The sequence below is a fragment of the Cyprinodon tularosa genome, unplaced genomic scaffold (genome assembly GCF_016077235.1).
Source record: "Cyprinodon tularosa strain WSP-4 unplaced genomic scaffold, ASM1607723v1 ctg70, whole genome shotgun sequence".
Classification (NCBI taxonomy): Eukaryota; Metazoa; Chordata; class Actinopteri; order Cyprinodontiformes; family Cyprinodontidae; genus Cyprinodon; species Cyprinodon tularosa.
In genome coordinates this window covers 4,504,805-4,643,312 of record NW_024039452.1, presented here as the reverse complement: position 1 = coordinate 4,643,312, position 138,508 = coordinate 4,504,805, and the positions used below count along the sequence as shown (strand labels likewise).

General features: G+C 41.0%; 5 protein-coding genes across 5 annotated transcripts; 3 read left to right on the top strand and 2 right to left on the bottom strand.

The window, feature by feature from the left end:
* The first annotated feature begins 4,835 nt into the window (after nt 1–4,835).
* Nucleotides 4,836–5,799, top strand: LOC119772094 (histone H4). The gene has a single exon (XM_038268386.1). The coding sequence runs from the start codon at nt 4,885–4,887 to the stop codon at nt 5,194–5,196; it is 312 nt and encodes a 103-aa protein (XP_038124314.1). The 5' UTR covers nt 4,836–4,884; the 3' UTR covers nt 5,197–5,799.
* Nucleotides 5,800–56,077: 50,278 nt separating this feature from the next.
* On the bottom strand, nt 56,078–56,949 carry LOC119772140 (histone H2B-like). Its single transcript, XM_038268446.1, has 2 exons — nt 56,817–56,949; nt 56,078–56,637 (listed from the first exon to the last, which is right to left on the bottom strand). Exon 2 carries the CDS (start codon nt 56,526–56,528, stop codon nt 56,154–56,156), a length of 375 nt encoding a protein of 124 aa, XP_038124374.1. The 5' UTR covers nt 56,529–56,637; nt 56,817–56,949; the 3' UTR covers nt 56,078–56,153.
* Nucleotides 56,780–58,022, bottom strand: LOC119772141 (histone H4). The gene has a single exon (XM_038268447.1). The coding sequence runs from the start codon at nt 57,947–57,949 to the stop codon at nt 57,638–57,640; it is 312 nt and encodes a 103-aa protein (XP_038124375.1). The 5' UTR covers nt 57,950–58,022; the 3' UTR covers nt 56,780–57,637.
* Nucleotides 58,023–80,394: 22,372 nt separating this feature from the next.
* Nucleotides 80,395–84,725, top strand: LOC119772131 (putative C-type lectin domain family 20 member A). Its single transcript, XM_038268434.1, has 5 exons — nt 80,395–80,490; nt 80,586–80,960; nt 81,052–81,405; nt 82,431–82,522; nt 84,624–84,725. The coding sequence occupies exons 1-5, from the start codon at nt 80,451–80,453 to the stop codon at nt 84,723–84,725; spliced, it is 963 nt and encodes a 320-aa protein (XP_038124362.1). The 5' UTR covers nt 80,395–80,450.
* A 7,990-nt stretch (nt 84,726–92,715) lies between these two features.
* On the top strand, nt 92,716–116,372 carry LOC119772130 (secretory phospholipase A2 receptor-like). Its single transcript, XM_038268433.1, has 9 exons — nt 92,716–92,822; nt 92,903–92,987; nt 93,106–93,214; nt 94,368–94,476; nt 96,237–96,292; nt 96,382–96,762; nt 96,851–97,210; nt 97,385–97,475; nt 116,282–116,372. The coding sequence occupies exons 1-9, from the start codon at nt 92,716–92,718 to the stop codon at nt 116,370–116,372; spliced, it is 1,389 nt and encodes a 462-aa protein (XP_038124361.1).
* Nucleotides 116,373–138,508: the final 22,136 nt, after the last annotated feature.

Below are 138,508 nucleotides of genomic sequence, written 5' to 3'. Positions count from 1 at the left end.
ATTGGTAAGCTGGACTGCACAAACATTTAGATATACCGCAAAAAGTAAACCTGGTCTTAAACCATCAGCTCTCAGATCTGCATGTTACTACAATGTTAGCTTCCACTGTTAGTGTTTAAGTTTACAGTTGTTCATTTGAAGAGATGAAAATTAACTTCTGAAATTAAGAATCATTTCGAAGAAAGAAAAATCGAATTTTTATACTGTTTAGGCATCTTTTGTTTGCAGCATCTGTGAATCAATGATCAACTTAATGTCTGTTTAAAGAAGGTAGAGGACACGCATTTAGATGGATTACGAGAAGTGTGGCTTGACATAGCCCCACTTTGACAGCTTTGGTTGGCCTTTGTAAAATGGATAAAGCTAGAATGCAGTGATAACAATACATCAGAGGTGTCAAGTAACAAAGTACAAATACTTTATTTCTGTACTTAGGTAAAATTTTTAGGTATCAACACTTTACTCCATTACTTATTTTTTCTTCCTACTTCTGACTTCTACTCATTACATTTTCACACAAGTATCTGTACTTTCTATTCCTTACATTTTTAAAACAAACGTTTCTCGTTACTCTTGGCTTTAGTTTAATGTTTATAAATATTTATTTCCCGTCATGTGCTCCATCCAATGCAGATCATTGGCTCCATCCACATGTAGTGAGAACTAGTGTAATTGGATGAGTCATAGAACGCACACACTTATGGGTTAGCTAAAGGAAATCATCAGAAGCAAGCAGGTGTTCTTCAAACTGCTAACGTGAATTGTCTATGCCATGCTACAATGTCGGATTCAGAAAAAGATGTTGAAATGTCTGAAAGGTCGGACACAGGCGAGAGCGTATCGGGAGATGGAGACCAACAAGACCTCCCTCATCCTTGGCCCTATCTCAAAATTTTTTTAGAAATAGTCAAAATTTAAGCTCTTAATTCATACAGTGACATCTGGGTGTTTTTTTAAAGGTTAATTTATACTTTTATATTTTAAGTAGTTTTTGGAGGAGAGTGTTTTAAACTGCAGTGTCTATTCTTCTACTTAAGTAACAAAAGTGTAAACTTTTGACACCACTGCAAAAGATCAAGCCTTGCTTTGACTGTTGTTAAATCAATGATTTTTAACCCCGCTTACGTAAAAAAGCCCTCTGAGAGAAAAAAAGATTTACAACCAGATTCACTCCATCATGAGGCTCCACAGCAGATAAGAAACCTTTACATTATAGGGATGTTTGCTGTTTTCATGCTTTAGGATAGAAAACATTTGAATATGACCCTCTCCATGCAAACTTTATAGCAACTGTATCCTTTGCAGGAGGCCATTTGCATGTTTAGGTTTGCATTTTTTCCCCTTAGGCATGAATGGCGTGGTTCTTTTTAAAACAACAAACACATCAGAAAAACCTGTCAATGTATGAAGGGTCATTTGCTCTCCTAGGAGGTTTTTCATAAAAAAAAAAAAAAAAAAAACAAACAGAAGGAAGAAGTATGGCGTCTCCTAAGCATGCAGTCCATCTCTCCAGAGTCCAGCTAAACAAATGGTGCATCTTATATATTGAGAGGAATATTCTTTTATAAGAATTATAGAAATCTTTAATCCTTTTTTTCCAGGCAAATCCTTCATTTCAAAGATTTAAACACTGCAGATCACATCAAAGATGTAAAAAATATTACAGCTTATCATAAATCTTATCCTTAACATGCTTGTTATTAATTACTATGAAACATTTCATCTCCATGTGTTTTATTTAACAAAAAACTTGAATGACATATTTCAACATCCCTCTATTCAACAAGAAGTAGTATTTTTTTTGTAATATTCATCAAACTCACATTTTATTTGACAAACATCCTTACATTTTATATAGTTTACCACTTAATCTCTATACAGACCAGAAATATGATTGCAACAGTTTTTATCAGCTGAACCCAAAGATCTAAGATCTTTGTTTATGTACACAAAAGGCTTTTTTCCTGTTACTGTATACTAATCCGTCTAAGTCTGGTACCAAGCACTTTATCTTTAGCCAACATAATCCATCCACTTTTTACATATGAAAATGCTGTTTAGACAGCATGATTATTGCACAGGTGTGCCTTAGGCTGACCTAATACCATAAAGTTTTATTCTCTCCATGATGATGTCACAGCCAAACAGGATTAGACAAGGCGAAGCTACTGTGAGAAAAAGCAGAGAGAGCAAAACCTTAGAGATTGTTAGAGACGTTAGAGATTCTGCAGAGTGGGAGAATAGAATAAAGCAGAATGATGAAATAAGGGTCCCTATGTCCTCCAGCAGTCTAAGCCTATAGCAGCATAACTATAGAGATAGCTCAGGATAACATATATATATATATATATATATATATATATATATATATATATATATAGTTTATGATTGATGGAAACTCTACACAGTTTCTATGTCCTCCCACTGGTTGGGGGAGGACATAGAACAGGGGGCTGAGGTGGGGGTCTTCTCCTGAAGTAAATCACCATCCTGTTGGTTTTCCTGGTACTTTAACACAGGTGGTTGTTCTCTCACCAATCCACAAAGTCCATCATAGCACTGTCATGGTTCAAAATGGCTTCTGCAATATCCTCATCACCTATCTCTTCAAGAATTGACAATGTTTTCCTACATAGATCAATCTAAAAATAATATTCCATTACTCTCTGCGTAGGATATAGATTTTATATAGTCCTAAGTTAACGAATATAGCACTTATTTGTTTCACATCATCATGTTTTAGTTAGCTCCTTCGCACAGTGATATAAACATACTCCTTAATTGTAGTAATTTAGTTTGACAGTGAGTTTCTGCTGGTTGAAAGTATATATTCCTCATTTAATGAGTCCAAGAGTTAACTGGGGCATGAGGCTTATTAAACGAGGTCGATGGAGAGGATGTATTTATGAAGAGCAACTTCTAAGGTAACGCAAACACAAAAAATAGACTTTCAGTTCTTAGATCATAATAAATAACATACCTTTATATAATTTATAACACTTCTTTTAGAAAATCTGTAATATTAAACACTGATGACATAAGCAGGAAACAACGCAAAGGTGTAGGGCAGTGGTTTCTGAAGTCCAGCGTTGAATATCCTCTCTTCAGCTCAGTTTTTGGATACTTGTTGCTTGAGACTCCAATCATAAACCCTACTAAGTTTTACTTTTTTATGTTTTTTTTTTTTTCACATATCCTAGGGTTTAGATTGATGAAAAAACAGCTTGGTTGACTATAAAAAGCTGCACCCTTAAGATTAAGACTTCTATCATTTTAGTTTGTGAAGAAACTTCATCTTTCATGTTAAAGTCATAGATGGTGGCTGTTCCAGCGGTTGCAGTTCAGAAAAAGAAAAGTTAACTTTTCTGAACTCCAGCATCAGACGCTCAGATACTCTGATGCTCAGATGTACTGCTGGACCTCTCAATACCGCCCTCCATAGACTGTGCACAAAAATCAGACGCTTTAATCCCCAAACCGCTTTTGGTATGATTGCACTATTACAGTCATTTGAGAGACACAGGGAAGCAGTTCAAGTGGACCCATCTGTGATTATCGGAGGTCTGGTAAATCTTCCTTCTATGCAGCCAGTTCACTCCCTTCAAACTGTCTATCACAATTTTCTCCAATGATTAATTTTTAAACTGGTTCCTTCTTGTTTCTCGTATCAGGCTAGACCCCACAAACTTTTTTTTAAATGGATAATTATTCCTAAATGATAAGATATTACATATTGTATAAATATTGCACTGTTCTATTATGAAAGTGTGTAAATTATTATATATATTGAAAATAAATGTGGAATTTTGCATGCTCTTTGGGGCCCCTAGCCACCCTTGGACCCTAAGCAGCCACTTAATCTCTTTCTTCCCTCTGCCGTGTATAAAACTACTCTAATTCTGTAATTCAACAGTTGTCAGGAGCTGGAAAGAGTTAACTGAATGTGCGCCTGCTTACATTAGTTACCCATTGAAGTTTAAACTGAACTAGAAAGTTTTCGTAAAACTTGATCCAAAATTATTAAATGCAAATCTGTTAGAGAGTTGCCAAATATTGAATATGCATATTAAAAGGGGAAAGCAGCAGTAATTTACTGAAGTTAGCACTGAATGTGTGACAAAACCAACAAAAATGAAAGGAGCAAGAAGCTGGAACTGCTCCATGTTAGAACTACTCATCACTCCATGACCCACGTTGCGTTTCAACATTAGCTCAGCTTTATAGAACACAGGAAGGTCCAAACCGCCCATAAACAACTCTGGGAAAGGGAAGAACAGTGTAAAGGTTTTAATTATGCTTGTGATTATAGTCTGTAGCCACTGGGTGGCAGCACGGTGCTTTGAATACTGAAAAATCAAACACAAAAAAGGTCAATATATTACAAAGAGATTAACATATGGTGTTACTCAAATTTAAAGAGAAAACATATTTTATAGAAATATTGAAATGTTATAGGCTTTTATTTCTTGTAATTAGATGATTATGGTTCACAGATAATAAAAAATAAGTAACGTCTGAGTCTCCAAAACTCTGAGGGCTTCAGGTTTGGTGAGTTTGCTGCTCAGTCAGGAACAATAACACTACAGTCATTAAACCCGATTTAAGGAGTGAAGTCTTACTGAAAAAAATAATCTGCAGGAGAGAAATCTGTGGAGAAGTAACAGAACAACCATTAACATGCTCAATCTCTTTTTTGATTCAAATAGGAGAGACAAGATTAAAATCTCAGGCTTTTTTTCTTCAGAGAGGAACACCCTCAGTGTGTCACAACTATATGGGAGGCGGTGCTCAGCATGTCTCCTCCTACGTCCGCAGCTTACATCTAAGACCTTATACTCAGCAGCTGCTGAGCATTTCTGACTTTGTGATCCAGAGGAAGACACAATGAGCGGCAGAGGAAAGGGAGGTAAAGGACTCGGCAAAGGAGGCGCTAAGCGTCACCGTAAAGTCCTCCGTGATAACATCCAGGGAATCACCAAGCCCGCTATCCGCCGCCTGGCTCGCCGTGGAGGAGTCAAGCGCATCTCCGGTCTGATCTACGAGGAGACCCGCGGTGTGTTGAAGGTGTTCTTGGAGAACGTTATCCGCGATGCCGTCACCTACACCGAGCACGCCAAGAGGAAGACCGTCACCGCCATGGATGTGGTGTACGCTCTGAAGAGGCAGGGCCGCACCCTGTACGGCTTCGGAGGTTAAACTGCTCCCCTTCCAGCCACCAACCAAAGGCCCTTTTCAGGGCCACCCACCCGCTCATTAAGAAGCAACTTCTACCGTTTAACAGTCATACAATCATTCTGATTATGGCGTATCAACAGCTTTATTGCTTTATTTAATATACAGTCTTTGAGCAGAGAAAACTTCTGGTCAACAAATAATCGCAGACACAAATTCTCGTTGACTGTTTTTAGAGCGCGACTAAATGGCTTGAACCCTTTGTTATACATGCGGTCTTTAAATAAAGAAATTTGTAAAAGTATATATTACATATTATCAGTCTCTATAATGAAACCTATTTTAAACTGAACCCGTGTGTTGCTGTCGCGACACTAACCATTTTATTTGTCATGGCCTGTAAAAGTCCTGCAAAATCCATTTATGTAATTAATTTCTTGCAAGTTTCCTAGAAAAGTGTCTTTATTTGTTATAAAGAATATTTGGTAATTTTATCCCATATTTCTTTCATTTTATTTAATCGGGATTTTCAGGTAGATGTTTTAAATGCCTGTTTATGCTCTTAAACAGCTCTGCAGATTCATCATTCTACAAAGAATTTTTTTTTATGTTGTCCTATTATCTCTGATACATTCTACATTCCTGCTCATATTCTGTTACCTGATTAGTTCACTTTTATGTTTTCTACTACCAAGAAAACTATGGGACATTTTCTCCCAGTTCTCTCTTTTTTTTTTAAAGCTCCATCTTTATGAAATATTTTTATCCGAACAGATCATTTATTGATGTCCTCACTTGAAAATGATTCCTCTCTAATGTAGGTTCCTGTCTAACATCCCATTCACACTGATGTAATGTCGTCACATGAACCTATATTTATAATAACTCTTGTACACAAGAGCTCAAAGTAATCATGATTGTAGTTTTTATTCTTCCTTTCTTTGGCTTTTCCCGCCTTTCTTTTCCCTCCTTTTTTCAGTCTGAGCGCAACATTTCAAAAAGCACGTGATTGAAATTCAAACTCCTTCCAGACTGAGCGGCTCATCCAATCACAGCCGAGGGACGCAGCAGCTTAATCTGAGTGCCTGCTGGATTAGTGCAGCTTCTCCTCCTCAGCAGCTCATTCGTTGTGTCAAACACCGAAGATCAACATGCCTGAACCCGCCAAGTCTGCCCCTAAGAAGGGCTCCAAGAAAGCCGTGACCAAGAGCGCCGCTAAAGGAGGCAAGAAGAGGAAGATTTAAATTTAAAAATTTACATTGAATGAATTTTCACTGGTTCAGTGTTCATGCTGTACTCCATTCCTCAATCAGTTGGATTAAGGTTGCTGGCATGATATCCCTGAAGCCTGATTGGCTGCTTCACACTAAGCAAGACTCTGGTGTTGAAGGGCAGCAATTTATCTTAAGTGTTTATCACAAAATCTGCAGCTCTGGACACCATGGTCACGTGTTTATCTGTTTATCTCCTGCTCCAAAAATGTGCAGGAGCGAGCTCTGCAAGTTGCAAAATAATCAGAGGAATATTCAAAAGCGTCACCAAGGAGAGGTGGACTATTATCACATATATATATATAGATCATTGTACTGCCTTCAAACTTGTAGGATACATAGATAACCTTATCTGGATCATACTACAACTCTTACTTCGTGAAGATAGGCCAAACTGTATTTTTGGAGATTTATTCATTTTTATTATATATATATATATATATATATATATATATATATATAATTACACTATAGATCATTGTAGTGCCTCCAAACATAGATAACCTCATCTAGTTCAGACCACAACTCTTACTTTGGGAAAATGTGCTAAACTCTATATTTTTTGTTGTTGTTATTATAAGAATATAAAAGCCAATAATTACTTATGACTTAGAGACTTAGACAGATTTATTTTGTCATTTTGGATACACAAGAGTAAAAAAAAAGAAATTCTGTTTAGAACAGCTCTAGACAATTTCATATTTTAAAGTGTAGCTTTGAAAACAGTAATAAATTCATAAAAAAATAGTTATATAAACATATGACTATCTATTTAAAGTTATAACATTCTTTTTTTTTCTTTTTTGTGAAGATACAGTAGGCCAAACTGTATTTTTGGAGATTTATTCATTGTTATTATAGGCATATAATAGCCAATAATTACACTATAGATCATTGTAGTGATACAAAACTTGTAGCACACATAGATAACCTCATCTAGTTCACCCTACAGCTCTTACTTTCGGAATATGTGCTAAACTCTATTTTTTTTTTAGATTTTTTCATTGTTATTATAAGCAGGCCAGGTGTGCAATTTCTGCAACAGGAACCGCAGCACTAAGCGTTGTGTGCATTGCACAAAGTATACCCGTCACAAAACTGGAGACAAAAGTGGAAATGTTACTGCTATACTGAAATAATAATGTTTGTCATTCTCTAAGCTGAAATGTTGAATATGAAAAGGCGAGACAAGACAAAATACAATTATTCTCTAAGTTTCTTTCACATAGTGAGCTTTGCAATATAAATGAGTCTGTTGGTGAATGGACAATATAAATAGGCTCTGGCTTGCCTTGTTGGAAAATCATGGTTATGACCTGTTCTCAGCTCAGGAACTAGGACCCGTATGATATCTGGTTGTTCAATAGGTTTGCCTAAATAGAAGATTTAGATATGACTTATAAATACATTCCTGCAAAAAGGTCTGATGTTGTAGAGGAAGGTAATGAAAAGTGTTTGGAGCATGCCCTTGTTCTGATGCCAGTTTGATTCAGGCTTATCCAGTCTCATGTAGAAGAGCTGGTCCAATCACTGGTTATTTACATTACAATAGGGACAGTTAGCAAGGTAGAGTGAATACACAAACTTGTAGAGGGCTTGCAGGAAAATTGGAATTCTGTGGATGGCTCTAGAATATGGAGGATAATGTCGTCTATTATTGTCTTCTTGACGACTTAAAATTGAAGCTAAGTTTTATAAAAATTCTAAGTTCTTAAAAAGCAGAAAAAGTCTCAAACAAAGATTCAAAAATTCGGGCAGTGGCAGCTGAGTCCAGGTCCAGGGTGTTTATTGCAAAACACAACACATTCACACGGAGCTGGTCACCGGTGAGCCTGAGCTGAACAAATGGTGAAAACAGCTCCCTTTTATACAGTTCTTATCAGTGGAAAACCCCCTTCAGAACATATTTTTATATATTTAAACGACAGTCTTTGGTAAAGGTCACATTAGCATTTATCTGCAAATCACGATGACATTCATAGACACATCACATTTTTGTGAGAGCAGTCTCTCAGGCCATGAAGACATCTGGTGCACTTAAATCAGAAACTTATGACAGTTCAATCACAAACATGTTGAAATTAATCCTTTCCCTACTTCAAGCCATGTCAGTCTGGCCTAGGGTTCCCCCTTGTGTCCCAGTCAAAGCATCACCCTTTCTGGGACCAGTTCTGCACCGTGTGCCTTGAAAATAACAACTCTATTTATCACAAGTTGTATGGCCAAATTTTGCTGAGCTGGGCAACCTTGATATGTCAAATATTTCATTTTTAATGAGTGTGCTTTCTTATCACTAAGGGGCCTCAACCCTAGGGATGGGAATCGAAAACCTGTTCCTGTTAAGAACCGGTTCCGTATTTTCCGATTCCATGTCATCGTTTGGCAGCTCGCTGAATGATTCTTTTTTCGATTCCCGCAGCACCAGAGCCTAGAGCGCCGGCTCTGGGGAGCACAACTTACGTCACGTTTTTTACGTAAGTTACGCAACTTACGCAAGTTACGCAAGTTGGAAGAACAATTCGAGGAGGAAGACAACGAGCTGCGGTCACTTTGTGAATCAAAGCCCCGTCTTTCCTTAGCCCAGAGGGTAGATCAGGAAATCCAGCTCTATAAAAGCTTGCCCTCCATCCCCTGCAGGGATAGCGCCACACTGTGGTGGTGGAACAAGCAAGATACGCTGCCCTTGCTATCTGGACTGGCTGAAAACTACCTCTGTGTGCAGGCTTCCTCCACCCCATCTGAGAGGGTATTTTCCACGGCTGGAGACACCATAAGCCCTGAAAGATCCCGTATCCTTCCAGAAAAAGCAGATATGCTCATCTTTCTGCAAAGAACTGTTAATTTTCCCTACTACTGTTTTATAATTAGTATTTTTTGTTATTTAAAATAGGTTATTATCCCATCATTTGTTATTAGACATTGTTGGTTATTAAGTTTGTTCTTGTATTCATTTTTCATTTAAACACAGATGTTACTCCAGTTTCACATTTCCTGTGGACATCTTGATCTTGTTGAGTTTGTAAGATTGTGCAATAGTTAAGTAAACAAAGTTGATTCTGATAATCAAACTGTTTGTTCTCCTTTTTCCCCCAAATTGGAATCGAAAAAAGAATCGATAAAGAATCGAATCGTTTCATAGAATCGAAAAGGGAATCAGAATCGTGAAAATCTTTTCAATTCCCAACCCTACTCAACCCTGCGTTTTCCTGCAGATTCCACTCCTCTGGGCCAGGTGCCACGGTTACACACACTCACTGCTCTGTTTTTCTCATTTTGGCCTTGAATGGCTCTTATAACAGTATTTGTGAAAACAACTTTAAACTTATAAAACATTAACTTTATTTTATTCTTATGATTAGTGCAGATTAATACACAACATTCCCCTCTTTGATCCTAAAAGGATCAACTAAGTGATTGTGCAGGTGATGACTAATCTAAAACACCTTAAATGTGAACTCACACAAGTGACAAAAGTTTATATATATATATATATTGTGCACAACAAACCAAACGTGAGATTAAACACACACCATATATTTGAAGTGAGTAATATAAAACATAGTGGAGAATGTGTAAATGTTAAACTGATAGAAAGCAGAAAAAAGAATATACAAAAACAAAGAGGGACCCCCCTCTTGGCTCCCTTAAGAGGACCCGTCCTCGTTGCTTACTTTTTTTGTAGCAAGATTTTCTAATTCTGTTTTCTCAGCAGAAGCAAATACCAATGCCCAAGCAGCATCTTGTGTTACGAGGTCACTGCATTTATCCCCTACATAGGTGGTCTTTCACACCCATAAATACACAAACACAAACAAAAAGCTTCATCAGGCCCGGACTATGCCAGGCAAACACATCTTCTAGTGGTCAAAGGACCGTCATTACAACCAACATAGGAGTAACCATGTGGCACTCTCCTGCACAGTACTTGTACTGTCACATAAAGTATACAATTCTACCAATATTTTTAACATAGGTATGCATAATCATCAATAATCAGCATTGTCCTTATATCCAGTATGGCGTTGAAGTTGATATTAATAATAATAATAATGGCCTTCATAATTCTGTCCATAATTCTGCCCTCCGTTCGGGCCCCCCTGGGTATACGGAGCCATACGCTGCAGATCAGCGGTCAGCTGCATCACCTGCTCTTGTAGGTTGATAATGGTCTGCTGTGCATCCCGAAGTTGCTGCCTCAGTTCCAGATTGTCTCGGGTCAACTGCCGATTCCCAGCCTTTACTTTGCGTTTGTACATGGTGCGGCGCATCCGTTCAAAGGACCGACGTGGCTCGGGGTGCACCAGACCCTTCATGAATTGGGCATAAACTGCTGTGGTCATAGAGGTGATTTCAGGCTTGAGGTCATTGTTGGTGTCGTACGACTCCAGCGGATGAGCCAAGAACTTTGCAACATGATGAGCTTCGGCAAGATCAAGCTTTATGTCATCTGCTACGATCATGAACATAGCCAGTACGCCTGTAAGGGGTGGTGGCGGATAATTACATTGGCGGGGTGACGGCGGTCGTCGATCCTTGGGATTCTCAGGACTGGCAGGGGTGCTGGTTGGGCCGAAATCGATACTGAGGTTCCCCGGTGATGACGAGATGGACAGTGGCTTCCCAGTAGGTGATGGTGGTTGATCATCAGGCTGCCTTCTGGGTGTCATCATCGGTTGATCCTCAGGCTGCCTGCTGGGTGTCATCATAGGTTTGCTCCAACCCGAAGGTGCACTGCTTGGCCCCTCTGCAGGATCTAATAGGTGCCTGGGAGGAAGATATGGGCATCCTACCCCTAGTGACGGGCCTAACGATGCCAGTGCAGCTCGTAAATTCATTTGGTTTTCTTCATATTCATCATAACTAGCCTCTGCCATGTTCAATAATCTACCTGTGGGGACATAGTATGGCAAATTTAGGCATCATCTGAAGGCATAATATCTCTTATATCTATGGATTATTCAGCATGCAAGTTGCTATGTCTACGTGAGTAAGTGTATAAGTCCTTGTAATACAAAATATTTACATATATACACTGTTGTTATTAAAGAAATGCACGTACCTGGTGAGGGTGGAAGGTGATCATGGTTATGTTTTATATCTCTTGGTCCAATTGTATCTCTACAACTGGGAACTGACCAGTTACACTTACAACAAGTCTTGAGACCAGTCCCCGAACAAGGGGTATGATGCAACACATAACTATCAATATAATCAATATTACTGCCCCTAGAATCATTCCTGCTGCCTTAAGATATTTTCACCCTCCAAGCTTGTGAAACCAATCCCAGAATCCCTTCAGCTGAGTGTTCCAATTAGACTGCAGCACATGTTCATCCCTCATTCGTTTCATTTCCTGTAGGACTCCTGTGAGGCTACCATTTACATCTGTGTGCATGGGGATTAAAGTACAACAATCTTCCCCTATATAATCACATATTCCTTGGTCTCCAGCCATGCGGGATTCTAGCACGAACCTATGTTGTAGAACCATTAGTGAAGTTGCATGCAATTGTTCCTTTACCAAATCCAGGCCCTTTATTGTAAAGTTTATAAATCTTTTTTGATTACACCATAGGAGATTCACCCATCTACTATTTCGGGCTATGTACTGCGCATTGGCAATAGTTCCCCAAATTGGTACCGCACCAGCCACTCTTCCGCTTTTTATCCAATCACTCCCTATGGCAACCTGGTCTTCAGGTACTCCATATGGGATCTGATCCCAAGAAATATATACGTCATCTGATTTTTTCCACTCATGTTTAGGGGGAGTACTTCTTTTAGCGTGGTTGGGTATCTCATTAAATGTTACATTTGTACTTATTAGGTTATTTACTATTAACTTGAGTTGTCCTGTCAGCATTACCGGTGCACAGATGCCTTCCCACTGAGGGGGTAATGTGGCCAACATTTGTGTCTCATTATGGCACATCCAAAAAATGTCACCTAACACTGCATGAAAAGTGAGATTTTCGTCCCCGTAAACTCCCGCAGATCTGCCTGATTTTCGTCAGTTTCCGACAATTTGCAACCCGTGCTTGTCCGCGTTTGTCGTGCCACAAATTGTCGGAAACGGACTCTGACGTATGTGGAGAGCGATCAGCTGTACTAATGGCCCTAATTAGCATATGAATGCAGCAAACCCGCGCGGCTGGCCAGGTCTGGCTTGAATAACCTACTCAGTATTGGCTGAAACCACTATTCTCAAACAAGTGAAATCGCTCGTGATTGGCAGCAAAACCACACGTGGCCACGCCAGGCTTTAATTTTCTTACTGAGTATTGGACGGAACCGCTTCCTTTTAAACAAGTAAAGTCGCTCGTGATTGGTTGGCATATATATATATATTTACATATATATTTATTCATATATATATTTATTCATTCATATATATATATATTCATATATTTATTCATTCATATATTTATTCATTCATATGCTGTGTATTTATGTTATCCTACACTACTACACAATTATTATGCTACCATCAAGGACATGAATGAATTTATACAGGAAATGAAGATTTGCCAGGAAGCTGTTTATGCAAAGAAAGAGCTTTATTAAAACACACACAACTATATACAACGCGTATCCAAACACATGCGTATCTAAAAATTACAACTCCGTGAACGGTCCGTTTGCTTCCTCGGGGTTGGAGGTAACAGGCAGCATTCCCTCCGAGGCAGGTCCGATGTGCAGACGCCTACTGTGCGTGGCCCTGTACTTCGGCATCGCTTCTAACCGGGACTGCAGCTTAACACAGAGTTCAGTGAGATCCGGCCTACGAAATGGCAGTGACCGTACAATCCATCCAGAGACACCGCCGACGACGCCATCTTCTTCGTCGGACATGAGGTCGACGGTGGCGGACTTACAGAGTTCCACTTCCTCATCTGATAGCACACTCTGCCTCGCCTTCAGCAGCTGAAAAAAAAACAATGAATCAGCGCACTGCATATGGACACAACACATCTATCAATGCACCTGAAAAATAGTCACCAAATAAAGTCTTACCCTCTTTCTTCTGGCCCGACTCCGAGCAGATAGCCTGGCGGCCTCCGCACGCAGCGTGCTGGCTAGCAGCGTGTATCTGAAGCTCCTGCATACCGTCTCATAATACGTCTTACAGGCAGCTGGAAAACAATTAAATGAGAGTGGTATGAATAAAAAAAAAAAAATCAAACGCAAGTCACAGTAACAAGGAAGGAGAAAACATTAAAACAAGTCACTTACACACAATGTCGTCTTTATCAACATCGTGCAAATCCGAGCAAATAGGAGGTCACTGCCTCATTGTGAGGCGACTGTAGTCTGTGAAAAAAAAAAAAAAAAGTACAGCTATGGTCGGTATCAATCCGTATCCATGTCCTTTTACCGCATATTCTTTAAACCTTACCCCTGCTCCGGTTCATAGCGCCTGCAATTAGTTTCCGAGTTGTTAAGACGGCATATTGCTTCCTGTGAATCACAAAAAATACACTTTAATAAAGCTTTAGGCTAGGCTGCTTTTAGCTTACCTAGCTAGGCTAGGTTGTCTTTAGCTTGCCTAGCTAAGCTAGGCTGCTTTTAGCATAGCTACCAGTAATCGAACATATATTTACCGCTAGCGTGGCGTTGTTCACCCGTCTTCTCTTCCTCGAGTTCGTATATCCTGCAAAGTTGCTCGACTGCAGAGCCGCCATCTTGTCCTCTATGGACTACAACCTGGAGCGCATCGAATTCTCCAGCTGAGTGAGGCGTTCATTCATGTCGGCAGTATGTTGGGCAAGCTGACGAGACAGTCCGCTGATAGCAATCAGCAGTTTCTTCTCGTCAGCCTGCGGGCTGGCCGAAAGTTGTGGACTAAGAGCAGTTGGAGGCGAGTTGAACGCGAGACGTCGTGCAGCCATTGTTCACGTAACAACAAAATACAAACACGGTAAATGGAGATGAAGTTCTTCTAAGTGTAGTAACACAAACATGTCTGCTAATATGCTGGTCTCGCGAGAAGTCGTAGTGCACAAAAGCTCACACGTGATTGGACGATGGGGCCGAAGGCTCATCAGGCTCCTCCAATCACATACGACGTCATTGTTATACGGAAGGACTCGCGAGAAGAGCTCGCGTCGCTCCATTCTGGAAGGTGGCGGTAATGCACCTATAAATTGTTTGCAATTGCAATTGTTTGTCTCCATAAGATTGAATTTGAGCAGGTGGACATTAGAGATAATAAATGCAACAACAAGTTTTTGAATCAATATTCTATAAATAATATGTACCCAGGAAGAACAAAAAGCACAGCTCTCTAACAAAATTTTAAGAAATCTATGATAGTCAAAATTAGGACAAATTATTTGAAATTCCCAATTCCTCCTAAATATAAAGAATTACAATTTAAAATAATAAATAACATATATCCTTCAAATGAGTTTTTAAGAGAGAGATTTAAGTTTAATGTTGAGAATTGTGGCTTTTGTACAACTCAATTGGAAACAACTAAACATCTTTTTTATGAATGTAAAGAAGTATTAAACTTATGGGATCAACTTCGAACCTTTCTGTCTTCTAAAACAATAAATTTAGATTTTATTTCCTGGCAAAACATTCAATTCGGTTTATCCATTAAAGAAAATAATTTGGAATTTTTAATCAATATTCTAATAATTGTAACAAAGTATTATATCCATAAATGTCGCTATGCAAAATGCTCCCTCTCAATCTCTGCTCTCAAAAATGAACTTTCCCTTTTCAAAAGATGTCTGAGAAAGATGCAGAATTTAAATGCAATTAAATTGTTTGAGTTAATTGAAGAATTTCAGTTGGTAGTCCCCACTGATTAATTTACTTTAAACCCTATTATTATTTTATTTATTTTTATTTATTTTATTTTATACTTTGTTCCAGCCTGTGCATTTAATTTTATTTTTCAAAAGCAGGAGTTGTGATATTTCTTCTTGTATTGAAATATTTGTTATTGACTTGTTGTTTGAGATTGTTATTGTCTTCTTATATATTCAATAACAAAAAAAAAAGTGGAAATCTAAAAAAAAAAATTAACCATTACAGCCAACTGATTCTGATTAAAACTAATTTTTGAAGTAAATTATTTTGTGTATTTTCTTTTACATAACATTTGCATACACAGTAATCTAGCGTACTTTAATTAAATAAATCAATTCAAGCTAAAATGTAAGAGTCTATAATTAGGCTATACTGGGCCTGATCTATTTCTACCATCTATTTGGAGGATATTTATTGCCACACTTTGGGCCACTTAAAACCAATTTAGCATGCTGACCTATGACCTTATGACCACAGTGTACCAATCTTCTGATGGCTACTTCCAACAGGATAATGCGCCATGTTATAAAGTGAATCATCTCAGAATCATTTCTTGAAACTTTTCCACTTAAGTAATTGTGAATTGAGCATATTGACAGACAACATTTTATTTTTTATCTTAAATGCAAATAAAAAAAAAAATAATTACTGCTCTAAATGTATTGCTCTGTCAGCTAAAGATCTGTTTTGGTCTCTATACTTTAATTAAATAAATCAATTCAAGCTAAAATGTAAGAGGCTATACCTGATCTCTTTGTATCAGAGATTTTCTTACCCAGGGTTGCAGGGGGGGTTTTACCCCCCCTGCAACCCTGGTTTGCATTTGTATAGCTCACAGCATGTTCATTTACATGTTAAAGCCTCCCCTAGAATTCCATGGGGGGGAGGCATGGGGGGAACACTGCCTAAGAAATTCCACGTCAATTTCTGACAATTTACGGGAGTTTACGGCAAGGCCTGCAAATTGCCGTAAACTGCCGCTAACCTGAAGTTCCACGACAATCTACAGTGCCGTATATTGACGAAAATCCCACTTTTCATGCAGTGTAAGGGGACAGATCCCCTCGCCAGGCTCAGTATTTGATACTGAGATACACTTGAAGGTTGGAACTCATAGATGACATGTCCCCCATCTGGTACTACTTGTTCACAGCGTATGGTGGCATTGGGACTCGTTTGACAAAACTTAATGTGGTAGGTGAGGTTCCCTTCTGCTGTTGGTGGGTACCATGTCCTATTACTACATGTAACCAGTCTATCCGTTGTCCACATCTGTCTAGAGGATCTATTAGTCACTGTTTCCAGTTCTTTCCCTCGGGCTATACAAAACGGAAAAATCAGTTCAGCCGGTTTTTGTACTACTGGTGGAAGGGAGAAAGTGCTCATTACATCATTTATTGAGGAGTTCAGCGCTCTGGGGCATATTGTGTGGTCTTTTGATAATGATGCAAGACCTCCGGCCATCTGCATGGCACAATGAGCAAAGCACTCCGTTACATCTGGGCAGTCGCCTATTTTACTTCCAGGAATAATCTGAAGGGCTGGTAATTTTTTAGCATTATAGCAGGCTATACAATCATCTTTAGGGCGCTTTTTGGCTTTGAACATTGCCTGGACAGAGTACTGAATCCATTGTTGGAACATATTGGTTTCCCAGTGTGCAGTCTTTAATTTGTCTAGATCACTTTTCTGCCTTTTGTTTACCAATTTTACCATTCTATGCGCTTTCCCTACCGTCATTACCTGCTCTGTTAATGTGTTTTGGCATATGTTCATTTTGCATCTTACCTCAATGATCACCGTCCCATCCTCACGGCAGTCCATGCTTTGTGGAACTCCAAGCCAATGTTTCCCCATTGAGTTACCTAAAATTTCTTCAGACATTACATAATCATATCCTTTGATTTGCACATGCATTAGTGATAAATTTTCTCCATCATTATTATTGATTACCCCTTGGTTAGTAGCTAGTGTTACCATTGCTAGTGCACATGTTTGTGTGTGACGCATTAAATGTGTGTGTGCACTGTTAGTATTAATTTTCATAAGATCCCCCCTTGTTAACCCACAAAGGGTTAACACAACAAGAAAGTTAATCAAAGTCTGAAGAAGGCGCATACGGGAGATGCCCAGACGGCGATGGAGTGGGGGGGACCGAGTGGATCGGCGGCCCACTTGCTTGCCGGAGGAGGAAGGGGAAAGGGAGAGGAAGAAAGGGGAAGGTGCAGGTGAGGGATGTGAAGGGGACAGGACTCCACCAACATCTGGTAGGTCAGAAGAAAGAAGTTCGTCCAGTGCCTGAGCGACGGATGGATCTGGGTGAGACCCAGAAGAAGTCTCAGCGGCAGAAGGATCATCATTGCCACCAGAATCAGAAGGTGGATGGGAAGCATAAGAATGAACACTGTCATCCTCAGAGTCCCCTGGCATTGGTGAGTGGCGGGCTGCCAAACGTGCCGAACGTCTTTGGACGCCTGACGTTGAGGGGAGTGGGGATGCATCAGTGCCCGACACCGGTGCAACATCTAAAGTTTGTGAGCTAGTGGAGGGGTGCTGCAGAGGGAGACTTGTTGCTGCCCTGTCAGCATGCGCAGAGCCCGTCGGTCCTGGATCGAGTCCAGGTGGGTCTGGAGGCCGATGCTTGGTGCAGTGGTTTTTTGTGAAACCAGAAGGGCTTACCTTCGACTTTCAGGGCAGTGGGAGTGGTAAGCACAACTTTAAAGGGGCCTTCCCCACGAGGCTCGTTACACTGACGTCTAAAGACTCGTATGAACACACTGTCACCAACTTGAACGTCCCTGACGTCCACTGGAATGTGTGTCTCGTCTCGGCTGTGAGCTGCTTTCACCTGTTGAAATATAAGCCTGTGAATGCGGGTTAAGGACCTGAGGTAGTCCTCCATTTCACGCTCAAGCTGTGCTAGGGAAATCTCCGCCAGCTGGGGTCCTCGAACCTGTGGGAGAGGCATTGGTCGACCTGTAAGCATTTCATGAGGAGTAAGATGGGCTATGCGGTTAGTTTGAGAACGCATTGCCATTAATGCAACAGGCCAGGCGTCCACCCAAGTCAAACGGTTGTTGCTGTCAGCTATTATCTTAGCAATCTTCGATTTCAGGATCCCGTTAGCTCGTTCCACGGATCCCTGTGACTGGGGATGATACACACAACCAAACTTTTGTTTTATGCACAACAGTTTAAACATTTGCTGGATCACCTGTGAAACAAAATGTGGTCCGTTATCAGATGATATTGTGTCAGGCATGCCAAATCTGGGAAAAACTTCTTTACACAAAAACTGTGCTGCTGCTTTGAAGTCATTATGAGCAGTGGGACATGCTTCTACCCATCTGCTAAACCTACAAACAACATATCATGTCTACATAATCCATCATCAGATGGCGGAACGGACCGTCTGGCATAGGGATATGTGCTAAGGGTTGAGTAAACATTTTACGCACATTGTACTTAGGGCAATGTGGACATAAGGCCAGTTCTCTGTTTACCATAGGTGTCATATAAGGTGACCACCAAACTGCCTGTAACTTTTGAACAACTTGGGCTCGTGAACAATGATCAGGTCCATGCATTATTTTAATGGCTGTCGGTAATAAGGACAAAGGTAGTACAAAATGTCCTCAAGAACTACGCCACAATCCAGCGTGGGGGTGTGTTTTCCGAGCCGCCCCCCTTTGTACCCATAGGCGTTTCTCTGCTTCAGATACGTTATTTTGGGCTTCTATTAAGGAGGCCAAATTAGTAATGGGTTCGAACTCAGCTACGTGGACCATTGGTCCCTGCACTGCTGAACCTGTGGCTTCTTTAGCTGCCTCATCTGCTAAGTTATTTCCCATGGCAATAGGTGTTTTTGCTGTCTGATGAGCTGCACATTTTACAATAGCTAACGCAGACGGAAGTTGCATAGCTTTTATTAACTCTACTACTGCTTGACCATGTGTCACTGGGGTGCCATCTGTTCTAACAAACCCTCGTTGTTTCCAGATGCTAGCGTTTATATGGCATACCCCGTACCCATAAGCACTGTCAGTATAGATTGTCACTCTTTTACCAGTAGCCAATTTACATGCAGCTGTTAATGCTTTTATATCTGCCAATTGGGCAGAGCAAGGTTGATCTAGGCTCATTGATTGTACCCTGGTAAAGGTCCCATCGGGGTTAAGTTGGACTATTCCATATCCAGCTCTATTCCCTGTTTCACCTCTGACGCATGATCCATCTACGAACAGAGTCAGATCAGATGGGATTGGATGATTGTATAAGTCTTCCCTTACCTTCATGAAGGTGTCAGTCTCCTGGAGACAATCATGAGGCTCACCTTCAGTGGGCAATACCATTCTTGTGGCTGGGTTAATGGTGGTACAACGTTGTATTGTTAAATCAGGTCCTGAAAGCAGAACTTCATAACCTGTTCGACGAGCTTGGGTTATCACAAAGCGTGGACTGGTGAGCAGTGCATGTAATTGATGTGATGTGTACAGAATAACAGGGTGGCCCATAGTAATAACTGAGGCCTTTTTGTAGGCGAAGGCTGCTGCTGCCAAACCCTGGTAGCAGGGAGGCAGACCTTCTTCGACACCATCTAATTTTGTGCTGTAATAAGAAATTGGCTGTTTACCTGTTGGGGTGTCTTGCATCAATACTGCACATGCATACCTTTGTCGCTCAGCCACATAGAGATTGAATGGTTTGCCATAATCTGGATTGGCCAGAGCAGGAGCAGTTTGGAGATCTTGTTTCAGCAGCTGGAACGCACCCTCTGCCTCATCTGTCCATTGTAATTGAGCCGACTGGTGTCCTTGACCTGCGGCTTTAATCATTGCTCTCAGTGGAGCCGTTTTGATGGCATAATCACACACCCACGGTCTGCTGTAACCTGCCATGCCAAGGAAAGACAACATGTGACCAACAGTCTGAGGTTTGGGCATTTGGGTTATGGCTTCCAGTTGGGACGGTGCAATACACCTCTTGTCCCCACTAAGTTGCCTGCCGAGATACTCCACTGTTTGCTGGCAGAATTGCAATTTTTGTTTACTTACTTTGTGTCCTCCTTCTGCCAAAGCAGTCAACACTGTAATGGAGTCACTCTCACACTGCTCTTTAGAAACAGAACAAATCAGAATATCATCAACATACATCAACATTGTAGATGGTATGTCAAGGTGATTTAAGTCATTTGCCAGTACACGATTGAAAATTGATGGTGAGTGTACGAAACCCTGTGGTAATCGCGAATATGTATATTGTTGGCCTTTGTACGTAAATGCAAACAAATACTGGGAATCTGGATGGACCGGTACACTGAAAAATGCTGAACACAGATCAATCACAGTAAACCATTTGGTACCTGGGGGTATATTACTCAGCAGTGTGTGTGGGTCGGGCACTACTGGTATCTCTTCTGCTACAATAGCATTAATCAATCTTAGATCATGGACTAATCTATAGTCATTACTGTTGGGCTTTCTAATGGGAAAAATTGGGGTGTTACAGGGGCTTATTGTTGGTTTAAGAACTCCTGCTGTTTCTAATCCTGTAATGATGGGCTGTATTCCTTCTACTGCCTCTCGTTTAAGTGGGTACTGTCTTTGGAAGGGCAATTTAGCATTTGGTTTAATGGTGAATTTGATAGGGTCTGCTGATTTCACTAATCCTACATCTGTCTTACTTTTAGACCATACCTGCTCTGGGACTTGTTCTAATAGGGATTCATGTTCTGCCGCCACTGCCATTTGTCTTTTCCCAGGAACTTTAATGTGTTCTGCAATTACTTAATCAGCTTGTGAATATGAGATCTTAAAAAACAGTCCATCTTTTGATATGCTAATGCAGTCCCATGCTGTAGCAATCCATTCGGTGACTTGCTTGGCTTCTTGAAACATGGGTCCTAGATCATGTGACTCATACTCGTCTGCAATCAGTAATGTGACATGTGATGCTGAGTTGGTTACCTGGAACCATTCTGCTACATCTTTATCAGGAAATGTGACAACAGTTGCAGCTCCTTGTGGTCCAACCACTATGTCAGCATACTGGATGACAGTTGTTTTGTTGTTTATGTCTTCATCCCAGCTTTTCTCGTAGTCTTCATGTGTTTTGCCTTTGTCATAAAACATGGTACAATGGAGAGGAAGAAAAGGTTCTTTAGGTGTCTCGTAGTGATTCATTATCAGGGGTCTCCATGTTTCCCACTCCAGTTGGAGGAAAGAGGTTGGTGATGTGAGTTTCAGCCAAAATACTTGGTCTTCTGGCTCATGACTTGTTATCTGAGGGGTTGTTTGCAGGCCCAGTGGCATCATGTAGGCTTCATTCTTGTCTGTTGCTTCAAAAGAAATTCCATTAGGGGTACATTTAATTTTTGCATTGAGCTGGCACAGCACATCTCTACCCAGCAGATTTATGGGCGTATCTTCTGAGTAAAGTAGTGGTGCATACACAGTCTTTTCACCTATGATCATGGGAACTGGCCTAGTCATGGGTATTATTTGGGTCTTCCCAGAGAAACCTACTGTTCGAATCTTTGATGCTGAGAGAGGCAGGCCAATTCCACTTTTTCCTATACAGGAGTAGGCCGCTCCTGTATCAATCATGAAGCGATGATGGCTGTCATATATTGTGACATCAATGGTGGGTTCTGTTTGTGGACGTTGGGTTAATACAGGTAGAATGGCCTCTCCATCAGGTTTCTCTGGGCACCCCTATAGCCAGTACGTGTCTTGTCCCGTTCCATAGGTGGCTGGTCCAGCAGTAGGGGGCTGGGGTCCCATCCATGGGTTAGTGGGGCAGTCTCTTTGCATGTGTCCAACTTGTCCAAATCCCCAGCATTGCATTCTCACTGGCTGTTGTCCCATGTCTGGACCTGCTTGTGGCATCTGCTAGTATTGGCCTTGAGGGGGCCTTCTTGGGGCTCCTTGTGGGCCCCTCCATCTTCCCCGCATGGGTGGCCCCCCTCGTCCCCTTCCGAACGTTGCTTGTGGGGGACCTCCTCCTTGGTTTAGATGCACATGAATAGGAGGGACTGGTTGAGGTTGGGTCTGCTGTGGCAAGGCTCCTCCCACGAGTGGCGCTGCTGGATACTGCATCTGCTGTGTGGGTGGAGGAATAACAGGAGACACTACTGGTGCTTGTACCACTGCCTCCCCTGTTGGTGCTCCCTCGGTTGGGGGTGTGGCCAACACAGTCAATGCAGCTTGATGCTTGGGCTTCCCTTTCTCTGTCTTTGCTTTGGACAATTCCCCAATCTGCAGCTGGGTTAACTTGGTGGCCAGCATCTTGCTTTGGTCCTCAAAGGCCCGTTTCTCGGTCCGATGCATGTTTACATAGTGAATAACATGCTCAGAGAACAGAGGCCAGTCCATCTTCATGAGCCCCACAACTCCGTCCAGTTTGGCTTGCACTTCTTTGGGCATGGCCTCCCTGATGTAGGTTCTGAACAGGGGGCCAGATGTTTTCAGTTCATTCCCATCACTTCCAGTCTCTGTTTTCGATTTCTGTTGGAACCTGTGCAGAAACTGGGCGGGGCTTTCATCATCCTTTAGGCATTCTTGTCTCAGCTTAGTTGGATCACTGCAGGTGGGGTATTTGTTCCTTAAGGCTGCCCACACCTTGGGTCTTATTTGGTTGAATGGTATCTTGTCATACTGGTGTGAGGTCATGACCCTTGGAAGCTGGGCTTCGTCAAACACTTCTCTGGCTGCTGAGTGTCCTGCTGTTTTAATTAGCAGCGCCTTGATGTCTCCAGCTGCCAGATTGATGCCTCCAGTGATTTCTTCCAGCTTTTCTATCCATCTGTCAGCACCATCTGCCGATGGGTTACCTTCCAGCCATTTTTATCATGTCCATAAATGACCACGGCACATATCTGTCGTCATGAGGTCCTTTAGACAGCAAGGGAGCCATATAGGTCCCTCCTTGATCTTGTCCTATCTTCTGCTGTCGCGTTTTGGACCTGGTCACCATTGGGCTAGGGCCGCTTTTTACTATTTGTAGCCCCACGTCACACTCAGCTGTGAGTGGCTTCCTTTCTTTTGCTGCTGGCCTGCTTTCCTCCTTGAACCCCTCATGGAATGGGTTTGTAGTTGGCAGTATGTCTGAGCCTTTAATGTCCTCCCATTCGGACACATCACCTCCCTCTTCCTCATATTCCACGTCTTTTCCCCCTCTCCTTCCTGCCTCTTCGATCAAAGACAAAGTCCGTGGCCTTGGCAGGTCTGGGTAATCAGTTTTGGCCTCTATTATAAGCTGCTCCGCTTCCATTCTCTTCAATTTTTCCAATTCTTCATCTCGTCTTTTCTTCTCTTTTTGTTTTTCTATTGTCTCTTTTAAATTTTTTAATCGTCTATTTTGTGCTTTCTCTTCCAACTCTTGCTCCTTGAGTCGTACAAATGTTTCCGTTAGTTGCACCAAGTCCTGGTTTATCTCTTTTGCCAGTGATTCAGTTTCTTCCAAAAATAACTCTATCTTGGGATCTGTGTGGCCTTTGTATGTTGACTTGGTCCTAGGCTCTGAGCGGCAGGTGGGGCCTCTTGGGTATGGTAAATGTCTGCGACGTACTGGGGGTAGGGAACGGCTAAGGGTAGATTTCCTCCTTACTTCTGGGGTTTTATCCCATCCGTCATAGTCACCGCTGTAATAATACTCTCCCTGCCGTGTGCTACTCATTTCTTTTTCTGTTTCTTCCTCTTCTTCTTCTAAAACTAATTTAAGTTGTCCTGTAATCTTTCCCTTGCTACCTGACTTTATCACAACTGGGTACTGACCTGCTGCGCTAGGGTGATAAGGTGGTGGCTTATGATCAATGTACTCAGGGGCTGTTGGGCTCTTTTGGTGTTCTACTTTGAAATATTGCAGGATGTCTCTCTGTTCAGCATGCCTCTGTTTTTTATGCAAAAGCATTCGGTCCCGTTTTTATCTTTATTTCTAATCTTTATTTCTCAATCTTTCTTCAACTTCATCACAGCATGAAGGATCAAAGCTGCCTTCTTTAGGCCAACGATTTTTCCCAGATGTCATCTTATGCCATTTGGTCATGCATTTTTGAATTTTGCGTTTATTGGATGGGTGTGTCATTATTACCAATTTGGCTGGAGTCAGCCCGTCAGACTGTTGTTTGCTCATATTGGTTCCCATGGCTACTAGCAGTCACTCAACCGTCAGGTCCATGCTTATTCACCAGTCTTTGTAATCCTCAGTTAATTTTTATCTTAACTGGTTCTGCTCTCTTCAATACAGATCGTGTTTATTTTTCTTTTAGTTTCTTTCTAGTTAATTTACTTCCTAAATTTAGATCTCTTCAATTTTGAGATAAAATCTTTAATAAAACAAATTTGTAATGTTATTTTGCACTTTCACTAATTTTATACCTTATATATTTTACTTTATGTAGACTATAGTTTGTAATAATATATACTTATAATATCTTTATCTTATAAAGCTTACAATTTTTTCCAATCTTATTTAGGAATTTTGTTAATTTATTTCATTCTCATAACTCTTGTGTTTTTTTATATTATTTATTTATTTTTTCAGTTATCAATTTTGTTTTCCAATCCTTATTAATTTTCAGGTTATTCTTTTTAACTATATTATGTACTAATTACTTCTATTAATTTATTATATCTTTAAGCTTTATCAATATTATAATCTTTATTTATTATATTTACCCACCCCTTACTTCCCCTCAGTTACTCAACTCTTTCACTCGACACACTAACAAAGACACACAAGACAAATTATTATATATATTTACAGTGCACTTCTTCCTTTTCCTCACTGTTTCCTACAGTGGCATATACGTTTTTCCCTGCTGCCCCGGCTGCACCCAGATAACTGGAAATGCATAGACGTCCTCCGGATGGTCGAGCGGTACTATTCTCCGATTATCGCTTAATCTGTAATATTCTGGCTATCCCTTAGCCTGGCTATCGCTTAGCCTCTCAATACCTTTATTCCAATACCTTAATACTACTTAAGCCGTCTCGTGGAGCACGCTGACTACCTTAGTCACCGATACCCTCACGTAACACGCGCACACTATTGGTTCTGGATTTATGGCTTCCACAGACTATGTCAAAACGCTTTGACCAATCTGTCCCTTTACCAATCATCCGCTCAGAACAAGCTTAAGTTAAGCTTAACTTATTTACAAGATAATTCAAACACAGAACAGTTTAACACAAACATTAATAACACTTAAAACATGCATTCACATACATTCATACGTACCTGGACCCTTCCTCAGCTTAATCTGCCTTTATATATTCTTATATAAATTCTTATCAAATTTGGAAATTACTTTATTAAATTTGGAAAACTAGGTTCTTTTTGGAAGAGCTTTGTGACGCCTGACACCCACAAGCAGTCGCCGGAGGCTGGTTCCCCACTAATTTAGAAAATTATAACGAATTGACTCACCTTCAATGGTGAATTATGGGCCCTTGGGGTTCCACGCCTTCCAGCTGGTGCCTGCAGATCGTCCGACGTCCCCTTTTTGCTTTCCTCCTGCAGCTGGCTCACCAATTGTCGTCTATTATTGTCTTCTTGACGATAAAGATCTTTATTTCTCTGGAGTTTATGCGGCCAATGAGGTACGACTTTGTTTTACTTGTATTTATTTGTGTAAACCTTTATATTTGTTTTGAGCTAATTTGGGTTTCTGTTTACCTTCTTAGTTCTGACGGCATTCTTTGGGGGCTTTTAAATAAATGGCTGTTAAAACCAAAAGAACGACATTGAGCCTTGATTATCTCTATTTCAGATAGTGTACACAAAGAAAGAAACATAATTAAGCATTAACAGAATTTATTCCAGTCTTGGTCAATAAAATCATTGATTTAAGCACAAATTGCAGAAGATCTCACCTTCTATCTTAGACTCTTTTTACCTCTTGACCAATCAGCTGAGGAACCAACACAAATGGCTCTGAGCTTCTACACGCTTTTCAATTTTATCCCAAAGCCCCCAGTCAGCATTGGGCCCTTCTGACACAGCATTCAGCATTACCATCTAAGGTGATGCTGGAGCCTCTCTGGTTTTCGCCGACTTACACAGAACATGAACACATATAGAAATTAACAGATATAACAGTTTATTTAAAACATGAAATAAAATAAAACGAAGTAATCTTAAACATAACCTTTGGAGAAAAAAAAGCATACAATATTCTGTTAATTTAGAAAAAAAAAGTTTTTTTGAAGCTCAGAAAAAACTGTAAAACCTTTAATAAAAAAAATATACATATACTTGAATATTAAATGTTGAGGGAAGTTAGATTACTGAGAAAAAATGTGGAAAACCTGAGACAGAATCCTGAAAAGGAAAGCCAGTGAAGGGAACCAATTCACACAGATTTTAACTTAAAATCTACAAATTAATAAGAAAAAAACCATCTCAAATTAAAGTTAAAGAATAAAACCATAATACAAAGAGGAAAGAACACAATAATTCACCCAAAAATAAACACAAAGAAATAAACTTATATATTCCAAGAGTATAGGGAAAAAAAATAGGAACTAAATATGGCAAGACTTTACCGAGGGAAAAACAGAAAACAGAGAAAAAAAACCAAAGGACAATAGATCATGATAAAAGAAAGCTTTCCCAAATGTATACAGTCTAAATCATATTGGGTTCATATCATTTGGATATTTTTCACACTATTACAGTAATTCATTTGCATAACAGTAAGCAGATTATTCACAATTACTGCACTTCTAAATGACAAAAAGTATATTTCACTCGAGGAAAAAGCAAACAGGTTTCATATTTCTAAGTTTATAATTCTTTTTTCTCCTTTTTGAAGACTTTCCCGTCAGACTGCTTTCTCCACTTCAGGGTAACTCCACTCACTCCATTCTCCGCAAGTTTGCTCTTGAGCTGTAGCATAAAAGTGGAAGACACAAAAAACTATAATTTCAAGATCAAATTGAATAAAAAAATGAATAATTACTCATTTAAAACCTGCCTTTGTCAGGATTTTCTCTTTTAAAACAGGGTCCTCCATATCCACCGGGTCCTTGAAGTGAAATCTAAGCTTCACTACCTGTTGTCCGACGACTGTTTTAAAATAAGGGACAGCAGTAACACCCCCCCCCCAAAAAAACATCATAAATCATTAATTAAATTATTGCGAGAATATTAACAAATACTGTCATTATATTATCACAGCTTATCCTTGAACTCTTGAATAAAGATGTAACCTTTAATTCAAATTTCCTGACATAACCCATAAATTCATTAAATTATGGATAATGATTGCGGGTTAGATTAGAAAATAATTTCAAAGAAATTATCATATCTTATATTTCTATAGCTTGGCCCCTCCCTCCCCCTATCTCCAAGCATCAAATGACAACCATCACCAAGACTTATATAATGTGGTTTCACTGGCTTTGGTTATTAACACCCAATTTCGCCCAATTTAGGCCCTAAATCTAAAGAAAAAAATTTTTTTACCCATAGACAGCCATCCTAAACTGCTCCGCAACATATTTTCGCAACATATTCAAACATAAATTTGGTAAATATAAGAGGAACATCATAGTTTGGTTTAAAGAAAGCATTGCAGTTTTATTATAATTTAGTTTCTTGTTCAGTAGACAGTAGCCTCTTGAGACCATCCTGATCTCGCGAGCTTTCAAGGTTTCACTCGCAGATCAGTCTGGAGACTCTCCGTTAAAGAAAATTTGGAGCCGTTCACCAAACGAACGTCCAATCAGCGTTGGCTTTGAGGCGGGTTGAGGTGTGACGCAACGAGAAGCGCGACAGTTCAGTCTAAAGAACATGGCGGCTTCAGCCGATGAAACTAGCGTTAGCGTGGCTATCGAGCAAGTTTTATCGGAATTACAGAGTATTTCTTCACTGAAAGAAGAGCAAAACACTGCTTTGGAGGCTTTTCTCAGAGGAAAAGATGTTTTTGCTCTTCTCCTGACTGGTTTCGGCAAGAGTAGCCTGGCTTGTGGTTGTGTTGTCGTCGCTCTCGTAGTACGTCATATGCTTCGTTGATCTGATTGGTTTATTTGGCCCATCTATCACCAACATAGGCCAATCAGCTAACCAGTATTTTTGCCCCTTCCCAAAATTACTTCAACGGAAGGTTTCCAGAGGGATATGCGGAGCAAATCCATCTGGTGGAGTCAGGTTGATAGAAAATTACACCATATGCCAACCGTCATAAGGATGTGCATGATAAGGAAGTGTTGGGATCCAAGGGCTTGCCCTCCAGAGGGCTGTGTGGATCCCTTCCTGTGGGCTTCTGTCTCTGTTGGGATCCAGAGGTTTGCCCACCAGAGGGTGCCGTGGATCCTCTCCTGGGAGCTGGTTCTCTGCGCTCAGCTGATTCCCATCAGCTCTGCTGATTAACCTCTCCCTATATAAGCTGAGTCATAGCTTCTCTCTGAGCCGGATCGTTGCCATGCCATGCCATGCCTTGCCGTTGTCATTGTCATTGTCATAGTCCTGTCCTTGCCATGGAAGCAAACCTGTGAACCTGAAGGTTTGTAAATCTTTGTTTCTGTAAACCTGTGAACCTGATCTGCTCTGTCTTCTCTGTCTTCCAGGGCAGAACCCTGTGTGGATCCAAATAAATATTGGACTTTAATCCTGCCTGAGTTTTCTGTGAGTCTGCATCTGGGGCTAGAAATCCTGCTAAATCATGACAGAACGATCCGGCCAACAGACTAGCCCAGCAGACTCCTTCCACGCTCACCTGGTGAGGCCCGCTCAGCGCCGTCCGCTGCCTCCCAGGTGGGAGGCGCTGCTTCGACACTATGATGAGATAGTGGCCTCCTTAGCCCCTGAGCCCGCTCTGAGCCGTCTGGAGACCCCTGAGCCCGCTCTGAGTCATCCGCCCCCACCCTGGCTGGTGGAGGGGCGCCGGCGCTGTGGGGAGTTGGATCGTGAGTTGGAGATGGAGCGGCGTCGACAAGAAGAGGAGCGGCGTCGACGTGATGAGGAGTGGAATCGTCGATGGCAGGAGATCTGGAGCCGTCCAAGGACCTCTGTTCCTGTTTCGGAACCGCAGTCGGCGGCTTCCGGTCCTCCTGATTCGGAGCCACTGTCGGTGGCTTCCGGGGTTCCTGATGCGGAGCCGCAATCGACGGCCTCCTCAGTTCCTGATGCGAAACCGCAATGGGTGGCCGCTTCTGTTCCTGATCCGGAGCCGCAATTGGCAGCCTCCTGTGTCCCTGTGGAGCCACAATCGGTGGTTTCCTCTGCTCCTGATGCGAAGCCGCAATGGGCGGCCTCTTCAGTTCCTGATTCGGAACCACGATCGGCGGCTTCCGGTTCTCCTGGGGTGGAGCCGCAATCGTCGGCCTCATCTGTTCCTGATCCGGAGCCGCAATCGGCAGCCTCCTGTGTTCCTGTGGAGCCACAATCGGTGGTCTCCTCTGTCCCTGTGGAGCCACAATCGGTGGTGTCCTCTGCTCCTGGTGTGAAGCTACAGTCGGTGGCTTCCGGTGTTCCTGATGCGGAGCCGCAATCGACGGCCTCCTCAGTTCCTGATTCAGTGCCACAGTGGGTGACCCTGTCTGAGGCAGTTGCTGAGCTGCAGAAACGGCGTCCTCCTCGGAGCTCCCCGCAGCAGCAGAGACGGCGTCGTCCTTGGAGCTTCCTGCAGCGGCAGAGACGGCGTCTTCCTCAGTGCTTCCTGCAGCAGAAGAGATGGCGTCTTCCTCGATGCTTCCTGCAGCAGCAGAGACGGCGTCTTCCTCGGTGCTTCCTGCTGAAGCAGAGCTGGCGTCTTCCTCCAAGGCCCCTGCAGCTTCTGAGACTCCGTCTCCGCGGCCGGCCACCTGAGACTCTGCCTTGTCCCCGGCCCCGCGGCCGGCCACCTGGAACCCTGCCTTGCTGCCGGCCCCACGGCCGGCCACATGAGACTTTTCCTGTCCTCGCCCACCCCGGGTTGGTTGTTTTGATTCTGGACCCTGTTCTGTTTTTTGTGCCTGGCCCTCCATGCCTGTTTCCCCCTCCGCCCTCCCTGGGTGGGTTGTTTTTGTTTTCTGTTTTTTTGTTTTTGGGCGTCATGCCTTGCCGTTGTCATTGTCATAGTCCTGTCCTTGCCATGGAAGCAAACCTGTGAACCTGAAGGTTTTTAAATCTTTGTTTCTGTAAACCTGTGAAGCTCAGGAAGAGCTTAACCTGCCGAGCCTGCCCTCTGAGCCAAACCTGAAGTCTCTCTCTGGATTCCCATGCAGCTCTGGACCAAGAGCTGGAAACTCAAAAGCCAAGGTCAGCTCACTCTCAAGAAGTAAGATGCTGAAGCAGCTAACGGACTCTGCTGAACAGACTATCTCCGGACCCAACAGTTTCCCTCTCAAGGCTTTAACCAAGAACCCTCAAGGTACAAATCAGAAACTGTCAGAATCAAACTCCTCTGAGCAAACGCTAACTGAACTGTCTCCCACGCAGACTCCAGTGAACCAGTTCCCCAGGCCTGAACCAGAACCCGTGGTTGACTCTGTGCTTGTGACAATAAACATTGTTAAACCTTTTTACTTCTGTTTCCGTCTCCGTGGTGTTTTGCATAACTGGGTCTCACTAGTGAACCCATCATGACAGGAAGGGCTTTATATACTGCATGCATCATTTAGGTAGTTAACAATGGGTTACTTCTTGAGCTCCGAGAGTTTTTTACTGTCGCTTTGGACGGAGATTAAGTGTTGGGGCCGATATGATCTAAGGAGGGCCGGCCCTCGCAGGCTGAAATGAGTGAAGTTAGGGCCGGCTAACCGGGTAAACGCCCTGTATCACAGATTACCTGACTGAGCCTGGCTCGATCTCACCTTCACTTTGCTCATCTATAAGCTCTAACTGTTATCTTTGGATGAGCTGCCAGGACCAGCCACTGCTGTCCCAGTTGCTGTGGCTGTGCTAGGACCTGTTTGTTTCTCAAACTGCTCAATGTTGACAACTAACAGCTTTTTTGGGTAACATAATTCCCCCCCAGGTCATTTAATCCAGGCTTAGGTCATTGCGATCGTTGTCAGGCAGACTAAAACGTTTTTGTGCCTCCAAGAGGGTTGGAATGTCTAACACGCTGGGTGGACTGTACATAATGTTTATTTTCTAATTTCATTTCTTCTGTTAATTAGATGTTATCCAATTCATGCGAAATCGCGAAACATAAACAAAAATAAAGAAATAGAAAGCAATTTAACATCACTGGTGAAGGACTTTTGTAAAATAATAATTACGTCTTTGTTTTGTAATTATTAATATATAAATAGAACTGGGTTATCAAAGTAAAAAGAAAAAGTTTTAGAGAGATATCTATTTATAGATATCTATTTCTAAATGCCAGATTTCAGGACAAAAATACTATTCATCAGCTTCTTATTTTCTCTTTTGGATTTTGAAACATACTCACCATGAGGATCATAACAGACGAACGGTAATCTTGTTTCACAGGGTAAAAGCTTCCATCTCCCTGAGCTCCCAGTAGATGTAGCACCACATACGACTGTCCTCAAGTTCAAGCGAACAACACCAGAATCCCAGTTGGTAAAGAGGAAGCTTCTCCCGTCAGACCAGTGATGATCTGGATCTCTATATAGACCAATCCATGTTTCGTCACCATCAGGTTTCAGGCTCCAGACCTGCTGGTCCTGTGTGACATCTTTTATGGTGGCCAGGTCAATAAAGTTTTCCCTGCAGTGGATCTGAGCATTGGACCAATTCATCGGTGTATTCACATAAACATAATCAGGGTCCGAGCGTGAACCTGTTAGTGACGACAATAGAGGATAAAGTTAAGTAGATGTTCTATAACTTATAGTAATGCTTCAAAGAATGTGTGTCATAATTGATAGCTTTGCCTGTGTAGCACGAAAATGGTCGATTTTCTGTGCAGTTATCATCAAACCAATTGCCAGAATCATATGATCCCACACAAAAGTCATCGGAATAATGCCATGATGGTTGATATTCTCTCCAGTTTCTGTAGTCAGCTCCAATCCCAGTGTAACCATCTGACCATTTCCAGTCGATTTTACTGAACAGACCAATCCAGACGTCAGAGCTGTGTCCAGCAGATGTAAGATTGTCATTAAATTGGTTCAGTTCCTCAGAGCTTAGGATGGTGGCCAGGTCTGTGTGCTTCTGTCCTCAGTAGGTCTGAGCTTCAGTCCAATTCAATAACTGATTAACAAAATAGTACTGAGGGAGGATGCAGGTGCAGAGGACCACGCAGTCTGGAAGATAGATTTAAAAATGATATTTTTCATCATTTTGTGTCACTTTGCTGCAAAGCTTTTAATAGCGCCAGAAGTAAAGATGAAGTCACTCACCTAAAAGAAACAAAAATCCCAACAAGATCTTCTCCATCATGATGCTGCTCTGAGGACTGCAGTAGAAGGTGCTGATGCTACGATCAGTCTCTGAAAAGACTGTCTGTTAGATACATGGGTAATGTTCTTTTTTCACTTCCATGCAAACCTAGATGCCAGAACTTCCTGTAGTAAAATGATATGTAGAAAGGGTTGAGTAGATGCCCCTCTGCTTGAAAACAAGGAAAACCACAAATGACACGACAGCCTGCTAATATTACATTGAACCATTTCTTTCCAAAGCAAGTTTTTACATATATGGAGCTATATCATGGACCCTCTGATGTTTTCATTACTCAAATCAAATATAGTCAGAAACTTAGTTTGACAAAGCTGCAATACTTAGACCTTAGTTTAAATTTTGTAGTGTGCTGTAGTAAAACAACATAAACAAACAAAGTTGGTCTGAAAACTTTATAAGTAAACTATATCAGGAAAGGAGCCGCAAACGGTTCTTTGGACCTTTCACAATGGCTCCTGATAATAAATATTCTAAAAAGAACCATCTAAATCCAGGTTTGAGCTGTCACATATCATCTTCTCTTTAAGAAAATGTATCTATCCTCTTTTTTAGTAATGTTTTGATCACTAGAATTAATATTGTAGTTATTTGGAGCATGTGTTCTCAACTTTTTAAATTCTTTTATTTTAAAATAGAAATAACGCAATTTTTACATTCTTTATAGTAACACAATAACAGCATCTGCTAAACTTTAACAAAACACATCGCAAAAACAGCTAATCTTTAATTTTAAACAACTATGTTTTCCTGAGTACAGAGCCCCTAAAGGGACATAGATGGGAAAAAAATACACTTTTGTTAATATTGCAAGATCCCACAAATGTGTGGCAAAATCCCGCAAAAGGTTTTCCTATGTCAGCAAACCAGACAAAACAGACACACAACAGTGGAGATGCAAACTGCACCACTACTAAAGGATAATATGCCCTTATGTGAGCTACAACCAGGGAGGATTTTTTAGAGCAGTTCATAGATTCTAAACAAGTCCCAAAAGAGGGTATCATGAATGAAGAGAAACAAGGTCCATATACAATCCATTCAGTAAATAACGTAAATTTAGCAACAAAGCATTCGAAGTTGTAGTGAATACTATGCTGTCGTAACCTAATATTGCTAATATTAGCAGACTTGTAGAAATGCATAATTTTTTCATTTTATTATAGTGAATGCATAATTTCTAGCCTAATAACAATGATAACATGATCTCACAAAACTTGGGTTAGAGGATGAAACTGGTTACCATAGTAACTTTGGACGTCTTGGCTTCTTCGTGCATACTGTAGACTGAAAAGTCTGGTTGATTTTCATATCAGAAAACCTGTATCGTCATATCCAGCTGGTTATGGTTCCTTACCAGTTATTGACCGTAGTGTAAAGTTAGTGAAATGATTAGAGCTGATGGTTTTGAGGCACAGGTGGCTTAAAGGGCAAGTCTTGTCCTGTCAGTTTTGCTTGAAGTTTAATTTAGTAAAGTAACCCTTGCAAGCACTCAAACACCTTTCCATTCTGCACTTCCTGACTATTTTATTAAGCATCAGAATAAAAATACAGAATGAATAAATAACAAGTGGATAAAGATCCTTGACAGAGCACTATTTTTTTTACTTTATTAGAATGAATACCTTTCTGAAACTCATTAATTAATGTTGAAGAAATTTCAAATTAATTTAAAGAACATATTTGTCATGATGTGTTTTAAAGGTCTGACCCAAAGATGCAGAGAACCACTCAGAGAACCAGGAAAAAGGTTTAACAGGAACTCAGGTAGCTGGTGAACAGGAACTTGGATGTGTTAGGGGGGGTTCTTCTCTCACTAGCACCCAGTCTGTGTGGGTTGATCAGAGAAGAGGCAACATGTTGAAGAGTGGACAGGTAGACATTCTTTGGACCCAGAGGAGCACTGAAGTGGACTGTCACTTGGATTTCCGTGAGGGACTTGAACGGCACATGTGGAGGTTTCTCCCCTGCTCAGTGTGAACTCGGTAAACAATCCTTCTAGGGGAAGAAGGCCAAACATCCAGTATGCAGGAGGACTTCCTGCCAAAGGCATGGACAAAAAAACAAGGTTAGACTCAGAGAGACAAAGACTCAGTTTGACTCAGTGAAACAAAGACTCAGGTTAGACTCTGCTAATCTAAGCATGGCTAGAGTACCCAAAACTGGCAAACACTCTGGAGTTGAGGTAGTGACAGTCCACTGCTTAAATACTCCTCCAGATAATGATCCAAAGAGCCGCAGGTGTGCAGGGAGGACCAATAAGGACAGGGCGCCACCAGGTGGTGGAGGGAGAGACAGAAACAAAAAAGACCACACAAACTGGATTCCTGACAATATTTACATATTTAAGTCAGCAAATACTTATACTATAATTATTTAAAGGATTAATCATACAGATAAATGTTGATTAAATGCATTAATTTTCAAATGAGTAAATTGTTTCTGTATACAAATTCGTAGATTACTCTATATGTGTCTCTGAGATACTTTGTTATAGGTTGAGTTTTAGTTAAATAGCTCAACCAGCACAGGATCAGCTTTTCGCTTCATTCAGGTTGAGATAACCTGGACACAAAACGTATTTGGCCTATGAAATGTGAAGCCTTAACCACAGGAGAAGTTTTTAAGTTTTCCAAGTTGAATCAAGGAATCCTTATCTTTCAAATTAAATAGTGCATTAATTGCAGAGATTATTGCAATTGTTTTAATGCACAAAAGTGGACTTTGTGTCAGAACGTTTGTCAAGACAGTATAATTCAGTATAATAAAATTAAAACTTTTCAAGATCAATATGTGGCTGCATTGAATAAGTTAATACCATGGAATACACAAATGGCATTTAATATGTGCTAAACTAAATTTCGGATTATCTTGATGCATCTCAGTAATCCAGGTAGAAAACTAAATAAGACATTTTTTAGATTTCAGACACGATTATCTCTCTCTCTCGTTATTACAGGTATACAAGGCAGTGTTGCGCATAATGACTGATAAGCAAATGACAAAATAACCTCATATGGTGACAGAGTGGCTGTGCTAGCACACTCTTTTACAGAGATTGAAATATAAAATAGAGGCACGCAAAATGAAACAAAGAAAAGAGGATCACTGAGTGGAACCCCAGATGAACTCCTGATGATGACTCCTGGAAAACCAAGTGACAGTCCGCTCCTTTACTCCTCTGGGTCCAATTTATGTCTGCTCTCCAACGAGTTCTCTCTTCTCTGGATTAAACCCCCACAAACTGAATCCAAGAATGAACCAAGAGCCCCCCAAAAGTGAGTGCCTCTCCAGCAATATTCAAGCCTCAGTCTATTTTCCCACTGTCCCTGAACTGATCACTGTGATCTCCCCTTCAGAGTTTCCGGTTCCGGTTCACCAGTCCGAGTTCCAGCATTGTTTCCCCACAGAGTTTCAACCTCCATCAGTGTTTGCTAACCTGCAATAAACCTGTTAAACTTTTACCCTTGGTCTCTGAGTGGTACTCTGCATGTGGGTCAGATCTTTAAAGCCCATTATGACAGAAAATACAAGTGATGTCACTTTACCACAACCAGGCCCCTTGTTTGACGAGGTACATACACTTCTGTGGGATTCTGACGATGACGTTGTGGTTGTGAATTTAAAACATGTTGATGAGGATGTCACACAGGTAATGTTTTGTTTAGAATTTCTTAATAAAAATGTATTTTTTTAATTTTAATATCACATGTTTGGTGGGTTATTTAAAACAAATACTAATTGTTATCTTTAATAAAATTGGGAGTCAGTTGAGTTCTTTTTATTTAATTCCAGAGATTGTGCAGTAATTGTAACTCTGATTTATGATTTTATTAACTGTTGTGCCTCTACTATGCAAGTTCTTTCATTTTATCATTCCTAAAACTTAAGCTGACTTTTTAACATTGTCTGAAGTGTTGCTGATTTTGACTAGAAGGAATAAAAAAAAAAAAAAATAGATAATTGATTTTAGGGTTACTGTATCTGCTGTCTTTTATTGTATTCTACAGAGCACAAAGGTGGGTGGAGCACCTACACAGGTGATACAGCTTCTACTCCCTTCAGGTGATGACCTACCTATACTAAGCAAAACTGCCCAGGTAAGACACACCACTTCAAAAAAATGTATGTTATCAGTGTTAACTATTATTGGGGTAGGAGATCTCAAATTTTGAACAGAAAGCAGTTTGAAGGGGGAGTGCTGTTCTAGTGGTTAGAGCAGTGAGCTTCTGCTCTGAGAAGGTTGCAAGTACCTGGTTCGATCTCCACAGCCTCCACTTTGGGTTCCTGAGCAAGACCCTTAACCCCACACTGTATCGTAAAGTGGAAGCCCACTGCTCCCTAAGGGTTATATGCAGATGTAAACTTCTCAAATGCGAGATCAATAAAGTTAAATTATTATTCAATTATTATTATTAAAAAGATGTTTGAGATCAAGGCCATGAGAACTCAGGGTGCTGAGGGTGCTACAGAACCCCTTAGTGGGGAGAACTAAAAATTGTTAGCGAAAATAAAAAAAATATCAATAAATATCTTATCTATCTCCCAATATCTTCCAATTTTTTGTGTATTTTCCCTTTGAGTATAAATGTGACATAATTATAAATAAATAGGCTATAGTTTTAGCTTAGTTGGAACTCAAATTTCACCACTTCGGGACATTAAAGGAATTCTTGTCTTGGAGTGTTTTCTCACTTGCAGCTTTATGTCAATTTAAATTTAGATTAGCTTAAATTTGGTTCTGTTTGGGTCAGTATGAAAACACAATCGGACTCTAACGCATCAATAAACTGGAGTAGACTGAAGAGCCCAGCTTTGCATTTGACTAGCAGGCTTAAAAAACATCCAGAGGATTTACTATGTTTTGGGATGATTTTTCTACCTGGATTATTAAGATGCATCAAGATGAAACAATGTGTCATTTCCACATTTAGAGCCGCACTACAGTGCGCACTAAATGTGTGAAAACTGTTTATACTGTTAAAACACATTACAGTGCAGTATTCTATTTTATTTTATTTTTTTTTTTACTCTTTATTATTATGTTATTTTTATAACACGTGTGTGACCATATTTTCTATTTTTTGCCGCTGTAAACACCAGAATTTCCCCATTATGGGACAATACAGAAATTTTCTATTTGTAACCTTGGGACAAACATGTCAAAGTCTTATATAAGCCTCGTATAGCAACACGGGCTGTAAGTGTATTATTCCACTATAGAAAAGGACTATATGGGTTTAAATATATAATAAGCATTCATGATTAAATGTTTATCCTGAAGCAAATGTCACATAGTAGCCTGAGGTGACCGAGGAACAGTGAACGCTCCCATCGCACACCGCTTCACCACCTTCACAGCTCGGTTTAAGTTTTCTTGCAATGATGAAATTATAGAAACACAATAAAGAAATCTTTCTATGGTGGACGTGTTTCTGTTGGGAGGAGTTGATTGGGTCATGAGGAACCAAACAGGAATTGACATCAGAGCTGTGCTCTCTAACCCCGAAATCCAACATCCTCCGTCACCCTTGTTCCTTGGTCTGATTAATATTTTTAGGATTTGGGGAAAAAATGGAAGAAAGTTCAGATACCTGCATCAAAGCGCTACCTGTTTGATCTGTGCACGGTTTTCCATCCTTGCAACAAAACTAGCAGCAGTAGTGGAGTTTGGAAAAGCAATCCACTTCTTAAATCTATCTTTGCGCTCCTCTAATTTATCCTGCAATCGCACTTTTTCTCTCACTCCGAGCTTGGTGGTGGGCTGCAGATTTATCCTTCCATGGAAATACCTTTCCAAATGTTTCTTTTCATTTTTTGACAACCTCTCATTACAAAGCAAAAACGCAGGCAATCCTTCTGCATTGATAATGAAAGCAAATGATTTGGTCTATTTGAATCCTCATTTCTTATCAACTATTTTCCTTTTTCCCTTCGGGATTCATATTCCGAGACACACCCACCACTTTGTTTGCCTGGCATCGCGCCACGGTGGTTTCAAGTTATGACCACTGATCTCTATGGCTATGACGCCAGTTATTGTTTAAATTTATTCATAGTACAAATGTTTACAGCATTGGAAAACATTAATTAATTTTTGTTTGACCTCCTGCACACCATATATAAAAAAAAAAAAAAAAAAATCGATTTTCATTAAATTTTTTAAAAAGCTCCAGGGAGCCACAAGGGGGAGGCTAAAGAGCCGCATGCGGCTCCAGAGCTGCAGGTTGCGACCCCTGTTCTAGCTGGACGGTGGGTTAAATTTGATTTTCCCTCAGATTCAAGAAGCCAGATGTCTTCATCCACATCAGCCAGCAACCCAGGAAGTCACCTCACCACACAACGTGCTTCAATTTGCAGGATAAAGGTTGTTGATGATCTTTTGCCTTTATTTGCTTTATTTGACAGCAGCATAAAGAATATGACTTTAAGCTATTGATGATGCTGGAGTGTCAAGAGAGGTGAACACCTTCTGGGAGCAGTGTGAAGGAGAAACAAAGCGAGTTCCTGGGCTTAGGCCAGATTTTTCTGAGGCTGGATGGGAAGCAGTTGGATGCATTTGGCTGAAAGGATTCGTAGACCATGGTGTTGTGCCTGTAAAGCAATAAATGGCTGTTATTTTAGCATGCATCAATGGAATTAACCACGTTGATACAGACATCTTGATGTCATTGTTTCTCAACTACCTCCCTCCCATTGAGAGATCAGCTTTAAAGAAAGGCTCGCCAGGGAACATAAAAAGAAAGTGATCAAGAGACTTGCTTCACCTTTTCACATGGATGGGTTCCCATTTCTTACCTCCAGAGAACAACATGAAGCCTGCCATAAAACCAATTGCTCACAAAGCCATTCTAAAGGAGCCAAAGTTTATAGTTGATTGCTTCTCCAAACCCATGTCACTTGTATATGGTTGGTATTGGCTTGTTGAAACTACCAGATAAGGAAAGTGTGTTGAGTCTGTATGAGTAAAAGAGGCCCACAGGCAAAAGAGTGATGCAACTGCTTGAAACTATTAAGGTGGTATTTTCTCAAAGAGAACAAGCAACCTTAAACCATCTCCAACGTTATGTGAAAAATGCTGATCAAGGAAAATCTGAGAAAATCCTGCACAGGTTCTTCAGTTATATGTGTAGAGGAAATTATGTTTAGCTTTAATGCTGAAACTGGCCTCAACAGAAGTCCTGTTGCTCATACCTGTGGAGCTACTCTTGATGTGCCATGTACTTACAGTTCTTACCCTGAGTTTGACAACATACTGTCCAGAAATGGACATCATTTGAATTTGGGACCAGTCTTGGTCAGGCCAAACAGTAACTGGCCTCATTGTTTGCTTGATTATAATTTATTTAATTTCTGTATTGTGTTGTCATTGAAACATCTGATGCACTGACATTGTGGTAAGAAATCTTTCATTTCCTTTTCAGTGTGCAATTATACTTGTTTAACAGGCGCAATAGTACACCTCCATAGTTTTTTTACAAGGATTTTTATATTTTGAATTATAACAAAAATAAAATGACAGTAGCTTTAATTTCCATCAGGTCAAATCTAACCCGGTTTCTATGCTTAACTTCTTTCCCAAAAAGCATATTAGTGTGATATTCCATTATTTACAGAGTTGTTAATCACTGGTAGAATCAATGATTGTTCATGTTGAAGTCATGCCAGTTGGTTCCTTATTCAGAAGCAGTTTGAAACTCAATACTGAGATACCTACAAAGTGTTCCTGTTCACAAATGTATCGGCTGAGTTTCTCTGTGTAATATGGCCTTCAGTTCTATAATATACTACTACAACTTTATGCGGTCACATGCATATTTTATGTGATTGCATTTTGGCCAAGAAGTAACCTATAAGCACTGAAATCTAAATGTATCTTTTCTTTTATTGACAAACTTGTCAGATTTGGCAGAGTTCACATTAACTCATGGTTTCACGTTTTACATAATTCATCCAGAAAATAAACAGTTTTCTTCTGACACACTAAGATTGTACAATGCTTGGAAGTGCTTGGACTGATCCAGAGCAAGGCAGACGAGTTCCAATGTCAAATGATGAAAGACAGCTCATACTTTTAATCACAGTAAAAGAAACAGGACTGCAGTACATTGAAAAACAGGCCAAGCTTCAACATCTATAAACAAAGATACACTGTAAAAAAAGACCGTGAAATTTACATAAAAGCTATGTAAAATCCCGACAGAATAGGTTTGTAAACCCCAAAACACATATTTTTTGTTTAAATTACAGCGAGCCTTTGTAAACTATTAAACAGAAGATTTTTGTGATATTTACAGCAACATTGCGTGATAATAATCAAATTTATTTGTTAAAGCTGAAAACATTGATAATTTAAACAAAGAAATAGTGTAATACTCATGTCAAAACAATTTTGTTAATTTAACATGCAAATGTTGTAAAAATGTTGTTTCATGCCATTATTACATAGAGCTCTATTGTGACCAGCTACACAAAAAATATTTTTCAAAGTAATTCACATGGTTTTAAAATACGGAAGAGGATTAAGGCCACTGGGAAAAAAAAAAGTTAACTGATTTTTTTTTTATTTCTTTCAGTATAGTATGGGAAAAAAGTCAGAATTCTGACTTTAATCTCTGAATTCTGACTTTTTTTCTCAGAATTCTGACTTTTTTTATTGTCAGAATTCAGTCAGAATTCTGAGTTTAAAGTCAGAATTCTGAGATTAAAGTCAGAATACTAAATTAAAATAAAATTTAAAAAACAGTAAACTTTTTTTTTCAGTGGCCCTAATCCTCTTCCGTACCAGATGTAATAAAAATGTCCTCTGAAAAAAATATTTGTAAATCTGACATTAAAGATTTAGTTTAAGTTCTGAATAATTTCAGTCATTGCAGAAAGCCGACACTCCCTGAACGCACCGATCAAACAGTTCAACCTTGGCAGTTGATTTGAGCGGGTTCTGGCGGGATATTTGGGCGGTCGACGGACTTTGGGCAGGATCCCTCTTTTTTAGCTTTATTTTTGGACGCAGAAGAGACTGTTTTCAAGTTCGAAATGCTCATCCCTGATTGGATAGCAGAAGAAGCTGTTGGCCTCCGAGCTGGCCAGAGCTAAGCGGTCTTCGGAGCAGAGACTACAGGAGCGGATCAATCTTTGGATCATTTTGGCTGTTTAAAGAGGAACATTTTACGATTTAACATATATTTTGAGGATCTTTGGCTGTTCATTTCATCCAGAAAATCAAGAGTTTACACGGTAAGATTCAAACGTCCTTCTTTTTCTTTCTTACTTTTTTGAGCATGCGAAAATCTCTACAGATAAACACAAGGTATATGCTAGTAGTTGATATTTTAGTCCACTCAGAATCCTAAAATGATCACCTGCGTTTTCTGCAAGAAGAAATTGGACACGTTGAGGGGTTATATACTACACTGCAGAGTGCATAGAAATTAGCCTCGTTGTTTATTTAAATGTGTTGGTGCTAACTGTAGCCAAACTTTTATGACTTACACAGCTTTCAAGGGCCATTTTTATCGAGTGCACAAAGTCCCTGCACCGCAGGCTGCTGCAAAAGCTGTTGTTACCGATTTAAAATGTGCAGTTTTGTTATGTGCCCGCCATTTTCACACAGTGAAAGACCTCATGTCTCACTTAACCCTATAATGCCAAATGTATCATATTTGATACATACGGTTTCTAAAATGTTTTTACGGAAGAGGATTAGGGCCACTGAAAAAAAAAAAGTTACTAGATTTTTTAATTTTATTTCAGTTTAACATGGGGAAAAAAGTCAGAATTCTGACTTTTTTCTAGGAATTCTGACTGAATTCTAACAATAAAAAAAGTCTGAATTCTGAGACTAAAGTCAGAATTCTGACTTTTTTCTCATACTAAACTGAAATAAAATTTAAAAATCAGTTAACTTATTTTTTTTTTCCACTGTCCCTAATCCTCCTCCGTATTGTTTTGCATCTGACACCTTTTGCATAATTTAATGGTAAAAACTTTGCTCAAAATCCTATTTTACACAATCAGATATACCTGATAACAGAGGGCAGAAGACTACACAAAAATTTATCTTGACTTATTGCATAGTAATAAATTATTAATATCAAAAATGTATTTCTGTTTTTTCTTTTTACATATTTTGTTAAAAGGGCAAATAAGGACTTCAAACCAAAAAAAAGTAATTTTCTGTTTTGTTTTATTCTTGGATTGGGCTTTAAAGGATTAAGTGATCACATCGGAGAGGGCAGGTCTGTGTCATGTCCAGTCCGTGGATGTCCTGATGGATCTGTGTATGTGCTGATGGATATCCATAAAGGTGTCTTCCTCTCAGAATACCACCTGTATTCTGTGACAAAAGACAGTCTTGGGTTGCACTGTGTTAACATTAATGACTTGCCCGATTTCTATCCTTTGGTATCGTACATTCTCGATGGATACCAAGTCATTCCCCTGAAACACAGTATTGTGGCAAAATAAAGCCCATTGTAGCTTGTTTACCTCTGACTGTAAATAGTTTGACATTAAATGTTACATGATGTCCCTGTTCTGTTAAGTATATGTAATATTTTGCATTATTTTTCTGTTCTGTTTGAAGGTGCCATTTCTTCATGACAAATATGAGTGACTCAGGGCAAACCTTCCTAGATGTCGCAATCATGGAGGTCCTACCAGAACTTCCAGCAGTAAACAAAAACATCCTGGTGGAACACTTGCAGTCCATCGGAGTTGAGATGTATGATGATCTACGCTTTGTAACAGAGGCTGATTTGATGACAGCATTAAGACCTGTTCAAGCCAGAAAGCTTCTTTCTGCTTGGAAAATGAAATGTAAGTAGAAACTCAACATATGTTTCAACACATAAAAATATTTAGTATTCAAAAGTAGACATTGACATTGTGAAATATAGTTCATTTTGCATCATAAAATATGTATATATTTTTTCTCTTTTAAAGACCAAACTCCTGAGAACAGCTCACCCTCATCTGTAGACGCCTTACCTACCCAATCACTGTCATCGCTCTCGGTTTCACCCGGAAGTACATCATCTGCAAGCAGCCGAGAACTTGACACACAGTGGAACGACAACTTTGAAATTCCTTGGAGGAAATTTCCTGAAGAGGTGATGCATGCTTTGGAGCGGGGGAAAAGGCTTGGCTCAAAACTGAGGAGGCAAATGGTCCGGATTATCGTGGCGGACATGATGGAAAAATGCCCTCATGTAGGTAAAAAGCACTCCACTGATGTAGCCCAAAAAATGGTTGCAAAATATCCCAGTTCCCTGCAAGATGTAATAGATGGGGATATTGTTGGGGCAGGCTACCATTCCCTTGTCAAACAGTTGCAGAACAGAATTGAGAATGTTAGGCGCACTTCAACACCCAAAATTAGAAAAAGAAAACATCAGACTGAAGAGTCAGACGACACAGATGAGATCCCATTACAAGAAAGAGCAGCAATGCAAGATACGTACGGGTGCATCAAATGGAATGTAAAATTTCTGCCCCGTGAAGAAACTGAAGAGAGCCAGCAGCTAAAGATGGAAAAACTCAAAGTGATGTTCCAACACTCTGATGACAATCCAGAGGAGGTAAAACGTCTGGTGAAGTCCACTTTTTACACACAGCGCCGACATGTCAACCAGGGAAAAAGCATCAAGTGGCTTAGAAAGGAGTGGCCATTTTGTTTTGATGAACTTGGCATGTCAGTTCATTTCAAGGAACTGACTGGGATTGACCTCAAAGAGACATTCACACGGAATTTGGATTTGAAAGGGCAAAGGCTTCTGAACTATATGACCACGGTTTGTGTCAACAAGAGCAAGAAGTTCCTTCAGACTTACACAAGACTTCAGAGGATGCGGGGACCGCAGAGTGGCTGCTCGGATGACCTAAAAGAGATGATCCTGCTTCTGTTCAGCTACTTTGATGAGAAGGAGGAGTCCATGTTCTTCTGTGTGGAGGATACATGTCTGGCAGAGGAGGTGCAACTGGAGCAAGTGCCTCTGACACCCACCATTATTGTCTGTGGTAAGCTCATCTTTTTTTCTTTCTTTTTTATAGCACTGCTTATAGAATTTGTCTTGAGTGCAGCATTTATTAACACAACCTTTTTTTTTTTTTAAATGATCTATTCACAGGACAATCCTGCTTTTCATCAAGAAGATACATGCTGAGTCTGGACCGGAACCTCATCAACACAAACATCTCATCCTTCATCTCTGCATTGTGCCTCATGTTTGGGAGCTACTACTGTTTTAACATCCACTACCCATCTGAGCTGGCTTCCACCCTTGAGTTTCTTCAAAGGTGGGTAAATGGTTCTCTTCCTCCTTCATCACACTCTCTTCTATCACACTCTTCCTTCTTTCTCACACTCTTCCTTCTTTATCACACTCGTCCTCCTTCATCACACTCTCTTCTATCACACTCTTCCTTCTTTCTCACACTCGTCCTCCTTCATCACACTCTCTTCTATCACACTCTTCCTCCTTCATCACACATATCCTCTCAATCAAATTCAGGTTGGCTGCATGTGTGCCATATCTGATGTGAGATGGAGACATTTTATTGTAATTCCTTTGGGAGATAGTAGATCAATTGTGGGAACCAAAAAAGTTCAGAGAGTTGGTAGGACTGGTGTTAACTGATCAATTAAATGGTTTTATATGCTTCTCCTCTGCAGGTGTTTCTTCTCGATAAACCCGGAAAAAGGAACCAAAGTGGAGAACAAAAACTCAAAGCGCCATCTCAGCGTGAACCCCCGAGTCCTTACCTTGATACAGGAACTCGCCGATCACGAGTGGTGTGAAACCTAAACATGGACATATTCAGGCCAGGGACTGTTTGTATGAAAAGAGGTACTGTATATTTCCACACTGTTGAAAGCACAATGCGTGTCATGGTAAGGACAGCACAATGTTTGTTTGTTTTGTTTTTTTGGTTATCCAAAGTTTTGTGTTAAACACACAATGCTTGTCATGGTAATGACAGCACAATATGTTTGGGGTTTTCTTGGTGTTTTGTAAGTGCGCTAAGTAACTTTTGTTTTTCAATGACAATATTTCAAATGTTAGCAGTTCTTTAATGAAAGCCTCAAACTGATTTTGTCGTTTTCCAGTTTGCACTATGTCAACTAAGGCACTGTATCCTTGTTTTGTTTTGAGGTCTAAATGTGCATTATGCAGCTTTCTGGTCTATTAACAACTTTTTTCTTGAAGATAATCCTCCTGCAGGAATGTTCCACAGGTTCCTGTAAAACTATCTTGCTTTTCTTCAGTTAGAAGTGAAGGATTTCACCACAGATTTGAATTCTAGTTTTATGCAACAAAAATTTTTAAGTGTCATAAACATGTCTACATTTAACATGTATGTTGATGTTAACTAAAAATGCATCACTTGTTAACTTTTGATGCTGGCTGTTCAATAAATCTTCCAAAGAGCAATGTCTTACCTATTTTTTTTTTTCTGAAGATGCATTTTTGCATGTTTTCGTGTAGGTTATTTTGCAGGTTTACAAGTAAATTTTACAATATAACTTTATTATGAAAACATAAATATACAGTATGTTATGTGTAGATTTTATGTGTAAAATACAGAGATTTCCTTTTGAAATGCATAGTTTAAATGGTCATTTGTTTAGTATTTTCCTGTTAATTTAACCATTTATTAATGTAAAATAAGCAATTATTAGTCATAAACAAAACAGGAAATAGGCAATTTTTATACAGCACAATTATGCAAAATTAACACTTTTTTTTTGTTAATGTAACATTTTTTAAGTGGAATTCAGATGTGATTTCACTCACTGTAAATCATTTTACATACATGAGCTGTTAATTTGTCTACTGTACTGCTGTATTTTTTACAGGAATTCTCTGGTAACCACAGCTGCCAGCGTTTTCCTGTAAAAACGACAGCTTTTTTTTTTACAGTGTAGTTGACAGCAGCACAGCTGATATTTCTTTCCAGGAAAGAGTCACAGTCAAACGCAAAGAGACCAGATGAAGCTACTATGATGAGATAAAGCAGAGACCTCTGCATTTAACCCACCCGCTGAGGGGGCATCATGAGGCAACCAGGGAGCACTCAGGGCTAAATGGTCTTGCTCAGGGAGGCAGAGCAGCAGTGGGTGTTGAACTCACAATTTATCAAATAAAGGTAAAATGCAGAATGATGAAAAGTGGACCATATGTCCTCCAGCAGCCTAAACCTATAGCAGCATAAATGTAAAGAAAATAGCTCTGAATAACCAAAGTATTTTGTATGAGGTAGGAGAAAGGTACAGCCAAGGAGAAATAAGTATGATCTAGCATTGAATTTTTTCAAGCTGTAGCTATGAATGATCACATTTTACTTTGTTACATATCCTGATAATATCCATATAGAACTAATATGACTGAAACATCCAGGACCTGCAGAAGGTCAAGATGAAATCTAGGCAGAGTTTACTTAGATCTATGAGTGTATCTTCAGAGCCTTCCCTGGTCACAGTAGAATGGATTACATCAAAGAGAGATAGAACAGGTTACATGAATGTGTCTACACATCACAAAAGACACTTGAGAAGCTATTAGAAATTTTTTTTTTTCTCTTTTTGATTCTGCATCTCCTACTGTTAATGGTAAGCTGGACTGCACAAACGTTTAGATATACCGCAAAAAGTAAGCCTGGTATTAAACTATAAGCTGTCAAATCATTATGTTACTACAGTACAGTGTTAGCTTTCACTGTTAGTGTTTAAGTTTACAGTTGTTCTTTTGAAGAAATGAAAATTAACTTCTGAAATTAAGATTCATTTCAAAGAAAGATAAATTGTATTTTTATGCTGTTAAGGCATTTAGTTGATCATCTTTTGTTTACAGCATCTGTTAATCTATGATCAACTTAATGGCTGGTTAAAGTCGTTGGAGGACACGCATTTAGATGGATTACAAGAACTGTGGCTTGACATAGACACACTTTGACAGCTTGGCCTTTGTAAATGGATAAAACAAAAGATAATAACAACAGATCAAGCCTGGCTTTAAATGTTATGCTTGATTTCTTAACCCTGCTTACTGAAAAAAGCCCTCTGACAGAAACAAGATTCCCCAAAAAATTCCCAACTCCCCTCAAGGCTGCGTCCTGAGCCCCCTGCTGTTTACCCTGATGACACATGACTGCGTCCCCAGGTTCACCACCAATCACATGGTGAAGTTTGTAGACGACACCACGGTGGTGGGCCTCATCAGAAACGACAACATCTAACAAAATGAAATTGTCTAGAGAGTTGTTCTTAACAATTTTTTTTTTGTTTACTCTTGTGTATACAAAATGACAAAATAATCTGTGTAAGTCTAGCAAGATTCACTCCATCATGATGCTCCACAGCAGATAAGAAACTTTTACATTTTAGGGAAATTCCCTTTTTTCATGCTTTAGGATAGAAAACATTTTAATATGATCCTCTCAATGCAAACTTTATAGCAACTGTATCCATTGCAGGAGGCCATTTGCATGTTTAGGTTTGCATTTTTTCCCCTTAGGCATGAATGATATGGTTCTTTTAAAACAACAAATGCATCAGAAAAACCTTTCCATGTATGAAGGGTCAATTGCTCTTCTAGGAGGTTTTTCATAAAAAAAGCTAAAACAAACAGAAGGAACAAGTATGCTGTCTCCTCAGCATACAGTCCATCAGTGGCGGCCGGCCCATAGGGGGCGCTGGGGCACCGCCCTCCCTGATAAGAAGAGAGAAACGTAAAATATATTTTTAGAAATTAACTCATAAATGTCAGTTTTACTCTCTAGAGTGTTTACATATAAGCAAAACAAATTATATAAACTACATTTCCCTATCTACTGTCATTAATTTGTGGATTTCCACAGACAGACTCCTACCGTCTCTGTTCTGGGGGCGCTGATCAGACAGCCCCACATTTGCAGAGAATCTGTCAATCATGTACTATCGCTAGGTGAATTTAATGGCCAATCAGCGTCTCGGAACTTTATGGTCTTGGGGCGCTGAAAATACTGCGCTTTAACAGGCTTCTGAACCCAAGCGCAGGTGCAGACAGTTAGAGGGAAGATGGCGAATGTAACGAACGAGATGCAGCTTCCACCAAATTCGGTGAGATCCTTATTTATCTACCCGTTTGCCAGAAGAACATCCCTGTTCTAGGGTATGAACATTTCATGTCGTGGTTATTGTGACTGTGACGAATCCACATCCTCTAACTTTGCGCGCCACACACACATTCCTGTTATACTGTGTTTGTGAGGACCAATACACTCGCGCTGAGACCAGTAGCTCCATTAACTTAAAACACACAAGCTGTTCCTGGTTACCTGCTGGCGTATTGAGGGTGCACACTTAATATTTCAGTGGGGTTAGCCGTGTGTGTGTGTGTGTGGGTGGGGGGTGGGGGGGGGGGTGCAGGGTGTGTGTGTGTACGTGTTTATGCTACGGGGACTTGTCATCTTCTGTCTGGCTGCGTCTTTGCTGGGTTCAAACCCAGTTTGGTGTAATTGAATAAGTCAATGAATCTGTGTAAAAGAATTAAGTTGTAAAAATTATTTGTTTTTGTACATCAATTGCTTGTGGAGGTAATATATGGACAAAACTGATTTATGAGAAGAAATCAGAAATAAGAGAGCCTGAGGTGAGGGGCTTAAACTATTTAATGAGGGCTGAGGGAAGAAAAGCGGCTATTTTTGTTTTCTGTTTCTTTGTTACATTGCTGGTAACTGGAGGGAGGCTGAGGCCCAGAGGATCTTGTACATGTTTAGTTTCTTTCGCACCCTGTTTTGAGTTTTTGAGCACAATAAATCACCAACACCGGTAACCCGACTGAGCCTGGATTCTTGGAGGCCAAAGAACCCCGTCACAGTGACCCAAATCATCACTGTTACTGTTATTATATAGTAAATTAAATCATTACTGTTAAATTGTATGTATTGTCCAATTGTTTATTTGAATTCTTATTCTGGATTAGTTGGAGACATACACTAGGCTATATCAGCCCCACCAAAAATATTTTTCACCAGCCGCCACTGCAGTCCATCTCTCCAGAGTCCAGCTAACCAAATGGTGCATCTTATATATTTATAGGAATATTCTTTTATAAGAATTATAGAAATCTTTAATCCTTTTTTTTCAGGCAAATCCTTCATTTCAAAGATTTAAACACTGCAGATCACATCAAAGATGTAAAAAAATATTACAGATTATCATAAATCGTATCCTTAACATGCTTGTTATTAATTACTATGAACCATTTCAGCTCCATGTGTTTTAATGGTAATTAATGCTAATATTGGTAAATTCATAAAACTTACATTTTATACTAGCAAACATGTATAAAGTTTACACAGTTTAACAATTAATCTATACACTGACCAGAAATATGATTGCAACATTTTTTTTGCAGCTAAACCCAAAGATCTAAGATTTGTTTATGTACACAAAAGGCTAATTTCTCTGTTACTGTATAAAAATCTGTCTGTCTCTTACCGAGCACTTTATCTTTATCCAACATAATTCATCCACTTCACAGTTTACACATCAAAATGCTGTTAGACAGCAGGATTATTGCACAGGTTGACCATAATAAAAGGCCAAGTTTTATCCCACAACAGTGCCACAGATTTCTATTGCAGTAATGTTCACCAGAGCCGTTGTTTGTGAATTAAAGAACAATTTTTTTCACTATAAACCTTCAACAAAAGCATTTTAGACCATTTGCCAGCACATCCTACCCAAACAGGGATTCAGATCAGAACAGGAACAGGTTGGTTCAGGGGTCCACTAGTCAAGCACAGTCAGGCTCAGTGGATGAGAGGCAGAACAGGTCAGGATCAGGAAATCATAAACAATATGGTATGTTAAAAACCCTCTCTCCACTAGTGAAAACAAGAATAAGAAACTCTGTCCTGATAGCTGGATGAAAGCCCCTTAAATAGAGGCAGACGCAGGTGGATCAGATGACCGGTAATGAGCAACCGGGCAGAGCAGACAGGTGAATGGAATGAATAATGAAGCCAGTCATCAGTGCCAAAATAATGACACTTTTAAATGTACTAATAACTGCAAAATGATATTTTCCAACTGTGTCTTTCTTCACAACTTTCCATTCTGCTACTCTAGCGGTAGCTGAAGATAGCAAAAGACATGAAGCCAAATTTGTATTAATATGCTTAGGAATTTCATCATCCAATATAATTAAGTTACTTCTGTCTAAAAACTCTTCAAGCACCATACCATTAAAATCTACATCTTGACTTTCCCACAGAGGGCCATGAGCATTAATATCAGCAACCCTGATAACTGAATACCTCTCCATTAATTCATCAATCTCTGATATTCCTTCTGAATGTTTATGCCACTGATGCAGCATCTCTAAAGTTTATCAAGCAGCTCCGGTAAACGACATAAGGCTCACTGCACTGCAGCTAGACAGGAAAATGCAAAACATACATTTTCGCCTCTGTTCTGGGTCAGACAGCAGCACAATGCTCTAATACACAAACAGTATTGTGACTCTCACATGAGAAATGCACAGAAACAGCTTTGGATAGGTCTCACCTGCAGAAAGTCTGGACTATTTGAGCATGCGATCATAGCATATAAGCACTCTGATGGCTGAAAAAACGTAGCAGTTTCTGTCAAGGATTTGTTGTCTATCTTTGTTAAATTAAGTTATTATTTAGACCAGACCAAAAAATATTGTTAAGAGGTTGCAACGTTTTGAATATGACTGCAGTGACTACCAGGCAACTGAGGCAGTTATGGTATGTATGTTTCCAACATACATATTTTTGATGCTCCGAAAAAAATTAGATCATAAGATATATAATTTTATCTCATAAATTGTAAAATTAATGCACAGATATCAAATTTTACTTTGAGGAATAGGTTTAATAACAATAACAGCAACAATAATAAAAAAATATATATATAATACAATTTACAGATGTTTTGAAATTAGAGTCACTGTATGGTTTAAAATATGGAGCTTTTATTTAGAGTCTATGAATAAACTCCATAGTCTTGTTTCGATGCACATGAAAGCTCTGTCAACACATGAGACTATCAGACGAAGTGTAGCTGAGGACTTCCGGAACATACTTTGGTCAATAGGAATAGGGTTAAACCTATTATGTTTTATCTCTATATTTCAGATTGTTTGTGAACTGCGGACATAACGGCATCTAGAAGACAACTATGCAGAAGGAAAGCGGTCAGCGTTACAAGTGAACAGAATTAACCAGCTGAAAAGAGAAGAAAGGTGGCAACTGCTACTACAAGGTCCTCTAGTGGTATCTATCTAATTGGACAACCCAGATCCATTGTGCTTTCTAGCAGTTGACTCCACCTCCTTTTACCATATGGTAGAGGCAGCCATTTTGTGGTTTGTGGAGGGTGGAACCTGCAAAGTTCCACCCTCTAGCTAGGTCTTAAGTGTATCTAGGCTAACCAATGTGTTGCAGTACTGTATTATTTAATGCATTTCACATATACCTGTTGCTATTTTGAACGGACACTACTTGCTTCTGTCTCCTTGAACCCCAGTGGGCCTCAGCAGATGGCCGCTCAAACTGAGCCTGGTTCTGCTGAAGGTTTCTTCTTGTTAAAAGGGAGTTTTTCCTCTCCACTGTCGCTACAAGCATGCTTAGTGTGATGGATTGTATTTGAGTCAATGAGTCAATGCAATCAACTGGTTTTCCTTGGATAGAAAACTGAATCAATTTGACTGTAAGATCTGGTTGAACTGTAAAGTACCCTGAGATGACTTGTGTTGTGAAGTGGCAGAGATTGATGAATTAATAAACTGAATTGAAAGCATTGATGCATCTGACCTGACTTGGACACTCCCTAAGAAATCATTTGAATGGACTCTTAGACCCCTTTTTCCAAATTATTAGTTTGATCTACCTCATGTTTATTTTATAGTAGTGTTTTTAGTGTTTGCATTGATGTTAGATTTTCTATAATGCTTGATTTTTAGCCAAAAAGACATCAATGTTTTAACCTGTAGTAGTTTGTGTTTATTGTGCAGCAAACAATTTATCACTCAGGTCAGACTCACCCTCCACTTGGTACCATTTGTCCTCTTGTTGGCCTCAGCAGACGGACGCTTACGCTGGGCCTGGTTCTGCTGTTAAAAGGGAGTTTTTCCTCTCGACTGTCGCTACAAGCATGCTTTGTGTGAGGGATTGCTGAAGAGTCAATGAGTCGATGCAATCAACTGGTTTTCCTTAGATAGAAAACTTTGAATTAATTTAACTGGATGATCTGGTAAACTGTAATGTGCCTTAAGATGACATAATGTGAATTGGTGCTATAGAAATAAACTGAATTGAATTTGAATAGACAGCTACATTTTTCTCGGTTGGTTATTAATAAGTCTGCTGATAGCCATAGCCTAATTCACTAAATTGAGGGAGATAAATGGATTTTGAAGAGGTGATCCAGAAGCCCACCTGTGAGGTAGAGGCCAAAATGTCTGGTCAGATTACAGTTACAATGATTAAACTAATAACATCTAATTAGTTTTACCCTCAATATTGAATTATCTATTTAATAGCTATTAATTATCACAACAGAGAAGAATGCTGAAGCTGTATATCATTGCTTCCACCCTCTGGTTTAAAGGAGAACTGCTTTTTTTCTCTTGATGTTAAAGAATCCATAAAACAAATTCTGATTATGATCTGAATCATCACCAAGATTTAATGGATTGTTCCTGGGCATGAGGCGCACCTCTGGTGAAAATGATATTAAAATCCAATTATATCTTTTCAAGTTATCCTGTACACAGACAGACAAACTCTACTAAAAACATAACCTTCTTGTCGAAGGTAATAAGGGTCACATGTTGAAATGGGAGCACTGCAGTCCTAATAAATAAAACACTAAAGATTATCTTTGTTTTTTCTTTACTTTATCATCCATTAGCTCAATTTTACTTTAGAAAACACTTTCAGTGTGCTGAAAATGTATCAGCTAATGAGGATGATTCATATGTATGTAATTAAGACTGTGTGTTGCAAAGCATTATATAAGACTTTTAAATGAACCATTGTTAGTAGAACTGTGAACTTTAAGATTGCACAAAGCTTGTTAGCAGCTGAGGGAGAGCTTTGGCCTTTAAAGTCATTGGGCCCTTTACCAGTGTAGGCACCAGATCTACCTGGGACCTGCACATGCCAATGACATTACACTATATGCTTGGATGAACATTGCCATGATGACGTAAGATATAGTGTTGGTTGGACAAGGATAATAACATTTTAATAACAATTTCTACAAGTGTTGTTTTTTTTGTAGAAAATCTCCATAAAAAGTCTTTTTTAGGATGCTTAATTTGTCCTCCTCTGCCCTCAGATATCAATAAAAAGAATAAATAAGTACTCAATCATCATTGCTCATCTGATTTAAACTAATAAGGTACCAGAACATACATAGACGACACATAAGTACAATGTGGAAATATCACACAGGTTTGTGGTTTCACAGGGGGTGTTACAGCTCCCTCTAGTGGTTCCTAGTTGAAAGTTGTACATATAAAGATAGAAAATATCATCTTTTGAGATGTAGAAAAAACGTTGGCTAACCTAAAAAAAAAAATAAAAAATGAAAAAATATATGTTTTAGCTTGAAAAGGTTTAATATATTCTGTAACATAAAAAAAATTAAAAGGTATAATAATGTCTTTGTTTAAATACTCTAAAGATATTTTTGAAATGTCCCTTTATTATACTTTCCAGTTTTCCTGACTTAACTCCTGACACCGTTTTATGATGTTCTCTAATAAACTTTTGAAGGATTTTACCGACATCTGCATCCTTTGATAGTAGCACTGAAGAAGTTGCAGTATTTTCTGTATCACTGCTCGTTTTCTACATCTATCAACATTCTGCCATATTCCTCATTTGCTGAACAAAGGGTTGCAGAGAAGCAACACTACACATTACAAAAACAACATGCCAGCAGTAAAACATGGTGGTGGAAGGATAATGATCTGGGATCACATTTCTTTCAATGGAACTGGGAGTTTGCCAATGCGGATGGAATGATGTAAAATAATTGCTAAAAAGCTTTAAACAGTAATCAGTTCAATCCCAAAACCTTTAAATGTTTCCTAGAAAACTGAGGATGAAAAACTATTTAGTTTTTAGGTAAAAGCCTTTTTCCACAGAAGAAAAATTATATTTCTCAGATAAATTAACATGAGTGCAGGAATGTGTACAAAATGTTTTCTTTCATTCTGATTTATTATCATTATTATCTGGGTCCCCTTTTTCTTCTTCTTTCTCTAAAAAAGATCAGCTGTAGGAGAGCCAACATACAAACGGTCAATAAACTCAGTGCTTGGCTTAATTAAGCTTGACTCCAGGTCCAAATTAAAGGAAAAGTCCAGTCATATTTAGAATTCAAACTTCTGAAAATACTTTCAATATGAAATTATTACAAACTGTTCAATAAGTCAGTGTTTTTATTTAAGAGTGATTTCATTTGAATTTGCTTTACTGGAGGCATCCATGTTGTCTTTACTGACTGACAAAGAAAAATTACCTATTATGTAGGCTCAGTTCAGAATTAATGTTTATCTGAATAAAAAGTTATAAGACACAAATACACCTTATCCAATATTATTTATTTTCATCAATTTGCATAGTATAAAAGCTTTCTCAAGCAGTTTGTGATGAATTTTAGAAACGGGAGATAAGCACCTGGTGTAACACGCCACCTGGCTTAAAAAAACCTGTTCACAGACTGTTAGTTATTATTTAGGTAGCAGACACATGATGAATGCCTTTGGCAGAATTAAAATGAGCCATTTTAATCTACATTAATCTTGAATAATTCCGAGATTATAGTGAGAGTAATCTAGATTTTAAAAAGTAATCTATGCCCAACGCTAATATATATATATATATACTCAAATCAGGATGGATTAGAATTCGGTGCCATAGTTACAGGACTAAGTTCTGATAGTTTTCCAGCAGATTCTGCCATTCTAAACAGTATAAAATGTCCAAATGCTTCAAAATTGCCATCACTAATCATTCTGTTAAATTATCCAGATTAATTTTGATACAAATAAAAACTTGCAAAATATTACTGGGCCCAATAAGAGACAAATTTCAACAAACTATCACCCAACAATAAAATAAGGTGACAAAAAAACAGCGTATTTGGCAGATATCTCAGTTTTTAGACTTTAATGAGCAGATAATTACATGACAGCTGCTGTCTTTGCGATAAACATTTCAGATAAATTGCTGCCCTACAACACCAGTCTTGCTTAGTATGAAGCAGCCAATCAGGCTTCAGGGATTTCATGCCATAAACCTTAATCCCACTGATTGAGGAATAGAGTACAGCATGACCACTAAAGCAGTATGAATTAATTCAAATTAGATTTTATAGATATTTTTATAACCAACTCCACATTAGATCATCATAGACAGTACATTTACATCAAGTAGGAAAATCAGAGCCCTTTAGATGGAGTGGGTGGCTCTTAAAAGAGCCTTTGGGTTTGAGAGCAGAGCCGTTTACTTGGAGCTGGTGTACTTGGTGACAGCCTTGGTGCCCTCAGACACGGCATGCTTGGCCAGCTCCCCGGGCAGCAGGAGGCGCACAGCGGTCTGGATCTCCCTGGAGGAGATGGTGGAGCGCTTGTTGTAGTGAGCCAGACGGGAAGCCTCGGAGGCGATGCGCTCAAAGATGTCGTTGACGAAGGAGTTCATGATGCTCATGGCCTTGGAGGAGATGCCGGTGTCAGGATGGACCTGCTTGAGCACCTTGTAGATGTAGATGGCGTAGCTCTCCTTCCTGCTCCTCTTCCTCTTCTTGCCTCCTTTAGCGGCGCTCTTGGTCACGGCTTTCTTGGAGCCCTTCTTAGGGGCAGACTTGGCGGGTTCAGGCATGTTGATCTTCGGTGTTTGACACAACGAATGAGCTGCCGAGGAGGAGAAGCTGTACTAATCCAGCAGGCACTCAGATTGAGCTGCTGCGTCCCTCGGCTGTGATTGGATGAGCCGCTCAGTCTGGAAGGAGTTTGAATTTCAATCACGTGCTTTTTCAAATGTTGCGCTCAGACTGAAAAAAGGAGGGAAAAGAAAGGCGGGAAAAGCCAAAGAAAGGAAGAATAAAAACTACAATCATGATTACTTTGAGCTCTTGTGTACAAGAGTTATTATAAATGTAGTTTCATGTGACGACATTACATCAGTGTGCATGGGATGTTAGACAGGAATCTACATTAGAGAGGAATCATTTTCAAGTGAGGACATCAATAAATGATCTGTTCAGATGAAAATATTTCATAAAGATGGAGCTTTAAAAAAAGAGAACTGGGAGAAAATGTCCAATAAATAGTTTTCTTGGTAGTAGAAAACATAAAAGTGAACCAATCAGGTAACAGAATGTGAGCAGGAATGTATCAGAAACAATAGAACATAAAAAAATAATTCTTTGTAGAATGATGAATCTGCAGAGTTGTTTAAGAGCATAAACAGGCTTTTAAAACATCTACCTGAAAATCCCGATTTAATAAAATGAAAGAAATATGGGATAAAATTACTAAATATTGTTTATAGACACTTTTCTAGGAAACTTGCAAGAAATTAATTACATAAATGGATTTTGCATTACTTTTAGAGGCCATGACAAATAAAATGGTTAGTGTCGCGACAGCAACACACGGGTTCAGTTTAGAAATAAGTTTCATTATAGAGACTGATTATATGTAATATATACTTTCACAAACTTCTTTATTTAAAGACCGCACGTATAACAAAGGGTTGAAGCCGTTTAGTCGCTCTCTAAAAACAGTAAACGAGAATTTGTGTCTGCGATTATTTGTTGACCAGAAGTTTTCTCTGCTCAAAGACTGTATATTAAATAAAGCAATAAAGCTGTTGATAAGACATAATCAGAATGATTGAATGCCTGTTTAACGGTAGAAGTTGCTTCTTAATGAGTGGGTGGGTGGCCCTGAAAAGGGCCTTTGGTTGGTGGCTGGAAGCGGAGCAGTTTAACCTCCGAAGCCGTACAGGGTGCGGCCCTGCCTCTTCAGAGCGTACACCACATCCATGGCGGTGACGGTCTTCCTCTTGGCGTGCTCGGTGTAGGTGACGGCATCGCGGATAACGTTCTCCAAGAAGACCTTCAACACACCGCGGGTCTCCTCGTAGATCAGACCGGAGATGCGCTTGACTCCTCCACGGCGAGCCAGGCGGCGGATAGCGGGCTTGGTGATTCCCTGGATGTTATCACGGAGGACTTTACGGTGACGCTTAGCGCCTCCTTTGCCGAGTCCTTTACCTCCCTTTCCTCTGCCGCTCATTGTGTCTTCCTCTGGATCACAAAGTCAGAAATGCTCAGCAGCTGCTGAGTATAAGCTCTTACGTGTAAGCTGCGGACGTAGGAGGAGACATGCTGAGCACCGCCTCCCACATAGTGTTCCTCTCTGAAGAAAAAAAGCCTGAGATTTTAATTCTGTCTCTCCTGTTTGAATCAAAAAAGAGATAGAGCATGTTAATGGTTGTTCTGTTACTTCTCCACAGATTTCTCTCCTGCAGATTAATAAGACTTCACTCCTTAAATCGGCTTTAATGACTGTACTGTTACTGTTACTGAGCAGCAAGACGAAGGTACTTTTTATCAGTTTGATTAAACGGTATAATTCAACATGGAAAAAACAGAAAAACGCCCGTTTTCTCCTTCTTCTCAATCCGTGTATCATTCGTTCTTTCTATTTTCAATTGTCAATCAAAAAACAAAAAATAAAAAATTGACTGGTTATTTTGTTTTTTGTTCTTTATGGTTAAACCAAAAACGAAAAAAGGATTTGTTTTTCATATATCAATTTTAAGCTCAGATCAAGAATACGAAATGGAAAAACGGACAGCAACGCAGAATTTGATTTTAATATTTAATCGGTACAGTTTACGTGACCCGGAAGTTTGGTGGAGCTTTAGCTAAAAAAAACAATTGGCTTACCCCCACCACGTTCGATCAAGCTGCACCAGATAAGGCAGTCGGACCTATCAGCCATGGACAGTTACGCTCGAGGATCCAAGCGTGTGACTCTTAAGGAGGAGGACATGACAATGGAGAAAATCAGCAGGATTTTCCAGGTATAACTTTTTTCTTGAAACTTTTCTGTGCACTGTACTTTTAACTAGCAACAACAAACAGCGTTCTAGCGTCGCCATGGTAGCCACTTCATCACCCCACTGCCGCGCAAAGAGCTATTTCCGGGTCACGTAAACTGTACCGATTAAATATTAAAATCAAATTCTGCGTTGCTGTCCGTTTTTCCATTTCGTATTCTTGATCTGAGCTTAGAATTGATATATGAAAAACAAATCCTTTTTTCGTTTTTGGTTTAACCATAAAAAACAAAAAACAAAATAACCAGTCAATTTTTTATTTTTTGTTTTTTGATTGACAATTGAAAATAGAAAGAACGAATGATACACGGATTCTTCTCCTCAGAAAACGATTCGTTTTCCCGTTTTGTGGTTTCTGCACATAAAACCAAAATCCAATAAACGGCTTGATTTTTGTTTTTTTGTTTTCGCCCCCTAAACGGAAAAACCAGTCAATTTTCGGTTTTAGAAGTGGGCGTGGCTTTCAAGCCCGCCGGTCCAGTGCCCTTCAAAATAAAGGCATGGCATGGAGAAACTTTCGCTGTATTTCCTGCCCTCATCGTAGCTTTTGCTTGTGTTCGAAATTAAAGCAGGTCTTATACATATATAAATATATACATATATTTAGATGTAATATATATTTATATTTTTTATAGCTACAGGGTTTACTCGGAATAAAGTCATCAGAGAGATTTAACTGCGACAGAACAGACATGGTAAATTTGACACTCACGACAGGTATTTTAAATGACCAGCAGATGTCGCTGTGCATCTATGGGACAATTAATCGCAATGTCAAGCGTATTTTACCACCTTATAGTCAATAAATGGAACATTTATGAAACGGAGTGCTGTGTGAGTAACTTCATTTTTGTGGCGGTAAAAAATCTGGAATTTTTTTTGAGATATATCTGGGAAAACAGCCAATACAAACAGGAGTGAGGTAGAAAAAATTAAAGATCTCTCTCTCTCTCTCTATAAATATATATATATATATATATATATATATATATATATATATATATATATATATATATATATATATATATGCACTTTGAATGTTGAATTCACTGTGCTTTAACACATGTGGAATTATATAATTATCAAAAAAGTGTGAAACTGCAAATATATCTTATATTCTAGGTTCTTCAAAGTAGCCACCTTTTGCTCTGATTACTGCTTTGCACACACTCTGCATTCTCTTGATGAGCTTCAAGAGGTACTAGTTTGCCCTTTTGCTTTCCCTCTGCGGTCCAGCTCACCCCAAACCATCCTGATTGGGTTCAGTTCCGGTGATTGTGGAGGCCAGATCATCTGGTGCAGCCCCCTATCACTCTCCTTCTTGGTCAAATAGCCCTTACACAGCCTGGAGGTGTGTTTGGGGTCATTGTCCTGTTGAAAAATAAATGATGGTCCAACTAAACCAAATCGGATTGAATAGCATGTAGCTGCAAGATGCTGTGGTAGCCATGCTGGTTCAGTATGCCTTTAAGTTTGAATAAATCCCCTAACCCAGCAAAGCACCCCCACACCATCACACCTTCTCCTCCTTACTTCACGGTGGGAACCAGGCATGTAGATTCCATCCGTTCACCTTTTCTCCGTCATAAAAAGACACGATGGTTGGAACCAAAGATTTCAAATTTGGACTCATCGGACCAAAGCACAGATTTCCTCTGGTTTAATGTCCATTCAATGTGTTCTTTAGCCTAATCAAGTCTCTTCTGCTTGTTGGCTGTCCTTACCAGTGGTTTCCTAGCAGCTATTTTACCATGAAGGCCTGATTCACACAGTCTCCTCTTAACAGTTATTCTAGAGATGTGTCTGCTGCTAGAACTGTGTGGCGTTGACCTGCTCTCTAATCTGAGCTGCTGTTAACCTGTGATTTCTGAAGCTGGTGACTCTGATGAACTTATCCTCCGCAGCAGAGGTGACTCTAGGTCTTCCTTTCCTGGGGCGGTCCTCATGTCAGCCAGTTTCTTTGTAGTGCTTCATGGTTTTTGCCACTGTACTTGTGGACACTTTCAAAGTTTTCCCAATTTTTCAGACTGACTGGCCTTAATTTCTTAAAGTAATGATTAATTTCTTAAAGTAATGAATTTTTCTTTACTTAGAATTTGTATTATGGCAATAAAAAAGCAGCTAACAGTCTATTCAGTAGAACTATCAGCTGTGTATCCACCTGACTTCTGCACAACACAACTGAGGGTCCCAACCCATTTATAAGGCAAGAAATCCACTTATTAAACCTGACAGTGGACACCTGTGAAATGAAAACCATTTCAGGTGACTACATCTTGAAGCTCATCAAGAGAATGCAGAGTGTGTTCAAAGCAGTAATCAGAGCAAAATGTGGCTACTTTGAAGAACCTAGAGTATAACACATATATGCAGATGTTTTTTCTTTATTCTTAAGTATATAATTCCAAATGTGTTAATTCATAGTTGTGATGCCTCCAGTGTGAATCTACAATCCTCATAATCATGAAAATAAAGAAAACTCTTTAAATGAGCAGTTGTGTTCAAACTTGTGGTCTGTACTGATTACACACACATATATATATATATATATATATATATATATATATATATATATATATATATATATATATATATACTGTATATATACAACTCAAGGAGGTTTGGTGTGTTATAACAAGGCCACTGCTTTTCTTTCCTCATTTTTATTTAAAAAAATTACAATGCGATTTTGAGCCCCTAAAAGAACATTGGAGAGCAAAAAAATATACTTTCTTGTGCACACTAGTTGTGCACAGTAATTACATTCCTGTGCACAACAAATACTCAAGCTGTAGAATGTCATATTTTAAATTAAAATTGTGTTGCCACATATTTGAAATTTAGCATGGTCTTGAAGAGGCTAGACATAAAGGTAAAATAAGAACAGAACCTGGTGACAAACAACTACCTTTAACACTGCAAAGCTGTCACAAGTTGTACAACAAGGCAAAACAAGACCAAAACAACAAACCTCCAAAAACATAAATAATAATAGACTTGAAGAAACTGGCTCTGTGCTGTGAATAGCTCTGGATGTTAGAGCCGAGTCTAGATAGGATGTTGCACAAGCTGCTGTAAGTGAAGAACTATTCACACCCTCTCTACACCACTGAAGAGACAATTAAGTGTTCACCACCAGTGTGTTGTAACATTAGAATAGCTCATGATCAAACAGTCGTTGAGATGGTGCACTAACAATTACCAAATTTAATGGCAAAACAAAATTTATTATTTTACTAAATGACAGTATAGTTCTCTCTCCTGACAGTTGCAGAGAAGTCATATTATTTCTGGAGTTCAAAGACCTCCCATACAGGTAAAAAAAATGCCCAGGTTAAAGTTATTTAGAAAGGCAAAAATGTTTTTTAAATATCTCAAACTTATTCAAGCTGAACCATAGGCTGACATTTCAATAACTTCACAGCATTATTTAAGACAAAGTTTTATTAAAGTGGAATGAAATGTAAAAACTAGTTACCAGTACATAAGGCAATAGCTTAAAGTTTACAATAGAATATAACATATTTCCAGTTTTTGTACATAATTAAGTAATGTGCCATTAAGGTTTAAAGGCAATTCATGTAATTATGACATGAAATTAAAGTAAACATTTTTGACTTTTTGCATTATGTTAAACTACGCACTAAAACAATATATTTGATGCCAGTTGTCTCTGGATAAATGTTTACAAATAAAATGAAGCAATACTCTATGCATTAAAGAAACGGCTTCACAAATAAGTAACTCCAATAGTAGTGTGAATTCAATTTCTAAATTTCTTTATGGGGCAGTGATAAATTTTACATTCAAACTGGAACAGTGTTTTTGAAATATGTAGTGAAAAGTTTACAACACTGTCAGAGTTAAAACATTCATTACAGAAATATTTTCCTCCTCTAGGAAGACAGAATCATGACAGTAACTTTCACTTCAGGGTGTTTTCTTTTGTGTAGAGTTTAAATTGATCCATCTCCAGCAAGAGTTCTTAGAGGACTTTAAAAGTGTAGCACAAAATAGGAGGGTATGCACAGTTCAGGGCATAAATCAGTCCCATAAGCAGTGGACAAGCTTTCGCTGTACTCTTGCATCCTGGGACAATCTCATAGCTGTCAGATTTTGAAAACAGAGTTACTGACATCACTGTGCTGTCCTCGCCCTGAGTTTTCCCAACTTTTCAGCCGGCTAGACAGCCAGACAACGACGCTCCAATAACCAAACTTCTTTCTCTTTTCAGTTGTTTATTGAAGAGTGGCCTCTGACCACTGCCATCGCTTTAGCCATCGTAAACTGTAACATACAACCATTACAAATCAATCACTCTTGTAGCAAGCCAATAACTTCAGCATACCACTATTTACACCACAGTTACATAAGGCAAAATGACTTATACTAGATATTGTTACAGATTAACGCTTCAGAAACATCAAATCAAAAACTAATAAACTCAGAAACAGCTTCTTCCCCTGTGCTGTGAGGGTATCCCATCTGATGTGAGACAGCGGTCTAACACAGATGGTTTCCATGCATTTCTTTCTATACAATATTTGAATTTAAATATTAAAAACTATATAAAATAAAGCAGGAAACCTAAACCTAGCCGGAGTGTCTGAAAGAAATTTCACAATGGTAACATGCTGCGATAATTACCCATTTATGAATCACTTTCAAACACTATGTCCCTTTAAATGAACCCCTTGTTCAAAATTATTTTTAACTGTTTGAAAACATGACCTACCAAGCAGACCTCAAAAAGTCATATTCCTTCTTCCCATGGTACAGTATAAGGCTGGAGATAATGGCTTCTCTTCTCACCTCAATGCTCTGTTTCTGTGAACAGATTAAGAACATAAACATAAGCATTATAAATACACAATGAGCATGTGAGGGAAGTTTAAGACCTAGGGGTGTCTTGAACCGATCGTGTGACCAGATATCAGAGAAAGGGCCGGATTTATCAAGATCCAATTTTGCGTGCAGTAATTTGCGCTCGCAAAGTGGAATTTTGCGCGAGGGGCTGAACCATGGTTTGCGGGTGATTTAACAAGAGCGATTGCGTAACTGGTGGCAGGTGCAAAACTGTTGGAGACGCCCTATTTAAATGATGGTTTTGCGCGTTTTGTGGTTTGCGGCAAAGTAGTTTGTAGTTTGTGCAAACTAGTGCATTAAGAAATTTTAATCTTACAGTGACACCACCCCCTCCAAAAAAAAAAGAAATATATATATATATATATATATATATATATATATATATATATATATATATATATATAAACTTTGGCAACCTTTATTCCCTAAGGTGGTATGTGGCTGAATTTCTACTTCACCGCAGTAAGAAAAAAACAAACAAACAAAAAAAAAAACAGGTGTTTTGTATCGGCCTGTAGAAAAATGCACATAACAAATGGCTCACAAGAAGTGACTGTGGATAAGATGACTGCATTGGCATGTTGCTCCACAGGCGCAGGGTGTCGGGGTTCTCCGGTAGGGCGTCAGGGCGACATGGCATTTAGAACGTCGGACAGATTGGGAGATCCCAGCTCTCGCTGCAACCGTACGCTGGAATGACCCAGATGCAAAAAAGTGCAATGTTGCAAGGAGTTTTGTGATATCTGGTATTGCGTGGGTACTCCTTGTGGCTGGCTCCAAATCCATTCGGAGTTCCCCCAACAGCTCCAAAATGGCAATGCTGGATAAACGATATGTTTTGATGATCGTTTCCTCGTTCATTCCAAAAATATTCACACGGAGTGAAAAAATGCGTTCTCTGCGTCTCCTTGCTTCATTTCAATGTCTCCTTCTTGCGGCAATAACCGCTGCCATGTGTGCGCAATTACGCATACAGACCATTTGCACCTTCTTTTGAAACGTGTTAAATATAGAGTCAGATACCGTTAGCAAAATTGCTTTCAGGTTTGATAAATCACTTTGCGAGTGCTAAATTAATATATTTACATGTTCTCCTCCCACAAGACGCACTTTTGCGTGTAAACGCCCTATATTGAATATTCATTGCAGAAAAAGTACTAAATGGATAAGAGGCGCTATTTAGCACGTTTTAAAGACCAAATCCTTTTAGCACGCTGTTGATAGATCAGTTTGTACATTTTTTAGCGTGCGCAGTGAAATAGCTCACGTTTTAATACACGCAAACCTTTGATAAATCCGGCCCAAAGAGCGAGATGAAGTGGGTGACTGAGGGAGCAATGGAGAAGGAGCAAAGTCAGTCAGTGAGGTGGGGACAGACAGGCAGCTGAGGGCAGCAAGACATCGTATTTTATTTCATAAATATAAGTGATAAGTTACGTCATTGCTGATACATCAATGGTGTCTTACAATGCAATAAATGTCACAGGCTTGTTATTGAGGTAGGTAGAGTAGTATTGTAATATTGTTACATCCCTAGTAGAGCACAAAGAACAGAAAAATACTGGGATGGTCCTGTTAATCTACATGAAACACTTTACTGCATTGCCAAAGAATTTGGTCTGTCTGTGAATCAGAAAAAAGTAGGTCCATCTCCCTGTAAAACATATAAACAAGCACACCTGACTCAGTCGGTCCAGGAGCAAACTCGTCTTGGGCCCCAAAACTCCCCCCCCCCTGGCTTTCATCAGCTTTCGTGTGTATTTGTCAAGTTTTTGCCTGGTTTGATCCACTGGAATGGTTGTTGTTCTCCTGAATTCCTCTTTGATCTGAATCAACAAAAGATTCACAAGTACAACTATATTTTGATTGAAATTTACATGTTCAAATGGAGCATGAATTAGTTCATTAAAAATTATTCATTAAGCATAGTTACAGCTTAACAAAGTTAAATGCTTAAGGGCCACAAGAGAAAATAGGTCCTACAAAACAGTGAAATAACTTTTTATCTGTTATTTAAAAAAAAAAAACAGAACAATAATAAATAAAACAGAACAATAATAACTTACCTGTGAAATGACTCAAGTGCTACATGTTGCTCTGTGATCCTCAGACGTCTGGACACAGAAAGTCGGTCCTGTTGTAGCCACAGTGCGCATGCGTTGTGCGTTCGTCTCAAAACCCTGCATTTTCATAGTAAAGTTTGTTTAGAATGTAAGTGTATGTACATACAATAATTCATATTTAATGGTATAAGGAAACCTAAATACATCTCACTCTAACTATATAATTCACGTATTACTTAAAAATATTGAAAAACTCTATATCTTACTGAATCTTAAACTATAAATTAGAATGACAGTTATTCTAATAGAATTTACTGCAACAAAAAGTATTTTTTTCCCAACTCCAATCACTTCTAACCTCTTAACGTTTATAATCATTTTCATCCCCTTTCACAGCGACAGGTTTGTCACCTCAATCGCTACCTTGATCAGACAAATCTCTATTGCGCAGGGTGCTCTGCGTAATTACGCATGCCAAAGACTCAGTTTCACGTTCTCAGATTTTGTTGCAGCGGACGGAATTAATTCGTAAAGACTGTAAAGGGACAAGAACAAATGACGGGTCTGAGCCAAAGCCCCTGATGTTACATGTCCCCTCATATGCGACTAAAAAGTGCGAATCAACATGTACCTTTATGCACATCTGAATTCAAGTGCAGGAAGATGTGCCAGCGCAGAATCAAATCACCCAGCCCCGGCAAGACTGTTAAAATTGAGTTTGCATAGTATCCTATCAGTATGTATTTACATAAGAATATTATCTTGCCGTAGAGGTACAAACATCTCAGGCATGGAAATGCAGGGATAATTTTTTTCACCTCACTCCTGTTTGTATTGGCTGTTTTCCCAGATATATCTCTAAAAAAATTCCAGATTTTTTACCGCCACAAAAATGAAGTTCCTCACACAGCACTCCGTTTCATAAATGTTCCATTTATTGACTATGAGGTTGTAAAATACGCTTGATATTGCGATTAATTGTCCCATTGATGCACAGCGACATCTGCTGTTCATTTAAAATACCTGTCGTGAGTGTCAAATTTACCATGTCTGTTCTGTCGCAGTTAAATCTCTCTGATGACTTTATTCTGAGTAAACCCTGTAGCTATAAAAAATATAAATATATATTACATCTAAATATATGTATATATTTATATATGTATAAGACCTGCTTTAATTTCGAACACAAGCAAAAGCTACAATGAGGGCAGGAAATACAACGAAAGTTTCTCCATGCCATGCCTTTATTTTGAAGGGCACCGGACCGGCGGGCTCGAAAGCCACACCCACTTCTGAAACCGAAAATTGACTGGTATTTCCGTTTTGGGGGCGAAAACGAAAAAACCAAAATCAAGCCGTTTAATAGATTTTGGTTTTATGTGCAGAAACCACAAAACGGGAAAACGAATCGTTTTCTGAGGAGAAAAAGGAGAAAACGGCCGTTTTTCTGTTTTTTCCATGTTAAATTATACCGTTTAATCAAACTGATAAAAAGTACCTTCGTCCAGCAAACTCACCAAACCTGAAGCCTTCAGAGTTTTGGAGACTCAGACGTTACTTATTTTTTATTATCTGTGAACCATAATCATCGTATTACAAGAAATAAAGGCCAATAACATTTCAATATTTCTATAAAATGTGTTTTCTCTTTGAATTTGATTAATATATGTTAATCTCTTTGTAATATATTGACTTTTTTTGTGTTTGATTTTTCAGTATTCAAAGCACTGTGCTGCCACCCAGTGGCTACAGACTATAATAACAAGCATAATCAAAACCTTTACACTGTTCTTCCCTTTCCCAGAGTGGTTTAAGAACAGTTTGGACTTTCCTGTGTTCTATAAAGCTGAGCTAATGCAGAAACACAACGTGGGTCATGGAGTGATGAGTAGTTCTAACGTGGAGCAGTTGCAGGTTCTTGCTCCTTTCATCTTTGTTGGTTTTGTCACACATTCAGTGCTAACTTCAGTAAATTACTGCTGCTTTTTCCTTTCAATATGCATATTCAATATTTGGCAACTCTCTAACAGATTTGCATTTATTAATTTTGGATCCAGTTTTGCAAAAACTTTCTAGTTCAGTTTAAACTTCAATGGGTAACTAATGTAAACAGGCGCATATTCAGTTAACTCTTTCCAGCTCCTGACAACTATTGAATTACAGAATTAGAGTAGTTTTATACACGGCAGAGGGAAGAAAGAGATTAAGTGGCTGCTTAGGGTCCAAGGGTGGCTAGGGGCCCCAAAGAGCATGCAAAATTCCACATTTATTTTCAATATATATAATAATTTACACACTTTCATAATAGAACAGTGCAATATTTATACAATATGTAATATCTTATCATTTAGGAATAATTATCCATTTAAAAAAAAGTTTGTGGGGTCTAGCCTGATACGAGGAACAACAAGGATACAGTTAAAAAATTAATCATTGGAGAAAATTGTGATAGACAGTTTGAAGGGAGTGAACTGGCTGCATAGAAGGAAGATTTACCAGACCTCCGATAATCACAGATGGGTCCACTTGAACTGCTTCCCTGTGTCTCTCAAATGACTGTAATAGTGCAATCATACCAAAAGCGGTTTGGGGATTAAAGCGTCTGATTTTTGTGCACAGTCTATGGAGGGCGGTATTGAGAGGTCCAGCAGTACATCCGAGCATCGGAGTTTCTGAGCGTCTGATGCTGGAGTTCAGAAAATTTAACTTTTCTTTTTCTGAACTGCAACCGCTGGAACAGCCACCATCTATGACTTTAACATGAAAGATGAAGTTTCTTCACAAACTAAAATGATAGAAGTCTTAATCTTAAATGTGCAGCTTTTTATAGTCAACAAAGCTGTTTTTTCATTAATCTAAACCCTAGGACATCTGGAAAAAAACATAAAAAAGTAAAACTTAGTAGGGTTTATGATTGGAGTCTCAAGCAACAAGTATCCAAAAACTGAGCTGAAGAGAGGATATTCAACGCTGGCCTTCAGGAACCACTGCCCTACACCTTTACGTTGTTTCCTACTTATGTCATCAGTGTTTAATATTACAGATTTTCTAAAAGAAGTGTAATAAATTATATAAAGGTATGTTATTTATTACGATGTATGAACTGAAAGTCTATTTTTTGTGTTTGCGTTACCTTAGAAGTTGCTCTTCATAAATACATCCTCTCCATCGACCTCGTTTAGTAAACCTCATGCCCCAGTTAACTCTTGGACTCATTAAATGAGGAATATAAACTTTCAACCAGCAGAAACTCACTGTCAAACTAAATTACTACAATTAAGGAATATGTTTATATCACTGTGCTAAGGAGCTCACTAAAACATGATGATGTGAAACAAATAAGTGCTATATTCGTTAACTTGGGACTATATAAATCTATATCCTACACAGAGTAATGGAATATTATTTTTAGATTGATCTATGTAGGAAAACATTGTCAATTCTTGAAGAGATAGGTGATGAGGATATTGCAGAAGCCATTTTGAACCATGACAGTGCTATGATGGACTTTGTGGACTGGTGAGAGAACAACCACCTGTGTTAAAGTACCTGGAAAACCAACAGGATGGTGATTTACTTCAGGAGAAGACCCCCACCTCAGCCCCTTGTGAACTATATGTTATCCTGAGCTATCTCTATAGTTATGCTGCTATAGGCTTAGACTGCTGGAGGACATAGGGACCCCTATTTCATCATTCTGCTTTATTCTATTCTCCCACTCTGCAGAATCACTAACGTCTCTAACAATCTCTAAGGTTTTGCTCTCTCTGCTTTTTCTCACAGTAGCTTCGCCTTGTCTAATCCTGTTTGGCTGTGACATCATCCTGGAGAGAATAAAAATTTATGGTATTAGGTCAGCCTAAGGCACACCTGTGCAATAATCATGCTGTCTAAACAGCATTTTCATATGTAAAAAGTGGATGGATTATGTTGGCTAAAGATAAAGTGCATGGTACCAGACTAAGACGGATTAGTATACAGTAACAGGAAAAAAGCCTTTTGTGTACATAAACAAAGATCTTACATCATTGGGTTCAGCTGATAAAAACTGTTGCAATCATATTTCTGGTCTGTGTAGAGATTAAGTGGTAAACTATTTAAAATGTAAGGATGTTTGTCAAATAAAATATGAGTTTGATGAATATTACAAAAAAAATACTACTTCTTGTTGAATAGAGGGATGTTGAAATTTCATTCAAGTTGTTTTGTTAAATAAAACACATGGAGATGAAATGTTTCATAGTAATTAATAACAGGCATGTTAAGGATACGATTTATGATAAGCTGTAATATTTTTTACATCTTTGATGTGATCTGCAGTGTTTAAATCTTTGAAATGAGGGATTTGCCTGAAAAAAAGGATTAAAGAATTCTACGATTCTTATAAAAGAATATTCCTCTCAATATATAAGATGCACCATTTGTTTAGCTGGACTCTGGAGAGATGGACAGTTTTTTTCTGATACATTTATTGTTTTAAAAGAACCACGCCATTCATGCCTAAGGGGAAAAAATGCAAACATAAACATGCAAATGGCCTCCTGCAAAGGATACAGTTGCTATAAAGTTTGCATGGAGAGGATCATATTCAAATGTTTTCTATCCTAAAGCATAAAAACAGCAAATATCCCTATAATGTAAAGGTTTCTTACCTGCTGTGGAGCCTCATGATGGAGTGAATCTGCTTGTAAATCTTGTTTCTCTCAGAGGGCTTTTTTACATAAGCAGGGTTAAGAAATCATTGATAACAGTTAAAGCAAGGCTTGATCTTTTGCAGTTTTGTCAAAAGTACACACTTTTGTTACTTAAGTAGAAGAATAGATACTGCAGTTTAAAAACACTTTACTGAAGTAAAAGTGAAAAAGTATGTGCTCCAAAAACTACTTAAAATATAAAAGTATAAAGTAACCTTTAAAAATAAACACCCAGATGCCACTATATGAATTAAGAGCTTAATTTTTGACTATTTTGAAAAATTCTTTGAGATAGGGCCAAGGATGAGTTCTTGTTGGTCTCCGTCCCCCGATATGTTCTCGCCTGTGTCCGACCTTTCAAGATCTTTTTCTGAATCCAACACTGTAGCATGGCATAGACAATTCACGTTTGTAGTTTGAAGAACACCTGCTTGCTTCTGATGATTTCCTTTAGCTAACCAATGAGTGTTTGCATTAAATGACTCATCCAATCACACTAGTTTTCACTAGATGTGGATGGAGCCAATGATCTGCATTGGATGGAGCACATGACGGGAAATAAGTATTTATAAACATTAAACTAAAGCCAAGAGTAACGAGTAACGTTTGTTTTAAAAATGTAATGAATAGAAAGTAAAGATACTTGTGTGAAAATGAGTAGAAGTCAGAAGTAGGAAGAAAAATAAGTAATGGAGTAAAGTATAGATACCTAAAAAGTGTACTTAAGTACAGAAACAAAGTATTTGTACTTTGTTACTTGACACCTCTGATGTATTGTTATCACTGCATTCTAGCTTTATCCATTTTACAAAGGTCAACCAAAGTTGTCAAAGTGTGGCTATGTCAAGCCACACTTCTCCTAATCCATCTAAATGCGTCTCCTCTACCTTCTTTAAACAGACATTAAAGGAATAGTACACCCAAAACATGATTAGCCTTCATTTTCTACTCACCCCCATGCTGAACAACACTCTGGAGTACTTTTTTGATATCTCAAATGCATCTGGAGATCTGGGAGGCTTCTTGCTGTCTGCTGACATTCAAATAATGGAGGTCTATGGTGCCCGAGGCAGAAAGGTCCATAAAAGTCCACAAAAAACGTGTCAATATTCCTCCATACTGCTCATCCAATGTATTCCAAGTGTCCTGAGTGGGTAGCATCCAGAATTTACTCGAAACGAAGTCATTTAGAATGTTTTTAGAGCATAAACAGTAGTGTATAGGATTTCCTGAAAGCGCGCACCTGCGCGATCACGACGCTACGTAACATGCATTTGAGATATCAAAAAAGTACTCCAGAGTGTTGTTCAGCATGGGGGTGAGTAGAAAATGAAGGCTAATCATGTTTTGGGTGTACTATTCCTTTAAGTTGATCATAGATTCACAGATGTTGCAAACAAAAGATGCCTAAACAGCATAAAAAATAATTTTTTCTTTCTTCGAAATGATTCTTAATTTCAGAAGTTAATTTTCATCTCTTCAAATGAACAACTGTAAACTTAAACATTAACAGTTGAAGCTAACATTGTAGTAACATGCAGATCTGAGAGCTGATGGTTTAATACCAGGTTTACTTTTTGCGGTATATCTAAACGTTTGTGCAGTCCAGCTTACCAATAACATTAGGAAATGCTGAATCAAAAAGTGAAAAAAACCTGATCTTAATGTTTCTCAAGTGTCTTTTGTGATGTGTAGACACATTCATGCAACCTGTTGTATCTCTCCTTGATGTAAGTCATTCTACTGAGAGCAGGGAAGGCTCTGAAGATACACTTATAAATTTAAATATACTCTGTGCTTAGATTTAATCTTGACCTGCTGCAGGTCTTTGATGTTTCAATCATATTAGTTATATATGGATATTCTCAGGATATGTAACAAAGAAAAATGTGATCATTCATAGCTACAACTTGACAAAATTTCAATGCCAGATCATTCTACTTTCTCATCATCTCTAACTTTCACCTACTTCAATCAAAATAGTAAGATTAGTAAATCAGTACAATAGTAAATTTCTTGCTTAATTAGGAAAAGGAAGGACTTAAAAGCATTTTATGTGTCACCCAAAGTAGCCATTCTCAACCTTGAGGTCCCAACCCCAACTGCAGTCACAAGATGATTTAAAGGGGTAGACTAATATGTTTGTAAAATATAAACGTACAAAAGTATGTCGCTTCCAAAAAATGGTTATTACATGAAAAAAATACAGATCTTGACTCCTCTCAGTTGAGAGTGATCTCTACATGGCCATGTGTGACATAAAGCAAAAAGTCATATATAGTGGTGCCTGTTAAAGTTGTTGGTCATGACGATTTTGAAACTCCCCCGGACATTTTTTTAGGTCTAAAAAGTAGGACATGTCCGGGAAAAAGAGGACATCTGGTCACCCTACCATATCAACAATTTCAATATTTCAGTCAAGGAGTGCTCCTTGCTATGATGAGTCCATTTTCAGCCCAACCAGTGTTACAAACCCTATTCAGAGACCTTGAGGACCAGCACCAAATACCCTATAGAATCATTCTATGACCCCTTTAATGAGATGATGATATGTGACAGCTCAAACCTGGATTTAGATGCAGCTTTTCATCGTGTTTATCATCGAGACATTGTGAAGGTCCAAAGAGCCATTTTTGGGTCCTGCCCCTGATATAGTATATTTACTGTAGAAGGTGTTCAGACCAACTTTGTTTGTGTGATTTGTTTTACTACAGCACACTACAAAATGTATAAACTAAGGTTAAAGTATTGCTCTGAAATATCTGACTATATTTGATTTGCAAAATGAAAACATCAGAGGGTCCATGATATAGCTTAATTTGTCTAAAAACTTGCTTTGGAAAGAAATGGTTCAATGTAATAATAGCAGGCTGTCGTGTCATTTGTGGTTTTCCTTGTTTTCAAGCAGAGGGGCATCTATGGGCGTTTCTCAATATACGTTCTTGAGCGTTCTCGTGTGCTCGTGTACTCGTGACACGTCATCAGCCTCAGCCCGAGTACCGTCCCAATTCTTGAGAACGCCAGATCGAGAACGCAACAAATCCCCGGAAGTTGTTCTCGCCCCGCTCTCTTTATCGAGCATGCATCAGAGCAGACTTGTGCGTTCTTCAGACTGACCGCTTCCCCAGAATGCACCGCGGCCGCAGCTTGATTCGAGACAGCGCTCACAGTGTTAAGTTAAACATTCCCTTTTCTGCTGCTGTTGTTCTTCAAAAGTACGTTTTGAAATCGTTTGAGGCGATAACATTATACATTGAAGCCTCCCTGTGTGGTCTGTTTACAGAGTTAGTGCGAAATTAAAAAAAAAAGTCTGACGTTGAGCGGACCAGAGTGACCAGCAGACCTCCGAGGGTAACTGCAGCCAGGGCTAAATTTACCCCGTCTGTAGTGCACTTCTCTCGATCTAGTTATGTGTGAACTACCGCTCGTTCTGATGGCGGTTTTTTGCGGTTTGGTAATTTAAAAAAAATGTTTTTTAAGCTTTAGAAATTAAAAATATTGTTTTCAAAATGTTTTGTGTAGGGAATAAATAGTTTTGACTGTTAAAGAAATGCTAAAGAACGTTGCATGTGATGACGTCACGAGTACGCTTCTGCTCCAATACACATACGTGCTTGCGTTCTCGTCAAGTCCGATCTTCCTGCGTTCTCGCCAAGAACGGACTTCACGAGAACGCGAGTACGTACTCGCGTTCTCGTGAATTGAGAAACGCCCTATGCGTAGCCTACAGACTTTGCAGATCTACTCAATGTTAGGACTCCTGTCTGTGTGGTTTGTGTTTTGTGTGTTTGTCTTCCTTCCTCCACCAGGCGGCGCCTGGTCCTGGTTCGCCTCCTCACACACCTGCGGAGGGTTACCTTGTTAATGGAGTGTTCTTAAGTTGCTGGCGCCACTACCTACCAACTGGGATTCCACGTTTATTCAGATTGCCTTGAGGACGGTCATATGTGGTGCTACATCTACTGGGAGGTTAGGGAGATGGAAGCTTTTACCCAGTGAAAGAAGATTACCATTTGTCTGTTATGACACTAATGGTGAGTGTGTTTCAAGATTCAAAAGAGAAAATAAGAAGCTGCTTTTCAAAGGAAGGCATGTTCTGCTGAATATTGTTTGGCATATCTGGCATTTAGAAATAGATATCTAAGTTACTTTCTAAAACCTTTTCTTTTAACTTTGATAAACCAGTTTATTTAAATTTTAAATAATTCAAAACCTACTACTTAATTAGTGTTTTACTAAAGTCCCTCACCAGTAATGTCAAATTGCTTTCTATTTCATGTTTTTTTTAATTGTTTTTAATGTTTTATTTCAAATTACCCCAACATTATGTACAATCCACCCAGCATGTTAGACATTCCAACCCTCTTGGAGGCACAATTTGGTTTAGACCGCCTGACAACGACCGCAATGACATGAGCCTGGATTAAATGACCTGGGGGGCGACACATTACATTACCCAAAAATCATAAACCAATATACCACAAGAAGAAATAAAAAGAAAAAGGTTAGAATTAGGGAAAGCAGCTGTTCACAAATTATTTTCCCAAAAGGCAAACCAAGAAAACTTCTTACAAAGTTCTATTAAAGCTAACATAGTCCACTCCAGACACCTACTGTAGGTGTTTGTAAGCTCACATGAAATCTTAAACTTAGCTTGTTGCCAACAAGGCAGCCTGCAAATGTGAGTATAAAGAGGGTGAGAATCTAGTTGTTAGTTATCAGCATTGGAGAGATAGCAGGTGCAAATCATGGCAGTGGCATCTGCTGCTCCACCTCCTTTAACTGTATGGTAGGAGTCAGCCATTTGTTTTTATGACTCTTTGTCTTGGTAAAACCCCTTTCTAGATGGGTTTTAGATGAATGTAGGTTTGTTTTCTAGTTGTGTGTGGTGTTTGCATAGATGTTAGATTTCCTATAATCCTCGTTTGTTACAAATAAAGACATTGTTTTTAACCTGTAGTATTTTGTGTTTATTATGCAGCGAATGATTTATTACTCAGGTCAAAGTCACCCTCCTTTTGGTAGCATGCAAGTAGAAACAATTTTCTTTGATTGGTAATTATTCATTCTTCTAATAGCCATTGCCTAATTTACTTAAGTTGTGGAGATAACTGGATTTTAATCAGTCGGTCCAGAAGCCCACCTGGAGTGTGAGAGGCCAAAAATCCTGGTTAGTAGGTGGATTAAAGTTATAACTATTCAACTAATAACATTCAATTAGTTTTACCCTCCATTTTGAATGATCTATCAATTAACTACGACATCATCAACTCAACAACTGGCCATTTAAATTAGTCACCTTCATTATAACTGGGCGGTTGCCGGTTGTGGCCTGTGTAAAGGTAGTTTACACATATAATTTTATAAACAGTATTTTATTACTCTAAGATTGTATATAGGTCCATAACTTGCCGCAGTCCCATTGTGCTGCTGTAGGCAAAAGGGCCTCCTTAAATGCAAACCCACTCCTATGTAATTATAAAGAGCAATTTCTAAAGGCTGCTTATATATATTAACCCGTATTTCAAAGTCATCATCATTTGCCCCGATTCACTGCTTAAAGCGTTGCCTCTGGCAGTCAAGGAGGAGAGAATAGAACTCTAGCTATCATAATTCTAGCTCTTGGACTCTTAAGTAGGCAGACGCACAGAAAGAAGCAGATTTAAACAGTTTATTTTCAGGATAATGTGATGACAACTGAGTCTGGAAAAAACTGAGGGAGCAGGGGCTGGGAGCAGGCACTGGAAGGGAAAACAAGTTGTTTAAAGGGGATGTGGTTGGATTATGGAAGATTGTTTTAAGTAGTTTAAGTCAGCTTGCATTAAGTATGAGTCCATGAAGCCCGGTCTTGCTGGTTGGAAGTAGATGTTGGAGGTTGAGAGTGGAGACACTGGTCTTTCAGTTTTTTTGGAGATGAGGGTGGACAGGTTTGAGCGAGGGGTTCTGAAGGCCAAGTTGGTAACCCTGAGGAAGGAGCAGAACAGAAGCCTTGGGGGAGGTAGATCCAACAGCGGTCTTTTCCAAAAGGAATCCTGAAGCAGAGAAGGACAATAAGGTCTTAAATAGAGAAGATCCAACAGGAGGGAAAAAAACACAATACTGAGATTTCTCTTAAGTTGGCTTGTTACCACTCTGAGTACAACATCCATCTGCCGTTTGCTTGAGGGAGACTGCTCCTTCTTAAAGGTCACCACTGATTGAGGGAATGGAACCCAGCTGGACTAAATTAGCCTGCCACCCTGTGAGAGAAAAAAAGGAAAAAACAAAAAGCCACTCCACCCAGCTCTGGAAACCTGACACTAGCTATGGTTGTAACTTTTCCTTTTACTCTGAACTTTAATCTGAATTGTGAATTTTCTAATAGACTTATTTTAAGAAAAGAACATTTTAGATGATTAAGAACTCTGTAAACATGTCTTTTAGAATGGCATAAGCTGTACATGAAAATATATATGATTAAATATTTAACACAAGAAATACAGATTGCAATCAGTATTTTTCTTAGGTTTTCTACTGGAAATCTTAAAGGAAATTAAAGTTTTTGTTCTTCACTAGCTCCTCCTATCGTTAAATGTACAAAAACAAAATATAAACTGTTAATATCAGAAGGATTAAGAACTTATTTCTGCCTGAAAATATAGAACCAGTTATCGCAGATCTTTATGCAAACTTTTGGTACCTGGATAATGGTGGGACATAAAATGCCGAACTACCAAAACTGGTGGAGGACACAAATGTTTAACTTTTACAAAAAAAAAGTTATTATGTTAGATATGTGTGCTTAGTTTTATGCCATAACCTATAATACTAATTTTGGACATAGAGAACCAATGTCTATGTTGGTTTTCTATGCCAACTCTAAAGAATAAAGACCCTCTGCAAAACACTCCTACAGAGACACATCAAAGCAACATGTGACGCCACGAATATTGTACTTAGTATCAAGGCAGTATGACCCCAACACCCATTCTCTTTGCTTTTGAGAACATAGAGAGACCACATTGGGTAGGAATTCTTTAATGGGATTCTCTTCAGGCCAAGAAATCTAATTTTCAGACTGCTGAAAAGCTAAGTGGGCCTGATGGCTAATCCCATAAAATGTTGTATCACTTTAAAGAATCTGAGTGTTGATCCATGATAGATTTGTTAAAGGTTTTTTCATACGTATAAGAGCCAATCAGAATAAAAACATGCTGTTAAGTACAGTCACTATTTTAATTACACATCAAGATGTCCAAACAATTAAGTTTGGGCTTCTAAGAATAACTAGACTGCATTAAACTTGTCAAGCTTGTCCTTCATGTCAGTGTTTGCTTTTGTGCTAGTGAAAAAAAATGCAAATCCTGTTTTCCTATACCAACATGCATCTACAGGCAGAGGTGTCAATGTTTTCCATGCAAAAGTTAATAATCAAATGTATTATGATGGTATAGATCTGTTAGGAAGTCTTGTTTGTTTAAATCGACAGACACTTTTGTTGTGCTGCAATACAATAGAAATATTTTTGCTCACAGCATTTGAATGTTTTTCTCACGGCGACATTAATTATTAAAAGACAAAACATTTGGTGACATGAAATAACAGTTTTCTAATGTCAAGGACTAAAGAGAAGTCATTAGCAGAGGCTAGCTTAAAGAAACATTAATGTCTCTGGGTTCTTATTTAAAAACTCAGTCTTTCCTGCTTTCTTCTTCCTGAAGACTTCAGTATCTGCCTAAAGCCCGTCCCATGGAGCTACCTCAAGCTATTCATTACTCCCAGCATATCAAGCTTTATCAATCCACAATAACAGCAATCAGGATCAGTGGTACCACCAAGCCAGTTATCAACTCGCTACCTCAACCCAGCTTTGACTGATCATGAATTTGGGAATTTACACATATAAAGGGGCGGGGTTAAGGTAGCAGACCAATCACAATCATGACTGCAGAAGAAAGAGTGCCATATTTGTCCTCTGAGGAACAAAAACTCTAAACTATAAACAGGAAAAAAGTCTCAACAGAAACCCAAACATGGTTGCGGCATGAAAGGGATAACATGGTAAAACATTGCAGACTGTGAAAAATTTGCAAGTTACACTTCAGTGACATTAAAGACAAACTGCATCCCAATTGTCATGATCGGTTTAACGAATCTGACCCACATGCAGAGAAACCACTCAGGGAACACGGGAAAAGTTTAACAGGTTTATTTGTGATATGAGAACAGCGGTAGGATCTGGAACTCAATGAACTGGTGAACCGGAACTGGAAGTGAGAAGGGAAGTTCACAGAGATCAGTTTAGGCACCGTGGGAATCTTGGATGTTGTAAAGATTATGCAGGTGAGGGATTCACATTTGAGGGGGCCTTAGTCAGTCCTTGAATCCAGTCTTTGTGGGATATCCAGAGAATAGGGAACACATTTGGAGAAGTACAGGTAGAAAAACGTCGGACCCGGAGGATTAATGGAGCGGACTATCACTCGGATTTCCTCATTATCAATGCGGAAGGATTGCCTGCTTTTTTGCTTTGTAATGAGAGATTGTCAAAAAAGAAAAAGAAAAATTTGGAAAGTCATTTCCAGGGAAGGCTAAATATGCAGCCGACCACCAAGCTTGCAGAACTTCTGGGTAAATTAGAGGATCGCAAAGAGAGATTTAAGAGGTGGATTGCATCTCCAAACTTCACCACTGCTGCTAGTTTTGTTGCAAGGATGGAAAACCGTCCACAGATCAAACAGGTAGCGCTCTGATGCAGGTATGTGAACTTTCTTCCAATTTTTCACCAAATCCTAAAAATATAAATCAGAACGATGGTGACGGAAGATGTGGGATTTCGGGGTAAGAGAGCTCTGCTCTGATTGATGTCAGTTCCTGCTTGGTTCCTTATGACTCAATCAACTCCTCCCAATAGAAAAATGTCCACCATAGAAAGATTCCTTTATGTGTCTCTGTAATTTCATCAATGCAACAAAACTTAAACCGCGCGGTAAATGGCGGTTAAGCGGACGGTTGAAGCAGCGTGCCGCAAAGGGGCGTCACCTCATGCTACTATGTGAAATTTGCTCCAGGATAAACATTTAATCATTAATGCTCATTATATTTTTAAGCCCACATAGTCCTTTCCTATAGTGGGATTATGCACTTAGAGCCAGTGTTGGCATTAGAGGCATATATAAGACTTTTACATTTTTGCGGCTCCAGACAGATTTATTATTTTTTGTTTTTTTGGTCCAAATGACTTTTTGAGCAGGTTGGGTTGCCGACCCCTGGCTCAGGGTGATGACATCAGAGCTGTTCTGTCTAACCCAGACTGACTGAGGTCTGTTGGTGAGGAAGTCCAGCAGACAATTGCAAATGGGTGCCCTGAAGCCCAGATGTTCCAGATTTCCTATCAGATGCTGTTGAATAATGGTGTTAAAAGCTGAGCTGAAGTTCATTTCATTTGATTAGTTGGATCTTTTAATTAAATAATGTTTGGGCTCCAATAAAGCTGGAAGCTGATTCCAGGATTGCATCTTATTAATACAGGAAGTGATCCCTCTGAGTGAAATCATTGATGTTTGAGCTTTGTCAACTCAGCAAGGACTAATGTCAAAAATCTACTCTAATTTCAAAAAAGTAAAACCCCCTAAGACACCATGTAGCCCTGAATGTAGGAAATCCCTCAATGTCCTTTCTTTTCAAATGAAACTCTCTGTTATGACCATAGCACTTTTTCAGTCGCATAGAGACTCTCTGCTCTAAAAGGCAGAAATGGATAAAAATGATCAATGTTCCATTTCACTATATCTAAGAACCACCACAAGGGAGCGGTTTCCTGTAACATTAGCAGCTTGAAATATTGATAGGGGTTATGGCTGTTTTTATTAAGATGCTTGTTTATCTAAGCTGAAACTTTGCAAACATGCATACCCTTTATAGGCATCATTTTCCTACAGGCAGCCATGGCAACCAGCTTTGCATATATATGACCATTTAGTGACCATAGACCATTACTGTTGCAAAAAGCCTTTTCAGAGACTGATTATAACACCAGGTCTTTCTACTGCAGTCCTCAGAGCAGCATCATGATGGAGAAGATCTTGCTGGGAGTCTTGTGTCTTTTAGGTGAGTGACTTCATGTTTATATCTAATGGTATTGATGTGGTTTTAAATAGCCTCACTGTATGATGGAAAATAAAATATTTAAATCTATCTTCCAGACTGGGTGGTCCTCTCCACCTGCCTCCTTCCTCAGTACCATTTTGTTAATCAATTATTGAATTGGACTGAAGCTCAGACCTACTGCAGACAGAAGCACACAGACCTGGCCACCATCCTGAACTCTGAGCACCAGAACCAACTCATCGACACTCTTACATCTGCTGGACACAGCTCTGAGGTCTGGATTGGTCTGTTCAGTGAAATCCACTGGAAATGGTCTGATGGTTACAATGGGAGTGGAGCTGACTACAGAGACTGGCAAACAAATCAACCAGCTTTTTCCCAAGAAGATGAGTTATGCACAGCTTTTCACCACAGAGGGGAATGGTATGATGCGAGCTGCTCAGAGGATCACCAGTTTGTGTGCTACAACGGTAAAAATGTGAATTATGATACAAAATTCCTTAATTCGTTAATCTAAGATCTAGAACCTGAACCTTCCTCCTCCATTGTTGTCTCTATCAGGGTCGCCTTTGGATCCTGAATTTGTTTATGTGAATACAGCGATGAGCTGGTCCAATGCTCAGATTTACTGCAAAGAAAACTTTACTGACCTTGCCACCATAAAAAATGACACAGAGAACCAGCAGGTCCACAGCCTGATACCTAAGGATGACCATGCATGGATTGGTCTATATAGAGATCCTTATCTTCTCTGGTCCGACGGGAACAGTGTCCTCTTTACCAACTGGAAGTACATCATTAATATGATTGGCTCAATGACAGTCATATGCGGTGCTACATCTACTCAGATATCAGGGAGATGGCAGTTTTTGCCCTGTGAAACAAGATTACCATTTGTCTGTTATGACATTCCTGGTGAGTGTGTTTGAAAATGAAAAGGAGAAAATATAATAATAATACTATTAGAAATAGGTATATTTCTGTACCTTCTGTATCTACCTAACTTTTTATAAAGTTAGATTAACCAAATATGCATTTCTATCTTTTGTAGATTAAAACATCTTTGATTAGTATTTCACTAAATTCTCTGACCAATGGTGTTAAATTATTTTTAATTTTGCTTATTTGTGCCTCTTCATCCTGCTTTCACTGAAACAAAGGGATGTTTTTTACTAAATTATTTTCAGCTCAGATTCAATATCCTTCTTCAATATCACTATGCAATAGAACGTAGAGGTGTAAACCCCTGGTTTGTTGGGTTCAGCCCAAAGAAGCTGCAGAAGCTCTTCATGTGGGCCCACCACTTGCAGAGAAGAACATCAAGATCAACTCTTATTGAATCTGTGTAGTTTAAAGCAGAAGTCTTGTTATGCTAATTCCTGAAAGCCTAACCTGCCTTTGAGGAAAATAAATTCAACAAGTAAAATCAACAAAAAAGGAAAAAACTCAAAATCATTTAACAAAGTAACATTCCCATCATGTAGAGGTTTGCTGACTCTGCACACTGAAAAAAATGCACCCATTTTTGGCATTTACTTAATTATATTTAGTTACTTTAACACATTTTTTCTTGTTAGCATGGTAGGACATCAAAAAATTGTGTTAAAGCAAGTTTATATTATTAAATAAATGCCAAAAACGGGTGCATTTTTTTCAGTGCACATATAAGCTGATTTCAATTGGGAAAGAGTAACTATTTATCCTCAAGAACAAGGGCTTTCAGAAATTGAATGTTGTCACAAAATACATTTAATTATCCTGATATGAAAATTACATCATGGAAATATCAGATTGGATTAAAACAGCCTGAATTAGAGTTATTAAGTGTAAACTTAAATACATATATTTATTGTAGTGTATATTAATTTCTTTCAATGTATAAGACAGTTTTACTGAAATGAACGCTCAAATTAATCTTTATGTTCTTGATTTTAAATCAGAAATGAAAAAACAGTTAGTGAGGCTCAGACTTCAAGCAGACGGCTCTGTGGACCTGAATGACCCTGTTCTAAGAGAGCGCATCATGAAAAAGGCAAGTTTGAAATTAAAAGTATTGTGGAGGATTTTGTTGAATCTTTTAAAAAAAACCTTTCCTCTCCACTTTGAAAAACAGTACATGTACGAGAGCGTGCAAGAGCCCATTTCTCCTTGTGCACGCTCTGTTTAAAGGTTGCTGTTCTCAGAGCTCATACAAGCTTACGACATCCAAATGTTCTCCCTAACACCTAAATCCCTCAATCCCTATATAGGGCAGGGACTTTATGGTGAACTCAGCCAACTTACGGTTTGGACAGATGATCACTTCCCAGTTGGTCCACTGCAGGGTGCCTGCGCCATCTTTGTTATTAGTCGTTGCTGTCCGGTAGTGACAGCCTATGGCGACAGCGCACTGCCGTGACAGCAAATCCCATATTGCTGTGTGAGGAGATCTCTCCACGCAAAGCATTCTGGCGTCATGATTTTATCTAAAGTCTGACCCCAAGATGCAGAAAGCCAAACAGACAGACAGAGTTAAAGTTTAACAGGTTTATTAAGAGTATGGTGATGCATCCTGTGCTTCTCTGAGCACTGCTCAACAGGGACTGAAAGGTGAGGGGAAGACACTGCGGTTAGTTCAGGCTCAGTGGGAAATTTGAATCTTAGGTTAAAATTGGAGGAAAAGGTTGCAGATTCACTTCCCCAGGGAAAGGTGTCCTTTATGGAATCCTGAGTGAGAGGATTGTACCAGAGAGTGGCTTGCTTGGTGATGGGTGGACTGGGTTACTCAGACTGTGGTTGTTCCTTGGTGAATGGAGAAGGTTACTGCCACTCTGATTTCCTGCAGTACTTGAACGGGCTGTAGTTCTGAAGAAACCTTTGCTTGGTGTGAAGCTCAAACGACCTCTTGGGGAGAGTTGATCCAAACTTCCTGTTTGGAGTGAACTGAGAAACTGACTGCCACTCTGTTTTCCTGTGGTGCTTGAACAGGCTGCGGTGCTGAAGAAACCTTTGCTTGGCGTGTAGCTCAAACGACCTCTTGGGGAGAGTTGATCCAAACTTCCTGTTTGGAGTGAACGGAGAAACTGACTGCCACTCTGATTTCCTGTGGTGCTTGAACAGGCTGCGGTGCTGAAGAAACCTTTGCTTGGTGTGTAGCTCAAACGACCTCTTGGGGAGAGTTGATCCAAACTTCCTGTTTGGAGTGAACTGAGAAACTGACTGCCACTCTGAATTCCTGTGGTGCTTGAACAGGCTGCGGTGCTGAAGAAACCTTTGCTTGGTGTGAAGCTCAAACGACCTCTTGGGGAAAGTGGGTCCAAACTTCCTGTTTGGAAACCCAGCTCAGTTAGAAGCTCAGTTGAACCTTCCAAAGAGAGAGGGACCGAACAAATCCAGTTTGCAGGATGACTTCCTGCCGAGACGCAAAGACAAAAAAAAAGTTAAGACTCAGAAAAACTCAGCTTGACTATAGAGTCCAAAACTGGCCAACAAAAACTCAGGTTAGACTCTGCTAAACTAAGCATGGCTAGAGTGCCCAGTATTGGCAAAACAAAGACTTAGTTTAGACTCTGCTAAACTAAGCATGGCTAGAGTACCATGTGTTGGCAAACACTCTGGCGTCGAGGTATTGGCAGTCAGCAGCTTAAGAACACTTCACAGGTAATGAGGTAACGAGTTGCAGGTGTGCAGGGAGACCCAATGAGGACGGGGCCCCACCTGGTGGAGGAGGAAATGAAACACAAAAACACACAAACTGGATTCCTGACATCTGGGATATATCTGACTCTTCTTAGGCCTTTTTTTTCTTCTCATAGACTTGGTAGACACTTTTTCTCTTACGACCATCAGCCATTTTCAAAGACCTGCAGTGAGAAAGGTGAGCTTCAATTACTGTCTGAAACCGTAGCTCACCACAGATATACGTCTGAAAGTGCGCATGGGCAGAAAAAGAAAGCTAATGGGACGAGCACGTGGGACGGCCTTATGTAAACATATTACCAGAATAACTGACAATTAGAAGGACCAATTATTTAGATGATCCACCTGGAAATAAAAGATCGTCCTCTATACCTTTACCATTGTATTTAGTGCATAATAAATATCCAAAATCCAAAAAGTCTATATTTTTAATGTCTTGTACCTTTATCCTACAGCTCCAGAACAAACTGCAGGAGAACGGAGTGAGTGGAGTTACCCTGAAGTGGAGAGAGCAGCCTGATGGGAAAGTCTTCAAAAAGGAGAAGAAAGAATTATAAACTAAGAAATATAACAATGTTTGCTAGATTAAAATTTACATTCCAACGCATATTTATCACTAATTACCTGTTTGCTACTATGCTAAATATGTATTACATTGTTGTGAAACATTTCTAAATGATGTAAGAAAAAAAATCTCTTAATCTTCAAATTCGAGTGTTTAAAATTAAATGGTGGCGTTTCTGGGTGCATTATGTATCATAGTATAAATCTGCAAAACGTTTTGCTTTGTAACGATCTACAGGTGTTTGTTTTTTGTTTCTTTTATCATTTCTGGATAAAGTATGGTCTTTAAATATAAGTCCTTTAGAAACTAAGTCACCTATAGCTGGAAGTAAAAGGAGAACCAGTTGTCTTCTCATGACTACCACCTGTTGGACTGAAGGTGTAGTGCAGTTTCAGGCTAAATGATCAGTGGCTTCAGAGTAATGAGAAAGCACCCTAAAAAAAATCCTGGGATCAGTGCATATGGATACTAAACAAATGTTTAGCGCTGCAGGGAAACTAGGGGGTCTCAAGTGTCTATAAGAATAATTAATCAATGTGTCTATTCTGACATTTATCATCTTGACTAAATATATATTGTTGATGTTCGAAATTCATTTCTTTATGGTCAAAATAATGCAAATGCTGCCACTAACCATAGGAATATGGAGATCTGAAATACATTTCTAGACATCCAGAATGTTTATTCTAGATGTGAAGACTGTCATTTAGTTTAAAATAGTCATTTCGACAAGGATATTATTTCAGATATGAGGAATACATTTTCAGTATAACTAATACATGTCAAAACGACTTGCCGTAGTCTGTTGTGATCACAATAACATTCCGTGTTTATTTCTTAAATGGTAGTGGATCAATGTATCTATTTAGGTGAAATCATCTGGCAGCAGGTGAAGATAAAGAATAAAAATGTTCTTACAGCTAAGATCTGTTCATAATGTCATGGGTTCTCAGTTTATTCTGTCTTTCATACATAATAACCACTACGTGTTTGTTACAGCCGATAACATCCCAATGTTACCACACCAATAAATGGTTGTTATTAGTGGTTATCAGTTCCATAGAGGGGCTTCAGATTGTGCCAATAGGCTAAATAGGTTGCTATCACAGTGAATCCTAATCCTAACCCTAAAGTAATTCCTTTCCTCCTTAGATTAATTTATTATTCTAAGGGGGAAAGGAATTTCAGTAGTTCTTCGCATACTGAAAAGATAAATAAAGATAAAATGATCCACATGTTGCTCAAAATAACTAAACCAAAATTAGATATAATACCCCGTCATTTGAGTTGTAGAATCTTCTTCCAATAAATAATTCAATTTTGAAATTTGTCAAATGGATTTACCTAGTGAATGATTTTCTGTTTGTTTCTTTAATTTAATTTTAATAACTTTATTTTTTTATTTAACAAAAATCTTACTAAATCAGGAAATAAAACAATGTGACTGTAAGGAGAGTGGACATTGGGGAAACTGAGTTTACTAAAGAAAACCTGCTCCCAACCAGCTTAGCTCTGGGGAGAATGTTACTATGGTGACTGAAACAGAGGTTGAGGAAACTCTTTGCTAAACAGAAAACTCAGGAGTTTCCATATTTCAGGTTTAGAAAACTTTGAGTTTTCATTAAATCTGCTTCATGAAACTGACCCCATGAGCTCAAATCAGTTTATTTATATAGCGGCAATTCCCCAACAAGTCAACCAGATAACACCGTCAGATTGGTTAAAAGATATCTACAGCTAAAAACCAGCTGATTGCATTGACTTGAAAGCAATCCCTTAGACCAAGCATGCTTGCAGCGAGAGTGGGAAGGAAAAACTCCCTTTTAACAGGAAGAAAGCTCCAGCAGGAGCAGGCTCAGTGTGAGCGGCCGTCTGCCGAGGCTTACTGGGGTTCAAGGAGACAGAAGCAGACATACAGAAAGAAGCTCCACAGGCGGCCCCGTCTGGAAACAAATAGCAAGGCAGACAAACTCAGATCTAGCTCCCATGTCAGAGGAAAAAATAAAGCATAAACAGTTAGCCATAGTATGTGCTTTTTGTCAAACCAGTTTCCAATGATGGGCAGCACCCTGCTGCAGCCGCTGCAGGTCCACAGCCCACCTCTGTTATCTGTGTTTTACATAAGCACTTTGAAGTATCCCACTTTGCTTTACATCTGATGAATTTGTGTTAAAAAGAAACCAGATAAAATTGCAGGTTTTAGTCTTATTGCAGATAGAAATAGTCGGAAAAGTATTAAAAAGGTAAAAGAATCAAAATAGAAGGAGCCCTCTTGTGGCTTAAGGGCTCGCTCTGCTCCCTGACAGCCATGCCTGCTTCCTGCAGCTGTTCGCTCTGGTGGTGCAGTTTTAAATAAGCACTTTGAAGTATCCCACTGTCTGTCTCGCCTGAATTCTGGGTCCTACCTTCTGAGCTTATGACACTAGCAGCTCTGCTAAGAGAAATTAAGTAAATAAAAATCTACATTCATAATTAATATTAGAAAGGATATGAGAGGAAATTTTATATTTCAGTCCACATGAGCCCAGTAAAAACATGTGTCTGCAGTCCACCCCTCCGCCTTTGTCACATGATAACTGCCACCATATTGTGAGATTTACGAACTCAAGTGTTTTTCCAGCACTGCTGCTCCACCTCCTTTAACTGTATGGTAGGAGTCAGCCATTTGTTTTCATGACTCTTTGTCTTGCTAAAGCTCCTTTCTAGCTGGGTTTTAGATGAATGTAGGTTTGTAATACATCTGTGAATAATTAACCATTGTAAACTGAATGAAATCACACTGTTTATAACTTCATCTATTATAGTTTATTATATCTGCTGCTATTTTGACATTATTGAATGAGTTGACATTTGGCCTACACTGGACACTCATTTATGTGGACTATTAGCACCCCTTTTCCCATCTTTCCAAATTATTATATAGTCATGTTTATTTTGTAGTAGTGCATAGTGTTTGCATAGATTTTAGATTCCCTATAATCCTTCGTTGTTACTGCCATGATTTTACTAAAGTTCAGACCTAAATGCAGAAGACCAAACAGGGAGATCAGGGAAAAGGTTTAACAGGTTTTATTGAAGAGATAATACAGAGAGAAGTGTTGCTCTGAACACTGCTCAACCGGAACTGAAAAGTGACGGAAAGACCCAGCGGTTAGTTCAAGCTCAGTGGGAATTTTGACTCGTGAACTTGGAGAAGCGGATTTGGTGTCTGACTCACGTTTCCAGAGAAGTTGTTGAATCCTTGACTCTAGTCTGTATGCTGTAAGTCCAGTGTTTGTCTGATTTGGTGGAGGGCGGAACAGGATTTACCCAGCATGCGGTTGTTTGTAGGTGAACAGAGAAACTGACTGCCACTCAGATTTCCTGCGATACTTGAACGGGTCCTAGTGGAGATGAATCCCTTTCTCAGTGCGAAGCTCAAACAATCTCTTGGGGAAAGTGGATCCAAACCTTCTGTTTGAACCCCAGCTCAAATATATATTTAGATAGTAACTTGGAAAGTATTTTAATTTTCTCTGCAATTTCAAAATTTTACAAGTATATTTCTGTAAGGACTAAATTCTATCTGGAAGGATAAATTCAAGCATACTTATTCATAAAGTGAAAATTCTCATCAATCCTTTGAACAAAGAATGGCGTTCTTATGAAACATTTTCATAAGAACATACTGTTGATGTTGACATTGAAGATAACTTATTTCTTTTAGGGCAATCCAGTGCAAAGACAATTCAGAGTACTTTGTGCAGGTAATATCTTTTAACTGTAGTTTAAACCTTCCTTTGGATGTCCACTGTTCATCTAGTGGGGAAGGTCTGGAACTTACTGTCTTGCTGGGAACACCCCCTCTTGGTACTCCCAGTTTTAATTACATCTGAGAGCAACACGCAACAACACCACATTTGAGTAGGCGCAGGGAGGATCGGGGTCTTCTCACACCCCTGTTCTCCGGCTGCCGCCCGGAGTCTGGGGCCTGGAGGAAGAGTGAGCCACCTGGTCCGTGGTTTTGGCTGGGGCCGGCTGTGGGGCCTAGGTGGCCTGCCGGTGGCGGGGCTGTCGCCTCTGCTCTCCCCAAAGAAGGTTGGAAGGAGGGGCATGAAGTGCCTGGTTGAAACAGGTTTTTTTTTTTGGGGGGGGGGCTGGGTTCTGGTGTGGTGGCCTGCGTGGGATGGGTGGGCCCTGGTCCCGAGGGGGGCACTTGCAGGGGGCGGTCAGGTCCGTGTGCGGGGTGGGGGGCCAGGCTCGAAGCAGGAATGAGATGAGTTGGTGTGGCGGTGTCGCCGCTCCCCTCCCCCCCATCCGCATGTTAGGTTCACTTATTAGGTCATCCGCTAGTCCCGGGACCAACCATCGGTGCCGCCGGGTCTTTGGTCCTGGTATTATTGGATGTGAGTGTTATGTATGAATGTGTGTCCGCGTTTTTATTATATTTATAATTTTATTTTTATTTATTTTTTTATTATTGATTTATTTATTTATTTTCTGTGGTGCGAGTGGGGGCACTAGGGAGGGAAGGCATGATTGAGATTGTGAGTGTTTTTTTTTTTCTCTCCCAGGTTGGGGTCTCAACTGCACCCTCTCCCAAATACATCTCAAGTCTCTGCTAAGTGCGGAGCCCATTCCCCAATTTTTATTTATTTTATTTTTATTTATTTATTTATTTATATGTATGTATGCATATATGTATATATATATATATATATATATATATATATATATATATATATATATATATATATATATATATATTCATTTTTTTTTTTTTCTCGGTGGGGGGAGCGGTAGCGGGCGGGTCGGTGTCTGGTGTCCGCTGTCGCATTGTGGGGGCTTTTCTGCTCGGCGTTCTTTTTTTGGGGGGGATTGGCATGTCTGTTTTCTCGGGGGGCGGGCGGCCCCGTTTGGTGGGGGTCCTGCTGACGACGCGCCGCTGGTGTGTGGGGGTCTGGGCGGCTGTGGCTGGGGGTGGTGTTGGGGGGCTGGTGTGGATGGGCTGGCTGCGCTGATTGGGTTTTCGGGTGGGTCTTCCCACTTGGAGGCATGGTGGAGCTGCTTTGTTCCCGCTGATCGTGGCGGGTGTGGCTGCGGGGCGGGTGGAGGCATGGCTCGGGGGGCTGGGGCAGCCGAGGTGCCTCGGCCGGGGGTCGGGGGCTGGTGCGGGTGGCGGATGCGGCTGTACTGCTCTGGCTTCGTCTGGTGGAGGAGCGCCGTGGTTCGTGGTTTTCCATACAGAAACCCCACATTCATATCTTCAGGTAACACAGAGTACATGTCAGATTTAATAATACTACTCTAGCGATAGTTTCAAGGTGTTGCTTTATTGTATGTCTCGTACCATGTCTTTCGGTTGTGCTGTTCTTTTTTCATCTCGTTACAGGTGATGAAGCAGACTGAAAATGTTTTGTCATTGATTCCTTATCTCTTCTTTTTTTCATCTTTTCTCTTTTTTTCTTTTTTTCCTTTTCTTCTTCTGTTTTTCTGCTCTTTTTACATTGCAGTGTCCATATAAACTGTAACACTCCCTGCATAATTACAATAAAGCAATTTATATGCATGAAACAAGTTGAGCAATATGGTAATTGCCATACTGCTACACTCGTGAAAGTAAAATCTGTTGGGCTCTTTTTGGCATCAAGACAATTATTCTTATTGCCACATTAGGAGACAGGACACTGTTGAAAAAACAAAACAAAACAAAAAACAACCAATTCAAAAGGCTTTACATTAATTAAACCATAAAAAAAGAGTGATCAGTAATAGAATATAAACTATCAGGGATAAAAACATAATAACATCAGACAGTAAAGCAAATAGAACTGTTGGACCACACAGTTAAACTACTGGTTCTTCAGTTCAGGTTTAACTTAAGTTTAACTGTGTTATAACTTTGCAGAAACAAGAATAGCTGCTCAAGCTAAGGCTAGGCAATAGAGCAGCAAAATAATATACAGTCCAGTTACATGTGATTTTGTATGCATTTTGCCCAATACTACCTGAATGGACAGTAGAAATTCTGAGACAAGACACAGTGTGTTTTGGTTTGATGCAGCCACACTGCATAGGGTGCGTTCAATTTCAGAGCATCATCCAAGGATCTGGTCTACCCGGACTGGTTCCTTCAAGGTCTATGAAAATAAGGGGGCTGAAAGTTTTGGCTATGATGCAAACAGGTCCACCCGTATGCTTTGTCGCCCAGCCGTTGACACACAAAGCAGGCAAAGAATGGATATCGAACTTCTTAATGCAGAGATTTTATTTCCAGCTTTAATTGTGATTACACTGCCACAAGTACCCATCCCCTTGGGAAGTAATGAGCTGCCATTGTGTTGTGCCTGGGGAGCAGTGTGGGGTTAAGGGTATATGTTCAAGGACCCATAGTGGCAGTCTGTGGGAGTGGGGCTTGAACTCAGAACCTCTGGATTTCAAGTGCAATGCCCTACCCACTAGGCATCAACTCTCCTACAAAAAATAGATTCCAAAATATTGGCATCTGAGCTTAAATGTCAGCCAAACCCATTTACATAGGGAGAGATATAACCTTTCAATAATACAAATAATATCCTCCACATATCTGACTCAACAACCATCAAAACAACTCTTTTCATTAATTTCAGACGGAACTATTCACATACTTGGATTATATTAAACTGCAATTGCAATATTCACCACTCTTTGGCGCCATTGCCCTTTTTCCTCTAATCACGGAGCAGCTGCCTTGGTTGGAATCACAATGAATCATGGAATACCCAAGGTAAAAACAAGGCTGCATCTGGCATAACGAGGATTCCGAACATGCCACTTTGCCATTCTATGACGTAATTGGCTGACGAATCTGGCCTTTAGAGGATGAAGACACTGAATTCAAACTCAGCAATAGTATGAGTGTAAGCTGAAAAAGTGCCGACAACAAGTTTCCCTCCATCTGAGGCAGCGGGTCCGCCTGCTCAACACACTGTCCCCCTGTGGTGCACTCCACAATGACATTAGGATCAACCAGAGATAATAAATAAATAACCGCAAGAACTATCTTTTCTTTTCAACTCAAGTGCTACTAAAAGTTCAAATAACAATTTTCAAAAGGAAATAAAAACAAATGTGACTGCATATTTCGTGTGCCTCACACTAGGGGAGTACGGTTTCAGTTTCACAATTCTCTAGTTTAAAACAGGTTTTCCAGCTTTCTTCCTTGTGATAAAGTGTTGTTGTAAACACGCATGCAAATTTGAAAGTGGAGAATGATAACAAACTAATTTCACTACAAGTAGGGCTAGGGAAGCTGTGTGATTGTGTGGTAGACACTCCAAATGGATTTGAGGTTTAAAAAACCTGCAGGGTGTGTGAACAGATAAGAAAAAAGGCCTTCTGTTGATCTGTAGAGAGGAGAGAAGTATTTAAAAAAAATACATACTTTGCCTTCTGCAGACATGTTTATGTGATAAAGGTTGGGTAAGGGAAAAGTTTACCTGGCCAATGGCATGGTGTAGCACCTCTGTCAGTACCTGTTTGTGAATGAATGTGAGGGGGTTAAAAGTGATTTGGAGCTGTAGTGATTAAAGCACTATGAAACACCACTGTTTGGTGGGAAACACAAAACAATAGTTTGTCATTTAAACCATTAGAAGACAATGGCAGGCTGACAGGTTCATTGGGAATATTCAGCTGCTTTGCCAATTCAGCATCAATAAAACTGTCTTCTGCCCCAGAGTCTCAAGCATGGTCAGGATGATCAAACATTTAGCTTATTTCGGAGGAAAACTGTGCATAGGGGAGGGATGTTAGAGGGTTGGCGGAAGTGAAAGCAAGCGCCCATGCAAGAGCCTGATCCCGCAGCAAGCCCATGACATAATACATTCTTGAAAGGTTAGATGCAAAAGCCGAGGGTTGCTGGCTGAAGACCATTTGGCATTGTAGCAGGAAGCCTCGGCATTGGGAGAGCTCACCGGAGAAAGTAGGTGAATCCGGGACATATGCTCCGCTGTGGTTCACAGATGGGGCTACGGCTTGGGGAAAATCCGAAGGAGAAGCCGGTTTTGGCAGAGGAACCTCGGATGCTGGAGCCAGGGGAACTAGAGGCGGTTGTGGAGCTGCAACAGAGGTAAGCAAAGATGTAAGGTGTGCTACCTGTGCCGTCAACTGTGCGAGCTCCATGTGAATGGTCTGGCTTGCTGTCTCCAGTCCAGTAAGCCTGTGCTCGCTCTGTCCCAATGCTTTCCTGTGCCGTGTTATGAGATCCCTCAGGGATTGGACTTCTGAGATAGAGGTAGGTGTCTGCTTAGCTGGGTCCATGTTGTCTGGTCAGATTGTACTTTCACACTTTACAGGCACAAATGGACAAAACAGAGCAGTTGGCAAAGTTGGTTTATTTAATTCTTGGTCAGGCAGGCAAGGGTCAGATCTGTGAAACCAGTCAGAGTTTGGGGCAATCCTTGAATCAGTGGTCGGGCAGGCAGGAGGTTGTCACCAGGGAGTCCAAGACAACAGACGAGGGTGAGGGTCCAGATAATCAGACGAGACACTGGGGGAAGAGAACAGGCAGGTTTAGGAGCGGCAACAACCTTGGCTTAGTCAAAACTAGACATGAGCAAACAGAAGGCCTGAGAGTGTTTACCACTAAGGGTTAGACAACAATCTGACGGCGAGCAGGTGGAGGCTCCGTCCTTATATAGGGCCTGCTGCTGATCAGGGAATGACCTGCAGGTGTGAGCTGATGTGACAAAAGGAAACACTTCCCATCAACTTCCTGTTACCAGGAGTCCACAGCTGCTTAAAGCTAGACTCTAAGTGCTTCCCAGCTGAAGGCTATGCTAAAGTAGTGACAAAAACCCTCCATAGAGTTCTGTGCTCGCTGGACCGTGGCAGACAACCTTTCCTACGATTCAGAAGGAGTTGATTGTAGTGTGTTGCTTTTTTTCCCTGCGATTTAAGCCGACTTGACCACAGTATATCCGCTCCAATTTAACAGCGACATCTATATTTGCTGTGATCAGTGGGTAAAAAGTAGTTTTAACATGTTTCTCATTGAAAAAGTTCACCAGAAAACTTAATCTGTGCAGTAGGTTCATCCAGATTACCATCCTGCCTTCAAATATTATTTCACTGTCGGAGCCGCTCAAACCCCCAGATACTGGTGGTGCGCTGTCACTGGGAATCCCATTCCACAGCAGCCTATGGGCTGGTCGTCTCTTTGCAGTTTGCCGTGGCAGCTGGAAGGTGTTTTTCATGTACATAATCCAAACTACGGGCACCAGGATAATAGAAGTGAACATGTTTTGCTGGCAGATTTTGGAATCTTAAGTTAATTTAGGCATTAATAAACTGTTTCAGAGGAGTGATCATAGTGATCTGTAAGATCAGTGCTGTCTCTGTCTCCCTGCCAGCTCCCAGATCAGCTTCTCTGATTGGTTGATGTGGCGCGTCGAGCATTAAAAGTTAAATTTTTCCAACATCAGATGCCCATAATCTCACAATGCACTGCTTTAGCTGCTCAGACCCGCTGCGGGATGTTTTGCTGTGGATTGATCCACATCAACCATTGACTTTGCATGTAAACCAGCTGCTCCTGTTGCCTTTGCTGCTTTAGGTGTGAACGTAGCATAACAGCTGAAGGAGCAATAGCGGGGTCCATTGCTGTTTGCCGAAGAAGTCTTTAGAAGCCGGCGAGCCGTGGCTGGTCCTGCCTGCGAGGAGCCGCAGAAGAGCTGCAGCGACTACCGGCTAAACACTGTGGCTAAAGGGAGACACAGGCTACCGTCAGTTGTACAATTTATCCCCCTGATAAATTACCTCTTATTATTGCACCGGATTAAGTCAAATCTCTATGAGAGCTACTGTTGGAAGAACAGACTGGACAAAAGACCAGAGTCTGCAAAAAACAGAGCTGAAGTGAAAGCTTTCTATTCCGACCTAAAATACAAGCTTTACAAGAAGCATAATTTATCATTTGCTCATTCACAGTTTGTTTTCAAAGTTATAGGTACAAACTGTCACAAGGTTGTTAAAAGTATTCAGTAAATGTTAAAATCTATGTTAAACTAACAGTGTTGGTTAGACTAGAAGTGGTGTTCTATGTCTTCAAATATAATAAGAGGACATCTATACAGTTAAAATACACCAAGTGTAATTCTGTTTAATAAGCCAAATTAAAGTAAAAAAAAAAATCATATTAATTCTGAAGAGTTAATGGCACTTAATAGTACTCGTATCGGTACTCTATATACTTTTGGAGGCTCTAAAATTGTTTTAAAAAGTCCTGAAGTACTTGTAATCATACTTAGTTGGAAAAATTCTGGTATCGGCACATCCCTAGTAACATCCATCATTCCCCCTTTCCATCTAATGATTAATAATTGCTGGGTTATGGTGAACTAGGTAGAATAGATAGTTGTGTTTGTGTGTTATTTGAAATAAACTTTCTGATACAACAACTGATTGTCAGGATTTTCTTAGGGATCTGACCCACATGCAGTAAAGCACTCAGAGAACCAGGGTAAAGGTTTTAACAGGTGAACAAGAAGATAGTGAAGAAAACTTTCTTCCAAGAATCCAGTCGGTGTGGGTTTATCCAGAGGAAGAGACTCGTTGGAGGGCGGACAGGTTTAGACTTGGTTGGACCCTGAGGAGCTATTGAGCGGACTGTCACTTGGAAATCCTGGAGGACTTGAACGGAACTTGTGGAGGTTTATCCCCTGCTCAGTGTGAGACTCAAACAATACTTCCAAGGGAAGAAGGCCAAACATCCAGCTTGCAGGATGACTTCCCAAAACTGGCAAACACTCTGGCACCGAGGTAGTGACAGTCCATGGCTCAAATAGTCCTCAGTGATGAGTCAACCAGCCGCGGGTGTGTGAGAGGACCAATGAGAAGAGGGCACCACCTGGTGGTGGAGGGAGAGAAAGACACAAAAACACAACCCACACAAACTGGATTCCTGACACTGATGATTTTAAGAGTTTTAGCTGAATGTTAATGCTCACTGAACAGGCTGAACAAGCAGCGTGACTCTAAAGAAACTGCTGCAGTGGACTGGCTAGCATCGTTAGCTCAGGATATAAGGTAAATAAGGGTATCCCAGCTACCTCATGTCTGGCATGAGGTAGCTGGGATACCTCATGTCCTGAGTTTAAAATAAGGATTAAAATGCTGTCAGTTTAATTTAAAAAATGACACAAAAATTGGTTTTCTGTAAAAAAAATAATCTTACAATATTTAATTTGTTAAAGCGAAACACAAGGGGTCCATAATAAAGCTCAATTTTGAGAACTATCATTACCTGGGAAAGAAGGGGTTCAATGCAATATTAGCAGCTTGACATTTGTGGTTGTGGTTGTTTTTGAAAACAAAGGATTGCTTGTGTAATATACAAACTATGCAAAAATTATTTTATTTTTAAGCATCATTTCCCTACAGGCACCCATGGCAACCAGTTTGCATGTGCAATTGAAAAAACTAATACCTATGTATCAAACAGAAACCCTGAGACTGATTATAACATCAGGTCTTTCTACTGCAGTCCTCAGAGCAGCATTGTGATGGAGAAGATCATGTTGGGACTCTTGTTTCTTCTAGGTGAGTGACTTTATGTTTACACCTGGTGGTATTGAAACCTTTTGAGCAAAGCAATGATGACAAATAAAATTTTTAAATCTATCTTCCAGACTGGTTGGTCCTCTCCACCTGCATCCTTCCTCAGTACCATTTTGTTAATAAATTATTCACTTGGACAGAAGCTCAGACTTACTGCAGGCAGAAGCACACAGACCTGGCCTCCATCCTAAACTCTGAGCAACAGAACCAACTTATTGACAATCTTACATCTGCTGGACACAGCTCTGACGTCTGGATTGGTCTGTTCAATGAAATCGACTGGAGATGGTCTGATGGCTTCTCAGGAAGCGGCGCAGATTACAGGAGCTGGAAACTATCCAATGATGAGCCTAACTTTTCTTCAGGCGGTCAGTTTTGTGTTAATGCTGACAGGACTGAAATATGGTGGGATGATTTCTGTTACATCAAGTACCCGTTTCTCTGTTACAATGGTAATATGTCTGATTTGTTATTTCAAAACATAACTGAAATGTTGGCCAGCCACCTACTCATCTATGTTTTCTGTCTCTTCATTGTCAGGCACACAGCTAGAGCCTGAATATGTTTACGTGGCAGAAGGAAGAAATTGGACAGATGCCCAGAAATACTGCAGGGAGTTCTTCATTGATCTGGCCACAGTGAGGAATAATACGGAAAACCAGATGGCCCTGACCTTGATACCATCTGGTGAATACTCGTGGATTGGACTGTCTAGAACCTCAAACAGTTTTCAGTGGTCTGATGGAAGCCCTTTCCTCTTCTTCAACCCTGACGGCATCTATAATCCACTCGGCTCAATGAAGGTCATATGTGGTGCAACATCTACTATGCGCTCAGGAAAATATAAGTTTTTGTCTTGTGAAACCAAACTACCATTTGTCTGCTACGGTGTTCAACACGGTGAGTGTTCTACTGATGTGACAGAATTAACAATAATTCAATAACATGATGGCTTGATATTTCTGAAAGAAAATCTGTTTGGTTTTGGCTAAAGTTTTTACATTTATTTTTTAGTATTTTTTCCATAAAATGTTCATCAGTGGTGACATTTGTTGTTTTTTCTTAAATTTGAAGAAATCAAAAAAACTGTTTTGAAGCTAAGACTGAAGACAGAAGACTTGGTGGATCTGAATGAGGATTCTCTGAAAACAAACATCCTAAAAAAGTAAGTCCTGACATTTTTAGGTCACATTTGTTGGGAGCACTGATCACTTTCCAAATTAAAGATCGATTTTTGTCTCTCTCAGCTCCAGGACAAACTGGAGGAGCATGGCGTGAGTGGAGTGATCTTAAAGTTTAGACAACAGGTGGATGGCAAAGTTTTTAAAAAGGAAAGTGACCGAAAGAAGACTGACCTGTAAAACATCTGTTATTTCATGATCCCTAATTGTTTCTCTGAGTTGAAGTTATTACACATGTCAAGGTTCAAGGTTACTTTATATTTTGTTCATTACACTGGAATTGTTCTAAAAGGTATATTTCAATACATACGTATGTAATATCGATATTTGAACACTTTTAAAATTTGTTTAGCCAGTTAAAAATAGCCATAAACTAAAAAAGCACTTCCAGAGCACAGACTCCACCAGGCTGCAAAATTTGCACCATATTGTGAGTTAAACCTATAGCCAGAACTTACAAATGATCTGGATCATCACCAAGTTTTAATGAATAATTTTTGGCATGAGATGCACCTTTTGTAACAACTTTATCAAAATCCCTTCAAAATCCTATAAATGAGGCAGAGCATGTGTTTGCAGCCTCTGGTGTTTGTTCTGCTCTTATCTTCTTCAGGTTAGGCATGAGTCACTTTTCCTCTCAACAGTCACTGCTGCCACTCTGTGGTTTAGGAGGGAACTGCTTGTTCTGCCTAATAATGTTAAAGAATCCTTTAAAAGAATTCCTGCATCTGGATTGTGATGTGAACTACAAAGATGTAATGGATTGTTCCTTGGACTGAGGTGCACCTTTGGAAAAAATGTTATTAAAATCTGTCGACAAGTTTTCAAGTTATCCTGTACACAGTAGGTGAAAAAAAGGCGCAAACTCAATTAAAAACCTAATCTCCTTGGTGGGGCTAAAAGCACAGTTATTCATTTTTACCTTCTGTCTTCCAGTCCACTTTACTAATGCCCTGTTAACATAGACTGAATTGCACAATTAAGTTATGTCAGCGGGGTAAAATGTCACATAAAATTTAGTCATTTTAGATGTGTATACATCAACTTACTGCCATTGTGGTTGTTTTGGTAAAAGAACTGGCAATCTCTCTTTTACTGTCCTGGTAAAGCTATAAGTGAAAAACGTACAGGTCTTACCTAGGCAGGTTGATGTCACAATGTCCTGTAGAGTAACAAAATGGAAAATGACAGGCAGCATAATTGTTTTATTTATTTATTTTCTTTTAAATGATTTTGGGAAATTTTAAATTGACTTTGAACCATAGTAAATGGGAATCACGATTCTTATGTAAATCATTTCCCTTATCTAGACCCTAAGCGAATAGCTGGGATTGGCTCAGACATGTATACACTACAACCCACCAGTTTAACATCATACAGTCAGGATTTCAATACAATGTGTGTAACGGGTCCAATAAAGATATAGAACCCAAGACAATCCTATGAATACACACAAGTCTAAACAAAGTGTAAATATTGCACTTGTTAAACTGGGAGAGGCAGGACAAGTTATTGGAAAAAACCACTAATTGAAATAAAGGAAGCTTTAGAAAGAGCAGACTGAAAGCCCAAAGTTTTTTCAGGGAGGCAGCAGGGTCAACCGCTCTACCAGACTAGCTAATTCTTTTCCTAATTGGTCTATTTAAACTAGGCAACACAAATATCCACCAAAACATAAAGTTGATAAGCACAGTTTCACTTTATGTAATTTTTTATGTTAATGCTTGCATGAAACGTATGTGTGATGTAAAGGAAAATGGGTTACTTTTAAGGTACCGTACTATAATTTTTCTACTGAGGGTCTTTCTGGAAACTTTTGTTTTCTCTTAGCTCTGTTATTCAGATGGTTAAAGTTGTGATTTATTTTAAAACTTCAACATTTTTATCGGTTGATCATTGGTACTTTTATTTGCATTGTATATGTTCAAACTGAGGTGATTTAGAAATAAAACCAAACTGTTACTAATGTCCTTGTAAATCCTCTTAATTTCCTGGATTAAAGGGAGTTAGTGGTTCTATTTCACTATTTTTAAGCCTCGCAAAGTATATTAGTAGTTTTCTTAATGTATGTAATTACTTTTATGTGATTGTGGACATTTTTCCATAAATTATAATTGGGAATTATATTAGTTAATTATGCATTAGTGTCAAAATTATCCACACCTTACAGATATTTTAGATAATTTCCATTAAGGACTTGTTGTTTTGAATTATAACTGAAAATGTTTAAGATTTACTCAATTTATCAGAACTGTGGGTATCAAACTAGTTAAGGACTTGGGTTTTGTTTTCTGAATTCTAATTTATAACTGCAAATGGTGATTATTATTCACCCCTTAAGCCAAGATGGTCTTAGGAGCCAATTGAAATGTGAATTAAAATACATATGTGAGTTAAAGCCAGTACAGCTCCCAAACTATAAATTGGAAATACAATTGTTTGTATTTGAATGACAGAAAGGCATTGAGGAATATTTCTCAGGTGAAACCATTATTTCAAATGTCACCATGTTTGATTTTTAGATGAGTAAACAAAGACAAAAAGAAAGAATTATCCTCGCCAAAATTTTTTCCAACATAAACCCTGCAAAACACCATGAAAATCCATTTGAAACTCTGGATGAACCCTCAGACTTTATAGATCCACATCTTGACTATAAGTCAAGCTAATTTGGACTGCATAAGTTTAAGCATGTTTGTTCCACATAGGTTTTAGTAGGCAGTGTGCTAGGAGGAAATGTGATTTTTGCACAGTGGTGGCAAAAGAGGCCAAATTGTGCCAAATGCATTTTTTCACACAAAAAGGGGAACTGGCAGGACAATTATGCTGATTGATATTATTTGAGACCTTCTGCACCTTCTAGTGGTTGTTTCATTTAGATTAACCATTGAACACAAAATAATACCACCAACTAAATAGAAAAGAAGAATAACAGAGCAAGCTTATGTAACGCATGCCGGTTACATCACCTGAAATGGTCACACAATGACCTTTGACCCCTCCCTGGAAAGGTCTGAGCCTCTAGTTTCCAATGATGCCGGCTGTGTTGGGAGTGTGGCTAAAAGTCAATACTCCCGCAGGGTCACACATGTCAGGTGGAATTTTAAATCTCATTTTATTTTTTACACAGCTATAAAACAAAAAGTATTTGTGAAAGAAAAAATAAACATGACTGTGTTTTGGCCATTTCTATAAATGGATCAACATGAGGTAGATGGGCCCAGTACAGGGGCCACCGAGGTCAAGGTTAACCAAAGCATCATAAATGTGTCTATATAGTTAAACTGTTAATTCAGAAGAATGATTCCTCTTAATTAGACACATCCACGTTATCTTTGCTGAAATCTATTAAACACACTAACTCCCTGTTCCAAGCAATTATCATATTTAATACTATTCAAATAAAAAACAATAAAACTACCATTATTTATTTATTTTATTTATTTTCATCAGAGCACTTTTTTTTGGAGAACATTTTAAATGGACTATAGCTGGACACTTTGCGCAATGCAGTCGGATTTAGCATTTTCAGGAACTGTGAATTGCCAAGTTTTGGAACGCAGCAGCAAGTCAGAGTACAATCCTGCGCTCTGAGCAGATGAACAATTCAATATGACATTTCCTCTTGAAGGGAGGAACACCTTTTTTGATGCTCTGTTTCCTTCTGCCTCTATATGATACTGCTGATGACACCAATAAAGACTTATCCTTCAGGGGGTGTGGGGACACCTGGGCCCCAAGACTTTTATGGTTCAAAGCTGCTGTGGTAACAGAGGGAAACCTGATGGACTTGTCCTAACATTGAGCTGTTTTGCATGATGGAGAGGATCACTGCTCTAAGATACTTTCTCTTCCAAGACCAGTGGCAGGATGACTGTGGAACAGTTTTCCACATATAGATCCACTCACATAGATTAACACACACCCACACACACAGACACACATCTTCACACCTTCACACACCCCCCCACATGGTTAAGGAATCAAAGGACACACAGGGGTCCACTGGGGAATGATGTTTTCTTATACAGAAACATTCATGGCTACAGAGTCTGACAAGGGAGTTTTAAAGAAGGGGAATCTGCGCCAAGCTGGTTATTCTTAGAGATTAAAGAACTTTAATCGCTTTCAGTAGGGAGAGGATAAGAGAAAACTAAAAATGCAGTTATAAGTTTATAAGAAACTAAAACTTAATACACTGTGATGTAAAGATATTTTAAACGTTTCTTTAGGTAATCCATGAATTGAATGTTACAATGTGTAAACCAGGGTTAAATGCTTTCTAAATATTTACAGGTTCCTTGAATGAGATTATATTAGTTGCAGTAATTTTGAACTTATATTGTTGGTTGAATTAGACGCATGGAGACGAAAGCAGCTGTGGAGGGGGCCATACGAGACTCTGATTGATTAATTGGATTGAGGAGTGATAGAGACACTGAAAGAATATATCATCGTCAGTGATGTTCATCATTTGCATTTAACTCATGCCAGTATAATTCTTGATTTTATCTAATTGTGATTTATATGTTTTCATTTATTTTGATTTTGTTTTTATGAAAATCATGGAAACATTTTGCTCCAGACCCACTAAGATCAAGTTTTATGCCACTTTTGCTTTGATATAGAAAGACACAGAACCTGATTGGCTTAAATGTTGTTTAAGTAGTTGGTAATGATAATTGTCGGATTCTAAACAGGGTTTCTTGCTTAGATTGGCCGAGAGTGGGATTTCCCTGGGGTCACCCCGGTTTTTACTACCTTTTAGAGAAGGTAGGGTCTTCCCGTTGAGAACAACCCGGCCTGTCCTGTGACGTTCCCTACCGTGACTGGATGATTGTTAAATGTGGACGCATGGTTTATCCATGATGAACGGTCACATTTAGGAGGCCTCCAGGTAGGAGTGAAAATTGTATGAATTTGGCCTGATTAGATTTATAGGCTTAGGTTACCTAGTCTAAGGTAAATTAAAATAATGTGCGCATAGGAAACTAAAACAGCTTTCCTTTAATTAGATGAAACCTAAAAACTTCACAGACCAAATGTTGTCACTCAAGACCACAGTTTCAGCATTTAACATAAGCTATGAAACTAGCTATTAAGAGTTTATTTGATATATATATATATATATATATATATATATATATATATATATATATATATATATATATATATATATATATATATATATATATATATATATATATATATATATATATATATATATATATATATATATATATATATATATATAGCTATGAAACTAGCTATTAAGAGTTTATTTGATATATATATTTTTATCTTAAGTGTATATATTAGTCTATTTTATTGCATGCCTTATACCCACAGTGTTTTAGATATTTTTATAATTTTATTTACCTATTCCATATTATATGTTTCATGTTGCACGATTGTACCTTAAAAAATTCCTAGTTTGTGAACTCCTTCACTAACAATGGCAATAAACCTGATTCTGATCTGATTTTGATTCTATACCTGAGTGTAGCATTAAAACTCAGTTGTGCCATAAAAATCATCTGAAACCTTACTATACTCATAACATGTATATACAGACTTGTTCTGATCACTCCTGCAGGTGGCTGACACTCTGATCCTAGCACCATGGACAGCGCTATTCTTCACAGCTGCCTGAAAAACCCAGAGTCGCTGCATCGTATGGATGTTTCACAGGCACACCTGCCTAAACCTCATTTAAAGAACTGGTATAGCTCGTAACATTCTCCCAAGAGCTAACCTGCTCGGGAACAGGTTTATATATATATATATATATATATATATATATATATATATATATTTATATATATATATATATATATTAGTGCTGTCAGTCGATTAAATTTTTTTAATCGCGATTAATCGCATCAATGCCTGAGTTAACTCGCGATTAATCGCATTTTAATCGCACATTTTTTTCCTGATTGAAAATCATTTAAATACTCTCGATGACATACAAAAAAAATACATACAGGCTAGGTTTGTGCCAATGTTCTTTTTTTAAAATGAAAACAGGTCACAGATACTGATTTATGCCAAAAATAACAAATATGTAGCCAAAAAAAAAGGCCCTGAAAACAGGCTGATGTAAAAGACAGTCTTTACAGTTAATACAGTCTTTTGAACAAAGACAAGCGTTTTACCCTACTGCTATAAAATTTAGTAGAGTTAACATTAGATGTTAATTAACCAAGATAATAATGAACAATTTTCAATCAATACATCAAAATCAATAGACCGACGTCACTAGATGGAGGTCTTTTGCTAGAGTCTATGCTCTAGAAAGTTACTTTTCAGCCTCTTAACAAAAATGAGAACACACACACAAGCACCCACCCACCCACACACACACACACACACACACACACAGACACACGCGATACCGACCTGTGACGTTCACAGACAGCAACAGTGCCGTAGCAGATTCCATTTCACCTCAGTAATCTGTTTTCTCAGCGTATTTCAGGTTGCTACTAGTTACCAGACACTCAACTTGTTTGTTGGTGGTGGGGCTTAAAGAAAAGGCGCTAGCGTCACCCAGTGTATGAGCGTCTTTTTCCCTTGAGGAGCTCCGCTCTGGAAGCCTATGAGAAATGCATACACTGGGGGAAAATAGCCCCGCCTTCTCGCAGGCTGCAGCGGGATGTACTTGGAAAATTGTACCATAAAACCACATAGCGTTAATCTCACGTTAAAAAAATTATCGCCGTTAAAATGGCCTCGCGTTAACGCGTTAATAACGCGATAATTTTGACAGCACTAATATATATATATATATATATATATATATATATATATATATATATATATATATATATATATATATATATATATATATATATATATATATATATATATATATATATAAATATATTTGGCCAGGTATAATAAACTGGCCAATGGAGGAGATAGAGGCTACTGACATCAAGACGAGAAAGCTCCTCACAATGCATGGAGGGTTTCACCCCAAATTTAGCACTCTGAGACTGTACAGCAAGCGTAGTGAGGGAGGCCGAGGGCTAGTGAGTGTCAAGACCACTGTCCAGGATGAAACAACTAAGATCCAGGAGTACATCAGAAAGATGGCTCCCAAAGACAAATGGCTTGGTGAATACCTCAGGCAGGAGAAAACTGAAAGTGAGGACAAGAAAGAGGAAGGAGAACCATCATGGAGGGACAAGCCGCTGCACGAGGTGTACCACAGACAAATAGAAGAAGTGGCTGATATCAAAAAATCCTACCAGTGGCTGGAAAAGGCTGGACTGAAGGACAGCACAGAGGCACTAATCATGGCAGCACAAGAACAGGCACTCAGTACAAGATCAATAGAGGCCAGGGTCTACCACACCGGGCAGGACCCCCGGTGCAGACTGAGCAAAGATGCCACTGAAACACTACAGCACATAACAGCAGGGTGTAAAATGCAGGCAGGAAGTGCATACATGGAACACCATAACCAGGTAGCTGTCATAGTGTACAGGAACATCTGCCATGAGTATGGTCTGGAAGTCCCAAGGTCAAAATGGAAGACACCTCCTAAGGTAGTTGAGAATGACCGAGCTAAGATCCTATGGGACCTCAAGATCCAGACTGACAAACAGGTGATGGCTAACCAACCAGACATCGTGTTGATTGACAAACAGTAGAAGAAGGCAGTAGTGATAGATGTGTCAATCCCAAGCGACAGCAACATCAAGAAGAAAGAACACGAGAAGCTTGAGAATTACCAAGGACTGAAGGAGGAGCTAGAAAAGATGTGGAAAGTAAGAGTAGCAGTGGTGCCAATGGTAATTGGAGCACTGGGGACTGTGACCCCCAAACTGGGAGAGTGGCTACAGCAGATTCCAGGTAAAACATCAGAGGTCTCTGTCCAGAAGAGCGCAGTCCTAGGAACAGCTAAGATACTGCGCAGAACCCTCAAACTCCCAGGCCTCTGGCAGAGGACCCGAGCTTGAGGATGACACATACCACCCCACGAGGGGTGAGAAAACAGTTTTATATATATATATATATATATATATATATATATATATATATATATATATATATATATTTATATATACCACTAGCGGGGATAGTGCATCACCCTGGTATATGCCGCACTTGATGGTGACTTGTGCTATTGGCTTTGCATTGGCTTCCAGACTTGTTTTCCACAGCTTCATTGAGTTCTTGATGAAGGCTATTAGAGTCCTGTTGATCTTGTACATTTCCAGGTATTCCAGTATCCATGTATGTGGCATTGAGTCATAGGCTTTCTTATAGTCAATCCAGGCAGTGCACAGATTTGTCTGCCTGGTCTTACAGTCTCGGGTGACTGCTCTATCCACTAGTAGCTGGTGCTTGGCTCCTCTGGTGTTGCTTCCTATTCCCTTCTGGGCAGGGTGCATGTATTGAGCCATGTGCCATGTCCTGACAGGAGCTTCCATGTTGTACATAGGCAAGTTATTGGCCGGTAGTTGGATGGGGTTGTTCCCTTCTGCGGATCCTTCATGATCAGGATTGTCCGTCCTTGGGTTAGCCATTCTGGGTGGGTCCCATCCATCAGCAGTTGGTTCATTTGTGCTGCGAGGCGTGCATGAAGTGCGGTTAGTTTTTTCAGCCAGTAGGTGTGGATCATGTCAGGGCCTGGTGCTGTCCAGCTCTTCATACCTGCCGCTCTTTCTTGGACATCTGCCGTTGTAATGGTTACTGGTTCTTGTTCTGGGAGATTGCTGTGATCTGTTCTTAGATCTTCCAGCCACTGAGCATTGGTGTTGTGGGATGCCTCCTTCTCCCATATGTTTCTCCAGTACTGTTCAGTGTCAGCCCTGGGTGGATCTGATCTTGAATTACCCTGCCACTGTGAGTACACTTTGGATGGGTTGGTGGAGAACACCTGGTTTATTCGAACCGCCGGTCACCTGTGCCGGAGTCGTCGGTGTTACCTACCGAGCTATCCAGTTGCTTACATACATATATATATATATATATATATATATATATATATATATATATATATATATATATATATATATATATATATATATATATATATATATATCAAATAAACTCTTAATAGCTAGTTTCATAGCTATATATATATATATATATATATATATATATATATATATACAGTGACGTGCGGTCAGGGGAGGCAGGTGAGGCAGTGCCTCACCAGCCATCATGGAAAGAAAGAAAATATATAATCATAAAGTAATTTAAATTGTTATATTCATCCGGTGGTTTGTACTAAAAAATATTCATTTTTCATGTAGCTTCACCAATTTCGATTTTTATTTGTTCAAAATCGCTGAATTTTCTTATTTTCCCATTCAAATGCTTGGAAGCGATGCCGGTGAGGCAGCAGCGAGCTCTGCCTCACCTTGGATTGCGCAACCCCTGGCTCTGCGCTGGCTGCAAAGCGGAGAGAGCATGTTGCTGTACGGCGTCAATAAAATGGTTTAAACAAATGTAATATGTGAACTTATTTCTAATAATTTGGCTTATGTATATAATGTACAGAGCTTTTTGTCACCAACTGTGTTTGTGTAACGTGTTTCGTGTAATGAGCGATTATAAACGGCAGAGAACAAGTTCGAGGTGAGGCAGGCAGTTCTCTTGCCTCATGGCAGGGGGTGCTCAAGAGACTGAAAACATAAGGCAGGAACAGGACGGATCAAGGAAGGCTTTCTTCCCTGGCAGTGATCTCCATTGAGACAGAGAGACTTTTAAAACTGAAGGAAGATAAGGAGGACTTCTATTCATTTATAAGTAAAGGTAAGACAGTAATAACATTTATTTTGTTTTGTTTTTTAAGGAAATGTGTGTTTTGTGAGCTACAGTTTGTATGTGTAAGGATGCAGAAGTGAAACATAACCTGTAAACTGCTGTCAATCTATGCATCTATTTGCAAATCTGATTCTGATGACGTCAGTGCCTCACCAGCTATGAACCTCACCGCACGTCACTGTATATATATATATATATATATATATATATATATATATATATATATATATATATATGTATATATATATATATATGTATATATATATACAGAATATTTGTGATATTCTGTAAATCTGTATATCTGTGCTGTGGTTGAAAATGAAGCCTAAGATGGGTATGTAGTTCTGCAAGATTACTTTGTCCAAGATTCTCTTGCAATGGTTTGATAATTGCTGTTTATAAGGCCTGGAGAAAACATCCAACATAAAGAAAGCTCAGAGGACAAAGGAAATGGTGACTAACAATGGTGACAATTGGAAGTACAGTTTACTTATATGGGCCTGTGCAAACTGTAGGTAATTTAAACCTAAAACCATCCTAAAACAAAAACATTTATTTTAACAGAATTTTCTCAGCCTTAGATTATATCTGTTATGACATCACTGCTGCTGAAGCTCCTCAAAAACGAAATGATAAAAAAAAAATAGTGATCAATTCTTCATCTATACTTTGCCTGCTTTGTGCATCAGCTATTATTGTTGCTAGGTGACAAAGCTTGCGCTGAGCAGGGGTGGTGACCATCCTTATAAACAAAACCAAACATTTTTCCTTTATAAATCACAGCTGTACCTTAAAGTTTGCATAGAAGGCACAGCCTCACTCAGCCTTCTGAACGCTCAGTTTCAGATATTAATGGTCCGTGCAGAGCACCAGTCATTGTGTTTTTAAGCAGACAAGCTGATCAGTGTTACATAAAAGCACTCCTGTCAGACCAATAAAGACCTTGATCTCTCAAGAAGCCTGTCCAATCTGCACCAATCACAAACCCTGTGGACAATTTACTTAAGTTCACCATTCCTAACCATGGATATGTGCACAGCTTTTTTATTTTTCTTATAAAAACAAAACGAATTCCATGTGCTTCTGAATAGTTTATGGAAAACATGCTGTACAGTGGGTGCTTAAAGGCAAATCTCACCTTTAGGTTTGCCTACACCAAGCTATTTGAGGTTTCTTGCAAACACAGATCCTGATGATTTTTTCGCCAAATAATACTAGTTAATGATATGATTAATGATATCATATTGCATGGGAACATATCATTAAACACAAGTTTTAAAGATTGGAGTAAATGGAAAAAGTTCAAATGTTTTTTTTTTTTTCTTGACTCTTTCAGCTTCTTTAAACATATTTTCATATGGGTTTGTGTGTCTCCAGCTGCAGCTTTGAATCATTTCCCCATTAGCCTTTGTTTCTTTTATCTCCTTGAGTCCAATTCAAATTGTTTGTTGTGCTTTTTTAGATCTGTTAGCCAAGTGAGGCACTTTTTTTCTTTTGGAAGTCATTATGGCGTCAGTATTCCACCGAGTCCACACACGCAAATGGGTGTGGTTTGTGTTATGAAAATGTGTCATCAAACATACTTGGTTAATTTGATAATTCATGATTTTGGCTCGTTTTAGTTTCTCTTTCTTTTCCTGATTGGTCTATTTAAACTAGGCGACACAAATATCCACCAAAACATTAAGTTGATAAGCAGAGTTTTACTTTTATATAATTTTTTATGTTAATGCTTGCATGAAACGTATGTGTGATATAAAGGAAAATGGGTTACTTTTAAAGTACTATAATTTTTCTACTGAGGGTCTTTCCTGAAACTTTTGTTTTCTCTTAGCTCTATTATTCAGATGGTTAAAGTTGTGATTTATTTCAAAACTTGAACTTTTTTATCGCTTGATCATTGGTACTTTTATTTGCATTGTATATGTTCAAACTGAGGTGATTTAGAAATAAAACCAAACTGTTACTAATTTCGTTGTAAATCCTCTTAATTTCCTGGATTAAAGGGCGTTAGTGGTTCTATTTCACTATTTTTAAGCCTCGCAAAGTATATCAGTAGTTTTCTTAAGGTATGTAATTGCTTTTATGTGATTGTGGACATTTTTCCATAAATTATAATTGGGAATTATATTAGTTAATTATGCATTAGAGTCTAAATTATCCACACCTTACAGATATTTTAAATACTTTCCATTAAGGACTTGTTGTTTTGAATTGTAACTGAAAATGTTGATTACCATTTAAGATTTACTCAATTCATCAGAACTGTGGGAATTAAACCAGTTAAGGACTTGGGTTTTGTTTTCTGACTTCTAATTTATAACTGCAAATGGTGATTATTATTCACCCCTTAAGCCAAGATGGTCTTAGGAGCAAATTGAAATGTGAATTAAAATACATATGTAAGTTAAAGCAAGTACAGCTCCCAAACTATAAATTGGAAATACAATTTTTTGTATCTGAATGATAGAAAGGCATTGAGGAATATTTCTCAGGTGGAACCATTATCTCAAATGTCAACATGTTTGATTTTTAGATGAGTAAACAAAGACAAAAAAAAAGAATTATCCTCGCCAAATTTTTTCCAACATAAACCCTGCAAAACACCATGAAAATCTATTTGAAACTCTGGATGAAGCCTCAGACTTTATAGATCCACATCTTGACTATAAGTCAAGCAGATTTGGACTGCATAAGTGTAAGCAAGTTTGTTCCACAAAAGTTTTAGTGGGCAGTGTGCTAGGAGGAAATGTGATTTTTGCACAGTGGTGACAAAAGTGGCCAAATTGTGCCAAATGCATTTTTTCACACAAAAAGGGGAACTGGCAAGACATATCTGCTGATTGATATTATTTGAGACCTTTTGCATAAGGCAAAGCCTTTGCTCCTGAGATTTAGTGGTTGTTTCATTTAGATTAACCATTGAACACAAAATAATACCACCGACTGAATAGAAAATAAGAATAACAAAGCAAACTTTTGTAACGCATGCAGGTTACATCACCTGAAATGGTCGCACAATGACCTCTGACCCCTCCCTGGAAAGGTCTGAGCCTCTAGTTTCCAATGATGCCGGCTGTGTTGGGAGTGTGGCTAAAAGTCAATACTCCCACAGGGTACTGCAGTGACTGAGCAGTTCCAGCTGTGGTATGCAGCTTTTATGCTACGTTCACGCCGCAAGCAGCAGGGGCAGCAAAAACGCGTGTGCTGCATCATTTTTGAAGTTTAATTCTGATGCACAGCTGAATCATTTGCTGCTTTCCCCTCCGGGGCCTCCGGAGGGGAAAGCAGTGCTTCGCTAACACTGTTTTCAGTGGGAGTGGGGAGCTGCTGACCTTGAAGGAGGATATTGTCGGGCGGTGGAAGGAATACTTTGAGGGTCTCCTCAACCCGACAGACACGCCTTCCATGGGGGAAGAAGAGACGGGGTGCTTGGGGCTGGATTCGTTCATCACCCAGGCTGAAGTCACCGAGGTGGTCAAAAAACTCCACGGTGGCAAGGCTTCGGGGGTGGACGAGATCCGTCCTGAGTATCTTAAAGCTCTGGATGTTGTTTTGCTGTCATGGTTGACACGTCTATTCAGCATCGCGTGGAGGTCGGGAACAGTCCCCCTGGATTGGCAGACTGGGGTGGTGGTTCCCCTCCATAAGAAGGGGGACCGGAGGGTGTGTTCCAACTATCGGGGAATCACACTTCTCAGCCTCCCCGGAAAGGCCTATGCCAGGGTGCTGGAGAGGAGAGTCCGGCTGATTGTCGAACCTCGGCTGCAGGAGGAGCAGTGTGGTTTTCGTCCTGACCGTGGAACAGTGGACCAGCTCTACACCCTCTGCAGGGTGCTTGAGGGTTCTCGGGAGTTTGCCCAACCAGTCCACATGTGTTTTGTGGACTTGGAGAAGGCATTCGACCGTGTCCCTCGTGCTGCCCTGTGGGGGGTGCTCCAGGAGTATGGAGTCGGGGGCCCTTTATTAGGGGCCATCCGTTCTCTGTACAATCGGAGCAGGAGTCTGGTTCGCATTGCCGGCATTAAGTCGGACCTGTTCCCGGTGCATGTTGGACTCCGACAGGGCTGCCCTCTGTCACCGGTCCTGTTCATGACTTTTATGGACAGGATTTCTAGGCGCAGCCAAGGACCGGAGGGGGTCTGGTTTGGGGACCAGTGGATCTCATCCCTGCTTTTTGCGGATGATGTAGTTCTGCTGGCTCCCTCCTGCCAAGACCTACAGCGTGCGCTGGGGCGGTTCGCAGCCGAGTGTGAAGCGGCCGGGATGAGAATCAGCTCCTCCAAGTCCGAGGCCATGGTTCTCGACCGGAAAAAGGTGGCTTGTCCCCTTCAGGTTGGAGGAGAGTCCCTGCCTCAAGTGGAGGAGTTCAAGTATCTTGGGGTCCTGTTCACGAGTGAGGGAAGAATGGAGCGGGAGATCGATAGACGGATCGGTGCGGCTGCTGCAATAATGCGGACGCTGCACCGGTCTGTCGTGGTGAAGAGAGAGCTGAGCGAAAAAGCAAAGCTCTCAATTTACCGTTAGGTCTACGTTCCTACCCTCACCTATGGTCATGAAATTTGGATCATGACCGAAAGAACGAGATCCCGGATACAAGCGGCTGAAATGAGCTTCCTCCGCAGGGTGGCTGGGCTCTCCCTTAGAGATAGGGTGAGGAGCTCGGTCATTCGGGAGAGGCTCAGTGTAGAGCCGGTTCTCCTCCACATCGAGAGGAGTCAGTTGAGGTGGCTCGGACATCTTCTTCGGATGCCCCCTGGACGCCTCCCTCGGGAGGTGTTCCAGGCACGTCCCACTGGGAGGAGGCCCAGGGGACGACCCAGGACACGGTGGAGAGACTACGTCTCTCGGCTGGCCTGGGAGCGCCTAGGGCTTCCCCCAGCAGAGCTGGAGGAGGTGTCTGCGGAGAGGGAAGTCTGGGAGTCTCTGCTTAGTCTGCTGCCCCCGCGACCCGGTTCCGGATAAAGCGGGAGACGACGAGTACGAGTACGAGTACTCCCACAGGGTCACACAAGTCAGGTGGAATTTTAAATCTCATTTTATTTTTTACACAGCTATAAAACAAAAAGTATTTGTGAAAAAAAAAATAAACTTGACTGTGTTTTGGCCATTTCTATAAATAGATCAACATGAGTAGGTATCAGATGGGCCTAGTACAGGGCCCACTGAGCTCAAGGTTAACCAAACTATCATAAATGTCTCTATATATGTTGGGAGCTGGAGAAGTTCCATCTTTCTCCAGCAGAGTCCGCCATGGATCCTCCTGAGCTGAGCCTTCGACACACCTGTGGCGCATCTCATCATCAGAGGGTCCACAGTATATAACCTGCCTTCAGACCTTGCCTCGACGCCGCAGTGCTAAATCCAGTTTGGTTAGCACCTGAGCCTAGCATTTTCTGAGAACCTTTGTTGCCCTTGAATCCAGATAGGATTCTAATCCTTTTTTTCTCTGCTTTCAGGAATCCTGTTTTTCTCCTGAGAGCTCTGGAAGAGCTTAACCTGCCAAGCCTGCCCTCTGAGCCAAACCCGAAGACTCTTCTCTGGATTCCCATGCAGCTCTGGACTAAGAGCTGGAAACCCAAAGCCAAGGTCTGCCCTCACGCTAGAAGTAAGACGCTGAAGCAGTTATCGGACTCTGCTGAACTAAACAATCTCTGGACCCAACAGTTCCTCTCTCAAAGCCTAAACCGGACTTCTCAAGGTACAAACCTGAAACTCTCAAACTCAAACTCAACTGAACCCAAGCTAACTGAACTGTCTCCCACGCAGACTCCAGTGAACCAGCCCCCAGGCCTGAACCAGTACCTGTGTTATCTCCAAGTGCTTGTGAACAATAAACTTGTTAAACTTTTCCTCAGTCTCCGTGGTGTTCTGCATCTTGGGCCTTTTCAGTACCCATCATGACAATATAGTTAAACTGTTAATTCAGAAGAATGATTCCTCTTAACCAGACACATCCACGTTATCTTTGCTGAAATCTATTAAACACACTAACTCCCTGTTCCAAGCAATTATCATATTTAATACTATTCAAATAAAAAAACAATAAAACTACCATTATGTTTTTATTTTATTTTTTTCATCATAGCACTTTTTTTTGGAGAACATTTTCAATGGACTATTGACACTTTGCACAATGCAGTCGGTTTCAGCATTTTCAGGAACTGTGAATTGCAGAGTTTGGGGAACGCAGCAGCAAGTCAGAGTACAATCCTGCACTCTGAGCAGATTAACAATTCAATATGACATTTCCTCTTGAAGGGAGGAACGCCGTTTTTGATGCTCTGTTTCCTTCTGCCTCTATGTGATACTGCTGATGACACCAATAAAGACTTATCCTTCAGGGGGTGTGGGGACACCTGGGCCCCAAGACTCTTGTGGTTCAAAGCTGATATGGTTGTTGGGATCTGGAGGTCTGTCCACCTTTCTCCAGCAGAGGGCGCCCTAGGTGTCCTGGAGCTGAAGCTGACGACCACACCTGCAGCTCATTGGCTCATCAGGAGACCAGCATTTAAGCAGCGACAGGACAACACTCCAGTGCCAGAGTGTTAAGCCAGTTACGCTTAGCAAGCCTGAGCAACCAGCCTGTCTGATTCTCTGACTCCCCTGAAAACCTGACTTTGAACCTAACCTGTTTTTGTCTTCTCTGCCTCCCAGGAAGAACCTGACTGTACACAGGAACTCTGGAAGAGTTTCTCAGCTGAAACCTGCCTGTCTGCTCTCAATAGCTCATCTGTGGATCAAACTATCTGAACCTGCCTGTCCGCTCTCAAGAAGAGAGCTGGAAGAAACTCAGAACCTGAACACTGACAAGTCTGAAGTCGAGCCGTTGCCTAGCCCTCTGCCGACTCTCTGCCTCTGGACCCTTCTGGTTCCCTCCCTCTGCCGCTCAGCCTGAATCACTTTACAGGTACTCCTCTGACAAAGAGTATTAGCATCCTGGCTAACCAAACTATCCCTCTCTCCAGAGAACCCTGTGTAACCAGCCCCGGATCTGTTTCCCAGCTTCAAGTTAATTTAACTCTGTGTTTTCTCAATAAACAGTCAAACTTTTCATCTGACTCCGTGTGTGTTCTGCATGTGGGTTAGGAACCTAAATCCCATCATGACAGAACACTCTGGCCAACAACCTAACCCAGCAGTCCAACTCCGGAGGATGATTGAGGAACAAGGAGCTTTGATTCAAGGCCACGACTCCACCCTCCGTGAGTTTAACACACGTTTTGAACTGTTAAAGTGAGAAGGATTTGTCCCCTTGGAAGGAAAGCTGTAGCGCCCCGGGGGCCTTCTCACCGGTTCTTTTCCTGGAGGCAAGTTATTTACTACTCTTAACTCAAACTGGGTAAAACCATATAAAAAGGACTATAAAACAGGAGTTTATTCCAGATCAGGTCTTTACAGGACAGAGAAAAATGCTTAGAGCTTGCACAGCTGTGGTCTCAAAAATCACGTCCGCAAGCGTCCGGCAAAGTTTGAGCCCCGAACAACGTCATCTCCTGCTTCTTATACCTTCTGAGTCTGTGTTGCATCATGTGGATGCTTAGCTGTCCGTATAAGAAACTGACACGCCTTCCCTGTCTTGAACTCCATGCAGCTTGCTTCTATGCTTCAGGGTTACAGATACAGCACCTCTCCTATCAGACCATCTCCAAGATGTGCCCATATCCTGTGTATTCTTAAAGACACAAAGGCTGTCCTGATTAGATGACCTCCGTACACACGTTACATCCACAATGTGAAGGAAGGCCTTCTGCTCTGTCTAATCTGACTAACAAAATAACAATGCACATGATGTATAAATAATAAAACCTAACAGAACAACAAAATCAAACTTTACAGGAATTAGCCGGCTATCTCCGAAATGCTACTCCCAGAGCGGAGCCAGCTCAACTTCCGGTTCCAGAGCCAGATCCGCCTCAAAGGTCAGAACCTGTTCCGTCATTTCCGGAATTCCGTCTGTCACTTCCTTAGAAGTTCTCAGGCATTACGAGTAAGTGCAAAGGATTTTTATTCCAGTGTAAATTGATTTTTGAACACTCACCATCCAGTTTCTCCAACGATAAGAGAAAAATTTGTTTCATACTCTCTCAATTGACCAGAAGAGCTCTCGAATGGGCTGAAGCCAGATTCCCCTCAGAATCCAGTTTTAGGTGCACATTTGATCAATTCATCAAGGAATTTTCACAAGTCTTTAATCAAGACTCAGACCAATCAATTGATTCTCGAGCTCTGTTAAATCTTACACAAGGAAATCGGACTGTAGCCGATTTCTCGATCGACTTCGGGGTCAAAGGGTGCAGCTTCCGGTTGGAATGAATGCGCACTCAAAAGCGCCTATTTTAAGGCTCTAGACGAAGAAATAAAGGATGAACTCGCCACAATCAACAAACCAGCAACCCTGGAGGAATTAATCAGATTAACAATCCATGTTTTCTCTGTAACTGCCCCAATGACTAACAGCTCTTCTGTTTTTTCTGCACCACCTGAGACTGATTCCATGCCAAGGAATCGTAACCAGTCAGCTTCTGTTCCTGCTTCCTTCACCCATGGCGTCTCTCCTTCCACAGAAACCTCTGATGTAGAGCCTATGCAGATTGGTCATACCAGAATCTCAACTGAGGAGAGGCAAAGGAGATACAAGGGGAACTTATGCATGTATTGTGGTGAGCCCGGCCATTTTATCTCCACCTGCCCTGCTAAGGTAAAAGCCAGGGTCCGCCAGAAGATATGAGGAGTCTGGCGGACCATCTGCAATCTGAAAAGTCTCCTCATCTACTGCTACCAGCTACCTTGTTTGTTTCTGATCAGACTCTCATCTTGTCTGCCTTTACTGATTCTCACTTTGTGAGAAAAAAATTATTGACTCTAACCTGGTTCAACAGTTAAACATTGACACCATCCCTCTGAAGAAACCTCTTAGAGTCTTAGCTATTGATGGAAAGAAATTACATCAAGTTACACACCAGACTCAGCCACTTGAACTCCTGATCTCCGGAAACCACAGGGGATCCTTCATCCTGGATCCCTCCCTGATGGACGACTGCCATGAGTCTCTGCCTTCTACATCCTCTGGACCGCCAGGAGGCGGTCGTTGAGGGGGGGGGTACTGTTGGGATCTGGAGGTCTGTCCACCTTTCTCTAGTAGAGGGCACCCTAGGTCTCCTGGAGCTAAAGCTGACGACCACACCTCCGGCTCATTGGCTCATCAGGAGACCAGCATTTAAGCAGCGGCAGGACAACACTCCAGTGCCAGAGTGTTAAGCCAGTTACGGTTAGCAAGCCTGAGCCAACCAGCCTGTCTGATTCTCTGACTCCCCTGAAAACCTGACTTTGAACCTACCCTGTTTTTGTCCTCTCTGCCTCGCAGGAAGAACCTGAGTGTACACAGGAACTTTGGAAGAGTTTCTCAGCTGAAACCTGCCTGTCTGCTCTCAATAGCACTTTTGTGGATCAAACTATCTGAACCTGCCTGTCTGCTCTCAAGAAGAGAGCTGGAAGAAACTCAGAACTTGAACACTGACAAGTCTGAAGTCGAGACCTGCCGTTGCCTGGGGTGACAGTGGCGTTGGATGTAGGAGTTTGCCCTGAAATTGAAGGATTGACGGTTCAAGCCCCGACTCTGACTTTCAGTGTCGTTGTGTCCTTGGGCAAGACACTTCACCTGCATTGTCTACTGATGGTGGTCAGAGGGCCCGGTGGCGCCAGTGTACGGCAGCCCCGCTTCTGTCAGTGAGCCCCAGGGCAGCTGTGGCTACAATGTAGCTTGCCAATATCAGTGTGTGAGTGTGTGTGTGAATGGGTGAATGAATGTAGTGTAAAGCGCTTTGGTCAAGTCTCCTAACTTGAATAAAGGCGCTATATAAGTACATGCCATTTACCATTTGCCTAGCCCTCTGCCGACTCTCTGCCTCTGGACCCTCCTGGTTCCCTCCCTCTGCCGCTCAGCCTGAATCACTTTACATGTACAGACCTGCACAACTTCTCTGACAAAGAGTATTAGCATCCTGGCTAACCAAACTATCCCTCTCTCCAGAGAACCCTGTGTAACCAGCCCCGGATCTGTTTCCCAGCTTCAAGTTTATTTAACTCTGTGTTTTCTCAATAAACAGTCAAACTTTTCATCTGACTCCTTGTGTGTTTTGCATGTGGGTTAGGAACCTAAATCCCATCATGACAGTGGTAACAGAGGGTAACCTGATGGACTTGTCCTAACATTGAGCTGTTTTGCATGATGGAGAGGATCACTGCTCCAAGATACTTTCTCTTCCAAGACCAGTAGCAGGATGGCTTCTGACCAGTTTCCCACATATAAATCCACTCACATATATTAAAGGAATAGTACACCCAAAACATGATTAGCCTTCATTTTCTACTCACCCCCATGCTGAACAAAACTCTGGAGTACTTTTTTGATATCTCAAATGCATCTGGAGATCTGGGAGGCTTCTTGCTGTCTGCTGACATTCAAATAATGGAGGTCTATGGCGCCCGAGACAGAAAGGTCCACAAAAGTCCACAAAAACTTGTCAATATTCCTCCATACTGCTCGTCCAATGTAATCCAAGTGTCCTGAGTGGGTAGCATCCAGAATTTACTCGATACGAAGTCATTTAGAACGTTTTAGAGCCTAAACAGTAGTGTATAGGATTTCCTAATAGCGCCCCCATGCGCGCTCACGATTCTACGGAAGCCGGCAGACCAAACCAGCGCATTCAGCTCGGCAAAGAACTCATGCTCTTCCTCAACACTGAAGTCCTCAGACATTTTTCTTTCGTTGTTTCTTTCTTTGCACAGGTAAACAGCACATTTCTTCTTCTACGCTTGCATTATCGGCAGACCAGACGCTGAATGCGCACTTTCTTCCGGTTTGGTCCCACACTAAAATGAGAGTTGTTACAGTATATATATATATATATATATATATATATATATATATATATATATATATATATATATATATATATATATATAAACATGTTCCCGAGCAGGTTAGCTCTTGGGAGAATGTTACTAACTATACCAGTTCTTTAAAATGAGGTTTAGGCAGGTGTGCCTGTGAAACATCCATACGATGCAGCGACTCTGGGTTTTTCAGGCAGCTGTGAAGAATAGCGCTGTCCATGGTGCTAGGATCATAGTGTCAGCCACCTGCAGGAGTGATCAGAACAAGTCTGTATATACATGTTATGAGTATAGTAAGGTTTCAGATGATTTTTATGGCACAACTGAGTTTTAATGCTACACTCAGGTATAGAATCAGAATCAGGTCAGAATCAGGATTATTGCCATTGTTAGTGAAGGAGTTCACAAACTAGGAATTTTTTATGGTACAATCGTGCAACATGAAACATATAATATGGAATAGGTAAATAAAATTATAAAAATATCTAAAACACTGTGGGTATAAGGCATGCAATAAAATAGACTAATATATACACTTAAGATAAAAATATGGATATAAAATACAAAAAGTAGAAATGAAGCAGTTTGCATCAGAGTTCTTTCTCAGACTGTAATGTCTAAGAATTTTGCCTGAAATAGAGAAAAAAATGATGGACTTAAAGTTCTGATGTCCTGGCCAGAATGTTTAACCTATGTATTTATTTCCATGGTCACCAATAGGGGCAGCGGAGTTGACCAAACTGATGCACCAAGCAAAGATGGATAAGACAGAAGATTGATGATCTTGAGGACCAAATTAAATAACTAGAGGGGTCCAAGAGGGAGCTGAAAAAAGGACAAAGACTTTTTTTTTTATACATTGAGGAAGGCACATTGTCAGGTACAATAGTAAAAAAAACTGCAGCAAAATAGTATGGGATTTGAAGTATAAGTTAGGCTACGTTCACACTGCAGCCTGAAGTGACCCAATTCGGATTTTTTTGCCCATATGTGACCTGTATCTGATCTTTTTATGACAGTCTGAACGACACAGATCGGATTTTTTCAAATGCGACCCTGGCCACTTGGATATGTGGTCCTGAATCCGATATGTATCTGATCTTACACGTCATTGATACTTGACAAATGTTACTAAACGTTACTAATCTGCGTCCTACTAAGCGGAGGTGGGAAAAACTAACAACCATGGCAGAAGATAACACAGAGAGCAGTCAATGGAGAGGAAGTGAGGTTGCTGACTTAATTTATATTTGGAAAGATAGCTTGATTCAGACCAAACTCGAAGGGTCTTACCGGAACCGGGTCTTTCTTTTTGATCTTCTTAAAAAGATTTTGTTCGTAATGTGCCTGCTCCTGTTGGAGAATAACTTAAAGAACGCAATATACGCTGCGGTACTACGAGTCATGTTTACTTCCGCAAACACTGAGGACGCTTGCTACATGTGACGTCATCGTGTCCTCGAGTGCGCATGCGGGACACTTCGGTTGAACACTTTTAGTTCACACAGTAGATCACATACAAGTCGCATATACTTGGAAGTGTCAACGGACACGCAAAAAAATCCGATTTCACAAAAAAATCGGAATTGAGCATTAAGGCCTGCAGTGTGAACGTAGCCTTAGATACTTATGCTCACTGTGAGGTGTTTTACTCAGTCCTATAAAAAGCAATTCTTGTGTAGTCATAGATACTTCGGTGAAAATGTAATGAGTAGAAGTCAGAAGTAGGAAGAGAATAAGTAATGGAGTAAAGTATAGATACCTAAAAAGTGTACTTAAGTAGAGCAACAAAGTATTTGTAATTCGTTACTTGACACCTCTTCATGTTTCATTGTCTAATGTCCCCGCAGAGTTTGAGAACAGTTAAACACCACAGCTCACAGATCTAATTCTCTTTCCGTGAAGCTGCTGGGGGGTTCACACTGGAAGGACAACCTCATGGCACCAGGCTTAGGGCTCAGATCCCAAGCTTGACCAAGGCTAAGTCAAGATGGTTGAAATTTTAGAACCAATTTGCTGCAAAATACACAGTTTGCAACATAGTTGCCGAGTGATGTTATTGTTGAACCTCAAAAGATTCCTAAATCCGTCCAGGCATATTCAGAGGAATTTTTATTTGACAGTTAATCGTTGGTCCAGAGAAATGCGCAGTCTCAGATCCACAAAAGCAAGGACAGGCAGAATGATCAGGAGGACTAACCAAAGTTCAGAATCCAAGAGTCGGTCCAGATTTACAACAAGGTGATTCAAGATCCACAGACAACCAAGGGAAGAATCTGAGCGTGAGGTCAGGGCACAGAAACATGTCGGAGGCCAAAATATACACTATGACAGGTCCTTTAAGGTTCAGGTAGACGCAGAGAGCCAAGAGGACCAATAAGGTCAGAATCAGGCAGGCAGATAGGTACAGAGGAATGCTAGATAAATCTCTCCAAGGGTTCGTAATTTTTTGCACTAGATACTGGTCTGCGGGTTGTTTATATAGTCAGGCAAAGAGGTGAATAAGATAGAGGCTGAATTGAAACAGGGTGGGAATGATAGGTGTGTTGAATCTTAAATGAGACCAGCACTAGTGCCAGAAATCATGACACGAAGGCTGTGTAAAAAAACATAATTTTTCTGAAATGGGAAAAAATGCACCACATCTCCAGTCCAGCGGGTGGTGGTAGTAAAAGAACCAAAGGCACCCCCCTTCATGCAGCATAACTTGTGGGTGAAAGTGGCTATGTTGGAATATGGCCCAATTCCAAACCGGCCCCCAAACACCACCAGCCCTCACCCTCCCTGTGTGGATTACATGAAGGGTCCGCCAAATAAGGGCCATTCTAAACAAGTGGGCATAGTAAGTGGACCGTTTAGTCCTTAAGTAGCCTCAGTCCAGACTTGCTGGAATTTGGCAGTGGGTGTAACAGCGGCCCTATTGCGGAGGAAACACGTACATTTATATGTAAGTTCCACTGGTTTCCAGCATCTTCATTAGATTTACAGAATATTTGTGATATTCTGTAAATCTGTATATCTGTGCTGTGGTTGGAAATGAAGCCTAAGATGGGTCTGTAGTTCTGCAAGATTACTTTGTCCAAGATTCTCTTTTTCAACAATGGTTTGATAATTGCTGTTTTTAAGGCCTGGAGAAAACATCCAACATAAAGAAAGCTCAGAGGAAAAAGGAAATGGTGACTAACAGTGGTGACAATTGGAAGTACAGTTTACTTGTATGGGCCTGTGCAAACTGTAGGTAATTTAAACGTAAAACCATCGTAAAACAAAAACATTTATTTTAACGGAATTTTCTCAGCCTTAGATTATATCTGTTATCACTGCTGCTGAAGCTCCTCAAAAAACGAAATGATAAAAAAAATAGTGATAAATTCTTCATCTATACTTTGCCTGCTTTTTGCATCAGCTATTATTGTTGCTAGGTGACAAAGCTTGCACTGAGCAGGGGTGTTGGCCATCCTTATAAACAAAACCAAACATTTTCCTTTATAAATCACAGCTGTCCCTTTTTTTTTTTTTTTTTTTTTTTTTTTTTTTTTTTTTTTTTTACAGTGTCCTGTCTGGCAAGGTGGCAATAAGAATAATTGTCTTGATGCCAAAAGGAGCCCAACAGATTTTTACTTTCACAAGTGTAGCGGTATCGCAATTGCCATACTGCTCCACTTGTTTCATGTATATAAATTGCTTTATTGTAATTATGCAGGGAGTTTTACAGTTCATATGGACACTGCAATGTAAGTAGAGCAGAAAAACAGAAGAAGAAGAAGGAAAAAGAAAAAGAACAAAAAGGACAAAAGATGAAAGAAAGAGGAGATAGAAAGGAGACAATGACAAAACATTTTCAGTCTGCTTCATCACCTGTAATGAGATGAAAAAAAAAGAACAGCACAACCAAAAGACATGGTACGAGATATACAATAAAGCAAACACCTTGAAACTATCGCTAAAGTAATATTATTAAGTCTGACATGTACTCTGTGTTACCTGAAGATATGAATGTGAGGTTTCTGTTTGGAAGTGAATCTCTAAGTACCTGAAGCCTAGCACCTGTAGTTGTTTGTGAGGGTGAACTTGTGCATGTAAAGTTTTCACCATAGAAAAAATGCTCAATAGTGGTTGTGGAGAGCCGGAGAGGCACACCCCCAGAGCACTGAGTCCAGCGCCGGGAGACCCAAAGCCCCAGGCGCCCAAAGGGACCCCAGAAGCGAAGGCACCAAGGTGGGGCCAGCCCCGGAAATCAGACCCCCACCAAGGGAGGAGGAGAGACAGCCACGAAGAAGCCCCCCAGCCACCGCCATGCCGGCGCCCCGGGGAGCCGCGGGGACGAGTCCGTGGGCCCCGCCGGCAGCCGGCCACCCCGAAGTAGGGCCGGGCACCGAACACCAGCCCCCCCACGGAGCCGACCGAAACGCCCCAGCCCCACAGAACACCGAAACACGCCCCGCCCCACGGCACCAAGCCCCGGCGACCGGCCGCAACACCCACCGCGACCGCACCACCCAGGAAAAACACTCAGGCGGCCCCGCCCCCGGCCGGGGCCCACGCGCACCCGCCGTGAACCGGCCGCGAGCGCCGCAGGACCCCCCCAAAACGCCCCCCCGGCCAAAAGCGCAGCCCCACCCCACCAAGACCGATGCAGCGAAACACACCGCGCACAGAATCAGCCCAAGAGCAGAAAAGCCGCCCGGCGCAAAACCGCAAGAAGAGCAGACCGCAGCCGGCGCAACCACCCCCCCCAGCAGCCCGAGGGGCAGCACAAAGCCAGAGCGGAGCGAACCACGCCGCCCCCCCACCGGACGAAGCCAAAGCAGCTCAGCCACGTCCTTCGCCCCCCCCCGCCGCCCGCACCAGGCCCTGACACGCGGCCAGAGCAGCTCCGCCGCCCCGGCCCCCCAACACGCGCTGGCCATAGCCACTCCAAGCCCCAACCCGCCCCGCAGCCCCACCCGTCGCGATCAGTGGGAACAGAGCAGCCCCGCAATGCCTCCAGGAGGGAAAACCCACCCGAATACCCAGCCAGCGCAGCCAGCCCGCCCAGACCGGCCCCCCAACACCACCTCCGCCGGAGCCGCCCGGACCCCCACACACCAGCGGCGCGCCACCAGCAGGACCCCCACCCAGCAGGCCTGCCCGCTCCCCGAGACAACAGACATGCCAAACCCCCCCAAAAAAAAAAAAAAAAAGGAGCCCCCACAATGCGACAGCGGACACCAGACACCGACCCGCCCGCAACCGCTCCCCCCCACCGAGGAAGAGAAAAAAAACAAAAAAAAAAACATAATTAAATAAATAAATAGGTAAATAAATTAATAAATTAATAAATTAATAATTACAATTAAAATAAATAGGCAAGAGGAGAAGTGCGAGCGGAAAAACCGGAGCCCAAAACAGGACCCAAGACCCGCACCCCACCATGCCGTGCAGCCCCCCCCCCGAACCGATACCACAGAACCGGCATAGGAAAGAAACACCGCCCAGGAGCCGGCATCGTAGCGAAGGCACCGGCACCGACCCCGAAAATCCCCGAACAACAGCCAGCCCCACCCCGAAGCGGATCCAGGCCCCAGGGATCCGAGGCCCCAAGGGCACCCGATCCCCAGACAGGAGCCCCAGCAAAGCCCCGGCCGGCCGGGGCCAGCGGAGAGGCCACCAGGAATGAGCCAGCAGTCCCCCGGGCATCCACCCCCAGCTCCACCAGTGCACCGGTGAGCCCCGACGCCAGCCAGCTGAGGGAGAGTAGGACGGGGGGAATGGGCTCCGCACTTAGCGGAGACTTGAGATGTATTTGGGAGAGGGTGCGGTTGAGACCCCAACCTGGGAAAAAAAAAAAAACACACCATCTCAATCATGCCTTCCCTCCCTAGTGCCCCCACTCGTACCACAGAAAAAAAAAAAATTTGAATAAAATAATAATAATAATAAATAAAGAAAATAACAACGCGGACACACATTCACACATAACACTCACATCCAATAATACCAGGACCAAAAATCCGGTGACACCGGTGGTCGGTCCCGGGACTATCGGATGACCCCATAAGTGAACCTAAAATCCGGATGTGAGGGGAGCGGCGACACCGCCACACCAACCCATCTCTTTCCTGCTTCAAGCCCGGCCCCCCACCCCGCACACGGACCGGACCACCCCCAGCAAGAGCCCCCCCCGGGACCGGGGCCCACCCATCCCGCGCCGGCCACCCAACCAGACACCCCCCCCCCCCCCCCCCTGGAAAGAAAGAAAGAGAAAAAAAAAAAAAAAAATAAAAACTTCAACCAGGCACTTCATGCCCCTCCATCCAACCTTCTTTGGGGAGAGCAGAGGTGACAGCCCCGCCACCAGCAGGCCACCTAGGCCCCGCAGCCAGCCCCAGCCAAAACCACGGACCAGGTGGCCTGCTCTTCCTCCGGGCCCCAGACTCCAGGCGGCAGCCGGAGAACAGGGGTGTGAGAAGACCCCGATCCTCACTGCGCCCGCTCGAATGTGGTGTTGTTGCGTGTTGCTCTCAGATGCAATTAAAACTGGGAGTACCAAGAGGGGGTGTCCGGCACACTCCACCCCCCCTCCAGGAGATAGACGGTGCCAGCACCCCCCCCCACTTCGACAACCCTCAACCCTCAATGTCTAGATGCGAGAGGGGATGGAGGAGGCCGACCGTGGTGAGGCCCATAAAATAAGCCCCCCACGCTCCGAAAATGCCCTACATAGATGTGTGTTGTGAAAATGATGTAGATGGAAGTGTCTAAAATGCAAAATAAAATTGGTGTGGGGGACGTCTTCAGAAGGTGTGGCCCTCCAGTAACGACCCCCTCCCCAAAAACCTACATGTGTGGCAGAGTGATGGAGCAGGCAGAGGGAGGATTTCGGGGATGGGGAGCAAAGGACTGGGGTGCTTGCTGCACTCCCAGGGAGCCAGCTCCCCCGCTGACTCCAATAGGCACCCCCGTTCCCAGAGAGCCCCCCCAGAGAAGTGGGCCCCACCAGTTTCACCACCATAGCCTGGGGGCACGGGACCGGCAGCAGGACCCACCAGCCAGCCAGGCACAGCTGTACCTTAAAGTTTGCATAGAAGGCACAGCCTCACTCAGCCTTCTGAACGCTCAGTTTCAGATATTAATGGTCCGTGCAGAGCACCAGTCATTGTGTTTTTAAGCAGACAAGCTGATCAGTGTTACATAAAGGCACTCCTGTCAGAACAATAAAGACATAGATCTCTGAAGAAGCCTGTCCAATCTGCACCAATCACAAACCCTGTGGACAATTTACTTAAGTTCACCATTCCTAACCATGGATATGTGCACAGCTTTTTTATTTTTCTTATAAAAACAAAACAAATTCCATGTGCTTCTGGATATTTTATGGAAAACATGCTGTACAGTGGGTGCTTAAAGGCAAATCTCACCTTTAGGTTTGCCTACACCAAGCTATTTGAGGTTTCTTGGCAAACACAGATCCTGATGATTTTTTCGCCAAATAATACTAGTTAATGATATGATTAATGATATCATATTGCATGGGAACATATCATTAAACACAAGCTTTAAAGATTGGAGTAAATGGAAAAAGTTCAAATGTTTTTTTTTTTTTTTTCTTGACTCTTTCAGCTTCTGTAAACATATTTACATATGGGTTTGTGTGTCTCCAGCTGCAGTTTTGAATCATTTCCCCATTAGCCTTTGTTTCTTTTATCTCCTTGAGCTCAATTCAAATTGTTTGTTGTGCTTTTTTAGATCTATTAGCCAGGTGAGGCACTTTTTTTCTTTTGGAAGTCATTATGGCGTCAGTATTCCACCGAGTCCACACACGCAAATGGGTGTGGTTGGTGTTATTAAAATGTGTCATCAAACATATTTGTTTTTTTGATAATTCATGATTTTGGCTCGTTTTAGTTTCTCTTTATATATAATCAGTACAATACTGGTTTTACTATAATCTAAATGGCAAAAAATCAAAATGGATCCATGAGAAGATAAATACTTGATCATTATTTTATGACAAACCACACATTCAGCTGCTGAAGTCAGATGTTACATGGTAACGAGTTAATCAGGTTAGTTAGCTTTGGATAAAACATTGCTAACTTACTAAACTGTATCATATTAATATGGTAAGTCATAAAAAATAAATTAGAAGCTTGTCTTTGTTATGGTTAACATTTAATATATTCATTAGTTATTTAATTAATGCATTCTTTATTCTTCACTGTTTTTTGCAGTCATGAGTTTATTCCTGAAGTTAATGTGGAAGATGAGTGCTTTTCAAGCAATATGATTTTGTTGGCAAGTAGTTGAAAACATTTTCTGTTATTTATTTAAACCTCTCTTTTACTTTCATAAGAAGAAGCCAATATTTACACAAAGCCTTCCTCCGCAAACTTAACAAGCTTTTTAATTAGCTTACTGAGCTTACTCTTGTGCTCCATCTGCCCTATGAACTTCTTTGATCTACCACTGTCCTTGTTGATCTCCCGCTGTGAGGGAGGCACACCTGACTGCCTTGTCTTAGTTCTGGTGCTCTGTCAGACGATTTTCTTGCTCTGATTTCCTGCTGCTTCTGTCTGTGTTCCAGAACCACATCTCACCTAATCTCTTGTCTGGGAGAAGCTGGTGAACCAAGCAGATTCATTTGGCTTTCAAAATTATAAAAAGAACTGCGACTCACTCTACAGAATCAGTGTCCTATATGTCTTCTGGAAAATTGTCTCTCGTCCTTCCCCCGCAAGACCACATCTGAATACCCCTTGTTATGTCCATTTGTCATGATCTTGGCACCATAGGCTGCATTTTGCTCCTTTTTCTCTTATCTGCTTTGCTCTGCCTTTCACTCCGTATCTCTTATTATATCCACCTGTTCCTGCTGCTATTTATACCTCTGGTTCCCAGCCTTTTATGGCAGATTATTCAAGCTCCTAGTGAGTTTAATTCTGGTGTTCCTGTTTGTATCATCTTCCGACTGTTTCTGACTGGTTTCTTCCCGGGGAGTTCTGAGATTTGGCCACCCCTGTTTGCTCTGTTTGCCTGTCCTGTATTTCGAGGCTGTTACCTGAATTCCGCCTGTTGTAAACCTCTGACCTGTCCTCTGACCAAAGTTTAGATTATTTCTCTGTTCCCTCTGTGTGAACTGGCTACCGCAACACTCTGCTTCTCTTCCATCCTGAATATCTGTCCCCAGCTCTGTAACAAACAACGGAGTTCTGCTCCTTTGGACAACAGTCTCTCTTCTGGACACAGACTGAATTTTGCCAGGTTGGTGGCTTTCATGCTCATAGTCATTCTTCGTTTGAGTTTCCTGCAGAGTGTCCAGAGAGTCCACCTCAGTAGACGAGCAGCCGCACGCTACACTGCATAAACACCTTTTAAATATATCACTGTCTGTCTTGCCTCTGAGTCCTACATTCTGAGCCTGCTGACAGAATAGCCTGGCCTAACATGGATCCATTGGCAGACAGAGATTAGAGTGGAGAGAGGATGTTGAACACAGTATAAAACAATTAGAGTCAGGTGCGCAGGACATTCTCACTTACATGCACGTTCAGCTTCACCTGTTCCTGATTCCTCTTAAACTGCCAAACCCAAAAAAACACTAATGCTTTCTAAGGCCAGAGTGGTTGGCCAAGAGCTGCAGCCCCGTAGTTATTTAGGGGTGATCTGGAACAATGTCAAGTCTTTTTGACCCAGTGCAAGATCCACTTTTAACTTCAGCCTTCGGCACTTCTGTCTGATAGTGCCAAGGTGGCCTATGTGATCTCATTATTAGCTGAAGGGGCAGAACAATTCCTCCCTGTGTAGCTCGTTTGAGAGCTTCTCCCAGGTATTCAGCAGAGTTTTCAGCCCTATTCTTCCGGCCAGAGAACCCTTACAAGGTGTCCTGGCTCTCAGAAAGGGGAGCCAGTCCATATCATTTACATAATCGACTTACACATCCTAGCTACCAAGAGTGCCTGGAATGAGCAAGCCCTAATGGATGTGTTCTTTTCTGGACTAATCGAGAAGATCAAGGATGAGCTCTCCACCGGGGTTATCCTCTGTCTCTGAAAGAACTGGAGGAGTTGCTGACCTGGTTCGACCGTAACCTTCATGAGTGACGCAGAGAGCCTGGACCTGCTGATCATCTCTTTACCTCCTCTTCAGATTAGATGGCTTACATGACCACGTCGGAACCTACTCTGTTTTGGTACTGAACCGATGCAGCTGAGACGCACGTGTCTTTCCAAGGAGGAAAGAGATCATCACTTCACACTCAAGCTCTGGCTCTGCTGCAGAGGAGAGGGACATAGGTTACACATCAGATCTGTTCTACTATCTCTGCTTTTGTCAAAGCAGAGAAATGTGAGTTCCATGTTAACACAATGTCTTTTCTGGGTTTTGTGGTCTCCCTTGATCAGATCCCCATGGACCCTATGAAAGTGAGCACAGTTAGCGACTGGCAGCTTCCCGGGGATAAGAAGCAACTACAGAGGTTCCTGGGTTAGCCATCATTTACTGTACGTTTATCAGGAACTACAGGGGCTCTGCCCCTTCATGCTCTCTCCGCCTCCAAAGTTAACTTCTGTTGGCCTGATCAGGTTGATCAGGCTTTCCCAAAGGCTTAATTCTTTGTTCACTTCTGCGCCTGTTCTGCTGTCTCCCGATCCTGAGAGTGAATTCATTGTGGAGAGGGATGCTTCTAATACAGGGGTTGGGGCGGTTCTCAGCCAGGAGGCTAAGGATAGGAAGATTAATCCCTGTTCTTTTTTTCTTTAAAAGAACCTTTCAGCTGCTGAACGGAACTATGATGTCAGGGACAGAGAGTTGCTGGCAGTCAAGCTAGCTCTATAGGAATGCTGACACTGGTTGGAGGACTCCAAGATTCATTTTCCGATATGGACGGACCACAAAAACTTGGAGTATCTTAAGTCTACTCAGAGATTAAATTCTAGATAGGCAAGGTGGGTGCTTTTTTTTTGGCCACTTTAACTTTTCTCTGTCTTGCAGGCCCGGGACCAAAAATCTTAAAACTGATGCTCTGTCCAGGGTGTTTGAGGTGGACGAGCAGAGTCCAAGTGGTACTGAGGAGTTTGTGTTGCTAGAGTCTGTAAGATGTTCCACTACTGTGATTGACATTGAGCAGGAAGTTAGGCAGGCTCTCCTTAACAAACCTTCTCCTAGTGACAGCCCCAATAATCACTTCTTTGTTCTCGATGGTCTCAGGAAGAAAGTGTTGGATTTTTTGAATGGTTCTTGGTTGTTCTTTCATCCCTGTTTTTCCAACACAATCAAGTTTCAAGTTTCAAGTTTCAAAAATGTATTGTCATTGTCAAAAAAAGGCAACGAAATTATGTTTGGGGTACAATACTTAGTAGCAGCAAGTTCCAAGTAAAGTGCACAAGAGGTAAAAGTGACACCAGTGCTTGAACCCCCCAGCCCCCCCCCCTCCATCCCACTTAAAGTGCAGCAAAGATTATTAAGTGCCATAATGCTTGCCGCCCCAACAAACAAACACACACACACACACACACACACACACACACACACACAGAATAAATACACAGCTCCCAACCAGACTATAATAAGGGGCCCTAATGAATAAGGCAAAACATTTAGAATTCAGAATTTAGGTAGTCTGTTCCTCAAGTCCTGTGAATTCAAGAGTCTTATGGCCTGGTGGTATAGGCTGTTGGCCAGTCTTTTGGTCCGGCTCTGAAGGGACCTGTACCTTTTACCTGGTGGTAGAAGTTGGAACAAGTGATGGGCAGGATGGTGGCTGTCACGCATGATGTTCTGCACTCTCCGTAGACAGCGTGTGGTGTAGATGGAACTAATCTCTGGGAGAGGCATTCCAGTGATTTTCCCTGCTGTTTTCACCACACGCTGGAGTGCCTGCTGGTCTGCTTTGGAGGAGCTAGAGAACCACACTAGGAGCCCATAAGTCAGAACACTGCTGATGGCACAGTTGTAAAAGTTCACCAGCAGTGGCCTGGGGATGTGGTAGCTCCTCAGCTTCCTCAGGTAGAAAAGGCGCTGCTGGGCCTTCCCAACAGCAGAGGCGATGTGAGTGCCCCAAGACAGGTCCTCCGCCGAGGTCACCCCTAGGAATTTAAAAGTACTGACCCTCTCCACCACCTCTGAACTGATGGAGAGGGGTTCGTGCTTTTTAGGCTGTTTTTTCCTAAAGTCCACAATCATTTCCTTGGTCTTTTTGGTGTTAAGAGCAAGGTTGTTGCTGTCACACCATGATGCCAGATGTTGCACCTCTGCCCTGTAGTCCCTCTCATCATTGTTGGTGATGAGGCCCAGGACGGTGGTATCGTCAGCGAATTTGACGATCAGGTTGGAGGGAGAAGAGGCAGAGCAGTCATGTGTGAACAGGGTGTAGAGCAGAGGGCTTAAAATACACCCCTGGGGCGCGCCGGTGTTTATGGAAAGAGTGGAGGAGATGTTGTTGCCCACTCTGACCCTCTGTGTACGATTGGTGAGGAAGTCCACAGTCCAGTTGCACAGGGTGGTGTTGAGTCCCAGTTGGTGAAGTTTGTGGCGGAGTTTGTAGGGCCGAATGGTGTTGAATGCTGAACTGTAGTCCACAAAGAGGAGGCGAGCATAGGTGTTTTGGTGCTCCAGATGCTCCAGCAGTGTGTGGAGCACGAAGGCGATGGCGTCCTCTGTGGAGCGGTTTTCCCTGTAGGCAAACTGGTGTGAGTCGTGTGATGGTGGAGTTGCGGCTTTGATGTGCTTTATGACCAGTCTCTCCATGCACTTGGCGGGGATGGGAGTGAGTGCCACAGGCCTGTAGTCGTTAAGGCCTGTGACATGGGACTGTTTGGGAAGGGGGACTATTGTGGCGGCTTTGAAGCAGGCTGGTACCCATGAGGTGGACAGCGAGATGTTGTAGATGGAGGTGAGGACGTCTGTGAGTTCCGCAGCGCAGTCTTTGAGCACCCGGGCCGGACGGTGTACCGGGCCGGGTGCTTTCCTGATGTTGATGCGGCGGAGAGCGCACCTCACCTCGTGTGTGGTCAGGACTGGGGGTGGGGCTGTGGGGGGGAGGGCAAGGTCGGTGTTCTCCTTGTCGAAGCGGGCATAAAAGACATTTAAATCCTCCGCCAAGTTGGGACTGTTGGCTGGGGTAGATGGTGTTTTCTTTTTGTAGTCAGTTATGGCCCTGATGCCCTCCCACACCTGCCTGGGATTAGCCGTGTCTGCAAATCTGGCTTCGATGCGCCTCCTGTGATGTTGTTTGGCAGACTTGATGCCCCTCCTCAGCGCAGTCCTGGCCCTGCTGTATGCCTCATGGTCACCAGACCTAAAAGCACGATTCCTAGCTCTGAGGAGCTGCTGTACTCGATGTGTCATCCAAAGTGGAGTGTTAGGATACACAATCTGTTGGGATCCAAGGGTTGCCCTCCAGAGGGCGGTGTGGATCCCATTCTGTAGCTTCTGTTTCTGTTTGTATCCCTTCTTCTGGGCTTCTGTTTCTGTTGGGATCCAGAGGTTTGCCCACCAGAGGGCGCCATGGATCCTCTCCTGGGAGCTGGTTCTCAGCGCACAGCTGTTTCCCATCAGCTCTGCTCATTAACCTCTCCCCATATAAGCTGTGTGACAGCTTCACTCGTGGCCGGATCGTTTCCAAGCCTAGCCATGGGTTCCCTAGTCTTTGTTCCTTGCCATGTTTACCACGTTTTGCCACACCTTGCCATGTCCGTTACCTGTGCTACTCTGCCTGCCTGAACCAGCAAACCAATGAGTTTCAGTTTGTTAATCTATCCCTGAGTTTAACCTGTACTCTGTCTCCCCTGCCTTCCAGGGCAGAACCCTGTGCTCATCCAAATAAACATTGGACTTTGAGCCTGCCTCTGTGTCTGTGGAGTTCTGCATCCTTGGGCTAGAAAACCAACCACGTATCATGACAGAACGATCCGGCCAACAGACTAGCCCAGCAGACTCCTTCCACGCTCACCTGGTGAGGCCCGCTCAGCGCCGTCCGCTCCCTCCCGGGTGGGAGGCGCTGGTTCGTCACTATGATGAGTTAGTGGCCGCTTTTGCCCCTGAGTTAGCCCCGTGCCGTCCAGAGACCCCTGAGTTGGCCCCGTGCCGTCCTGAGACCTCTGAGCAGGTCGTGAGGGAGAGGTTGTGCCGGCGTTTTTTTGGATCATGGGTTGGAGCTGGAGCGGCGTCGACAAGAAGAGGAGCGGCGTCGACGTAATGAGGAGTTGGATCGTAAATGGGAGATGGAGTGCCGTCGACGTGATGAGGAGTGGAATCGTCGATGGCAGGAGATCTGGAGCCGTCCATGGACCCCTGTTCCTGAAGTGGAACCGCATGGGACGGTCCCCTGTGTTCCAGTGGAGCCTCAGCCGGTAAACTCCTCTGCCCCTGAGGCGAAGCCGCAATGGGCGGCCTCTTCTGTTCCTGAAGTGAAGCCGCAATGGGCGGCCTCTTCTGTTCCTGACCGGGAGCCGCAACCAGCGGGCTCCCCTGTTCCTGATGTGAAGCCGCAATGGGCAGCCCCTTCTGTTCCTGAACGGGAGCCGCAACTAGCGGGCTCCCCTGTTCCTGAAGTGAAGCCGCAATGGGCGGCCTCTTCTGTTCCTGATCCGGAGCCGCAATCTGCATCCTCCTGTGTTCCTGTGGAGCCGCGATCGGTGGTCTCCCCTGCTCCTGGGGTGGAGCTGCAGTCGGCGGCTTCCTCTGAGCCTCCCCCTGAGCTACTGTCGATGGCTTCCTCTGAGCCTCCTCCTGAGCTACAGCCGACGGCTTCCCCTGAGCCTCCTCCTGAGCTGCAGTCGACGCTTTCCTCTGAGCCTTCCCCTGAGCCACAGTCGTCGGTTGCTGCCGAGCCTGTTGCTGTGTCGCTGAAGCTGAGACGGCGTCCTCCTCGACGCTTCCCGCAGCAGCTGAGTCTATGCAGCAGCTGCTGCATAGACGGCGTCCTCCTCTGAGCTTCCTGCAGCAGCAGAAACGGCGTCCTCCTCGGAGCTTCCTGCAGCAGCATAGACGGCGTCCTCCTCGGAAATTCCTGCAGCAGCAGAGATGGCTTCTTCCTCGGTGCTTCCTGCTGAAGCAGAAACGGTGTCCTCCTCCAAGGCCCCTGCAGCTTCTGAGACGCCGGCCACCTGAGACTCTGTCCTGCTGCCGGTCACACGGCCGGCCACCTGAGACTCTGTCCTGCTGCCGGTCACACGGCCGGCCACCTGAGACTCTGTCCTGCCGCCGGTCACACGGCCGGCCGCCTGAGATTCTGCCTTGTCCTGCTGCCGGTCACACGGCCGGTCACCCGAGACTCAATCCTGCTGCCGGCCCCACGGCAGGCCACCTGAGATTTAGCCCTTCTACCGGCCCCTCGGCCGGTCACCTGAGACTTTCTCTGTCCTCGCCCACCCTAGGTGGGTTGTTTTGAGTTCTGGTTCCTGATCTGTTTTTTGTGCCTGGCCCCCCGTGCCTGTTTCCCCCTCCGTTCGCCCTAGGTGGGTTGTTTGGGTTTCTGGTTTTTTGTTTTTGGGCGTCTGGTATCCGCCCTTGAGGGGGGGGGTACTGTTGGGATCCAAGGGTTGCCCTCCAGAGGGCGGTGTGGATCCCATTCTGTAGCTTCTGTTTCTGTTTGTATCCCTTCTTCTGGGCTTCTGTTTCTGTTGGGATCCAGAGGTTTGCCCACCAGAGGGCGCCATGGATCCTCTCCTGGGAGCTGGTTCTCAGCGCACAGCTGTTTTCCATCAGCTCTGCTCATTAACCTCTCCCCATATAAGCTGTGTGACAGCTTCACTCGTGGCCGGATCGTTTCCAAGCCTAGACACACAATCAGATTTGTTCAGGTTCAGTTTTGGTGGCATTCTCTGTCTGCAGATGTTGGGTGTTATGGCATCCTGTACTCTCTGCAACCTGTTCAAGACATTCAAAAGGCCTCCGTCTTTGTTTCTCCGACCTCTGACCATCCCGCCTCAACCGTGGTCCCATAATGGCATGAACTTTATCACTGGGTTACCTAGTTCCAAAGGTAACACCGTCATCCTTACTGTTATTGAAAGATTCTTCAAAATGGTCCACTTGGTTCCGGTGTACAAACTCCTCTCTGCCAAGAAGATGGGGGAGGTTCTCATACAAGAAGCTTTTTGTCTTCGTGGCCTCCCCACAGATATCGTTTCTGACAGGGGTCCCCAGGTTCTGTCCCAATTCTGGGGGGAGTTCTGCTCCTTGTTGGGATCTTCATCAGCCTGTCATCAGCCTTTCACTTCTTTCACTGTGTTCTGGATGCTGCAAATCAGTTACTTACTGCAATCAAACTAGAAATCTTTTCACCAATCCAAACAATAAGCTAAAGATCAGTGTATTGTTTAATAACTAGGATCAATCTGGAAAGGTTATTGACCAAAAACCTGTTAATAAAGGTGTGAATTCTACAGAAAATATTGTTCTGCAATATTTTCTAAAATGTGATTTGTGAACATAGTAGCAGACAAAGAAAACAGTTATCTGACAGTTGTCAGGCAGATAAATGTCTTTCTGACATAGGTTTAGCCTGTGGAAAAGGTAAATGACCTTGTTCTGTTTAGAAAATTAAACTAACACAACTATACAAAGGTAAATTCCACTTACGCTACATGGTGCAGAATAATATTTTTACCTTGGCCAGCAACAAGCATCTTATGGAAATCTTGGTTGCATGGTGGCTGACTGCAGGTAAATGTCAGCATTTTTCATTCTGATCCATTTGCATTTATCATTGTGTAAACAAATGTTGACCTCAAGAAGGTCTTGCACACAGTCTTAATGTTAAGAAATACAGACAGATTTCATCAACTACCAGATTTGATTACCATAAAATGACAATGTCATTGTTCCCATTTTGTTAAGTTGTTACATAATCGGTTTCCTTTAATCTACACAAGTCAAGTTTAGTGCATGTGCAAAAACAAAAAAATTCAAGGGCCCTAAGCAGACAGCTTTTACATGCAAAATGCACCCCCTTAGAGTTTACTTTGGTTATAAAAAGATCTTGTGTTAGTCCAACTATGTCAATTGCCCTCCCCTCCCTGAGCCTCTACTGCCTGGCCCTTCAGGATAAAAACATTTTCTTTCATGTTTTTCATGCACTTGGCAAGATGATTTCAGCATTTTTAAATATGGTGGCCATCAATACTTGTGCAAACTTTTTTAAATGTGATCAATGTAAATTTGCAATGCGAAAAAAATAAACAATTATTTTAGGTTTAATAACGGATCAACTGACTTTTAACTGTGGCTCTCGAGCCTCAAAAGGGGAGAGAAAGGCTGCTTTTCAGCTGAGGGTATATCAGACGGCACTTTGTCTCCGATTCACAAGGAGTTGAACGCAGTGTTTTGTGAACCCGCCTGTGGAAGCAAATGCGATAACTACCCAGTTCTGGTCTAGCGAAGGAACAGCCGTTTTCAATTGCTGTTCTAACAAGGAGCCACATAAGCCGCTTAAAAGTGCCACACTAGTTCTGCTGCTGTCTTGAACTGCTACAATTTGTCTAGTAACCCAGCCTTCTTTTAGTCCTGCAGAACAAGGAAACAAAAAGTCTTCAATGCTATGATACAGGCAGTGTGAGACAGGTCAGAAGGCTTAAAAAAACTCTAACCAAAGAACAGTTACTAGAAAACGCTGTAGGAAAGTGCCCAGAGGTAGCAATCCAGATAGACGGTGTCCCGCTGAGGTTTTTTATTGGACACAGGGAGTTATACTAGGACTTTCACAGAAAGTTTCTTCAGAAACATCCTTCATGTAGAGGATGGAGACCTGCACTGCACTGCAAAGCGGTTCAGTAATGGGGCTTACCATCCCAGAAAGTGGTTTCCTCATACTCAAAGATGATGACACAAACAAACCAGACTCTTTACCCTGCATTATTGGATTACCAACTGTTAAACGGTGCAGACAGGTAATACTCTCTGAGTTTGACCCATTTATATGGGATGAGCTAGACTTAGACTGGAGAGAGGCCTGCGGCTTAGTTCCAGAGCTCATTTAGAGGATGTTCAAAGCTTGAGTAGTAGACAAACACAAAGTGTATGTACCCAATTCATCTATTGCAAAAGTCTAAACAATATGACATAAAATAGTCTAAGGATGATGTCACTATATTGCTTGAACCCCGGACCACTCCACTTTCCATTTAATTGTTGATTGTTGTTCTTCACAGTGACAATAACATATTTCCTGTTCAAGTAATACATTTTTCACCAGAACATGTCTGGTTGTACCTGAAGGCCAGGCTTGTTATCCTTAGTCAGTGTGTAGATTATCAGACATGAATTCAAAAACCATATGTAATGTTTTTCCACTTCCACACATTGCGGAGAGTTTGGATGCTCTGATTGAGCAAAATTATTTAAAATCATTGGACTTGCAAGTGGATATCACCAGATTCCAATGCATGAGAGCGATAGGGACTAAACAGCATTCACAACACTATGGATGCCATCTGATCTGCTATATATAATTCCCCTGCAAGATTTCAACATTTGATGTATGCTACAACAAGCCATTTAGCCTCTTAGATTGTTTTAATTTATCTAGAGTACCTACTTTTTTTTCATCAACATTCCAGGATCATCTTGTGAGACTAGAGTTGGTCCTAAAGAGGATAAGGCAGACAGGGTTGAAATTTAAAGTGGAGAAGTGTCATTTTCTCAAACCTGAGGTCAGGTTCTTTGGTCACCAGGTCTCAGTCCAGGAGAAGATAAGTGCAGTAAAGCTTTAGCCTATCCCTAGCACCATAAAAGAGCTCAGGTCATGTTTGAGCTTTTGTAGTTAATATAGGAGGTTCTTACGGGGTTTTCACAAATTGCAGGATCTCATCATAGTGTTGTGACCGCTTGTGTCAAAGAGAGTAGCCGACTAGTGCTAATCAGTTTTTCAGATTAGCTTGGACACCACAGTGTCTTCAAGCTTTCAAACTCTTGAAGGAAATTCTTACTAGCGAACCCACACCAGGCTTTACATATTTCCCTCTCCCGTTTATACTAGAGACCGATTGACAGCAGTCGTGGCCTGGGAGTGGTTTTGTACCACAAACAAGTGGGTAAGACGAAAGTCATAGTCACAGCTAGCCACAGACTTAAAGGGGCAGAAATACCTGATAAAACCTAGAGCAGGATGAGGCTGAACCTCCTATCTTTAAAGTAGGCAGTCACTATGCGAAAGAGAAGCTCAACAGCAAGAGACAGTTGGTATAAATCCGCTATCAATCACCAGGAAGAAAGCAGATCCAGGATGCCTGGTCAGACACTCTGTTGATGTCCATTGAACCACATACTCAGGGGAGGAGAGTAAATAGGTCTAACCTGCAGCCGTGTATCAGACCTGTACTTTTACTAAGGCAACATGACTCAAGCCCCTCCTATAAATGAACTAGTCTCAGGTCTGAGGTCAGAGATGGAGTTCATGGAACCACAGTTCATTTTGGAGAAGCTGGTCAGATATCCAGCAGCTCCTCATGTAGAAACTCAGGAACCTGAGGGTTTGGAACCTATGACTATTGAGATGGAAAGCTATCTATGGGGTGAAACTAAGACCATGGTGGAAAATGATAAAGGACAGGAGTAGGAGATGAGTGACATGACTGATAAGGACCTGAAACAAGAACCGCTGCCATGTTCTTCACAATGCCGACCAGGCTTATGTTAAGCTCCCAAAAATAAGCCTAAATATGTCCATGTATAGGATTGTATGTCTGTCAACCAGCTGAGTGCAAGGTGGAATCCCAAGAAGAAAGCTTCAATAAAACAGATGTTATCAACTTCTCGCAAATGTGTTCATCTACTAAAAATGAGGTTCAATTCTGCTCAGATCCAAACCAAATTGATTTGAATAGCATAACGCATTAATAGTGTTGTCAAAAGTATGATACTCTGAAATGAAATACATTAAAACCTGCTTTATTCAAATACATGACTAATGTGGCATGGTGATGATACTAAATATCTTCTTAGATTATTTGAACGTTAAACGAATAAGATCTAGAAATAATTTCAAACTGTGCAACATTTGGATTATTTATTTTACATTTCAGCTGGTTGACTGAACAGAAACAGCGGGCGCTGCCAGCAAGTTCCAGACAAGGAAGGCTGCAGAGCTGACAGGAGACCGGGGACAGGCAGGCAAAATTAACTAGACAGGGGCCAGGCAGGCTCAAATGTCCAAAGGCACTAACAGGTCAGGATCAGATAATCAGAAAACAAAGAAAGTTAGAAGAATATCTTAACCAAAAGCTCAAGAATAATCTGGCGCTGTTGGCTGGGAAACAGGGAGTTTAAATAGGAAACCGGAACAGGAAGTTCTGATGAGGAACAGGGCAGAGCTAGAAAGGTAAAGGAAATAACCAATCCAAAATGCCAT

Excerpts from the sequence above, each read along its gene's own strand:
- LOC119772094 (XM_038268386.1), top strand. The coding sequence starts at position 4,885 with ATGAGCGGCAGAGGAAAGGGAGGTAAAGGACTCGGCAAAGGAGGCGCT.
- LOC119772140 (XM_038268446.1), bottom strand. The coding sequence starts at position 56,528 with ATGCCTGAACCCGCCAAGTCTGCCCCTAAGAAGGGCTCCAAGAAAGCC.
- LOC119772141 (XM_038268447.1), bottom strand. The coding sequence starts at position 57,949 with ATGAGCGGCAGAGGAAAGGGAGGTAAAGGACTCGGCAAAGGAGGCGCT.
- LOC119772131 (XM_038268434.1), top strand. The coding sequence starts at position 80,451 with ATGATGGAGAAGATCTTGCTGGGAGTCTTGTGTCTTTTAG. Across the intron at positions 80,491-80,585 it reads GGGAGTCTTGTGTCTTTTAG|ACTGGGTGGTCCTCTCCACC; the intron begins GTGAGTGACTTC and ends TCTATCTTCCAG. Across the intron at positions 80,961-81,051 it reads CCAGTTTGTGTGCTACAACG|GGTCGCCTTTGGATCCTGAA; the intron begins GTAAAAATGTGA and ends TGTCTCTATCAG.
- LOC119772130 (XM_038268433.1), top strand. The coding sequence starts at position 92,716 with ATGGGGCTACGGCTTGGGGAAAATCCGAAGGAGAAGCCGGTTTTGGCA. Across the intron at positions 92,823-92,902 it reads GTTGTGGAGCTGCAACAGAG|TCCAGTAAGCCTGTGCTCGC; the intron begins GTAAGCAAAGAT and ends TGCTGTCTCCAG. Across the intron at positions 92,988-93,105 it reads ATTGGACTTCTGAGATAGAG|GCAGGCAAGGGTCAGATCTG; the intron begins GTAGGTGTCTGC and ends ATTCTTGGTCAG.